A 144179-nucleotide genomic window follows, 5' to 3' on the forward strand; every position below is an offset into this window, starting at 1 on the left:
CTTCTCTTCTCACTTTGATAGGCAATAAAACCAAGGGGAGAACAAGCTATAAAGTAATGCATTTTCACAGCAACAGCTCCTAGGGGGTAGGCATTATTTCTTTTATGAATCCTTGACAGCTTCTTGCTTCCAAGTACTTAAAGGATATATATCATCAATAAAAACTGCTTTTGCAGGCCATTAACCTATCTTATTAGGGCAGCGAAAAATATCAGTTGATGATTGAATGACTACAGCTACTTTTCACATGTGTGTATGGTACCCCTCCTTCAACTAGAGATTGTAAGAGCTACTTGTGTCCCCCATTGTTCCTTATAATATATGTTTTGTGTAGAAGTTTTCAATATACTTGGTTCATAGGTTGTTTAATGAAGACTTCCCATCATTATGTTAAATGTTCCATGCTTCACCTTAAGAAAAGCTCCCCTTAATCGTGACCCATTCAACCCATTAGCCTCATATCTGCTCCCCCTCGTGGGAGTCTCCCATGCAGTCCACACAGTGTAGACAGAGGTCCCTTCTCTTCTGCGCCCCTGGAATGCCTGCATCTCTGGATACGCTGCTGCCACATTTCTGGGAAGCTCATTGGGAGCGGTTGCCAAAGGACTGTCAGTGTGTCTGGGCATCCTCCCAAATCTTCATCCCAACTGGAGAAACATTAGGCTCGTCTGGGGATGCAGTTAATACAATTGACTAGATGACATTAAGCAAACTGCTTGAGAGTTGATAACTAAACGAGACCTCAAGGTTTCAGCCCAGGCATAAAAAACGAGCATTCAGGAAGGTAACCGCCTAGACACTAACCCAATTTCTCTCGTGTGGTCTGAGCCCCATTTTCAAAAGAATCACTTAGAGAGCTTTTAAAAATACAGAATCGTAGGTCCAGCTCTAGACTTTCTGAGTCCAAATGTCTGTGTTTAAACTAAACAAAAACAACAACAATAAACAAAACCTCCCAGAAGATTTCGGTGGGGCCAATCCCATCCCTTAGAATCACGGATTGTTTTCCACTTACTCTTGGCCCGAGGTGTGAATGCATCCATGTCTATATGGTTGTTTCCGCCAGATGTTTCTGACATCCTTCATTAGATGGACAACTGGGTGCCTTGGCACATCCTTGACCCTCTTTCTAGACTACCTTTCCCCTCCCTCTGTGATGAATTCTCCAGGCTGAGTTTATCTGTCTCATTTATAAACCCTCATTGATGGCCACGTGGCTCCACTCACCTTTGATCTCCTGTGATGCTTTCCCCAGCTGCCCTGGAGAGAACAATGGTTCCCTCCACCACGCCTTCACCTGGATTTCTCTCTGTTTCTGCACTTATCAAAATGTTTAAAATTATTTGTTTGCCTGTGCCTTTCCTTACTACAGTCAACTCGTCAGAGGGAGAAATAACGTCATTTTGTTGTTGTTGTTGTTAATCCTCACCTGAGGATTCCTCCATTGATTTTTAGAGAGAGTGGAAGAGAGAGAGAAAGCCAGAGAGAAACATCTATGTGAGAGAAACACATCGACCGGTTGCCTCCTGCACGAGCCCCAACCAGGACCAGGGCCCAGGCCGGGGAGGAGTCTGCAACCGAGGTACATGCCCTTGATCAGAATCGAACCTGGGACCCTTCCGTCTGCAGGCTGACAAGAATAAAGTCATTTTTTATTCTTATGTCTCCTCTAGTGTCTAGCACAGTAGTTAGATTCATCCCAAAACTTATTATTTGGATGGATGTATTGAAGGAATGAATTCTTGGGTGAGTGTTTAATTAACTATAATAATAATTATTTTTCCCAGGAGGAAAGGGCGCCAAGAAAAGCACTGGACTATTATTCATACTGTGGCTTTCTCCCCACTGCTCCCGTCTTCACCCGCCCACACACAGGCGGCACACAACACGGAAGGCAAAGCAGAGTGGCAGGGTCAAGAGAAATGACGCCAATCCAAATTCAGAAAATCTGCCTTCTGTCCGCGAGCTCGAGCTGGTTACCTGGGGAACCAGGTTCGTCTTGGTGTCCTCTATACAGCGCATCTCAATGAGGGCACTTTTAATAACCAATTGATGTGTAATTGCCTGTACAAATGATGTGTCTCTTGTCCAGCTCCAGCTCCAGTGCGCCGAGTAAATTATGGAGAAAACCTCCTCTTAGTGTTATCTTTTGGCTGGCATGATATGATTGCAGGGCCGTCCAGCGAGTTTTAAAGGGGGCCCAATTTACTTATTTTTGGCCTTTGAGTCATTCTTTGAAGAGAAGATGAAAAGGGGGGGGGGTGGGGGGGGCGGAGGACAGTCATTGGAATCTGCATACTTACATAATAGAGAAACAGAGATAGATAATTATCAAAATTTCAGCCCTAGAAAGACCTCAGAGTCGCAGGCTTCAAATTCCTAATGGTTTAATCCAGGGGTGCTCAAACTTTTTAAACAGGGGGCCAGTTCACTGTCCCTCAGACCGTTGGAGGGCCGGACTATAGTTTAAAAAATAACTCTGAACAAATTCCTATGCACTCCGCACATATCTTAATTTTAAGTAAAAAAACAAAACGGGAACAAATACAATATTTGTATTTGCATGTGGCCCGCGGGCCGTAGTTTGAGGACCCCTGGATCACTTGCATATGACACGTGAAGCGGGTGTTGGCCTCTGCTTGAGAACTTGCGGGGTGTGAGCTGGATTGTGCTGTGGAAAAGCGAAGTCTTTGCAGTTGGACAAAACAGAGCTCAATTACTGAGTGACTTGGTCAAGAGACTTGTCTCCCTGGGCCTCAGTTTCCCTATGAAATGGGAAGGACAATGCTTATTTCACTGGCTTATGACTATGAAATGAAAAAGTATGCAATGCAAATAATATTTTAAAAATATGAAGTTTGTAGTCATTTCATCCTCTTCACCCTTCCAATCACAAGTCAGGTTCCCACAGAGTCGTTCTACCATTCAGATCCTTGAGATTGGAGAGGTGAAGTGTACCACTTGAGAACGAAGAGGAGATGTTATAGGGACAGTCACTCCAAGGAAGGGCAGACAAGGAAGCCCTTCCAGTTTCCTTATGCAAAGTCTAGGAGGAAGCCACTGCACAGGGTCATCTCATACTGACAGTGGGCATCAGCCAAGTGAAAATGGAGGTGCAGCACATGGCAACACAGAGAGGACATCACTTAGCTTTCCTGGGCCTCTGTCAGCCTCAAGCAAGGGGCCCAGGAGTCTCTGAATGGTCTTCAAGAAAAGCAGAGATGCTCGGCCAGTGTGGCTCAGTGGTTGAGCATCGACCTATGGACCTGGAGGTCACAGTTTGATTCCAGATCCGTTCACATGCCTGGTTGCAGGCTCAATCCCCAGTGTGGGGAGAGGGGAGTGCAGGAGGCAGCAGACCAGTGATTCTCTCTCATCATTGATGTTTCTTTTTTCTTTTTTAAAAATATATTTGTATTGATTTCAGAGCAGGAGAGAGAGAGAAACATCAATGATGGAAGTGTATCATTGATCAGCTGCCTCCTGCATACCCCCTACTGGGGATCAAGCCTGCAACCCCGGCATGTGCCCTTGACTGGAATCGAACCTGGGACCCTTTAGTCCACAGGTTGATGCTCTATCCACTGAGCAAAACCAGCTAGAGCTCATCATTGATGTTTCTATCTCTCTCTCCCTCTCTAAAATCAATAAAAAATATATTAATAAAAAAAGCAGAGGTGGCCAATTTTAGAGCCCTGGGGCTTTTCATAGGGATGCCACCTCTAGCTGAGAGAGATGCCACCATCCCCTCTCCACTGCAGGGTGTTTAACCTAAACCCTGGGCAAGGAGAAGCATTTGGTCAAGGCCCAAAGGCATCTTCAGTACCAGGAGGAGAGGAAGTGGGTCTGGTCAACAGGCCTGGACAAATAGGTCCTGATATAACCAAGAGGACAAACCATGAAATCACCAACCCTAACTGTTTACAGAGGAGAGTGGCTAAGGCAGTGGTTCTCAACCTTGGCTGCACATTAGAATCACCAGGGAATCTTTTTAAAATCCTGATTTTTGGGCCTCATCCTCCAGAAATTCTATTTCTTTGTTATGGGGTGGGGCCACAACATTAGTAACAAAGAAACAGAATTTCTGGAGGATGAGGCCCAGAAATCAGGATTTTAAAAAGATTCCCAGGTGATTCTAATGTGCAGCCACGGTTGAGAACCACTGGGCTAAGGCTTGGGTGGATGAGGTAATTGGCTCAGGATTACACATGTGGCAAGTGTTAAAGCCAGAACTCAGTCCTCGGCCTGAACTGCTTTGGAGCTTTGGGTAGACCAGTGGTTGGCAAACTGTGGCTCTCGAGCCACATGTGGCTCTTTGGCCCCTTGAGTGTGGCCACGAAGTTTCAATCGCACTGTACGTGTGCGCCCGCACGTGGTATTTTGTGGAAGAGCCACACTCAAGGGGCCGCAGTTTGCCAACCACTGGGTTAGACCTTCTGGGCCATGGATTTGTCCATCGCACGTCAAATGTGACTTGCTCAGAGGGACTGGCAGTGACGATGCAGGTACTCTGTGTCACTTGGAGATTGAACAGGTTCTTTATGCTTCTTCTTCCTGAGAAGTGGCATCGAGCTGCAAACAGAATGAAGGCGCATCCTTCTGACCAGAAGACTTGTGTTACTGATCACTTCGCGTGCCACATGGTGTTGAACGGTATGCAAGGCGTGTTTCTTAAACGCAGTCTGTGCTCTCCGAGAACTCAGAAAATAAACAGCCATTGCTGCAGACACTTACGGGTGAAGAGCATTCAAAGAATGAAAACAAGCCATGAATTGAATAAAATACATGCATCACGGGACGATGCATTTATCACGTACAACTATCATGTGTGACAGGGCGAGGATGAGAAGGCATCAGGCAGGCAGATGAGGAGAGACCAAATGGCAAAGAGCATGGACTTCGGAGGCAGAGTTTGAAACTATCATTGGTGGGATGACCTTGAGGAACTTGACCTTCCTAAGCCTTGGCTTCCTCGTGTATAAGTAGGAGCATTTTGAGGACCTCATAAAACTGTTTTGAAGATGAAATGAAATAGTGCGTGTGGAACACCCAGCACAAGTTCTAGCACAGTGTCATCACCCTGGACATTAACTGGGAGTAATGATGTTGTTATTACGACCATCACTATTGCTTAGCTCAGACTTGTGAGAGCCCTGGAAAGGCCATCAGCCCTTCCTGGACCCATGAGGAGTAGGAAGTTGAAAGGGAGACCTAGGTTTCTTTCACTAAGATGTTGAAGCAGCCCATAGACTTTATGCCTAGACTCAGTTCTTAGGTTTCTAGTGAGAACTACCCTTCCATTCCCAATGTCCCAGCCCACTGTGCTTGTACCTTGTGCAAGGGGTGGGGCTGTCTAGCTCTCCCAGATATGCAAATTTACCACCTTATCCACCACCACCTCCCCAGAAATGAGCACCTTTACCTGATGTCTTCCTTTGTTTGAAGAGTTTTGAAAGTTTTCTTCCTTCTAATCCTTTTAAAAAGGCTCTAAGGTAGGACTCAAAGAATTAACAACAAGGCGTAATTTATTATGTCATATTTTGATACATTAATAATTTTGTACCCAGTTCAGTTGAAAGCACACTCAAGTCAGTCTCATTTTAATTACAGCCATTCTAACTCTCGGATGTCCATGTGTTTTTTTCCTAATTATCAAGTGTTCTAATGCGAATAAACAGGTAATTCCCTGGGCTGTTCTCTCTGTCATCCTTCATGTGGAAACTGCCTTTCTTCTTGAATGGCCCTAATAAGGTGAATCACTGTCTGAGGAATTCACTTTCAGCAGTGATGTCTTTTCTAAGACCTTTTTATTTTCTCGGAAACTTGCTAAAACCTTAGCTCTTAACCACCCTGCCCTGGATACAATGAGGATCACCTGGAATTGTAAAGTGAGATGAGATATGTGTGTAAGAGGTGCCTTGGGAGAGTCCCTATAAATCTGAATTCAGACCAGAGTAGAGAGGAGGTGGTAAATCACTGAGGATGTGAGAAGAGCTGATTGGAGACTTCCGGGCCCTGTCTTTTTGAATTAATTAATTGCACTCCTTGCCATTTCCTGGCACCTGAAGTCTTTAAAGATCTAGAGTTGAAATCTAGTAATACCACAGAGGCTAGTTTGAATATTTTCTCTTTGTCCTGATACCTTCTGAATAGATCATTAGGAATACTAATCGCATCTATTAATGGAATGTCTTATTTGCAGGAATTTTTGCATATGTTAACCCTAAATCTCATTAAAAATTCTTTAAAGTAGATGTTACTAATCCAGAAAGAGAAACCAAAAAAACATAAAAATGTCTACAAATTTCCTATGATTTTACATCTGATGAGCCACAGAGTTAAAATTCAAACCTGGAAACGCTGCCTTTCTCGTCTCCACTTGGTCCACATCTCCATAAAGCAGGATCCCCAGGAGAAACAGAGTTTGTTGAACTCCAGGAGAGGTTCCCCTGACTCCCACACTGCTCTTGTGACAGCTGTGGGTGGAGCCTGGAACAGAGAGATGGGGGGTGCAAGCTATTTTCAGAAAGAGCCACAGTTTGGATGGTGATGGCTCATTTCCATACAAACCTGCCCAGACTCAGGTGGGACCTCCTCAGGCAGTTGAGCCCTGGGGGTAGCCATTCACCACAGTGGCTTCGAATGCAGAGAGATGCAACCTGCCCTTGAGAAGGGAAGGGAAGGGTAAAGCATTTCGAGCAACTTTCTATAAAAGGCCAGGTAAGAAATATTTTAGGCTTTTGGGGCCATATGGTCTCAGCTGCTCAAAACTAGCATTTTAGAGAAAGCAGACATAGACACTACTTAAGCAAATGGGAGTGTCTAGGCTACAAAAAAACTATTATAGACTTAAAGTGTGAATTTCATGTAATTTCCATGTCACAGCGTATTATTCTTTTGCTTTTATTTCCCCAAGACCAGCAGTTCTCAACCTGTGGGTCGCGACCCCTTTGGGGGTTGAAGGACCCTTTCACAGGGGTCGCCTAAGACCATCGGAAAACACATATATAATTACATATTGTTTTTGTGATTCATCACTATGTTTTAACAATGAAAATACATCCTGCATATCAGATATTTACATGACGATTCATAACAATAGCAACATTACAGTTATGAAGTAGCGAAAATAATTTTATGGTTGGGGGTCACCACAACATGAGGAACTGTATTAAAGGGTCGCGGCATTAGGAAGGTTGAGAACCACTGCCCTAAACGCTTTAAATATAAAATCCATTCTCCGTCTAGTACAGCCATGCTTAGCAAGGGGTGGGCCAGTTTTGGCCTCAGGATGAAATATGCTGACTCTGTTTTAGAGATTCATATTGTTTTAACTTGTAATTTATAATAACAGCTAATAATTTTAATGACTATTATGACTGGTATATGGTTTTAGGTTAGGATATTTTTTTAAATTATGAAATAATTTTCATATAAAAGTATGTATATACATGTATATCCCACTTTGAATAATTATAAAGGCAGTGTTTATTAAAATACACTTCATTTTCTTTTTTTTAAATACAACTTCATTTTCAAAATGTAAGAAAATCATCTATTAAAGTGTGTACACTTTTTTTGGGACACCCTGTGTCACTATGCTATAACTCATTATATTAAAATGAACAAACACTAGCTTAAAAAATATAAATTGCTGATACCTTTGAAGCCACCGGTCTTCTCCCATGCTACACCGTCTCTATCTCTTGACAATATATAAATTTTGTGTCTCTAAGTATTTTTTCTTTATTTTATAATATAACTCAAGTACAGAAAAATAAAGCATATGCATAGTTTAACATACAATTATAAAGGGAATTCCTAACTTTATTTATTGAGCAGAGAAATAAAAAGTGAACATCACTAGCATCTTTCTCATTATGCTTCTCCATGAACACAATCCCACTTCTCTATTCTCCCAGATATAGTGATAATCATTTCCTGCTACTCTTTTCAAATCTTATTCCGTCTGCCTATGCAGCCATTAAAAAAAAATCTTTTTCTCTGTCTAGACTTGCTTTTGCATGCCATATGACTGGAATCATACTACATGTATTATTTTGAATCTGGCTTCTTTCATGGGGTCGATGGTATTTAAGATGCTTAGTTTTTGACAATTTGGTGGTATCTCATTTTGGTTTTAATTTGCATTTCTTCATCATTAATGAGATTAAACATTTTTTTATATACTTATTTGTCACAGCTGAGGTTCCTGGAAGTGGCCGGGCAAAGTTCCTTCCTGCCTTCTTCCTGCCCTGACCACAGGTCTATGGCTTAAAAATCAGGGCACCAGGCTGGGGCCCAGCACCCCAGGGGCCTTTGTAAACATGGCAGGTACAGGCAGGGCAATCTTGGGGAACTGTAGGAACTGGTGGGGGCAGCCAGAGCCAGGGGAGGGCAGTGCCCACCACCACAGAGCAGGCACAGCAGCTCCGCTTGGCTGCTCTCACAGATGAAGAAGGTACCATTTGGCTTGCCGTTCAGCATTTCCTCAGCCTGCGTGCGGTTGATCTTGCCCACATACCAGGTTCCATCCTCATGGTGGGGGAGGTCATCTGCATCCTCCATCAGTGCATACTGGTCTTCAGTCTCATTTTTGATTCCCAACCACTTGTTGACTTTGTTCTGCCGGGCGCCTTTCTGGCTGAGCCATACCGGGTACTGGTCTGGGATCTTGCGCAGCTGCATGAGGTCTGGCTTCAGGCTGCTCATGCGCTGATCGATCTCCTGGTTGTCCAAGGCCTGTGTCGGTAGCTCCTGTTCCAGCTTCCTGCGGCTCTCGTGGGTCCCAGCGATGCGAGACGAACCGTTCTGAGTTCAGCGGGATCCTCTGCATCTCCTTTTCATTGCCCTCATGCCAAGCGCTCCAGGTACTCCTGGCTGCACTTCTCTTGAGCCTGGCCCTGCTCTTCAAAGATCTTGATGGTTTCATTGAAGGCTTCCATTGCGTGCACTTCATCTGCAGCTCCTGGGAGGTGCGTGTGTGCTTCTCGTGGAGCTGGTCGTACTAGCGCAGTGATGGCGAACCTTTTGAGCTCGACGTGTCAGCATTTTGAAAAACGCTAACTTAACTCTGGTGCCGTGTCACATATAGAAATTTTTTGATATTTGCAACCATAGTAAAACAAAGACATATTTTTTATATTTATTTTATATATTTAAATGCCATTTAACAAAGAAAAATCAAACAAAAAAATGAGTTTGCGTGTCACCTCTGACACGTATGTCACAGGTTCATCATCACTGTACTAGCGGCTCTTGTCCCAGCTTCAAACCAAGGTAACAAACAAAACCTTTAATTCTGATCTTCCTCCCCGCAAGGGAACAGCAAACCTCAATCGAAATAATTTCCCACCAGAAGTCACCTCCAAATACTGCGAGACTGAGGACTATAGGGCTGACTGCACATGCGCAATAACAGGCCCAGGTTCTAGCGGTCAGCACCAGGCTGCTCCACAATCCCACAATCCCACAATCCTCTGGCCGCACACTTCCGGTTCTTAGCTCCTCCTTAAGTGGTGTTTCCTTCAGTCGCTTGCAATGTCCAGGGCCTGTAGTTGGAGAGGATTTTTCTGTTTGGCGTTGATAGCTGTTCACTGTTTGGAATCTGAAGTTTCGGGAGCACAGCCGCTGCCATGAACATGTGGGTCCCAAGCGGACTCATGAGACAACCGCCCGTTCAGTCCCGGCTGGCACCGTCCTGGTTCGCAATGAGCAAGGTACTGTGCTGAGCCGTTTCCCATCGGATCTTCCTCTTCCTTCCCCAGCACACTCCACACCTATTCCGGGCAACCACCCCAACCCTGCAGACCCTTAAGACCTCCCCCCCTCCTGTTTCTTCGACTTTCCCCCGATTAAACTCGCACCCTATCGCGTTGCCTAGGGGCGCCCCTAACCGCTCCCTGGGGGACGGGGCCAGCCTGGGCCAGGGGCCTGGTGTTCTGGTCGCTGGCTTTTTATATAGATAGATTTGTGTTGAGAACTGGATATTTTAACCCTTTGCGGTGGTATTAAATTTGGACATGGGTGTCGTACTGGTTGGAATTAATTTCCATTGAAAGAGCAGAGATACATAACACAAGATTATGAAGGATAAACAAGATTTATTAATTCTTTTTTGGAACCAAGTCACTACTAGTAGAATCACTACAAACGTTATCACTTTCTACATCAGAATCAGTATTCAAGGTGCCAAAATAAAACCCTTCATCGTTACTTTCAGGTTCGCAGTACACTTCTTTCGGTAACTTTCTTTTTGCCATTTTGGAGTATTATTTTGAAATATCTTAACAAGCAAGAATGCCTAATTACAGTTAAATGTAATTTGTAAAGCTTTATTTGAAATTCTGCGAAGTATCTCCGAAGCTTGTCGATTTCTCCACTCTCAAAAGGCGACTGACTCGCCACGGTGTTTTGCATGGCGAGTGTGGAATGACCGCGTTTGTTTATATTGAGTTTCGATATCTCCGATTTGTCGGGGCAATGTTTTGGTTCGTGACAAGGTCGCTTAGACGCTTAAGAGCTTTCAGAGAAATTATGAACTGATACATGAATGAATAGAGTTAAGATTCGTACGGTTCCTTGCTGTGGTGGCTGAGAGCAGACATACGACCGGAACGGTAAGAAAACTTTGGTGGCTGAGAGTAGACAAACGACCGCAAAGGGTTAAATAATACAGTGTGCTAAATATGCATAGTTCTCCTCCCATTCATTGGTATATCATTGCTATTTTAGTTGTTTGGCCATTCTCTAATGTTCAATGACTTGGTGGTGCTATTTGCATTAATTATGTATCTGCATAGTATGCAGCCTTTACTGTCTTTAATCAGGTGTTCTCCCTTGTTTTATGTTTTCATTTACCTATAAGGGGTTGGCTGTAGTTAACTTATTGTTCAAAGGTGTGCTTAAGCTCTTTTAGATTGTTAGCCTTTTACTCCTCACTGTTGAGTGCCTGTGTGGCTTACAAACTGCTACCCCAGTTCAGGGAATTTACATTATGTTGCCACATCTTCAACCAGGAACTCATAGTTGTAGGTTTCCTCTGTAATCACTTTGAAGCGACACAACTTTCCACATTTACCCAATCTTTCAGGCGGCCAGAAATGAGTGTCATTTTGCTTTTATGCCTGGCTTTCTAGGAGTCTCTCCAGCATCCAAATGACTTATTGTTTGTCACTGTTCGGTCTGAGCTTGTGTTTAAGCTGTGTGTGCCAACGAAACATCTACTCTTGATGGGTTTCTGTGAGTCTTGGGAAATATTTAAATTTGCCCCATATCCTGCTCTGATTGTTCCTGAGTGGGTGTACCCTTCCTGAATCCGGGAGTTGACTAAGAATCAAAAATGGTTTTTTCTAGAAAGTCTCTCTCTAAGATTCTCTATATCCGCGATTTTCAACTAGTGTGCCCACAAGACTTTTTAAAACATGAAATACTTGACTATCTAGTTAGAGGCACTCACCTCTTTTTCCTTAGATTGTTAAATAAAAAAAAAAATGACAACAAGCCTACACAACAATAGCTGTCAAGTGTGAATGAATCAAAATTATACCCTTTTTTTGTTGTTGTTACAGAATTTCAGTAATTGATTTGTGTGTGCCACGAGATAAAAGAGGTTGAAAAAGTTCTGGATGCTTTGCCATTTTCCTTGTATCATAGCACTACCAGATTTCTCTTAAATGCTCTCTAGCAAGATCCCCATCGCTGTCCAATGCTGTGAGGCATCAAGTTCTCTATAGTCTCTTTCTATAGAGGGAAACTTTCAGCGAATTTCCCTCAGGCAGAACCGTAGAGTTCTTCATCTTTGTGGGTGCCTTCCCTACGGGAAGAACTCCCACAACACTGCACCAGTGGTGGGGTGTGGACTTGCTTTCCTTTTAAAATACCACTGCTAATTGACAAGGCACCTGGTCACCTAGTTAGCCTGAGGGAGATACACAATGAGATTAACATTTTCCTGCCTGCTAACACAACATCCATTCTGAAGCCCATGATCAAGGAATAACTTAAACTTTCAAGTCCTACTATTTAAGAAATGCATTTCATAAAGCTACGGTTGCCACACACAGTGAGTCCTCTGATGGACTTGAGCAAAGTAAATTTAAAGCTTTCTGTAAAGGATTCACTCTTCTAGGTGCCATTAAAAACATTTCTGAGTTCTGGGAAGAAATCAAAATATCAACATTAATAGGAGTTTAGATGAAGTTGGTTCCAACCCTCATGGATGACTTTGAGGGGATCAAGACATTAGTGGAAGAAATAACTACAGATGTGGTGGAAAAAGCAAAACAACAACAACAACAAAAAACTAGAATTAAAAGTGGAACCTGAAGATGTGACTAAATTGGTGCAATCTCATAATAAAGTTTTAGTAAATGAAGACTTGCCTCTTATGGATGAACACAGAAAGTAGTTTCTTTTGAAAAAATATCTTTTTTTTTAATTGATTTCAGAGGGGAAGGGAGGAGATAGAAACATAAATGATGAGAGCATCATTGATAGGCTGCCTCGTGCACGCCCCCTATTGGGGATCAAGCCTGCAACCTAGGCATGTGCCCTGGCCAGGAGTTGAACTATGACCTCCTGGTTCATAGGTCAACTGCTCAACCACTGAGCCATACTGGCTGGGCAAGTAAATAGTTTCTTGAGATGGAATCCACTACTGGTGAAAATGCCATGAGGACTGTTGAATGACAACAAAAGATTTAGACTATTACACGGTTTTAGTTGATAAAGCAGCAGCAGGATTTGAAAGAATTTATTCCAATTTTGACAGAAGTTCTATTGTGGGCAAAATGTTATCAAAAAAGCATCACATGCCACAGAGAAATCGTTCATGAAAAGAAGAGTCAATCAATACAGCAAACTGTTCTCTTATTTTAAGAAATTGCTGCAGTCTTCCCTCCCCTGACCTTCCGCAATCACCACCTTGATCAGTTAGCAGTCATCACCTCCAGGCCTTCCACCAGCAAAAAGATTACAACTCGCTGAGGGCTCGGATGATGGTTAGCCTTTTTCTCTTTTTGTAGCAACACAGTGTTTTTAAATTAAGATCTGCACATTTGTTAGACATTGTACTTTTTGCACACCTAATAGACTACGTAAACACAACTTTTATATGACCTGAAAAACCAAGTAAGTCTTGTGACTCACTTTTTTGCAATATTCCCTTTATTGTGGTGGTCTGGAACCAGACCCATAACATCACTGAGGAATGCCTATATTCCAAAGATGGTCCTGTAAGGATGAGATTATATGTATATTTAGAGTTGTTGACTCCAGCCGTGCCAATATTGTTAGCTTAAGGTTTCAGAATCATGGAAGAGTGTCCCCCCCAAATGGCCCTTAATTACATGAAACTTCCATCAACAGCTCCTACAATTACTAGGCAAAAAGGCAATGGTGCAATAAACTGTTGGCTAAACTTCAGGCAGCACTTAAGATGTCAACTCTGGCATTGAGTGTTGCCATAGTTACCTTGACTGCTCTAATCATCCCACATGGCAAGTGAGATTAAAATATCCAAAGAATAGAAGGATCTAGAGGGGAAATATCAGTCTTTTTTCCCCATTTCTTTTTATGAGAAATTCCCTAAAATATTTTTAAATAAAAAAACCAGGCCCATTTTTTCTTGTTATAAAAGCTGAGTGGTTATGCCATTTTATGAGTTCATAATGGGAGGACGCTAAATTGTATTTTTTTTGTGTGTTTGTGTGTGTGTGTGTGTGTGTGGGGGGGTGATAAGCTTTTGAAAAAAGTTCTAAAACCTATTATGCATATATATGCCAATGCCAGAGTAAACCCTTATTCCATAAACATGTAGGTCTATGGAAAAAATGGTTGTGATTGTTATTCACTTAAAAAAATAGGTTTGTGCTCTAGCAGGTTTGGCTCAGTGGATAGCAGGGGTGGGCAAACTTTATGACTCGAGGGCCACAATGGGTTCTTAAACTGGACCGGAGGGCCGGAACAAAAGCATGGATGGAGTGTTTGTGTGAAATAATATAAATTCAAAGTAAACATCATTACATAAAAAGGGTACGGTCTTTTTTTTTTCAATAGTTCTATTCATTTCAAACGGGCCGCCCGCGGGCCGTAGTTTGCCCACGGCTGGGATAGAGTGTTGGCCTGCGGACTAAAGGGTCCCAGGTTAGATTCCTGGACAGGGCACAAGCCTGGGTTGCAGGCTCGATCCCCAGTAGGGGGCGCACAGGAGGCAGCCGATCAATGATTCTCATCACTGATGTTTCTGTCTCTCTCTCCCTCTCCCTTCCTTGCTGAAATCAATAAAAATACATTGAAAAAAAATAGGTTTGTGAGAAAACACAATGCAATAGCAGAAAAACAAGGCAACAACCGCGGAAGCAGTGACAGAGAAGCCCCAAACTCTTAATACAGTTTTCAAGTTCTATTGATGGCCTACTCACCAAACGCATGTGTGCAAGCGTGGGTGTGCACACACACATTCGCATATGTGCACGCTCGCACGGGCACGCTTCCCTAATCTCTGATACTTTCCATCTGTCGGGGAGAAGGAACCTTTCCAATCATTTAAAAAACCATTCTGTTTGCGCAAAGCCTTGAGCTTGTACCCAGCGAAAGCTTGGCAGGAAGCATACGTTCCTTCCCCAAGTTCCTGAACACGACAGCTGTGCTGCTCTCACACGACTTGGGAAAATGTCCCCCGTCTTCACCAGCGGACCCGAGGCAGCAGAGGGGCTAAGGCAGCTCCTGTCGCAGAGCAGCCACACATGTGTCAATCTCTCTCTTCTCCTGGCTCCCTACCCCGTACCTTTTACTTTTATTTGTTAATCAGCCAGGATTTCTCCAGTCAGCGTCACTTCTGTCTGGGACTGTGCCTATTCTTACCATAGATGCATCCGTGTCTTATCTTTTTGGCTACATAGCAACTCACACTAAGTTAAGGGAAATGAGTGTCCACTTTTCCTCCCATATAATCTACATTCAAAGTAAGAGCTTAAAAAATTATTGCTTTCATTCTGGAGTGACCTCACAAATTCTGTGCAGTGTGGACACAACATGTACCCTATGACCAATAATAGAAATAATTGCAGTTGCATTTTATTTTATTTTTTAAATATATATACATATATTTTTTTATTTCAGAGAGGAAGGGAGAGGGGGAGAGAGATGGAAATATCAATGATGAGAGAGAATCACTGATCGGCTGCCTCCTGCATGCCCCACACTAGGGATCCAGCCCACAACCCAGGCATGTGCACTGACAGGGAATGGAACTGTGACCTCCTGGTTCATAAATTGACATTCAACCACTAGGCTGAAGTTGAATTTTAGCGATTGCTTACTAAATGTCAGGCACTGTATTAGTCTCTCTACATCCTCCATCTTCACAGAAATCATTGTATATATTATCTTTACCATTTAACTAAATTACTAAATTAAGTTATTAAATGGGTATTATCTTTACAGATGGGAAAACTGAGGCGTACTGAGGTGAAGTGACTAGCCGTGGTCACACATTTAATAAATGTTGGCTTTGCAATGACAGGCTATGTTCAGGTCTGACGTGAGGACTTGTATCAACTCTGTATGGAAATGATTTCCTAACCAATTAGTGCTATCCTTGGAGTTGTAGCTTGGCCGTCCAATAGAACAAGCCGATAGTGACAATATTTGATCTTCCTTCAAACTAAAAAACTTATCCGCTCTTCTCCCGTTAGCTGGAATGAGATTTGCCACCAGATGCCTGGGTTTAAAAAAATGCTGCTATTTCTGATGACTACCTCTGTATTTTTTGCAAAACATTCAATACTCCTTGAATGTTTGTTTCTTTGTATATAAAATTGTGACTAAACTATCTGACTGACAGGATCTCTCTAAAGCTTAAATGAGATAATGCTATTTTCCTTTTTAATACACACAGCACACATATACACATATATGTGTATATATATATATAGACACACACACACACACACACACATATATACATGCACACATTCAATATGCATTTGCATATTCATAAATACATAGTTGAGAAGAGGCTGACTCTACTGGAAGCTCCATATTCTTTTCACAGGTAGCAGATACAGCTGAGAGAATTTGGAAACCTCCCTGCACTTGCCAATAATTTCAACTGATGATAAGTAGTCCTGCAGGTGAGGAAACCTTGGTGGCTTGGCGAAAGTATCGTTCATTACTGTATTTCACATACATTGCGATAGTGCTCATTATCACAATCATTATCATCCTTATTCTCTTTGTCATCAAATAATTACCTGTCAGTGTCAGAAGTTTCTTGAGAGACTTCTGAATGTAAAGAAATAGAAAAGAAAGTCCTGCAAACAGCAGAGATTAATTTGGGAATATCATGTGCTCCTTTGATATTTAAGCCCTATCCCTCTATTTTTTAAAAATATATTTTATTGATTTTTTTTTTTTTTTTTTTTTTTTTACAGAGAGGAAGGGAGAGGGATAGAGAGTTAGAAACATCGATCAGCTGCCTCCTGCACACTCCCTACTGGGTTTGTGCCCGCAACCAAGGTACATGCCCTTGACTGGAATTGAACCTGGGACCCTTCAGTCCGCAGGCCGACGCTCTATCCACTGAGCCAAACCGGTTAGGGCCCTATCCCTCTACTTAAAGCACTTGGCTGTTACATGGCTTCTCAGCCCACAGAGCCTGTGTATCCCTCTATCGCTCTGACTATAAACATTTGGCTTGGGCTGTTAAGGGCCCATCGTACTTTCGTCAGGTGATGGCCTTAGATCATCATTTAGTATTATTACAGGATTCTTAATTATAAGACAGAGGTCTGGCATCAACATTGCTCTGTTTACTATTTATTTGCAAATATTATCCAAGACTCTTGTATTTCTTCTTTTTTGTTGTTGTTAATCCTCACCTGAGGAGAATATATATATAAATTCTCACCTGAGGCTATTTATTTCCCTTGGTTTTTTTTTTTTTTAAGAGAGAATAGAGGGAAGGAAGGAGAGAAAGAGAAACATCAGTGCAGGTTGCCTCCTGCATATGCCCTGACTGGGCCTGAGGATGGAACCTGCAACTCAGGTACATGCCTTTGACAGGGAATTGAACCCAAGACCCTTCAGTGCCCAGGCCAAAGCTCTAACCACAGAGCAGGGTGAGACTCTTATATTTCTTTAGCAAATAAACAAAACCAGTCCCATGATAACTTACCATTTTTGATGAGAATAATTTCCCACCCTATTCTCCTTTTTGAATATTTGTAATCTGCGTAACTTAAATAAGTGTATGATCTATGGATAATGGTCATCAAGTGGAGGGCCCACACCACACATTAATGAAATGATTTCCGGAAAGCCTTGGCTACATCAGGATCTGTGGTGTAATGTCCCAAGAGGCTAAGAGACAGCAGGCGGATGACAGATTGAGAAATCTGAGGATAAACATCTCCGAGTTAAAAAATGAAACTTCTCGTTTTTGTTGATTAGGCTCTTCTTGCATCATCATGTGACAAGGCTATTATGATATTGAAAGGAGATAAAAACTAACAGGAAATTGTGAAATATTGTAGTGGAAACAGTTGCTCTCATATTGCATGTCATGTTCAGAACACTTAGAATAGTTTTTGGAATGAAGTTGAAGAAGTCTATTGACCTAACTTCCACAATATTCAGGGAGATAATCTACTACTACCGTTACTACTACTACTACTACTACTAATCAGACTGATCTCTTTCTCATTTAAGTTAACCCAAGTCCCCTGAGAGGAAAGGGGGCTGCGGAACAGGTGAGAGCTTACACAGAGGCTTCTGCTGGTGCAGAAGGGCTGTGGTCTGCATGCTGAGGTTCGCCTTCAGCTCAGGAGCCAGACCCATCCCTTGATCCCTTGATTCGGCCCCACCGCCCGGCTTTTGTCTTGGCCAGTCCGGTCTAGTGATGTGGAGATGCTTTTCCCAGGGAGTCACGTGATGATCACAAATAGTAAAGTAAATACCTGGTAAAGGGAGCAAACTTAGCCCTCCTCCTCTTTCGAGTTTAAGCTCTTCTTCCTTGGCCTTTGACATCCACCAAATGAGATGGAGGTTGGAGCTTTTCAACATTATATATTTACTGAGGAGGGTGGGGGATGGGTGAAAAAAGGTGAAGAGGAATATGAGGTTCAAACTTCAGTTTTAAAATAAGTAAGTCATGGGGATGCAGTGTACAGGGAATATAGTCAATATATTGTAATAACTTTGTACAGTGACAGACGGTTACTAGACTTGCTGTGATGATCACATTGTAAGGTATATAAATGTAGAATCACTATATTGTACACCTGAAATTAATATAACATTGTATGTCAACTGTATTTTAATTTAAAAATTTATTGAGCATTTCTTATGGATCAGACACTCTACTAGGCAATACAGAGCACTCAGGTGATAGTGGGAGGTAATGGTCTACCATCCTACATAATAAAAGGCTAATATGCAAATTGTCCCCTCGACCAGGAGTTTGACAGGGAGTTCGACCAGGAGGCAGGGCCAGTCGGCCAACCACCCACAGCTCCTCCTCCTGGCCAGCCCAGCCGGACCCCATCTGTGCATGAATTAGTGCATCGGGCCTGTAGTATTTAATATGTACAGGTTGTTGATTTTGAGGCAAAATGATGAGGAATAAAGATAGATCTTTTCCCTCTGTGGTTAATGTAGGAAGTTGCTGTGTAAGATGGAAATGTTTGAGTATATTACACCACTAGGGAATTATTTTACTTGGAGTGTGAGATGAATTGGCATGAAGCTACATACTTTTACTTATTAGACTGTGGTTATTTATGATCAAGATAAGCTTGTGTTTTAATGAGATGAATCTTTAAAAATAATAATGCAATATAAAGTAGAGTGTTAGCTTAGCCAATTTCTTTAGAATATTTAAAATGTCACAGTTTAAAATTTCTTCAATCTGGGTTTTGTAGGAGCTAGGGTATGCCTGCATATACTCAGTCATTTTAAAGTTTTCTGTCTTATACATATGCTGTCAGTCAGCTAATCAAACTCGTGGATAAAAGAAATTCATGGGGGTGGGGGATGAGGGTGCCATTAAGTAAATGTTTATAGAGGTGTTAACTAACTATAACTTAAATCTTGAATATAATTTTAGCTCTGTAGTTTCCCTTTGCTTGGAATGTTAAAGTGACTTGGCCCCTCCTTTTCAGCAGACTGCTTTGTTAGTATGGAATCTCAGGGTATCTTCCTATTCTCATTCAATTTGGGGGAGAGGGAGAAGGGGATAAAATTTCCAACATTTTCTATAACTCAGAAGTTCATCAGTATAATTTACTAGAGACCCAGTGCACGGAATTCATGCATGGGTAGGGTCCCTTGCGGCCTCTGACCACCGGCAGGGACTTCCTTCATTCCGCACTGCCCCCTGGTGGTCAGCGCACATCATAGCGAGCGATCAAACTCCCAGTAGATCAAACTTCCGAGGGGACACTTTGCATATTAGGCTTTTATATATATAGATAACCAACATTGATTTTAACCCTTGAACATTCAGCACTCAGCCAAATGTTATTTTAATATTGCCTCTAATTTTTAAGGATTTTGTGGACATAAACTTGGTAGGGAAGCTTCATGTCTTGGATCTAATGGGAGCATAGGGTCCCTAGGTAGAAATTCTCTGGACTGAAAGACAGGTAGGAGAAACAGTGTGTCCTGAGATGTAGACTTCTTTGTGTCACATGACAACACTCTGTTGTATTTTGGAACATTATTATGGTGAATTCCATCTGCAGGGCTATGTCTCTCTCCCTGTGATTTTCATCCATTTTCCCCGTCAGTCTGCCCTTTGGATCTCAGAGACCATATCTACTCTCTCCCACTGTTGCAAATGTTTGAGACAATGTAAACCTTTTGTTTAGGACACTAACATCCACGTTATTGAGAAAAAGTATGATAAGCAACTAATTAAAAAATCTAGTGTATACGTCATTTTCAATAAATAGTAGCAATTATTAGCCCATAGGTTGCCTTTAAGATATAAGAGGGAATGATGCTCTGAAATGGAAAACGATCTCTGTTTCTATCTTTTATTTGCTGTGTTCTGAGGTTTTCACTTCTGGGGATTAGCTGTCTCCACCCAGTGTTAGCCAATTCCTAGAGATTGTAAACCACTAGCCCTGTGAGCAAGCCTTTCCGATGCAAACCAACCATTCCAGAGCTTGTGCCCATCCACCTCCTCTACTGGCTCTCACTTTCCAGGTCACTATCCACGTGCTTGAGTCACCTGGAGTCAGGTACCAGACAGCCTGTGTGCCCCAGGGCCCACTGAAATTATTCAAACTTGCCCATCCCCACTCTTCAAAGCTAATAATGCAATATAAAGTAAAAATGGCAGCTTAACAAGTTTTCTTGGAAATTACCCTGCCTTGCCTGTTCCCGGTGTGTAGAAACCACAAGAAAGACTCCTGCCAGCTGTCTCCCATCCCCCTGCCTCCTGACCGACCCCAATGCTGCTGCATGTGGCCCCCAAAGGCATGCTGGGCCCCCTTCTCTTGGGATCTGTAAGTGTAACCAACCATTTTTTCAACGGCAGCTGTCTCCTGATCTGTTGGCCTCACCATAGCTAAATATAACCGATGTTCTAACATAGGTTCCATCATCTGGGTAACTGTAGTCAGGTCTTAATTGTCTCCTAATTACAGGCACTAAGGAAAGGAGTTGTTGAGCAATCCAGTTGCAAAGGCCAAACCCGCTCAGTAGGGGTTCTCAATTGGCGTTACTGGTGTAGGATCGGCTCATCCTGAAACAGCTGGTTAGTAATTGTCTCCTCTTCCAACCGTGGGCTGCTAGCTTTCTACATTATAGTGCCCATTTCTGGAAAGGCCCAAGGCTTCACATATTTCCAAGAGAGAGTTTCTTCATGGTGCGATTGAAGGGTCACCTTTGCAACGAAGAGAATGGCCAAGATGGGTATTTCAGGAAATGTCTCCCTCGGCTCACATGGTCTTCACTGAAGTTACACCTTAGGCAAGAAGCAAATGGTCTTTATATACACCTGTCAAAAATCCTCGATGTCTGTGAGAAAGGAAGGTACCTGGCATTCAATTCAAGCACTTGTTCATTTACTAATTTATTCAATGAATATTTATTAGGCCCTTGTTGAGTAGTAGAAACCCTTACAAGGTTTAAAGATTCTAGCCATTCACATATAAAAAAGATTCCTAATCTCATAGATAATCAAGAGAAGCCAAAATAAAACCACAGTCAGCTACCATTTTACACCAACCAGACTAACAAATCTGTACACGTCTGGCAATATTAACTGTTGATGGGAATTTTCAGAGGTCCCCAGGTACCTACTAAATTAGCCACAAATTTTTTAACTGCCATCCAAAGGCCTTCATAATTATTTCAACTAAACAGTCCTCTGGTAACTTGCCAAGAGCGTATCTCTCAGTGAAGATGATAACTGCGTGTTCTTCAAGAATATCCTGCATTTCAAGGAAGTGTGCATGTTTTAATCCCATGCCAATCATAATCCAACTCACTGTTCAAAACCTAGTCATTGTCATATTGTCAATCAAGTCCTTTTCTGAGCTTCCAAACATACTATTATTAGAACTAAAATAATGATGGCAACTGACAGACTCTGAGTATTTACTAGGCAGTAGGTCCTGTCAGCTTTCTCTTAATAGTCACTAAAATACCTATGAGGTGACCCTGTTATTCCTCTTTAATGAGAAAAAATATTAAAGTATAGAAATATTTAGTAACATGGCAAAGTTTATAACCTGGCACGTGGTAGTGGCCGATTATAAACAAAGATACTCAGACTCTAAGATCTTTTTTAAAAAATATATTTTTATTGATTTCAGAGAGGAAGGGACAGGGAGAGAGAGATAGAAACATCAATGATGAGAGGGAATCATTGATCGGCTGCCTCCTGCACGCCCCACTTGGGGGATCAAGCCCAAAACACGGGCATGTGCCCTGGACTGGAATCGAACCCAGGACCCTTCAGTCTGCAGGCCAACCCTCTATACTAAGAGTACACTGAGCCAAACCAGCTAGGACTCTAAGACCTTTTTTGTTAACAGCACATTGCAGCTCCATTTTACAGATAATGAATCGGAGACTCAGAAAAGGATATTCTTATCCAAATTCTCTAATTCCAAACTTCATGCTCAGATTCTCCCTTCCTTATATATAAGGTGGGGCAAAAGTAGGCTTGCATTTGTTCACATGGAAAATAATACAATAGTTAATAAATAATAATGCAATAATGAACTCTGTGTTTTGCATTCTCACAACTGTAAACCTACTTGCCCCACTCTCTACATGTATGTTATAAGATGCTTATTTAATAGAATTATTTGCATAGTGATCATACCTTACTAGACAGTGGTAAGCTCTTGCTCTCTGGAACATATTTAACTCAAAGGCTGACCCATGCTCTTCCCCATAGTATATGCTCAATAAATATTTGACAGATAGAATGGGACAAGTTATTTACCAGTTCTGAGCCTCTATTGTCTTACCTGACAAATGAAAAAAAAAATAAAAATTGTCTTTTCTATTTCAAGAGGATATTGAAGGAAGCAGTGAAATGATGTGCACGAGCATGTTATAAATACATTGTACCTTACAAATGTAAAACACTATTGCAGAAATAACTGCAAAGCAACTTAATTGACATGCCCTTGCAAATAATCTTTGTGAAATACACCTGGCAAGATAAATTTCAAAGCTTCCAATAAGGGCTTTTACATTGCAGACTTTGTAAGCCTGGAGAAGTTGGTGGCATTAAAAATGTTGCTTGGGGGTTAAATATGAAAGTAACCCTTGAGATCTGATGATGAACTGAACTCAATTATGTGCAGCTGTGGGAAATCTGCCTCCTATGACTACATGAAATTACCCAGAAACTAATTGTGAGTACTACTTTATTTTAAATTCTTGCAAAAGAAATTCTTCTGAAGGATGAGAGGAACCTTTCTTGAGAATTGATGAGCATTGGTGGAAACAAAACAATCAGAGTAAAAAAAGAGAAACAGAAGTAAGAATACAATAAAAATGCTACTAGCTAATTTCCATGAGCATGGTTTTCTCCTGAATGGACTCTCAGGCACTTGTGGGCTGAAGGCCCATCCATCTGCTGATCTCTCATTGGTTCTTGCAAAAGTCACCTCCTCAGAGTCAAATCAATTACTCAACACTTTGGTATTGGGTAAGTCAGTGGTAGGCAAACTGCGGCTCGCGAGCCACATGTGGCTCTTTGGCCCCTTGAGTGTGGCCACGAAGTTTCAATCGCACTGTACGTGCGCGCCCACATGTGGTATTTTGTGGAAGAGCCACGCTCAAGGGGCCGCAGTTTGCCAACCACTGGGGTAGGTAATTCAGTGTTTGAAGGACATCCTAAAAGGCAAAGAGAAGGCTTCACATTTCTGCACAGCACAACAGGTAGGATAGTTGAGGCATGGCATCTGTATACATGGAAAGAGCAGCAAGTTATATAATTAAAACTTATCCATATTGGAAAAGGCCGATATGATTTACTACAATAAAAATTTAAATCTTCAGAATTGAGATAACCATCATAAACAGAAGACATGCTGAAAAAAATGTAAGTAGCACAAGTGACAGGCAAAGGAAATTTGCCAAAATTTAAAATGCTTTATCCATGAAGTTGAAAATGATGAACAAGCCAAAAGATAGACAAAGATCATAGACACAGAATTCACATGCAAATAGTAAATACGTCTATGAAAAGGGAACCACTTTTATCTAAGTATGTTCCTCTCTGGTATCCCAATGCAAATATTTTTTTTCTCTCTCTCTTGCTCTTACTCTCTTTCTCCTGTTCCAAATATATATTAATTCATCACCAATAAACACACTATCTGTATAGTCTTACCCTTCCACTTGTGCTGATCAAGGGAGTCTGAGCAATTCCTCCCCATACTTTCAATCTAAGCTCCCATCAGGGACTTCTTCCCATATAGCATACATTTTAAATCCACGAGATCATTTTCTGTCGGGGAAAATTATTTAGTTAGAAGAGATTGGACTGGTCATTTTCAAACAGGAAAAGACACTGAAAATGCTAAATGGGGATAGTTTTGAGCCAGTAATGTAAGTCACGCTGCTGTCAGGATAATTAAGCACACCGCTAAACACACATCAGGACCTTGATTTCAGCCCAGGTGTCAGTTTCAGGTGCAACGCGTCATAATCACTTGCACTGAGAATATTTTCTCAACATCATTTAACCAAAAAATTAGGTTAGGGTCAGCTCTTTGGTGGAAATAAAAAGGACCATTTATATAAACTTATTTCTATACTAATACACACACAGGAAACAGGAAGATCTTCTAATATCAGGAAGGACATCTGCAAAGCTGACAAGTCAGGACAGAGTTTTGCATTTTCATATTTTCTTCAAGTAATCTTCTTTCTTCATGCTGCGGATGCTCTGTTTCATTTTCCCAGGGCTCGCTGGAAATGGCAGCGGTTAATACTAACTAGACTCCCTTCCACAGCTGCCTCGCTCCCAGGGAAGCCAAGGAAGAATGCTGGTTCCTGCTAGACAATCGGGGGGAACGGCCACTGTGAAATTAGTGTCAGAGTGGGCCCTGGCACCTTTCACATTCAGGAACAAGGCAACCGCAGACGGTCATTTTCCCAGTCATGAGCTCTCAGTTTGAGCTGATCAGTCCCATACAGAAAAGAGAGCGTCACAGAGTTAAGCCTAAAATTCAGCTCTTAGCGCAATTTTCTTTTACTAAATTTAATAACGGGGGTATTGTGACAGAGAGCAAATTTACATTCACTTTGTCTGTTAAGTGGAAAGGTGCGGTCTCCTCCGTGGCCAAAGCAATGAACCCACAGCCCAATCAAGGGCTTTGGAGTTCCCTGCGATCCGGCCTTTTGCTGTCTTAGAGACTTGCGGATCTTTCCTCCCCTCCTTCAGTTCCAGTTTGAAGAGAAAGGGCTTTTAAAAATCACTTGAACCTTCAGATTGACTTTCTGGACATCAAAGAGTTTTAACAATTGGGATTTTTTATTATCATTAAAATTAGAAAATCCCTTTTCCTTGAAATAGCAAGGCTCATTAGGGTAGGGTAATTAACTTTAGGACGAAAATAAGTTTATTGTTTTCCTTCATTTTCAATAGGTAGAACAAAAGTATTTTAATAGAGACAGAATAAAAAATAGAGAGAAATAGCATGAAGGAATGCGCCATTTTAGCTAAGGTATAGAATAATACCAATTCTTTTGGAATCACCCTGCTTCCTCTTCCCAGCCTCTTCCCTCTCAGAGGAAAACCTAGAGGTAACCATTTTCCTGAAATTTGTACTTATTATTGATATGTTTTAAATACGTATGAATGTATTATATATACATGTATGTAAATATATAACATACATGTATAACATATTCATATTGCATATGCAGTATATGTAAATACATACATATTACGTTTGATAAGATATGTAAATGTATTCATAGAATTATATAAATAGTATTATATACTGTATATTATATATTTATATAATATACAATATATGAAATATATTGTGTGTGTGGTATGTGCTGTTAAGTCGGCTCTGACTCCTGGCTCACTATTGTGTTCTCCCTGTTGTCACCATGTGCCGGAAGTAAGACAGCTTCAATTTTGTCGGTTTTTGCCCCCAGAAATGTTACTGGCTTCATTTGCTCTAGGACTCAAAGAAAGTCTAGGCAGCCCAGGGTACCTTTGGAGCTCTTCTCCGACACCATATTTCAAATGAATCAATATTTTTCCTATCAGCCTTTTTCACTCTCCAGCATTCACACTCATGCACAGTCATTGGGCCTGTGAAGGTCTGGATGATCTTAGCCTCGGTCTCTAATGACCCACCTTTGCTCTTGGTTTTCTGTCCTAATTCTTCTGCTGCTGCCCTTGGAGTCTGAGTCTTCTTCCCTTGATTTCTTGGCTGCAGCCTCTCTTGATCACTGAACCAAAATAAGCAAAATCATTATCAATGTCATTGTTTCGGTGTCTTTGTTTAAAGTAAAGTGCATTTCTTCTGTAGTCATCAGCTATGCCTATTGACATATGTCTTTAATTAACAAAATGGAGGGAGATGTTTTATGACACCTCAGTGATTTTTTTTTTTATTCAACTTTACCTGGCTGCAATTTATCTGTGGATTCACAGAACTACAGTTCATTCACTTTCCTTACTCTGTAATATTTCATTGGATACATATCCACCGCTTATTATATATTCTCTTGTTGATGAACATCTGGGTTGTTCACAGAGGCTTGCTACTTCAATGATAGCCATCTCCTTTGCATGGTATATAGGGCCTCTCACCAGCCACCCCTCATTTGCCCCTTCAGGGATATTTCCCTAGGCTTCCCAACCCCTTTGGCTTCCCTGTGCCAAAGGCTGTTTCACTGCCTTGTTTCTGAACACGCAATTCCCTTTGCCCCAAGAAACCCCTGTGCAGCGGGCCTGCCTGAGGATTCCTGAGTAGTCAGATCAAAGGTTATTGAATGGGATCATCCTGTCCAGGTTACCTCTTTTGGGTCCTGAGCTGAGCATTGTTAGAGCATTCATCACAACAATGATGGCCATACATAGGAGGTAAGCTTCTTAAAGATAGAAACTCTTAGTATGTAGTTTATCTCTGCATTACTAGAGTCAATGCTTAACAAGAAGAAGCTGAATATCCAACATTTCTGACTCTAGTTCCATCACACTGCTTAACTTCATGTTTATAAGAAATATGTTAATAGCATACCCCATCATTGACACGCAGCGCACATATCTCATTATGCCCTTTACCTGGTGCTTTCCAATTTGTAGTCCACGGAACACTTACTCCACTCCCTTGTTACTTCAAAAAAATGTTTCCAGAATTAATGGGGATTATAGCACTCCTTTCAATAACACATTAATTCCCACAATCAGTGCAGACATGGATAAATACACCCCCTAGATGATATTCAAAGCCTGTCAGGAACATCCAAGTCATACTTCAAAAAATCTTATTTTCAATGGACTGGAAATTTAACACAGTGCTCTATAGAAATCTCTCACATTGCAGTGGCTTTTGTTAACTGACACATTATTAACAGGAAATGTTGGTAATTTCTCTTTGTTGGAAGTTCAGATTTTATAAACTCAATATTCAGTGTAAAATAGCAATGACCTATTTTTACAATGCCTATTAATAATCTGGTTAGTTTCCAGGTTGACATGTTATGCCTAATACAACTCTTGAACATTTTTTTCCTGAAAAAAAAAAAAACTCATGGAAATTGACAAAATTATCCTTAACAATAACAAAATTGTAAACAAATTTAAGAACAGATTGTCAGTGCTGAGATACTTCTTTTATTAGCTGCCTTATTGATGAGAATTGCCCTAAGCATGTGCCTTTGCACTACAAGCATTTTGAAACATTCTGGTCTAGCACAGCTCAAATAATACAGAGGAGATGGAGGAATAAGTCAACTTATCCATCTTTATGCTCCTAAGTCCAGGAGGCAGGAATTGCACCACTGAGCAAACAAGTGGCCGAATGCCATAGACACAAGCTATGAGCAGGACAGGCAAACAGCAGTGTCTATGTTCTCATCAGTGTATCACTTTCTGCATATTTTCAGAGGTCAGAACTCCTCTCCATGTACAACATACCGAAGAATGGGGCTATGAGTAAGGGTAGGAAGTATTATTTGCATAGTGCATCTAAGTCAAGTGTGAAAAGCAAGGGCAGAGAGAGAAATCACCCTAAAGCAGTGCTATTTCTGGAGAGAGTGTCTTATATCTTGCTTGACACAGAGAGCACAATAAGCATCTGATTCTCTTACTTAGAAGACGTGGTCACAGTAACAGAAACAGTGGTAGACACAGCAGATAAAGTGTGCTAAGGAGCATAATTTATGGAGGACGTGTACATGTCTTTCTCATCTACATCTGGTAGTAGTTTGACACTAGCATCTATTCTAAGAGGTCGTAGAAAGGTGCTAAGAACACTAACTGACCCTCCCCCGCAATATTCGGAAAAACTCAAGCCTGGATAGCTTCCTCACCTAGCTAGAATGAACAAATAAAACAAAAGCAGGCTGGGACTTTGGAAAACATACGACAGCATAAAGGGATTGGATACCTGGTATGGAAAACCCAAAAGAAAAACGTGTCTCATAAAAGTTGTTTCTAAACAGACTAATGTCAATGAAACAAATGTAAGATCCCTACCTGAAGTCTGAAGAAGATCAGAATTTGACCTTCATGGAACGTGAACAAGAAGTATAGTAAGAGGATATGTTAAGATGAAATCAGAGATTTAAATTAGCTGTCTGAGGAAAGAAAAGACAGCAAAGGAAATAAAAAACACACATAGGAAGTCAGATCAAATATGCAAAAGAAAAACTGGTGATTCCCTACTAAAATGCAGAGTGAAAGGACCAAGAGAGGAAGACAATAGCAGGAGATTACACTATAGTGACAAGAGAGAGGAGATGCAATTTAGAGATATGATAATGATGGGGGGGTGGGGAGGGCAACAGAAAAATTGGAAGAGAGGCAATAATCAAAGAAGAGAGAGAAAGGATTCCCAAACCGAACAAAAGGGCCCAAGCTACAACTAGAAAGGATTGCTCTCTCACCTAGATTTTCCCTAGCTTTTAAAAAAAATCTTAATAATGAAACATTTGGAAGTTTACATGGACTATCATTAACAACACCAAAAACAATAAAACAAGCTAACATCAGACACCTCTTAATACTGAGATACTAGAAGAGGCACATCAGTCTCTAAAGATTTTTAAGATTAAGTGGTTGTTATCAAGGGAATTGTATACCCAGCCAAACTCTCTTCTGCATGCAAAGGCAATAGGCCAATATGTCCACATTTTCTAAGGACATTTCTTAAATATTTATTCCCTCTGCGTGAGAACAATTTATTTAATATAAAACTCTAAGTATGAATACTGAATCTATTACAAGATTGAATATAAATTTAAGGTCTATTCGTGAATACAAATTACATAGTAAAGTGTGTTAAATTTAGTCAATAACTCAGAATTTAATTTACAGGCCATGTAAATTTGAATGAGCAAAAAGCAGGGATGGACTGTCACAAGATATAATATCATTCATTTATTTGTCATAAATGTGGGAAAAGCTATTATTTAAGGAGTTTTATTTCTGATCATTGAGAAATGTCATTAAGTGTTATTTCGTAAGTTTTAATATATCCCAGAAGTCATGAAGGAAATAAACAATAAAATTGATTTTTGTAATGTTTAAACCAGTACCCAAAGGTCTTATGTTTAGGAAAAAAAATAATCAAAACGTAAATGAGAGATGAACAGCAATGAGGCAAAAACCTATACCATCTATGAAAGACAAGAGCTAATTTCTTTAATGTGTAAAAAACTTATATATTCCAGAATAAAACTATTAACCAACAGGATGGAAAAATGAGAAAATTCTATAGACAGGAGTTTTTTAAGGAAAGGAAAAAATGTTGAGAGAATCTATAAATTTTGAGGCAATTTTGTAAGACAAAGAATATTTACTATGTATTAATTAGAACTGTGTTGTTGATGCAGGGATGAACAAATAGAGTTGTCACAGTAGAGAGAGCCTAAATATGCTTATTTATGCAAGAAAATCTGATAAGTGAAGAGGTAACATTATTAATCAGTGGGGAGAGAGCATGTAAGTAATGCTGAGCCAATTATTTATCTGAAAAAACAACGAACAATTAAATCCCTACTTCAGATCTACAAAAATAAATTAATTAACTAATTAATTTCAGGTAGTTTAAGACCATATAGATCAGACGGAAACCTTAAAACATTTAGAAGAAAAGTTACCATAACAACTTTCAGCCTTTGAAGTAGTGGAAGATTTCTTAAACAATATGCAAAGAGAACACATCTTGCCTAGCTGGTTTGTCTCAGTGGATAGGGGTCAGCCTGCAGACTGAAGGGTCCCAAGTTCGATTCTGGTCAGGGGCACGTACCTTGGTTGTGGGCACATCCCCAGTGGGAGGTGTGCAGGAGGCAGCTGATCGGTGTTTCTAACTCTCTATTCCTCTCTCTTCCTCTCTGTAAAAAATCAATAAAATATACTTAAAAAAGAACACATCTTAATATAACATACTGCATGATGTATATAGAGAGAGAATGTTAAAACTTTTGTATAGAACATGCCATAAGCAACAACAAATAAAGCCACTGACTAGAACACATTTGAAATGTATATAACCAATGAAGTATTCAGAGTAAGAATACATAATATATAAATCACATAAAAATTACAAGCAAGTCACAAAAAAGGAATCTCAATCACCAATGAAAATTTATAAAACTAGTTGAAAATTATGAAACTATCTTATAATATGTTAAAATATAAAATATTTAGAAATACCAATGACATTTTTTACAGAACTGGAAAAAATCCAAAATTTATATGGAACCATAAAAGACCCCAAATAACAATAGCAATATTAAGAAAGTAGAACAAAGTTGGAGGTATTATGCTACCTGATGTCAAACTATACTACAAGGCTATAGTAATCAAAATAGCATGGTACTGGCATTAACACGGACACATAAATCAAAAGAACAGAGCAGAGAGCCCAGAATTAAACCCACACCTGTATGGCCAATTAATCTATGACAATGGAGGCAAGCAAATACAGTGGGGGTAAAGACAGTCTATTCAGTAAATAGTGTTGGGAAAATTGTACAGATTCATGCATAAAATGAAACTAGACCACTTTCTTACACCATATACAATAATAAACTCAAAATAGATTAAAATCTTAAGTGTAAGACCCTAAACCATAAAACTTCTAGAAGAAAACATAAGAAGTAAAATCTCTGACATCCCTTAGCAATATTTTTTCTTATAAAACACCCCAGGCAAGGGAAAAAAAAAATAAGCAAATGGGACTAAATCAAACTAAACATTTTTGCACAGCAAAGGTAACCATCAACAAAACCAAAAGATAACAGAAAGGAAGAAGATATTTGCTAATGATACATCTGATAAAGGGTTAATATACAAGATGTAGAAAGAATTTTTATAACTCAACACCCAAAACAAAACAGTCCAATTAAAAAATTGGCAGAGGACCCGAATAGGCATTTCTCCACGGAGGACATACAGAGGGTCAACAGACATATGAAAAGATGCTCAATGTCACTCACTAATCATCAGAGAAATGCAAATTAAAACCATAATCAGATATCACCTCACACCTGTCGGAATGGCTATCATAAATAAATCAGCAAATAACAAGTGCTGGTGAGGATGTGGAGAAAAGGGAACCCTAGTGCACTGCTGGTGGGAATGCAGATTGGTGCAAACACTACGGAAAACAGTATGGAGCTTCCTGATAAAATTAAAAATAAAACTGCTTTTGACCCAGCAAATTCACTTCTGGGTATGTATCTCAAGAAACCCAAATCATGAATTTGAAAGAACATATGCACCCTTAGTTTATTACAGTGTTATTTATAATAGCCAAGATATGAAAGCAACTCAAGTGCCCCTCAGTAGACTAGTGGATAAGAAAGCTGTGGAACACATATTCAAGAAGTATTACTTTGCCACAAAAAAGACTGAAATCTTACCATTTGCAACAGCATGAATGGACCTAGAGACTATTATGCTGAGTGAAATGTCAGATAGTGAAAGCCAAATACCATATGACTTGACTTATATGTGGACTCTAAAGAGCAAAATCATCAAACAAAACAGAAATAGATTAATCGATACAGAAGACAGACTGATGGTTGCCAGAGGGTTGTGGGTTTGGGGAGCTGGGTGAAAAAGGTGAAGGGATTAAGAAGTACAAATTGATAGTTAAAAAATAGTTTCAGAGATGTAAAGTACAGCATAGGGAATATAGTCAATAATATTGTAATAATTATGTAGGGTGCCAAGTGGGTATTTGAAATATGGGGGAGGGTCACTTTGTAAAGTATATGATAGTCTAACCACTATGCAATACATCTGAAACTAATATAAAATAATAGTAAATATAAACTATAATTGAAAAATAAAATCTAAAAAAGAAAGGAAAATGGATTGTTTCTTTAAGGAAACAGTCAAATAAGTAGGACATTTATTTTTTTTAACAAATTCTAGCATTAAATAGAATGTGAAATATTTCTATTTTTAAAATGTTGCTCTATGTGAAATCTAAAGGGATTGACATGGGGAGAAAATGATTGACATTCTGGTTACTAAGGTAACTAAAGTAAAATTCTCTCTGATTAGGAAAGAGAGTCATGAGCAATATTTTATTTATTCATGTTTTTAAAGTTATAAGCAGAAATCCATGTTATATGCTAATATCTCTAAAGCCTGAACATTCATAAATAGAATTGGTCATCTTATCAGGCAAACATAAAACTCAGGATTATGCTTTACGGGAGGTACAAAAATAAAGAAATTGGGAATTAGGAAATGGATGAATTTGAGAGAGGGTTGAATGCCATGTCAACAAATTAGGGGCGGACGGTGGTGCAGGATAAAAGCAAATATGACAATGATAATTTTTAACAAAAGAAAATTCATAGTTCAATTTCCACATGGATTAGAAGCCTAGTTAACCAACAACTATAGTCTTTGAGCTTCTAAAAGATACCAAAGAAGCAGTTGGGACACCTGATTACTAGATCTTGCATTCTGGGATGGATCAGGATATGTTTAAGGCTTTTTATGTTTGTTTTTCCATGTTTGTGTGTGTGTGTGTGTGTGTGTGTGTGTGTGTGTGTGTGTGCTGTTCTCCTTTTTTTCTTCATTTTCATCTCTAACTATTTTTCTTCTTCTAATATTTGATACTTAGAGTAGATAAAGGCCAGTTCTAGAAGGAGGGAACACAGCTTTGAAGGTGTATCCAGCATGGGTCTTGAAGTGGATCAACTAGCATAAGCAGTGCTTGAGTGCACACTTGTGGTCTGAATAGAGAAGCAAGCACACTATGGTGTCTTGCACTCCTGTCTGAGGAGGGGCCAGACCACTGTGTGTGATGCAACCCATACAGCTGCAGTCACGCAAAACCATGGTTTGGACTCGGGGAATTGTATGTTTGACAACTGTTACATGTATTGCAGAATATTTTCTGTCAATTACTAGTACGATGTAATACAATTTATTCTTTCCTTCTTCCCCATGTCCTTCCATTCTCGTCCTTTCTGTGCTCCTTCTCTCTCTCCTTGTCTATCTCCTCTTCATGGTAGGTGTGTGGGAAAGGCTTCATCCCCCAATTCTGAAAGTTTCAGGATTAGTAGGAAAGGTCTGTGTGTGTGTGATGTGGAGGGATCCAATGATTTACTGCGGCCATTTGCATAAATATGCATAGACACAAATGTAACAAGAGTGAAACATAAACATTAATTCATTAAGTGTTTTACTGAAAATGTACATTCTGTAAGCTGTTGTCATAGTAGGCTGTAGGGTACAGAAATGTGGAACATATTTATCCTTGCCCTAAAAAATTGTAAACACTAATGAAAATGAAGATAATACATAATTATAACATGCATAGTAAATATCATTTTACATAGTGATTAGGCAAAATATTGTAAATAGTAGATATCACAGTAATTAGCATTGCTTTTAAACAAATATATGTTTTACTAGAGGCCCAGTGCAGGAAATTTGTGCACTCGGGTGTGGGGGTGTCCCCCAGCCTGGCCTGTGCCTTCTCACAGTGCAGGAGCCCCATGATTGATCACCCTACAGAGGTAGGCCCCGCCCACCCATCTGGGGCTCCTCAATGGATTGCCCCAAAGAGGTAGGCCAGAGCCAGGGGTCCCGCCTCCATGCTGTGCAGGGTCGTGGGACCCCCAGACCTGGCTGCGTGGAGTGGCCACCGGGCCCTGCCTCCTCCGTGTACGCAGCATCAAGTCTCTGCCCACCTGTGCGCGCCCACTGCGCTCGAGACCTCCTGGTGATGGATTGTGGGATTGTGATGGCGTGAGGGCATCACAGCGTGAGGGCATGACGACCACCTAGGCTGTTATTAGTATAGATAGCTTTAAAAAACTTTCTTAATATAAATCAACATCAGTATTCACTAATCTTTCAGATGCTATCCACATATGGAATAATTCTCTCATTATATTCGTGTGCATGTACATAGATTCCTCATTCATATAAAATGAAAGCCTTGGCGCTGAGACCACCACAAATCTTTTGTGTCTACCTCCCTGACAGCCATGGGCTATAGGAAGGAACTCATGGGTGGGTTTTTGTGTGTGTGCGTGCACTTCTGTGTGACTTGGATGACCTTGAAGAACACAGTCAGCCACCTCTCTTTATCATGCCTAGAATGTCTTAGGTTCTGTGGCACTGAGATTCCAACGCTGACTCCATTTGTGCTGTAAGTGCTCTCCATCAACAGATAGGTCAGAAGAAGGAATAGGATAAGGGGCAGACAATATTAGGGCTTTGCATTAACTAATATTTGTGAATTTTTTGGTAGAGTAAGGGGAAGAAGAGGTTACAGTCAGTTGAAGAGTAGAAAGAAAAAGAAAAGAAATATGAGAGAAATTTAGTAAAGGGTTAAAGTAATGTTCTCAAAATTTACTGTACATAATAATCATCTAAGCATCTTATTAAAATACAGATTCCAGGGCTCCATGGAGGGGATATGCCTCTTGAAAGTGGCCCTGGTCATTCCAGAGCAGGCAGTCATGTATTTAAGGTATATTTGGCTGAACTGGTGGCCAGGAGGCTCAGCATTTAGGTCCCCAAGAGGAAGCAGCTATTAATTCAACTCACATTATCCTGTCCTGAATAACTCCCAAGAACATTTAGTCCATACGTGGTCACAGGCAGTTCAGCTTGGTTGGTTTTCTGCAGAAAGACCTAGGACAGGTGGAGAGGAGTGAGCATGCGCCATGTTTTCTTTTCCCACTTATTCTCACCCACTTGTGCAAAAAGATTTTTGGAAAGTTATCCCTAGACTTCCTTTGCATATGCAAAATATTGACTTGTGAGTTTAAGGTTACAATTAATTTCCTCCAGGTCTTCATGGCCTGCGGATACATAGAGTTCCATTAAGAAGAAAATTGTTTTTAAATGCTATTTCCTATTTCCACAATTAAGGCTAAGAAGCTAAAAAGCAAGCACCGCCTGGCCAGTGTTGCTCAGGGGTTCAGTGTTGACCTCTGAACACAGAGACAGCGGATCAATGATTCTCTCTTATCATTGATGTTTCTTTCTCTCCCTCCCTCTTCCTTCCTCTCTCTGAAAATGAATAAATTTTTAAAAATCAAATGCCTGAGAAAGGGATTAATACTCCCAAGTTATTCAATGTTCATGTGATACAAAATAGAGTCGACCCTGTTCACCGGAGTTTAGACTAAGGAGGGAGGCTCCATCTTGGAATGAAGGGTCAATTCAGTCCAAGGAAGCGAGAGAGAAGCAAGAGGCTAGGGCAGACTGAGGGCAGAAATGCTTCACCAATTTTCCTGAAGGCAGCACAGGGGACAGGTACTGCAGAGGCAGCAGGAGGCAGGGCTCTGCTTGAGGCTCCAGAGGACCAGGACACAGCGGTGTTTTTCTCCTGGGAGCCCAGAGGGAAGCTAGCATGGCTCTGAGTCACACATGCTCGAGATGCTGGAGCAGATAGGATCCTTTTAAGATAAAGTAAACAAGTTAATGAAAGACTTCAAGCTTGAAATGCAAGAAGGAGCCAGAAATAAACTTCCCCAGCAATATGTGTTCTGGAAATGAGAGGAGCACCAGGCTGGTGGGACCCTTTGAAGCTGTGGGAGAGCCAGGGAGCAGGTGAACCCTAAGGGATTGGAGGGGAACTTCAAAACTTCAGTGACGATGAATTTTCATATTTAAGCTTAGTAACTTAGAGATTTTTAAAAATACAGTGTTCTTCATACTGTATTTATTTTGTTATGTGTGCTCATTATAATTTTGATTTGTAAATGAAGGGTAAAACTCTATTTCTCTGATTCCGAGATACAGTTGATTTTGAAATGCACCACCAATTTCATCACAGATTTTGGGGGGGTGGGGAGCAGAAAGACCTGCTCAATTAAATGTACACATAGATGCATGCATGTGTCAGAAATGTGAAATGTGTCTGAGAGAAGCTATTCATTGCTCCAGATCAGCCTGGGTTGTGCAAACCCCTCTCTGTCATCTGTGCACAGTTACACAGGCTCAGAGGTCACGCGGTGGCACCTGCCGGCAGATAGGCGAGGAGGACTCCGGTAGGCACTTCTGGGTCGGCCTTGCCATTTCAAACATGCTCAACAGTGACAGGCATTCCTGCTGCCTAGGCAGAGTCCATTATGCAAACCCCACACACAGGAGAAATAGCCCTGCAGATTCTGGAAGGAGAAACAAAGGGTTTTCAAAATAAGCTCATTAGGACGTATGGTTTTCCTCCACTCACGGTCCCTGCTAGCAACCCAGGTGACTTAAGAACATTTTCTATTTCTTGTACCTGGAAGAACATTCTGTAGTTGTCTTGCAAGGCCTGCTTCTGTCAACACACAAAGATCTGCCCACGTGTAGATGACATGCAGCTCAGCCAGAAAGTGTCTGGGTTTGCCATGTGGGAAAGCACATCTATGTTTTAAGATTAATTTAGAATCTGCAACACTTTGTTAAAGCCTTACCATTAATCCCTAAGAAATGAAGGGATTTTGCTGTCGGTAGTCAGACTGTGTTTTTCCCCCCTGATTCTAAAGGTTGTGATGATCCAAGTGTGAAGGTCCTTGGGGATGGGACAGGGGGACCCCCTTTATCTAACACTGGGTGGCCCAGCCCAGCCCTGAGTTTACTATTTCAGGGACAAGAATTTCCGGAGGGACTGGTTAGTTGATTTTGCTGTTAAGCGTCATTTCATATTTTTTTTAAATTGGTGCCTCATTTTCAGTTCAGAGTTTTCACCATTAATTTCTAAGTAAAAATAATAGCTTAATGGCTTCCCTTTATCACCTGTTTGCAAAGAATCATGCATAGCAGTGGCAATAAAGACTGAAACATTATGGTCACACAAAGTGTGTGAGGAAATGCTGAAAGTAGCCGAGCAAATGCTCCACCCATGCTCTAGATTCCCGCATTGTATTACTGGGTGTACACATTCGAAATTAAATATCTAACATCTCTAGCTGTGATGGCTAGTAACATCCAAAATGTCTCCCATCCAGAAAGCTATCCTGAATATACAAAGCAAACCCGTAAGGTAGCCTGATAAGTGTAATTTGCAACACTTTTGTTTGTGCCTGTTTCCACGATGGTCATTCTCCCTTCAGTGTTTCTGAAGGCTGGGGAGTAGACCTGACACCTGACAACATCTTTGCTCCTTTAAGATCGATCACCCTGTGACCCTTGTTGGGATTTTATATACTTGGATGGCATTGCCAGAGCAATGCTGCCCTGATAGCAGCAATGGATAGTGGAAATCTCTGTGGGCAGCGGGGAAAACTAATCCAGAGACCCCAGAGATCCTCTCCTACCTGGATGGGCAGGGCGGAGGACAATGTGACCAGCATGGAGCAACCACAGCATCAAGGGCAGACCCAGATCGATGGTGACATCGGCCAGCCCTCCACTAATAGATGCTTTCTCATGCAGAGGGGGAGCACCCTCATCAGTGTGTCAGGGAGCAGAGTTTTTATGAGGAAACCAGATATAGAATTAGTTCCTTGGACCAAGAATGAGGAGGAATATTTATTCGATGGAGAATGTTTTTGCTTTTGTCATCACTACTCTCTCTCTCTCTCTCTCTCACACACACACACACACACACACACACACACACACACTCCTGAGAATGACGTTTCATAGTGAGGTACTTGGCTCTTGTTAGTATCACTTCTATGAGCTTCTGGGGGCCAAATGCTAACCCACTTCTTTGTTCCTTAACCCTAGCTCTTCCTTGCAGACCATAACCCTGTTTTATTTTATTCAGTATTTCTTCATCTATTTGTTGATTCACTTACTCATTCGATAATGACTCATCGACCATCTGTAATTGGCTACACAGACCACTAGCTGCTAGTTATACAACTATATAGTCCCTGATTTTAAAAATACATCATCTTGCATGGAAAATACAATAGTCCTAGATGCTAATATTTTCTCTAAGACTGTCAAGAAGTACAATGAAGCTGCTATGGAAGCTCTGAAAATGAAAGAGAGGAAGATATTAGAACAGAGGATGAGAAGGAGAAATGTTGCCAGGTTCTTTTTTAAAAAATGTATATTTTTATTGATTTCCGAGAGGGAGAGAGAGAAATATCAATGATGAAAGAGAATCATCGATTGGCTGCCTCCTGCATGCCCCACACTGGGGATCGAGCCCGCAACCCAGGCATGTGTCCTGACCGGGAATCGAACCGTGATCTCCTGGTTCATAGGTTGACACTCAACCACTGAGCCACACTGGCCAGGCATGTTACCAGGTTCTTAAGAGGTAGAAGGATATACCGTACTTTAGGGCATAGAACCAGCGAACATGTACTCATATAACAGGTGGGTCATTTTAAATGTGATCAATGAGAGAAGGAAATAATTATAGGTGAAAAAAAAAGTTATGTTTGTTTGGTAGTAGTCTTGGTTTGTCAGGCTGAAAAATGTGGACTGCATGCTACGGAAGCAAATACAGATAGTATCAAGTATATTGCTATTTTTTAAAACTAACACAGGGTAATGCGCAGAGAAGCTGTTTATTATTATTATTTTTTTAAATCACCTACTTCTCTGGCTCATTTAGGAGGAGAACGTGGAGTGGGCATGTTCTATAGCAGTGGTTCTCAACCATCCTAATGCCGCGGCCCTTTAATACAGTTCCTCATGTTGTGGTGACCCCCAATTTCATTGTTACAAATTGAACATAATTAAAGCATAGTGATTAATCACAAAACAATATGTAATTATATATGTGTTTTCTGATGTTCTTAGGCGACCCCTGTGACAGGGTCGTTCGACCCCCCAAAAGGGGTCGCGACTCACAGGTTGAGAACCGCTGTTCTGTGGGTTAGCACAACAGTCATTCTTTTATCGTTAAATAATCACATAGCTCATAGGATGTTTACATTCACGTACTTACTCATTTTTCCCAACAATCTCTTATTGAGCAGTTACTGTGTGTTAAGTACCATTTTGGGCTCTGGGGCTTCAGTGCTAAAAAAGAGAGAAAATAATGTCTTCCTTTTTAAAATTAAAAATTGAGAAAATGCATTATAATTTCATTCAGCGAGTGTTGTAAAGAAAACTTTCGTAGGATAAAGGTATCTCTAGGACCCGTTTAAATGGGGAGACTATGAATGTACTCTGAATAAACAAAATCTGAGGGGGGCTCCCAATGAAGCGAGGGGGGAGCCATGTGAAGATTTAGGGGAAGGAGTGGAGATTTCATGCACAGAAACCAGCAAATGCAAAGAAGATCAGACAGGGTCTTGTAGGGCATGATTGCAGGAGTTCGGATTATGGTCTGAGCATGCAGGAAAGCTATTGGAGAATTTGTTCCTCAAGGCCATGCTAGTTGCCATGGGGAGAATAAGTTGCAGCAAGACAAAGGTAGAATCTGTGGAAAACCCTCATAGTGATCCAGGTGAGAGAAGATGCTGGCGCACAATAGGGGAAGGTGGTGAAGGATGAAAAAAATCTCTCCAGCTATATTCAGAAAATTTCTTGAACTTTGAAGTATGGGATTTGCTCAGGGCTTAGGGCATGAGGCATGATAAAATTCCACCTGGCTTGAGAATGGTTGAATTATTTACCAAAATAGAGAAAGCTAGAGGTGGAATCAATAAAAGGGTAGTTAAGAAGTTTGTTTTTGAAAATCAAGTTTTAGGTAAGGAGGTAAAGATACACCTGGGGTTCTAGGGATAAGTGGAGATAAAAACACATATTTGGTCCTGGCTGGCATTGCTCAGTGGTTGAGTATTGACCTATGAACCAGAAGGTCATGGTTCCATTTTCAGTCAGGGCACATGCCTGGTTTGCAGGCTCGATCCCCAGTGGGAGTCATGCAGAAGGCAGACAATCAATGATTCTTTCTCATCATTGATGTTTCTATCTCTCCTTCCCTCTCCCTTCCTCTGAAATAAAATACACACACACACACACACACACACACACACACACACACACACTAGAGGCCTGGCTCACAAAAATGTGTGCACTCAGAGGCGGGGTCCCTCAGCCCGGCCTGTTCCCTCTCGCAGTCTGGGACCCCTCAGGGGATGTCCACCTGCTGGCTTAGGCCCGCTCCCCGGGGGATCAGGCCTAAGCTGGCAGTCAGACATCCCTCTGGCAGCCTGGGAGCCCTCGGGGGATGTCCACTTGCTGGCGGGAAGCAGGCCTAAGCTGCAGTCTGATATCCTTAGCGCTGCTGAGGCGGGAGAGGCTCCCGCCACCACCACTGTGCTGGCAGCTGTCAGCCTGGTTTTTGGGTGAGCAGAGCTCCTCCTGTGGGAGTGCACTGACTACCAGGGGGCATCTCCTGCACTGAGCATCTGCCCCCTGGTGGTCAGTGTGTGTCATAGTGACCAGTCATTCCCAGTCATTCTGCTGTTAGGGTCAATTTGCATATTACCCTTTTATAATATAGGAGATATATATATATATATATATATATATATATATATATATATATATATATTTAAAGAAACACATATTTGGGACTGAATAAGATTACTCAGGGAGAGAGTTTAGGAGAAAATTTGTCAAGGAAGAAACCTGAGAAATGCCAACACCTTTAAGGTTGGTAAGAGAGGGAAGGACCAGGAAAGAGCACAGAGAAAGTGACCAGTGATGTAAGACAGAAACCTGGGCTAGAGATGCCCAGTAGCCACATGAAGCACATGTTAAGAATGAAGTTCTGATATGGTCAGTGATGCTGAGAGGCCAAGGAAGCTGAATTCTGGCCATTGACCATTAGGTTTTATAATGCAGATGGAGCCCGTGGCCTTGACGAGAGTTAGAGTAGCACTGACAAAGTGGCAGGGAACCAAGTAGAGCAGGTCTCCAAAGGTATTTGGGAAGAAGAAGTGAACATAGTGAGTATGAACCATTCTTTTGAGAGTTGTGCTATCAGGGAAGTAAAATTATTAAGTGGTACTGTTAAGCCCAGATTTCAGGATCCCCAATAGACCACCAGGGAGCCAGCCGAGTCCGATGCAAAAGCAGATAGAGTCTTTATTCGAGCTAGCTTGGCTCCCCGACCAAACTTGCCAACGCAGCGGCAGGGGGCAAAGAGAGAGCTAGCTCTGTGGGAGGAGGGGTTTTATAGGGGGGTTGGAGTAAGGGGAGGAGAGAGGACTGTGGGCCCTGCCGATTGGCCAGGTGCAAATCAGGGTCTTGTTCACAGGATGTGGTTGTGTCTATGGCGCGCACTTCCCTTGATTGTCATTGGTTAGTTTAAAGAGCAGAGGCTTGGGCTTCCGGGAAGAAGCTCCTTGCTGAGCACATGGCTAATGGCTGCTGCCTAAATATGAAGGATCCGGGGTAAGATGGAGGGCATAGCCCTCGCCCTCTCAGTACCTGGAGAGGTGGGTGTGATCCTTCAGGCAGACTCTATCAGTGAATAAAATAGTGGGCACCATGCTATCGGGAATGACCACTAGCCCACTAACGAGTGCGTAAATTTTGTCCCCCCCACATCCCCCGTGGTTCAGGGTTCAGGATCTGGAAGAGGAGCCGCATACAAATGAAAGAGACAAGACAAGAAATAATAATTTGGAAATATTGGGGGACCAGGCGGGCAAGTCCAACTCAAGAGGAAGGACTTCCCCTGGTGCTTAGGCCTCGCCAACCTTTTATTGGTTTGGGATACACCCATAGCCCTTGGGCAGGCAATTTCCAGTAACAGGCAGACTAGCCCATCAGCAAGGATTTACATAATAAGAAATGGGGAAGTTGCTTCAGCTGCCATTGTCTGGACTAACAGTGGGTGCACAGCTCTGATCTTTGCCAGGGCTTCAATGGTCACCAGCCTTCCGGGTTCCTTGTCCACACCTCTCTGCTAGTGAAGACAATAGGCAGCTTCCCACTGAAGAGGGTAACATTGATGAAGGTACAGAGGGGCTAACTACAGGGTCTCAAGGAGAGGGGATGCAGTGTTCAAGTTGACCTGTTTTGTTTTTTTCTAGAGCCCATATTGTAATAGTACAGAATGCAAAGTTGGGTACAGATTGAAGGTGGGTGGTGGCCTGGGTAATGGTAAAATGGATCCCTTCCCTTCTTATTGTATGTTTAAACGAGGGAGATACTGCAACATTTGTTCTAGAGAGAGCCAGGGAAGGAAATGAGCATAAGCAATGTCTTCGGGGGGGAAAATGCTCCCAGGCACCTGGCAGCCCTATGGGAAGCCCAGATACGGGTTCTTGGAAAACAATGGAGCAGATGGAACCTGGGGAGCTCTTCCTAAGTAAAGGCTGTCCTGGAACCTGAGGCTCCTCTGCCATCTGCCTACAGGCTCTGTGGTGACACACCACAAAGCCATCTTTCCAAATCGGTGGCATGCTGTCCCCAGAAAGTGTGCATATCACACTCAGATCAGCCACACAAACCCACGTGCCTTGGAGGGTTTGTGGGAAAGGCAGAGGCGGTGTGTTGTCATGGAAAATGATCTGCTCAGAAATTCAAGTTCTAGTGCCCTCTCTCTTCCAAGCTTATTGTGATTTTTTGGACCAAAAGAATATACAAAAACATAAAAGTTCTCTGAACTTTGTATTGGTCAGCCCTTAAAAAAATACAAAGAAAGTAGATATTATGTTAATATGTTACGTGTTCTTAACATAAACACAGACACACACACAATAAAAGAGTGGAAGGAAACTTAGGGAGATGAGAGATGATGGATTAATTTACAGCCTTCATGATGGTGATGGTTTCATGGGTACACACCTCAGCGTCATTGAATTGTTTACATTAAATATGTACAGCTGTTTAAATATCAAGTTTATCTTATTAGTGTGTTGTTGTTTTTTATGGGTGGACATGGACATTGCAGCCATCTCCTCCATGACATCTGCAAACCAGGCCTTCCCTCTCGTCCAGCGAATCCCTGCACCTCAGCCAGTAGCCCAAGCTCCTGCCTCTCTCCCCACCAATCCCTGGGGCAGGACATTTTTGGAAATAGGGTTGCTGAGCTTTTAGAGATCAACCAAATCAATGCACAGGGAGCAGCGCTGAAAGGAACCGCCATTGTTATGAGGGTCAAGTAGTAGAAACTTCAGATTCATTGAAAGTAAGTCAACAGCGTGCATACACCCAAAACAGAGTCCAACAGGGGGCTGGCTCCTCACCACAGGGGCCTGAGAGCTGGGTCCAGTGCTCCAAAGAAGATGGCTGACATTAGCTTCCACCCATTCCTTGGTGATGGTGTCCAGGCAGAATGGTAGGAAATATGTGAACCATGTGTGCCAGGAAAGAAAGTTTGCTTCCATTCCTTTCAGAACCACCAGCAAGTTGTTACTCTTTTTTTAAAAAAATATTTATTGGTTTTTTTTGTTTTTTTTTTCAGTGGTCACAATTATTAATACTAGAAAAGAGTAAGTTCAAAATAAAAAGCATTGCATGGCACCAAAATAAATAGTCTATATTAGTATGCTGCAGTGGGAATAACATTTATTAATCTTTTTTTTATTTTATTTTATTTATTTTTTTAATTAAATCTTTATTGTTCAGATTATTACATTTGTTCCTTTTTTTTTTCCCCCCATAACTCCCCTCCTCCCAGTTCCCGGCCCACCCTCCGCCCTCACTCCCCACCCACTGTCCTCATCCATAGGTGCACGATTTTTGTCCAGTCTCTTCCCACATCTCCCACACCCCTTTCCCCCCCAAGAATAGTCAGTCCATTCCCTTTCTATGTCCCTGATTCTATTACAATCAACAGTTCATTCTGTTCATCAGATTATTTATTCACTTGATTCTTAGATTCACTTGTTGATAGATGCATATTTGTTGTTCATAATTTGTATCTTTACCTTTTTCTTCCTCTTCCTCTTCTTAAAGGATACCTTTCAGCATTTCATATAATCCTGGTTTGGTGGTGATGAACTCCTTTAGCTTTTCCTTATCTGTGAAGCTCTTTATCTGACCTTCAATTCTGAATGATAGCTTTGCTGGATAAAGTAATCTTGGTTGTAGGTTCTTGGTATTCATCACTTTGAATATTTCTTGCCACTCCCTTCTGGCCTGCAAAGTTTCTGTTGAGAAATCAGCTGACAGTCGTATGGGTATTCCCTTGTAGGTAACTGAGTTTCTTTCTCTTGCTGTTTTTAAGATTCTCTCTTTATCTTTTGCTCTTGGCATTTTAATGATGATGTGTCTTGGTGTGGTCCTCTTTGGATTCCTTTTGTTTGGGGTTCTCCGAGCTTCTTGGACCTGTAAGTCCATTTCTTTCACCAGGTGGGGGAAGTTTTCTGTCATTATTTCTTCAAATAGGTTTTCAATATCTTGCTCTCTCTCATCTTCTGGCACCCCTATAATTCTGATGTTGGTACGCTTGAAGCTGTCCCAGAGGCTCCTTACACTATCCTCGCATTTTTGGATTCTTTTCTCATTTTGCTTTTCCGGTTGGATGTTTTTTGCTTCCTCGCATTTCAAATCATTGACTTGATTCTTGCGCTCCTCTGGTCTGCTGTCGGGCGTCTGTATAATATTCGTTATTTCAGTCTGTGTGTGCTTAATTTCTAGTTGGTTCCCCAATATAAGATCGAGGGTCTTATTAGTTTTCGTGTAGAGCTCATTAAGTTTATCGGCAGCTTCTAAACAGTTCTTGAGAGACCTTAAAAGTGTGGTTCTGAACTCTATTTCTTCCATTGACAATTTTGTCCTGTTTCTTTGTCTCCGCATTTTGTTATGCTTCCTTGGTGCACCCCCTAGTGGTCTTTGTTCGCAGTCTTATAGATAAATCTTGATTGTTGTAGCTAATTCCAGGGAGGGTTTGACCTCCAGGCCAAGTGGCTATGAGAATCAGCTGTGTCAGCAGTGAGAGAACTTCTGTCCTCTAGGGAGGTGCTAATCTAGCCTTTGCCTGAGGCTATCCGGCAAATGCCTCTGTGCAGGGCTTGGGCGGGGCGGGTCGCACAGGATCAACAGGGTGGGCCGGAGAGAGCAGTTATGGCGGCTCTCAGTCCTGTCCCAAGGAGCTCTGCCTCTCTGAGTCCCAGCACCCGCTGCAAAGTTCGGAGAGAAAGCTGCACTCGCTCTGACCGAAGCCAGACAGTCCCGCTTCTCCCGTTTGAGTCTGGGTCCCTAAAGACTCGCCCGGATCTGGTGCTCAGAGTCTGCGACTCCCTCCCGATTGAAAACAACAACCACGCCCTCCGCCGCCAGCCCGCTCCGCGCACTCCGCACCTCAGAATTTGACTTCAGCACTGCGCCTCCTCTGAGTGTCCGTATGCGTTTCTCTTTCCTCCTAGTTGTAGGACTTCCACTCAGCCAGCGTTCCTGTGGTTCTGGGTGATGTCCCTTCCGTTTTTTGGTTTCACTTTTGAAGTAGTTGTTCAAAGCAGCAAACTCCAGCGTTAACCTATGCCGCCATCTTGGTTCTCCAACATTTATTTCAAAAAAATATTTATTGTTGAAAGTATTTCCCTCTCCCCCCCCCATTGACCTCTTCTATCCATCCCCAACTCCAACCCCCACCCCCACCCCTGTCCCCAGGCCTTCACTGCCCTATAGTCCTGTCCAGGGGTTGTGGTTGTGCATATATGCATATAAGTTCTTTGGTTGCTCAGTTCCCACCATGCACCCTTTCCCAAAGTTGTGACTCTTGAATGGACTTTTCTTATGCTGGCATCATATTCTTTTTCTCTTGTAAATTGTCTTAGTTATCTAAGAGAGAGAAAAAAAGGCAAATATGCAGAAAATTGGTCTTTGAGGCATGGATACTTAGAAAAGACTAACAGAGATCAGAAGAGAGGGGATAGGGGCACTGGACAAAAGAAGTTGAAGAAATTAGCCCAAGAACAGCCCAGGGACACAGACAACAGTGTGGTCATGGGGGGTGGGGGGCGGGGTGGGAGTGGCAGGGACTGGGTGGAGGTGGATAAAGGGGGGGGAAGGGGATATCTTAATAGTCTCAACAATAAATATAAAAAAGAAAAGGAAAACTGGCCCTTGAAATCAGAAAATAATTTAGCTTAAGACATGACTGTTTGTTTTGTGTTGAGCCAGAGCTAATCCTTTTAATTACAATAAAAGAAGTGCAATCCCATGGGGTCCAAAGAACTTCCAGGTGTTTCTAGGCACTTAAAAGCTAAAAGGGAGTAAGGCCAGATAAGACAAAAAGCATGTAGTTTCAAGTTTCTCCAGCTGGAATCCTGGGTTTTCTCTGTAGGAAAACAGAGAACTTAATTTTCCTCGTATTAAGGAATTTTCCCTCTTGTGTTATTTTCTTTGCGTTTTTTTACCCTTTGTCATAAATTTCTTTTGATGCTAAATGAAGTGTTGGAGAAGGATCAATAGTTTGGAGCTTATAGTATTGTATTGATCTCCTTTTCTTTTTTTTTACTTTTTAATTGTCCAAAGGAACACACACACACACACACACACACACACACACACACAACATAGGAAGTAGGTTAAAAGGAGGAAGTCGTGATTTTTCTTTACTGGTCTTTCTTTCTTTCTAAAGTGTAATTCAAACAAGAACTTCCTGCCAAAGCAGTTAGTGATGAAGCAAATCAAAGTGTCACCATGCCTTGCTTGTGAAGCAGGCACCCGACAGCTGGGTCCAAAAACAGGCTTTCATTACAGGGGAGACAGTGCTGTGAGCTTCAGAACCTGCCCAGACTGCAGGGGGCCTCAGCCCGGGCTCCGTCCTGTTTTCTGGGCTATTGAACGCTCAAACATACACAGAATTGAAGAAGTTAGGATGAAATTAATGCCCTGTTAGGGAGGGTGATCTCCTTTGGAGATATTTAATAGTAGAATGAAAGAATTTTGGTGTAAGACTTTCAGGTACAAAAAAGGACCAAGAATATTTCCCCTTTTTGAATGATAATGTAACTGGAAAATCAATGGGTCTGGGTTGCCTGTCGCTACTTGCACTAATTAAGCAGGAACAGGGTTGAATCATGTATGAGTGTTTATTCCAATAATGCCAGCAGTATGGGAGAGCAGTAGCTTATCCACAAAAATCTGCTCTGCAGCCCCCATAAGCCAGCTGCTTATTTTGGGGAGAAGGACTAAGATTACATGGGGAAGCAGGAAAAAGGGATAAGAATGGGCATGCAAAATGGGCAGTTTACAGGTAATGTGGGCTGGAGGTGTGCAAAGGCCTGTGGTTATGCAAGGGGCTGATGCCTCTGGTTTCAGCTACAAGGTTGTTAATCTTTCCATGATAATAGGCAGCTCTCAGATGGAGAGGATGGGCCACATTTCCAGGTGAGCTCCCAGGTCCCACGTGCAACTCCCAGCCAGGTTGGAATGTGCTTTCTTTAATCAGAACAAAACAATCACGGTTAAAAGAGCATGAGTAATATTTCTAACTAGAGGCCCAGTGCACAAAATTCGTGCACAGGTAGGGTCCCTAGCAGCTGCCAGCTGCAGGCTGGGGCCTCCCTTCCCCCCGTCAGTAGGAAGGGGCCACAGTTGGTTGGTCAGCTGGCCCTGCCCCCTGGTCAGACTCCCAGTCAAACTCTTGGTCTAGGGGACAATTTGCATATTAGGCTTTTATTATATAGGATAATTATAGCTGGTCCCCAATATTCTAATTCTTCCCCTAATAGTAACACAATCCTTGCGAGGTAGAGAACATCGTGCCCATGTTACCACTGATGTAACAGAAGCTCACCGGTTAAGAAAACCTAGGTTTGTATACCCTTGCATTCCTTTTCCCACTTCTACCTACTCTACTTCTGCTTTCACTTCTGAGATGCCCTGGGGGTTGCTTCAGGACTGGGCAGGTTGGAACTAAAGGCTGGAGCTCCTGGTGCCATGATTTTGGTGGAGGTACTGGGAGGCAGGCATGCCCAGTGGGTGGGCAGCCCCCATCTGATCTCTGATTCTGTCCACCTCTCTGTGCTGGCTGCCTGGACCAGCTATGGATGCTTATCAATCACCACAGCTCCAGTCTCCCAAACTGCAAATCCTCAGTGGTTCTCTCCCTCCTCTGAAAAGAGATACAGTGGGGCCTTGACTTATGAGTTTAATTCGTTCCGTGACAGAGCTCGTAACTCAAATTACTCGTATGTCAAATCAACAGTGAACGAGTGAGACACGTGATGCTGGGCTGATGTTGTGGCGTTCACTGTGACGTTCGCTGCGCCAACTAGCGGTGGGGTATCTGAAGCTGGCTCGTAACCCGAATTTTAGCTCGCAACTCAAAGCAAAAAATCGGCCGAGAGACGGCTCATATCTCGAAAAACTCGCTAGTCGGGACACTCCTAAGTCAAGGCCCCACTGTACTTTTTTCTTTTGTTTCCTAAATCCACTATTTCTTGAAGAATTGGAATAGCCCCTTGAACAAGAGCTAAGACACAAAACATATTTACACACGAAGGAGAGAGGTACAGAGGAGGCCCAGGGCCCTGGATGTTGGTCTAAAAGCCAAACACAGATATTCTATGGCTGCCGGAGGGTGGCATTCATTGGCCCAGTTCCGAGGGCTGCTGAGAGACTCAGCATGAGGCTTTCTTCAGGCAGCCTCATCTGATCATCTTCACTCTTGTTCGAACCTTCGCCTCCTGGAGGGAAAAGGGGATTGCCCTCTGGGTCCCTGAGGCTTGGTGAAACCCTGTACATAGGCTGTTGCCCACATTTCCTCTTTCTGTCCCTGCTTAGCAGAGCCCTATGGGAGTCCTGCCTAGACTCCACTCCCGCCGCTCTGTCTGTCAACGTTTCTCCAGGGCCTATTTGTGGATTTTCATCATCGCTGGTTGTTCCCCGGGGCAAAGCTCAGCTTCTTCACCTACAGTCCTAAGTCAGTATCTGGACCTAAAGTGTGCAGTGATTACGAGTATTTTGATGGTGCGCGTGATTTTTAATTGGGCTTTTCCCTCTTAGCCGTCATCAAAGATAAATGTTCTTCATTTCTCGGGTGCAGAGCAGTAGCATAATTAAGAGCACGCATTCTAGAAGGAAACTGCTTGATTTAGAATCCTTGTCCTATTATTTGGAAACAACAACAACAAAAGAATTGACTGCCTCGATTTTCTCCTCTGAGAAAGGCATGAAAACAGCACAAGACCTGGGTGGTGCGCTCAGTGGGTAGAGCATGGGGCCCACGCACGGAAGGGTCATGGGTTTGATTCCTGGTCAAGGGCACATGCCTGGGTTGCGGTTTGCTCCCTGCCCCCAGTCAGGATACATGCAGGAGGCAACCGGTAGACATGTCTTTCTCTCTCTCCCTTCCTCCCTATCTCCCTTCCAGTTTCTCTGAAAAGTAATGGGGGGGGGGGGGGAAGCACACATAACACAGTGGTTGGCAAACTTTTCCTTAAAGGATCAGTTAATACACATTTTAGGCTTTTCAGGCCGAAAGGTAAACGGAGGACATCATGTAGGCACTTAGATAACCATTCAAAATATAACCATTTTAAAATGTAAACACTATCCTTTGCTCACAGGCCATAGTAAAATAGGCAGCTGTCTAGATTCAAGGGCTGTAGTTAACTGGCCTCTTTTTATTAGATTGTTGTGGAAATTAAATGTGTTTGTATATACAAAGTTATGAGGTAATTTCAAACATGTTAAGCATTCAGCACGTTTTTACCCTTTCTTCTCTAGTGGAAAAAAAGATGATTTACAAAGGAAGGGAAATATATAGTTCTCTCTAGCCCAGCATCTGAGCTTCTCTTCTTGTCTTCGTGCACCATGTGTTGTGCCCAATTTCAATAGCTTTGCCATAGATTCCCGGTAATTCCATCTCTCTTCTTTTTTTTTTTTTTTTTTTTTAAGGAGCAATAAATTGCTCCCTCTCCACTGTGAAAAACATCTTAACCATCTTTATTAGACTGCTTCAGATTCACTCTTTATGATAGGCTGTGGTCATCCAGAATACCAATGCTACTCCTTAAACCTATCCCTCTGCCATAAACAATCTTAACTCAAATTATTCTAAATGCCTGGGATGGTACATACACCCTGACTGACCTTTGCCATTGTGAGTTGGTCATTAGATCAGGAAAATGACACTGGTTTCCTGATTAGGGAGATGCCACATAAGTAGAAATCATATATTAACAAGAGATGGAAGTGCATTCATTCCTTAAATCTTATTTGCCCTGTCACCTTCACTATCCAGTTTCCACACCGCTCTGTGATGATGAGAGTCAAAATGCCAGTGACCAACCCCATGTTTTACTTACAACCACTCTCTTCATCAGATATTTCTGGGTAGAAAAATTTAAATCACATTATTGGACTCACCAATGAGTCATTGGCAAAGGGCTATTTTGAGTTATAGATATGGACCTCCCCCAGGAAATGAATGGGTGTCACTAGGAATAGTACCCCACAACCACCTCCTTTTAGAGCCCCAGACTCTCAGTTCCCTTTGTTGGCTGCACAGATGCCAGGGGGAGCTCTGAGCCTTCGGCAATGTCTCAGTGTGGTTTCAACACACAAAGACAGTGTATGTTCGAGCGGAGATATAATGTCACATACAGCGAAATTAGGCTCAAAGATGCAAAGTCACTTAACTAACGATGCGGTGAAGTAACAGTGTTAAGCTTTCAATGCAGTTCTGTTTGGTTAGGAAGCCTAAATCCCAACCATTTTCCATTATACTCTCCAGTCTCCCTCTGAAAAAACACCCACTAGGGACAAGTACTAAGTGACAGCTAATCTTTCCCATCAGTCATTCTCCCAGTAGTGGTTAGGAGGAGAAGGATGAGATCAGTGGAATTTAAGCAATCTGAAGCTAAATGGGCAGCGGCTGATACTGGCCAAAGTCAAGAGTAGTATGAAAGTGAGTGCTAGTTCCCAGATGACTAGAGGTCTGGCTGGATGCCAGGGAGGGGGGGGGGGCGAGGGAGGGCGAGGGGGGTCAGCTTCTGGAGTTATGAGAGGTTGGGGAGTGTGGTGGGCAAAGCTTGAGATTTGGTTTCATATCCAAACAGACTTGACTTTAAATCTAAACTTGGTCACCTCAAAGCTCCATTGGCTAAGGCACTTCATATCTCTGATTGTTCATACCGCTGCAGTTTCCCCACCTCTAAAAAAGTGACACTAATATCTAACTAATGATTTTATCATACAGGCTGGTAATAACGTTTTCCACAATAAGTGGAACCCAGTGAGTTTCTAAAAATGGTATTAATATTGTCATGCCATCAACTGCCTATCTTTAATTGATGTCCTCATTAATTGATGCTATATCCTCTCTGCTGGAGCTTGGAGGAGGAACGAGGTCTTTCATGTTTTGGGTAAAGTTTGTTCAATGGGCTTATCCCATGGACCACCCAATCACAGGGTCTGACCACTGAAACATTAGATTCAGCACGGTGCTCTTCTAGCCAAGACGTTATCTTCTAGGCCAGTGGTTCTCAACCTTCTGGCCCTTTAAATACAGTTCCTCATGTTGTGGCCCAACCATAAAATTATTTTCGTTGCTACTTCATAACTGTAATGTTGCTACTGTTATGAATCGTCATGTAAATATCTGATATGCAGGATGGTCTTAGGCAATCCCTGTGAAAGGGTCATTCGACCGCTAAAGGGGTCGCGACCCACAGGTTGAGAACCGCTGTTAAGCTAAAGGGCAGCTTGATATGAAAAGAAGTCAGTTGAAAGAGAAAAGAAACTGTCCCCATAGCCTGAGGAAAAGTTTTCAGGACAGCCCATCAGTTTGAATCTTTTCAAAGAGGTAACTGTTTCTAAAGAGATAACAGCCTAATAACATCATATTAGAAACTTAGATGGTATATAATTATAAAGTAACTAGAGGCCCGGTGCACAAAAATTTGTGCACTCAGTGGGGGGGAGGAGGGGTCCCTCAGCCTAGCCTATGCCCTCTTACAGTCTGGGACCCCTCAGAGGATGTCCACCTGCTGGCTTAGGCCCGATCCTTGGGATCGGGCCCAAGCTGGCAGTCAGACATCCCTCTGGCAGCCCGGGAGCCCTCGGGGGATGTCCACTTGCCAGCTGGGAGCAGGCCTAAGCTGCAGTCGGACATCCTTAGTGCTGCTGAGGAGGTGGGAGAGGCTCTACCACCACTGCTGTACTGGCAGCCATCAGCCTGGCTTGTGGCTGAGCAGAGCTCCCCCTGTGGGAGTGCACTGACCACCAGGGGGCAGCTCCTGCATTGAGCGTCTGCCCCCTGGTGGTCAGTGTGTGTCATAGTAACCAGTCATTCCCAGTCATTCTGCTGTTAGGGTCAGTTTGCATATTACCCTTTTATTATATAGGATAGAGGCTTGGTGCACTGGTGGGGGCCGGCTGGTTTGCCCTGAAGGGTGTCCTGGATCAGGGTGTGGGTCCCGCTGGGGTCCCTGGCCAGCTTGAGTGAGGGGCTGATGGCTGTTTGCAGGCTGGTCACATCCCCTTCAAGGTGGGGGTCCCAACTGGGGTGCCTGGCCAGCCTGGGTGAGGGGCTGATGGCTGTTTGCAGGCTGGCCAAGCCACCCCCAGTGGTGACCCTCACCCCATGGAGGTTTGGCCAGCCTGGGTGAGGGGCTGATGGCTGTTTTCAGCCTGGCCACACCTCCTTTAGAGTGGGGGGTCCCCAGTGGGGTGCCTGGACAGTCTGGGTGAGGGGCTGAGGGCTGTTTTCAGGCTGGCCAAGCCCCCCAATGACAGAAGCTCCCAGCCTCTCCTTTTTTTCTTTTTTATTCTGGGATTTATTTACCTTCTATAATTGAAACTTTGTTGCTTTGAGAGGAGCTCAGAGCTGGCCAGGGTGGGTGGGAGGAAAGCCTCCTGCTTGCTCCAGCTTCTTGTCCATGGCCGGCTGAAAGCAGGTATCTTGGACTTATTTATTTTCTATAATTGAAACTTTGTTGCTTTGAGTGGAGCTCAGAGCCCGCCATGGCAAGCGGGAAGCTTTGCTTCCTCCATCATTGGGGCAACCAAGCCTCCTGCTCGCTCTAGCTCCGTGGCTGACGGCTGCCATCTTGGTTGAGTTAATTTGCATACAGTCACTCTGATTGGCGGGTGGGTGTGGCTTAAGGCATAGCGAAGGTATGGTCAATTTGCATGTTTGTCTTTTATTAGTGTAGATTATTTCCACCTACATATTTTGTTCCAGTTTTTGAAATCTCCATCTTACAGAGACCTTTCCAATTTTTTAAAAATATTTTTAAAGGAGCTTTGGTATTAATCTTCTTTTGATTTTACATTTTATTTTTATTGTTAAGACTAAGTAGAGAAGCTTATTTTCATTCTAACTCTGTTTGCATTTCCATCAGATATAATCAGGACCAGAGGAGTCTATCCCCTTAGCAGTTATTTAATAAGCACTTATATCTGCCAGGTACTGTTCCCAGGGCTGTGACTACCAGCAGAGGTGAACAAGCAAAGCACAGATCCTTCCCTCTGAAAGCTGTGTTACAGTGCCATCCACTTAGGAGAATCTAGGCCAGGGGTGGGCAAACTTTTTGACTCGAAGGACACAATGGGTTCTTAAACTGGACCGGAGGGCCGGAACAAAAGCATGGATGGAGTGTTTGTGTGAACTAATATAAATTCAAAGTAAGCATCATTACATAAAAGGGTACGGTCTTTTTTTTTACAATAGTTTTATTCATTTCAAATGGGCTGGATCTGGCCCGCGGGCCGTAGTTTGCCCACGGGTGATCTAGGCTCAGCTTATATTAATGTTTCTAAATATCTAAATGGGGAGACATATGAACATCTCTTTGCCATTCAAAGTTGTTATTTTAAAAATATATTTTATTGATTTCAGAGAAGAAGGGAGAGGGAGAAAGAGATAGAAACATCAATGATGAGAGAGAATCATTGATCGGCTGCCTCCTGCACCCCTCCCCCCTCCACTGTGGAACAAGCCCACAACCCAGGCAAGTGCCCCAATCGGGAATCTAACCTTGACCTTGACCTCCTGGTTTATAGGTCGATGTTCAACCACTGAGGCATGCCAGTCGGGCCAAAGTTATTATTCTTTCCATATTAAAAATTACAATGGCCCTGACCTGTTTGGTTCAGTGGATAGAGCATCAGCCTGTGGACTGAAAGGTCCTGGGTTAGGTTCTGGTCAGGGGCAGTTGCCTGAGTTGTGGGTTTGATCCCCAGTGGGGCACATGCAAGAGGCAGCCAATCATTGATTCTCTCTCATCATTGATGTTTCTCTCTCTCTCTCCTCTCTCCCTTCCTCTCTGAAATCAATAAAACTATATTTTAAAAAATTACAATGGATTAAGATACACTAAACATTAATATTTATCAAGCTTTTGAGTGTTTATGCACAAGGCACTTGGGTAACAATTATAAAATGTAGCCCTTAACTACACAATATGAATTCTAGCTGGGCAGAAAACCATAAACACAAAGGTTAAAAAAATCACATTCAAGTAAAAATTAAACAATGCTAAGAAAAGCTGCCATGATGCCTGGTGATTTTTGGAAGCTCATTACTATCTGAGTTTTTGTGAATTTATAGACTGAATAAGAAACAGACAAGCCAATTGTTGTTTCTGCTCTTTTTTCTTCCATTGTAAGAGAAGAAAATCTTAGGAAATAAAGCCATCTTTTCTCTTTTCTTTGTGAAAACCTGTAGTGACCTGTCTTCCAATCAAGATAGAGTTTCCCTTAGCAACCATATCACACATCCTCCTTCCTGAAAATGCTCTGTAAATAAAAATTAGTTTAGGGGCCAACTAAAGATGATTCTTTAACAAATATCTGTTTTGTCTCATTAGAAATTGGATGTTGATAGGGACTCTAGTTTAAAGGAAATGCATTTCTTGTCCCTTCTGAACATTTTGTGAAGTAGTTTGAATAATTTAAAAACCTATTTACATAAGAATTACTGATGCCCTTTAGTATGGTAACTTAAAGCCCTTAAAGACTTCCACCTTTTCCTTTTAATCTTGCCTATTTAGATTCATCAAATATAACCTCGGTCTGGCTTTAGATCAGTGGTTCTCAACCTTCTGGCCCTTTAAATACAGTTCCTTATGTTGTGACCCAACCATAAAATTATTTTCGTTGCTACTTCATAACTGTAATGTTGCTACTGTTAGGAATCATAATGTAAATATCTGCTATGCAGGATGGTCTTAGGCGACCCCTGTGAAAGGGTCGTTCAACCGCCAAAGGGGTCGCTACCCACAGGTTGAGAACCGCTGCTTTAGATGTAATTAAGGACCAAGGATTGAACCAAGTTGAATATCATGGCCTCATAAGTTAGAATTAAGTACAAATGATGAAAATGTGTCTAAACTGTATACACACCAGTTTGAAAATCCAGAAACAAAATATTTCCTTGAAATCTGAGTACAGAAACCTGGTTAGCTTGACATTATCCTAGGGGTGTTCTTGAATCAGGTCTAATTTATTTTAAAAAATATGTTACTTGCAGCACAGTGTTTTACTTGTAACCTTATAGGCCACTTATTTACGTCAATGGGCTGCAGAATTCTATTTAATAACTTTGGATTGTTTAGTAGAGCTTGTAAATGAAAGAACAACAACAACAACAAAAACCACTGCTGAGTTAGCAAGCTTTTTAATATTTTCTCAGGCAAAACCTGACTCGATGAGGTCATTCTGCTGCGATCTGAAATGCCGGGTTTGCCGTCCTCCTGCTCATTCAGGGAAGGAGTGGTCTGAGTATTTTAAGAACATGTGAACCGTCTCTTTTATTTCTGCAGTCCTTTTACTTTCCATGACAAATATGTGCCTTACTTGTTGAAAAGCTGAATATGCTATAGTAATCATATGCAATTAAACTATGAAAAATTACTAGACTAAAATTCCCGTTCAACACAAAAGTGTTTGAGGAGTTGCAAAATGAGTGGGATTTTTATGCATCTAATGAAATGACTTTCCTTGTAATTAAAGTTCTGACATCGTGTCGTCCTGTGGTCAGGGCCTCCATTCTTTTCAAAGGGGCTAATTATGGGTACAAAAAAAAAAAAAAAGCCCAAGTTTCCCCAAATGTCAGCATTTCCTTATTAATCCATGTCAAGGCACTAACCAATACACAATCTTAATCACTTCAAATAGTAACTCTTTTCCCAGTTACAATGTCATTCTTCAATCTGTACTTCCACCACTGATTACAATGTCAGATTGCCTTTATCAGACTGGTTCAATTTATTTAGTACAATAGCAATGAACAATTTCAAAATAAATGTAAGAAAAATAATTCACTTACCGTAACATCAAAATCATAAAATATTTAGTAATAAATATAATAAAAGTAGTACAAAACATATACACTCTGGCAACCATAAAACTGTTGAAATAAATTTAAATGAATGAAAGAACAGGTAATAAGTGGAAGCCATCCTAAAATCATGAGTTAGATGACTTAATATTGTTATAATGACAATGTTTCTTAAATTGATTTACTGATTCAACACAATCCCTGCATTTTTGCAGAAGGTGACAAGCTGGTCCTAAACTTCATGTGAAAATGCAATGACCCAGAAAAGCCAAAACCATCTTAAAAAGAGCAAATATTTTTATATCACACTTCCTGATATAAAAAGTTACTATAAAGCTAGAGTAATTAAAAACACTGTGGAACTGGCATAACGATAGACATACAAATTAATGAAATATAATTGAGGGCCCAAAAATAGACCCTTACATTATGGTCAACCTATTTTTGACAAGGTTGTCAAGACTACTCAGTGGAGAAGGGTCTTTTCAATAAATGATGCTAGGACAATTAGATATCACATGCAAAAGAATGATCTTGAACCCTTGTCATACCAAGGACAAAAACCAACTCAGAATGTATCATAGAGCTTAAATATAAGAGCTAAAGGTATGAAATTGTTGGAATAGACTATAACATAAATCTTTGTAACTAATAGTTCAGGCATTTTTAAATATTATACCAAAATTACCAGTAACCAAAGAAAAAATAAATTAGATTTCATTAAAATTAAAAATTATGTGCTTCAAAGGACACTATTAAGAAAGCGAAGAGACAACAAAGAGAATTGGAGAAAATATTTCCAAATTATATGTCTGATAAAGAATTGTATCCAGAATATATATAAACTTTAGAGCTTAACAATAAATAAATGACTCAATTTAAAAATGGGCAAATAACTTAGACATTTTTCAAAAATCTATATCTGTAAAAGCCTAAGCGACCATTAGGACTGAATGACCGGAATGACCGGAATGACTGGAATGACCAGTTGCTATGATGCTCCCTGACCACCAGGGGGCAGACGCTCAATGCAGGAGCTGCCCCTGGTGGTCAGTGTGCTCCCACAGGGGGAGCACTGCTCAGCCAGAAGCCGGGCTCACGGCTGGCTAGCGCAGCAGCGGGAGCCTCTCCTGATTCTGCGGCAGCGCTACCGAGTGGCGGCAGCAGGTGCAGCAGGCCAGATGAGCACGGCACCCAGCCCTGGCTTGCGCTCCTCCTGGCCTCCTGCCGCTTGGTGTACTGCTACATCCCTCTGGCCAGCCTGCGGGGATCGGGCCTAAACTGGCAGTCGAACATCCCCCAAGGGGTCCCAAATTGCGAGAGGGCACAGACCAGGCTGAGGGACCCCCATGACCCCGTGCACGAATCCGTGCACTGGGCCTCTAGTATATATATAAAATGTTCACTAAACAAATCAAAAAGATACTCAACATCAACAGTCATTAGGGAAGTGTAACTCAAAACCACAATGAAAAGGCTCTTGATACCTACTAGAGTTGCTAACGATAAAATGAAACAAAATAAAGAACAAAAAAATTGGTGTTAGAGACGATGTAGAAAAATTAGAACCCTCATACATTGCTCAAAGAATTGTCAAATAAACAGCCACTTTGGAAAACATTTTGGTAGTTTCTATAAAGATTAAAAGTAGATTTAATCTACTTTAATTATCATAAGGCACAGAAATTCCCCTCCTACATATATTCCCAAGAGAAATGAGAACATATGCCCACAAGGACTTACACATTAATCTTCATACCAGCATTAGTCATGGCATCCAAAAAGTGAAAGCACCTCAACATTTATGGATGGATATTCACAGTCTTATGAGTGGATAAGCAAAATGTGGGCTTATCCATACAATGGAATATTATTTGGCCATAAGAAGGAATGAAGTACATACTATAATATGGATAAAGGTTGAAAACATTATGTTAAGTGGAAAAAGCCAGTCACAAAAAGCCATGTGTTGCATGATTCCATTTACTGGAAATGTTTAGAGTAGTCAAATCCATGGAGACAAACAGTAGATTAGTGGTTGCAAAGGCTGACGGGAGGAGGCAATGGGGAGTGACTGCTAATGAGTATGGTGTTTTTGGGGAGTTTGATGAAAATGTTGTAAAATGAGATAGTGGTGATGGTTGGACAATGCTGTGTATTTACTAAATTCTAAATTGCACATTTTAAACGAATGAATTTTATGGTCCATGAGTTATATCCCAATAAAGCTGTCATTTTAAAGAATGTTTATCATCAAGAGATTTGACTGAAATGAGCAACCATCCTGATTTGCATGGAATTTAGGTATTCCCAGGACTCGGGACTCCCAGAGCTAAAAACAGAGACCATCCAGGCAAGCCGGGATGTGTCTGTCACTCTGACTCATGGGAGTCATGCTTTAATTAAGATTTGATAGATAGGAAGGAAATTAGTAGATGAAGTGGGAAGAGAATTGCACGTACTGACACCTATGGTAAGAGGCAGAGAGAGCTTAAGGGAATAGAACAGTGATGCGGCCGGTGAGCTTGGAGTGAGCTGAGCTGGAGGGGAGGCAGGGGTCAGGCTTCCACCCACGTGACAGGGGATGGAAAAGCCTCTTGGTCAATGGTTCTCAACCTTGGCTGCACATTGGAATCACCTGGGAATCTTTTTAAAATCCTGATTTCTGGGCCTCATTCCAGAGGTGTTCATATGCCTGGCTCCCCCAAAATGGCTCAGTCTTTATTGGAACTTTGGTGGGGTCTTGTTGCTCTGATATTTGCCAATGTTGGGGACAGTGCCTGGCACTTAGGAGACACACAGTAGATGCCCGGGGACAGGGCAGTAAGGCCAGTCTTTTGGTTTCTGGCTTCTGGATCAGTGATGTGCACATGGATGCTCTGCTGGTCCCAGCTCCCAGGCTGCTCTTTTGTTTGTCCTCTTTTGCCTGTTGCCTGCCAGCTGGAGAGACTAGACTACACGCCCCAGAGCTGACAGGAGCCCCAGACAAGTGCATCTCAAAAGCGAGTACACCAAAGGGATGCCTGTGCTCTCCGAGGAGGAGAGTGACAACGGGAGCTAAGAGTTTTTGGCTCTTCATTAAGTAACTTAGGCCCCAAACTGGCAACAGCTTATCTGTGTCCCACACCCCCCTCAGGTTAACAGACGCCTGCCTCTGGCCTGCCTTTCGCTGCCTGTCATGATGGCAGCGCCTCATGCTGTCAGGAGGCCAAGGCAGCTCCGGGGTAGCAGGTTGAGCAGATCCATATGGCAGCAGAACCACAAGAGAGCCAGGCAGGAAACACATAGAAAGACAGAGGGGAGCACAGGTATGAAAAGGGGCTGAGACTGGGGAAGGAGGGAGAGAGTGAAAGAAAGGCAAGGAAGCGCACAGCACAGGGAGAAGGAAGCCAGTGGGAATCAGGCAGGAGGAGGAGAAAAAGCTAACAGGTGCCCAGGCCTGATGAGATGCACAGAAGAGAAAAATGCTATCTTTTTAGCCGGGGTGAGTGCCTCAAATCTTTGCCCCTGCTGAGACACAAATGCGGGCAGCCCAGTCACGAAAATGTTTTTCCAGAATTCCCCAGGCCCTCTTGGAAATTGCTGATGAGCCCTCCGTCAGAGCAACGGAACCAGAGTCATACACTCCCCCCTGCAAACACTGCACTCAACGCAGCTCTCTCCTCCTCTGCACAATTATCCATCCTATTTGCCCTCAAAAGGAGAGTTGTACTTGAAGGCATATTCGAAAATATTTATTTAGAGTGCTATTTGCCACACTGTGCTGAGGTGACAAGGCTAGGTAATAAGTAGGGGACACTTTCTTTAGAGAAAGAAAAGAAGAAAATTTAAACGGTAGCATCAAAGGCAGCATTTCTATTTCAAAACACAAGAAAATAACCTTATAATGAGGAGTCATGGAGAGAACTCAGGCTGCTGCTGTTGCTACATATCCATTTTCAAAACCCCATTGTTCCAGTTGAAAGGGAGACACCAGAGGTGGGAAGAGTCAGTAAATTAGAAGAAAGGAGAGAGTATGAATAAGTGATGCTTCCTTAAAGGCACAGAGGCGAGATGAAATCCATATTTTAAAAAGGCATCTCTCTGCTGTTATTAAAACTTAAAGAACTTTGCAAAGCAGCTAAATTTCTTTATCCCCCTTCATTCTGGGAGCTTGCTTTCTCCATTTCAATTTGTAGCCGGGACCAGACAGAGGAAAGAAGGGTCCGTTTTCCTTCCATTTTTCTTACTTCACTTCCCAAGTTTTCTTCTGTTTGTTTTCTCTCCCTGTGCAGTTGCGTCCACACCCACACATTTTCTTCAGGGAAGAAGGTTTCTTAATTTACTGTTTATTGCCAAATCTAAACAAAAGGTACACTAATTCTTTTAGGAAGAATCAACAAGTATCAACCTTCTGGTCATTTCTTCATGTCCCCTCCCTCCTTATTGAGAGTTTGCTGACTACTAGCCACTACCTGGGCGTTTCTGTACCACCCCATGTAAAGGGGTTCCCCACCTGTGGCCAGGTGCAGGGCCCTTTGTCATTCAGGCTTATTCCCCCTTCATGGACTTTTATTGAAGAAAATGAATCACCTCCTAGCCCCTTGCACCCCGTGCTGCCATCTCTTTACCTATGTTCTGGAAGGACTTACCCATTCTGGAAGGATCTTAGATAGACTCTTTCTTCTTGGCGCAGTGTTTCTCACCTTGGTCATCAGAGTAAGGACCATTGGTAATTACTCGAAGCTTATGAGAAATACAGCATTTGCAGGCCCCATTTTAAACTGGATCAAAACTCTGGGGACGGGGCCTGACCACCTGGGGTCCTGCTGCCTGTGCATTGGAAACAATTGCTCTACCTGCTGAATGGTGAGCCTCCAAACCAAGCTTTAGTCCTGTTTCCTTCTTAATTGAGAATTGGAAATAACCAGGCTTCAGTAAGTCCAGAAAGTGGTTGCAAAGGGAAACATAGAAGGTGGAATGAGGTGGCTTATTTAGATGGACTCACTTTTAGAAAATGCAATCAAGGATCCATTAGGAAACCCAGAGAAACCAACCCATTGAATATATTTCTTTTGTGTGTGTGTGTGAAATGGCTTGTATTCTTTTAGAATTGTGACCCTCACCGGCATGGTGGGCTAGAAGCAGATGTATTAACCTCGTGATTAGTTAAATTCCATGATTCTCATTGGCTGCATATGAATTGGTTCCACCCTCTCCTTTCCAAAGGCTTTTGAAGGTTTATAATCTTCCCTTTCCTCGGCTAAGTCACAGGGTCTCTGCCCTCAGAGCCGCTTTTATAGGATGCTAACTCCAGGCCAGCTAGAATGCTGGAATTCACATCGCTTACCATGACTAGATTACATAATGTTGTCGGTCATTGAAAATAAATGTATCGTACGAGCCATTCCTTGGGATTTAACTGATCTTACCATTTTGGGAAAACACTGTTGCATTTGTAAGAAGTAACTTGAGATGGTTTTCCAAATCAGCAATGACAGCAGGTACTCTGTTTTCTCACAACTGGAATGAGAAAAACGGAGCTATGGAAAGGAAAGTAATGAATCTTATTCAGCAATACAGATGCTACCTACACAGATGCTGTTAACTCTGGCTTTTTATATGCCCACTATTTCATGCACTGTTATTCCTACTTCTCAGACCTTTGCTCAAGGAAGAATCCAGTTCATACAAAGAGTAAGAAGAGGCTGGAGTGCTTGGCAAGGTCCATTCACACTCTCAAGCTGCCCAGCCCGTCCTCTGCTAGCTGACTATCTTTGGAGACTGAGAACTGGAATCCAACTCAGAGAATGGGGCCGTGGGGGAAGGGCAACTGCCTTCTAGACTCCAATTGCTTTGCTTCAAAGTCCTGCCTCAGGCAGAGTGCTGACAGGTTTACCCTCTCTCTTCCCACAAGCAATGACTCGCCCTTACAGAATTTCCTCACAGGTGAGAGATGGCATGAATGGTTTAGCTGTAAATGAAAATCCCAGGTATACCTGAAGCATCAAATGATTTGAATGGCAGTGCCTTTGAGTAACCCAAGAAGGTGAAAGTTGTTCTGTGCTAATTGATGGGCCATTGGCCTTTCTGTTTCCCTGTGGCTTTATTTCTGTTCTCCTTTCCCACAGGTTCCCACACTCTGTTAATGTGTGAGAATCCTGGAGAGAACAGATTGCTAAAAAATTATGTTTGGCAGGTGTAACTGGTTGTGTTTTCTGTGAACAGAGTGGAAGGCAGAGATTATTAGCACGCAGAACTTTAATTAGGGAATTCTCTTGAGATCAACACCTTTGGCAGGTAGGCAAGGATGAAGGGTTGGGTAGAGAGGATAGTTGAGCTGCGATGCAGTCTCAATGACTTTCTCTACTCACCCCATCAGTACTCTTGGATCTTGACTGCTTAGTTGGGACAAGTCTTGGGATGACTGGGAAGAGGTGTGACTTTGGACAAACTGAGGCCATCACAAAGAGGGCTGATAGCTGAAGGCCCCTTCTGGACACATTCTTAGCAGGTAGGGATGTATTATTTCTGATGGGGGATCTGGGTGGCTCATCATAGCATCTGCAAGGACAGGTGAGTGAGCAGGCCCTCTCAGAAGAGCACCTGATGTATAGCCAACATTTTCAAGTCTGTAAGATCTTGGAAGAGGTTCCTATAGGAATGCCACATTGATATTGGCTCACCTGCAGCCTAAGACTTGTAGGCACTCCCCAAAAAGAAAATGGCCAAAAGGCTATCAAGCTTATCATACATGGCAACTATGACACTTGGTTTGTTTGTTTGTTTTTAAGTACAGTTTAAATTGGTGGCCAAGATACCAAAATCTAAAATGTCTGAAAAATATTGGGCTTGTGAAATTATGTAAATTATCTTCCCATAATTCTTCCCTTACTAGTGATCTTCCCTATTAGGAAACATAGCCATCTCTGGTGTGGCTTATTGGTGTTCAGTGAGGTTTTGGATAATCATTACAGTTCTGTAGACAGCTTGGAAACTTACACTTTTCACATACTCTAAAACAGTAGTTCTCAACCTTCCTAATGCCGCGACCCTTTAATACAGTTCCTCATGTTGTGGTGACCCCCAACCATAAAATTATTTTTGTTGCTACTTCATAACTAATTTTGCTACTGTTATGAATCATAATGTAAATATCTGATATGCAGGATGTATTTTCATTGTTACAAATTGAACATAATTAAAGCATAGTGACTAATCACAAAAACAATATGTAATTATATATGTGTTTTCCGATGGTCTTAGGCGACCCCTGTGAAAGGGTCGTTCGACCCCCAAAGGGGTCGCGACCCACAGGTTGAGAACCACTGCTCTAAGACAACCAACTGGCATTAGGAAGGGTGAAGAAATGTAGTTTTCATACCAACAAGGAATATGGTAAAATTGTTTGGGTAAAAGACAAGTATGAATTTCCCAAGTGGATAGTCTTCATACATATGGTGACTCTATGGGGGTTTATAGGGGCAGAAAATGAAGGTGTTACCTCATTTACCAAGCTATTATCTGTTACATCACAGTAGCATGAAAGAAAATAATGTAATTCTTTATAGGCTTTCCTACTCCAACATCTGGAAGGCCATTGATTCCACCAAATAAGAGGCATATGACTTGCCACACCCACAGGTGAAGAGCATTGCTTTGTCAGCAGGAGGATCTGGATTTGAAGTCTTTGCTCTATTTCTCATTATAATGGTTTTGGATGATTACTCTGCTGAGCTTCGGTTTCCTCCCCAGTAAACAGACCGAAAATTCACAACCTCAAAGAATTGTTTTGAGAATTAAATATAATAATGCATCTAGGTTTTAGCATAGTACGCCACCGTAATTCAATACATATGAGCTATCATTATTATTACTCAAGCACTTTGAATTTCTGTAAACAACTAAATCCTGCAGACCAACAGGCCTGACTGAAGAACTAAGAGAGATGGACTTGGGGTTTCTCTTGCATCCTGGGCCTCTGGGCCTTTCCTGTGTTCCCAAGAAGGTCTACACTTCAGTTATTTGGGGATTTGAACCATTATCCTGATTAGGACGAATTACCATCAACTAGAGTTGGAAGCCTGGAGTTGTTTCCTTTGGGAAGATCACCCACTTACACCTATCTCAATCCTCTCATTTTTTGAAAATCACATCACTGAAACAGAACCCATGAGATAAATGGTCTTAGGCTTCATTGCCAATGAAATTACGTTAATGAAAACTATCTGGAATGGTTATACCCATTGACATTTTTAGTCATGCATCTATTCTTGCTTCTCTTGCCCCCCAAAGCAATACTAAAATTTCACACCTGGATTCTATTTAAATGCCTGTGGTTGATTAAATGGACAGTGATCTTGTATCTTGGTCATTTGCAAGAGATGGTACGCCAGGACAAACTGCATAAAGATTAGCTCTTTTGGCCTAACTAAACAATGCCTTCATTCAGGCGAGGAGAAATCCCCAAGCATCCAATTTAGCATTAGATTGCTTGAAAAGGCAGTCAGTAGAGACTTGATAACTAATTTGGGTGAGTAGATGAAGCTGAATAAGACACATTACTGAAACTTCCTTCAAATTTCTTGAATCATAATATTTTATATATTTATGAAACACATGTAAGTCAGCAGAATCTTTCCATTTTCAAGATTCCAGTTCATAGATTATGGATGAATGTATTGTTACAGAATTCCACTTATACCCTCATTAGATTTCTAGCTAAGTAATTGTACAATTCATACTACATTGTGCCTTATAAAATGTCACTATATATAAGTAAATGAACCCCTTCCCATATGTCTGCTTAAGGCAGATCAGGTTTGGAAGAAGTGCCTCTCACCATACTGGGTTGAAGGCAGTGAAGACAATTAGGAACAGGAAGTAGTTAGAATTATTTTTTCCCTAGGAAGTCATACATGACAAAAATAAAACAATTCCTGGGGGAAATAAAATCCAATAATTATGAACTACATGCTTATGATGGCTAAGACTTTGTTAGGTGCAGCAGAGAGAAAGACAAACACCCCAGACATAGTACCAGCCTCCATGGTACCAGATGCACCTGTGCCCAAGGCTTGGTCATTGCCATACTATTCCAGAAGATTTCATTGATAGCATGTGGTTTTTCTAGAGACATATGGTCTATATTTACATTTGGGTGAAGTATGCAGGAGACTGTTACCTGCTTCACTTAGCATCAAATTTCTGTCCTAGAGAGTGAAACTAGAATGTAGATTCCTATGAGATGAAACTAACCTAACAATAACAAGGCTGATATTTTTTTCACATGTCCCTTGTCTTGTTTTCAAGGTAGAGTCAAGGATTGCTTGAGAGAGGTCAAAGCATTTGAGTAAGCATATAACTTCAAAACTTGATAGCCTTGGAGGTTAACACCCACCTCAGTGTGTAAGTTCAAAATAATTTGTCCAAAGCATGTTCTAAGATGTATTAGAGATCTGTTTACCCAGGAAATTGTGTCTACTTTCCAGGAAAGTTGCACTTCTGTTCAGTGAGGCAACCAGCAGAATAGGACTGCTGATACCACTGTATATGTGCCCATATCTGTACACTTTATGTTTAGTATGCTTATATTTCATATAGGTATATCCCAATCACCAGAAGTCTATGTTTGTCTGTCATTGGCTGTTAAGAAAGATTAATTACATTGCATTTTCATAAGAGTAACACTGTTTACATGTCCCTCAAGCAGACTCAGAGGCACAAGGTGTCCAATTTGGGATGTTGTCTCCCTTAGGACAGACTGCACACAATCTTATTTCAATTTTGAGACTACAGTTTTTATTGAATTCCCAGCGAGGCCTCACTCATTCCTGCCTAATGATGGTGATGGGAAGTGACCCAATTCTGAAGCTCTGAACATTATTCCTTTGAGAATACATTCTCTAATCTAGGGTCCAGATGGGGAAAACGGTAACAATATGGAGAGTTGACTTATAGTTAGCTATCCCGTATCTTTGTCTATTATAAAAGAGAATTCTTACCAGAAAAAATTCAAAGTATTTATTTTTGAGTTCATAATTGATTCTAGTCTTTATTCCTAAGACATATTAGAGCACATACCTCTTTCACTGACAGGCTTATCAATGGTCTCTGACTGACATCAAACCATAGTACAGTGGCCAAATCAAAAATGGACTAATGTACAACGCAGTGCCATCTGGTAGATTTCAACATATAATATGTTGAGTTTCAACTATTTTCCACCGATTATTTTAAGCCTTTTGGCAACAGAATGATAAACGAGGTTAATCATTATCTTCAAGAACCCTACAGTTTCAAGAAAGATTAGATAATATGCATTCAAATAATCATAATGGCAGGTCAAACATGATAAACGCCAGACCCTGATAGCAGGTAAACACATTTCTAGAATCAATTTTCTCTCTCTTTTTTATATTGTTTTATTGATTTCAGAGAGGAAGGAAGAGGGAGAGAGATGAAAACACCAATGATGAGAGAGAATCATCTATCAGCTGTCTCCTATACACCCCACACTGAGGATCAAGCCCACAATCCAGGAATCAAACCTTGACCTCTCGGTTCATAGGTCGATGCTCAACCACTGAGTCATGCCAGTCGGGCAGTTTTCTTTTTTCTATTGTTATCATCAAAAGTATTGATATGCTTTTCCTGTCTTATCTGAATTACCTCCAAACTCATCTGCTTTCTTCCTGTCTGACTCTACACCATCTTCCACATAGACAGCAGAATATTTGCCCTTATAAGATATCCAAATATAACTCTGTTGTCTCCATGCTTAACCTCTTCAATGGTTCTTCATTGCCTATGGGTTAAAATCTGAACTGAATCACTTATGCCTTCTCACCTCAGACCTTTAGACAAGTTATTTCCTTGGCCTAGATTGTCTTACTTTTCCTCAGTACCCTGTGTTGGAAATGCTGGTTTGTGAGTGGAATAATAAATAGGCAATGGCACCCATACTTGGGAAGGGCAGCCTGTCTTACTTATTTTTGTGCGCCTAAGGTTTAACCTAGTGCTACGCGTATAGTAGGTTCTCAAATTGGTTTGTTGAACAGATGAGTGACACAAAGTGCATTGGAAAGAATGGTTACCATTGAATGGGATCATCAGGGAGAGCTTTAGAGAACATGTGCTAGGGATGGTCTCGGAGAAGAAAGGATTCAGCAAGCAGAGGTGAGAGAAGTTATTTATGGAAAGGAATACACTGTAAAGAAGGGCCCTAGCTTACATAATGCACAATCTTTGAATGAGGTTTTGAAGTCTGATGTTAGGTTGATTCATTAAGGGTTTCTCTTGGCTCCAAATGAATCCCGATTCTTCAAGTAACTCTCACCCAGAAAACCTCAATTGTTACTTAGGAAAGCTTGGTGAAGGGCTGATAGTTTGGGGTATTTCAAATGTTGTTATTAAAGCAGCATGCTTTGCCCTGCTTTCTTGGCAAAACACCATTCCTCAGATGATGCCATGGTCCTGTTCTAGCTTCTGTTTCCCTTCATCATGACTCTTAGACTTTTCTATCTAATAAAGTTCTCCTCCTCATTGTTTTTTTAAATAGTTGGATCTAAAGTATTATTAGATAGGTGACAATAGCTGACTATTATCTACAGAGTTAGTGTTGATCCTGGAGATAGAGAAAGCTCATTGTTACAGCAGGGTTGTTGACTTCGTTCTCATACATTAGGGATTTGGCTGTTTTTAAATATGGGATTTCAAGCCTCATTTTGAAACATTTGCTTATAAGTGTGAGCCTTGATAGGCTGTGCTGAGATAATTCCAAGTAATGACTTGAGCACTGTTTATGCAGATAAACTAATGCAGGAGGCTAAACTATTGCCAAAATAACTCAACACCTGTAGATAATCCATTGGATGTTCTGTTTTCAGTCAATTTGCATTTTTATTTCCTGAGTGGTCTGGAAAATTGCTTCTATTCTGAAATTCACAACAACCAATATTATAGAAATGTAATTTTACTAACAATTTAATTTGAGACTAACTACAGATTTAGATGATAGCTGTGGACATTTAACTTTTCTTCCTTTAAAACAGTATGTCACCCGTACAACAAAACATTTTGGATACTATCGACTTTGGCTCTGAGAAATCGCATGGCTAATGCAAACAGAGAATAAAGATATTCAAATGCAGGAAAATCAACAGTTTTCTTGTTTATCTTCTGTGGATGCCTCTTCTTTTTTCTTCAGATGATTTTCAGTGCCTTAGAATGCGTTTTTACTGATTTATATTCATTTTTGCCTTTAAGATCTGGCGTATTCATGCATTCACAAAAATATGTTAAAGGCCTATATTGGGCACAGAGGACACAGAGATTCATTCATTCAACAGTTTTATTGTTTACCTGACATGCACAAAGTATGCTCCTGATAATAAGGAAATTATAGCATATAAAGAAGAGAAAAGGGAAAGCCAGTAATACCAATTGGGAGATTCAAATACTTTGCTAGGAATATTTTTTTATGGTGACTCTTAAGAGAGGCTGTGCTTCCTACACTTGTATGTCTCTTTTCTTCACCAGGTTCAAAAAATCTCCTGTCATTTTTTTTTTCCACATAGGTTTTTAATTCCTTGCTTGCTCTTTTCTATTTCTGATACCCCCATGATGTGAATGTTGGTACACTTGAAGATTTCCCAGAAACTCCTTATACTATTCTCATTATGGGGGATCCCCCCCATTTCCTGTTCTGATTGGGTGTTTTCTGCTTCCAAATCATTGATTTGATCCTCTGCTTCATCTATTCTACTGTTGATTCCTTGTAATGTATTCTTCATTTATGACTGATTATTTTTTATGTTTTCTATCTCCATTTTTATGTTTCATATCTCTTTGTTAAAGTATGAGCTACAAAGTGATCTGCAGAGGCTGCTACTTGTGCTGGACCAGCAGCTGTTAGTGCTGGGCCTGGGGTCAATTAGCGTAACCAATGCCAGGTGCTGCTTGTTTGAGAGATTTTAGGAAAGTCTGAAGCATGAGCCAAGAGAGACCATTTGTATTGAAAAGCCACTGGACATGGCTCAGGTGGGCTCACAAGTTGGATGGGGTCTCAGGGGATCATCAGGGAAAGGTAAATAGTGTTAGCCAGGTTGATAGAGACTCAGATATGGTGACCACCTATAGGCTCTATGAGAAGAGGGCTCACAAATGAGCAATGGTCTCTGCCAACACTTCTCCCTCCATCCCTGGTTCTGAAGCCAGCCAACATCCCTGGTGCCTTTAGAGCTGCTACCCCAGTGCTGGAGCTCAGAGCAAGTGAGTTCAAGTACATGAGTGTGCAGACCTTTTAAGAAGCACTCCTGAGCCCTTCTGGTATGGCTCAGTGGTTGACCATCAACCTATAAACCAGAAGGTCATGTTCCTTTCCCCATCAGGTCACATGCTCAGGCTTAGGACTCGATCCCTAGTAGGGAGTGTGGTGGAGGCAGCCAACCAATGATTCTCTCTCATCATTGATGTTTCTCTCTCTCTCTCCCTTCCTCTCTGAAATCAATAAAAACATATTAAAAATAATAACAAAATGCAAGAGGCACTCCTGGGACTCCAGTAGCCTCTGACTCACTCAGCCACCGACCTCACTAGTTTTTACAGCCAGAAGGTATGGGGACTTCTTTTCCTGGCACTGGACCCCTGGTCTGCAGAGCTGGCGTGGAGCTGGGACCCCTCGCTTTCAGGGGGAACCTCTGTTTCCAAGATACTCAGCTCAATTTTTATCCTTAACACATGGATGTGGGTCCAGCCTGGTCTAAGTCCCTGCCTCTCTTATCAGTCTCAACGTAGCTTCTTCCTTATATTCTTAATTATAACACTTCTTTGTGTTCAGCTAGATTTCAAGCAGTTCCGGCTGATGATTGCTCTATAGTTTAGTTGTAATTTTGATGTGGTTGTGGGAGGATTCAAGTACTGCTTTTATCAACATGACCATCTCGACTGGAACCCTCTTTAATTTTTTTCTAATTTATTTGTTACGTGGTATATGATTTAGATTGAAAATGCCTCCAGAATAGGGTCTATTTTTTTGAGGTCCCATAGGGCCACTAAGTTTGGAGGCTTAAAGCAATTGCTCCAAAATATTTATTAAGTAAACATTTGCACATATACACTTCCCTAGCTTTGATCTCAGTTTCTGAAAAAATTGTCTCCATGTGTCTTCATGTGTAAAAATGGTTGCAGGTGAACTGCATAAGGACTGACAGCTACTTTCTGGTAACCGGACTTCCTGCCTCTAGGAATACATTTTCCCCTGAAGCTTGGGAGAAGAATAGCAACATTGTCTAGTTAATTGGTGCTTGTCATCTCTCCCCATAGGGAAAATGAAATACATTATGCATATACACAAAATTGTGCATGCACTTTTATGGTGTTGAGATAGCCCCTCTCCTTTTTGTCATTATCCCAGTATTTTATGGACCCTCCTGCTATAATGAAAAAAAAATTATTTGGAATCAAGAAATAAGAATTCAAGTCTCATTTTGCTATTAACTGGTTGTTATGAGGTGTCATGTAAGAATAGCTTTGTTTTTAGTGTCCTTTCTCTGGAAATTGAGTAATAATATATTGTCCATCTCCTCCGGTGGTTAATGATTAAACTGAGATAAGTATGAGAGGGTATATTGAGGAATAAAAAGTACTAAATGTGTATATTATCAGTGATCCCAATAATAATAATAAAATTAGAAATGATTTATAATGTTGCTACAAAGTAGTTTGTTTAAAAAGAGGGCAGTCCAGTTGGAAATTTTCCCAGAAGAGCCACAGAAAATATGTTAGAGTAATGTAATGAGACTGACCCTAATTTCAATTAATGAGACCAGTAAGCTTTTAAGAAATCTGAAATGGGATCTGATTGACTTATTTTAACCATCACTGAATTATAAAAAAATGTATGTACTTTGTGGTGTTTCTAAAGGCACATTCATCAGAGTTCCAAGAAGACAAATTCTGAGCATATTTTAAGAAGTAATATCGGTCTTTTCAAGATTTAACATGTCTGTTCAGAAAAATTCTAGCAGAGAATGCCAAAGCAGAGATTCACCATATTGCTTTGCAGTTTTGTTTTTCTCCCCGTTCTTAGCATTGAATTGTTGCTGGAGAGTGAGAGGTATGGGAACTTAGTGAATATCTCTGATCCCCTGAGATGGCTTGACAATCACCCTAAGACAGCCGTGGGCAAACTAAGGCCTGTGGGCCGTATCTGGCCAGTTTGAAATGAATAAAACTAAAAAAAAAAAAAAAAAAAAAGGCCGTACCCTTTTATGTAATGATGTTTACTTTGAATTTATATTAGTTCACACAAACACTCCATCCATGCTTTTGTTCCAGCCCTCCGGTCCAGTTTGAGAACCCATTGTGGCCCTCCGGTCAAAAAGTTTGCCCACCCCTGCCCTAAGAGGCACTTCCTCCCAGAGAGATTGGTAAGCCATTGGTTTTTAGTACCCAGCAGCCTACAGAACTAGAGAATTCAAAAATTTTAAAACAAAGGTGATCTGCATATTTGACCTTAAAATTTTCTCTAATCAGTAATATGTTATCTGCAAAATCTCCAAACCAGAAACAGTGGACATACGTATTTCATTCGGTTCTTTAACTCCTGCTTATCTTCTCCTTACCCTCCTCCGGTGTAAACTGAGCTTTGATCTATGACCGATGATAAACCTCCTTGAGCACTTGGTCATATACCTGGCCTGGAGGGAAAGAGAATAACTTAAATTGAAGGAGAACCCAAGACACCCAGGAATTCTTCTGGGCAAGAGAAATCTAATTGTATGTCATTTCGAAATTCTGACTCATTGCACTAGCCGGAGAACAACAGCAGCAACAAAAATCAATAAGCAGATACAGCGCATTGAAAGATAAATAGCGCAAATAAGGAGCCAGACCTGCAATAAATAAGTCCATTGATGTGAAATCTTTCTACATAAACAGCTACTTAAAATTGGTTGGACATGAAGACCTAGCTGTTAGCTAGACAGTAGGTAGAAAAGAGGTAATTGGATACAGTAGGTAAAAGGATTGACTTGGTCATTTATACAAACGTCTATTCCCCATTGGCATTTCAGAGAATAAATGCCCAGAGACCCAACTCCTGTCTGGATGCACCATCCATCTACCTGTAATGAGGTCTATGAATCAAGTTACTTCTGAAGGACAGCCTGATCTGTCACTCTATTTGACAGCTGTCAATCACAGCAGCCACAGGAGCCCATGTTTGGCATTCTTCTTCTGATATTTATCAAATCCAATTCAACAACGCCCCGTGAAAGTACAGATGCAGATTGCAACCACTCAGTCGTATTTAGAGTGCCGCACACTTTGTTTTCCATTATTGCTCTGGTGGAACTTTCCATGAAAAGACATCAGAGTGGACTATTTTTAACCCTGGGAATGGATACTGCATACTGAGGGGTAATGAACTTGGCTCAACCTGCAGTCTTTCTCCATGCAGCTGATGGTCTACCCAGCAGGCAGAGCCCCACTGCTTCCCCTCATGTGTGAGCTAACCCGTCTACCTTAGAGAATAATGGTGAAACTGGAAACCCTGCGGGTGTTGAGGTTGCCAAGAAATTGAAAATGGATCAAATAACATTACCTTGTCAAGAAGATTTTTTAAAACTTATGTGGAGTAATAATATCTTTTTTTCGTGCCTTTCCCCTAGCAGAATCCCAAAGTATTTTGTGAGCTATGTACAGCATGTGGGGAAATCACTTTGCCTGGCCAGGACATGCGGCCATGTCTAGAAAGGTATATGGAAGGAGACAGGTAGATCCCAGAGGAGGCAATGCAATATCTCCAAGGTGGCATGTCATGGGAGGAAGTTCCAGGGATGGCTGTTGACCCAAGACTTGCTTTCATTTCCCATATGCTAGTGGTGCCTCTAAACAATTTATTCTGATGCCCATGGCGAATTCTGCTTTCTTTTCTGCTTGGGACTGTAGGCTGCCCCCCAATTTTTATGCACCTCTTCAAAATCCCCCCTTTTTTTGTAGCACTACATGACAGACACAAGGTCAAGGCAAACTGAAGATGTGGCCATTTTTGTGAGAAAAGGCTATTTTTGTTGTTTCTTGGGAAGGCACAACAGTCCTAGGAGGTAGTAAGAGCAGGTGTATTATTATCTTTACCTTACAGCCCTGGAAACTCGAGGACAGAGAGGTTCATCTGTCTTTTTCAGGGGACGAATGGCAGAGCCAGACTTAACCTCAGGTTGCCTGACTTTGAATCCTCCTTCTGATTTATAGAATTGCTTTATAGAATGTGCCAATTTTGTTATTCCTCAATATTTCTCTGGAATGGCAGAAATCTAGTCCTTTCCGGAACCCCAGCCATTCTAACTCTACTCAGTGTGGAGGCTGAGCCACTGATCTAGAGCAGCTGATTGCTGCTCAATATTCTCTGCCCTGTGCAGCTTGCCCCACCCTCTGGGTTCTATTGTTCAACATCTCTAGCTATTTCTTTATTATTTTTTAAAAAAATTTTGTAAAGAAAACTTTTTTATTTTTATTGATTTCAGAGAGGAAAAGAGAGGGGGAGAGAGATAGAAACATCAGTGATGAGAGAGAATCATCACTTGGCTGCCTCCTGCACACCCCCCACTGGGGACAGAGCCCACAATCCTGGCATGTGCCCTTGACCGAAATCGAACCTGGGACCCTTCAGTCCACAGGCCATTGCTCTATCCACTGAGCAAAACCAGCATGGGCTCTTTCTTTTTAAAAATAAAAAATACAATTTTTATTGATTTTAGAGAGGAAGGGAGAGGGAGAGAGAGATACAAACATCAATGATGAGACAGAATCATCTATCAGCTGCCTCCTACACTGCCCTCACCAGGGGCTCAAACCCACAAGCTGGGCATGTGCTCTGACCGGGAATCAAATCATGACCTTCTGGTTCATAGGCCAACGCTCAACCATTGAGACACACCAGCTGGGCTAGCTATTTCTTTCTTTTGCCCATTTCAGGTTAGCATCACACACCAAAATAGCTGTTTTCCCAGAGTGGACAGAATGTGACCTTCTGTTACAGCCAAGCACCTGCGGTCAAGAATCTACATGAAGAAGACAGATCACACAGAGCATCCTTCTCCTCTCTGTAAACCTTCTGCTACAGGTAAGAATAGCAGCAGTAGCGCTTAATTCCTCAACCCAGGACAAGAAGTAGGAATCAAACTTTTTTTTCCCAAAAATGTGGAGAAGTTATAGTCTGCCATTTGAGAGCTTATTTCTAAGGAGGGATCTGGCAGCCACGAATACGCTGGTAGCTCCAAAGTTGCCCTCTGTTCCTAAGCAATGCTGCTTCTCCTAATTTAAATGGAAGTTTAAATGGGAACTGCCATAACCACTGGCCGCTGGCTGGCTCAGGGATCCTTCTAGATTTATGTACTTGGTTTGATATCTGATACACACTTGACCAGTTACAGCCATTCTCTAAGATTTTGAACATATGGCCACAAACCTGTGTATCTGGGCCATGAGTGGTGTGTGTGTGTGTGTGTGTGTGTGTGTGTGTGTGTGTGTGTGTGTTGATTCTGAGAGGATAGACCTGGCAGCTATTGACCCCTAGAATAAAAGCTCCACAGAGCACAGCTTTGTTTTATTTACTAATGTATTCCCAGTCCCTGACACAGTACAATGCCTGACATACTATTGAAAGGATAAATAAGAGACTGACTGTTTCCTCTCATATGGGAAAAAGAAAACAGCCATCAAAGGAGGCGTTTGATATGTAGGGAGAAGAATGGAGACAGAGAACATCCCTTCAATGTTGGAGTCCCTATGCCCAGTTTCTCTAGATTCCTATCTCTGATGCTGACTTCTCGGGGTCAAGAGAGCCAATAATATCTTTTTTCCATCTGAGTTGCTTTGAATTTGTTTCTATCACTTGCAAACCCAAAGTGTGCTGGATCACATGCCAATATACTCCTACATGCAACTTACTATAACTGCAAGCATGCTCGGTCTGTCAACTACCTACCTGCCCATCCACTCACTTACTGTGGAAGAAGGTAAGTGTGCTCTCTCATGGGGATTGGCGTGATGGCATTGGAGTGAATGTCAGCACGACCTTGAAGAAAGGTTTATGAGTAACTGAAGGAAAGGGTTTCAAAAATTCATAAGGCCCTAACCGGTTTGGCGCAGTGGATAGAGCATCGGTCTGTGGACTAAAGGGTCCCAGGTTCGATTCCAGTCAAGGGCATGTACCTTGGTTACAGGCACAACCCCAGCGGGGGGTATGCAGGAGGCAGCTGGTCGATGTTTCTCTCTCATTGATGTTTCTAACTCTCGATCCCTCTCCCTTCCTCTCTGTAAAAAAATCAATAAAATATATTTAAAAAATATACATAAGGAATCCATTCCAGCTGGAAGGACAGCCTGTAGGAGGAAGCTCTCTGTGAAGCAAAAGATAACTCTCTTGGCCAAAGCTGAGAGGAAAGAGAGCGGTGCGGTAGGAGAGAAGGCCTGAATGGTGGGATACAGCCAGGGGCTCTGAACAAAGCTCCATCGAGAAGCAAGCTTTCATGCTGCTGGGTTTGCTTCTCTCACTTCACCTCCTGTCTCTGTTTCTGCTTCTCTCAATGGTACAACGAGTCTCTTGGTGTGGCCAGATGTCTTTAAGAAAATGTTTGACATAAGGAATCAAACGCATGTTCCAAACTACTCCCTGGGGCCCGCCTGGCAGGTTTACGTCGTAGTCCAGCTGTTAGAGCTTTCCACTCTCCTAATGAGAGATTAAATCCAGGGAGTGGTTTCTGGGTCAAATGATCTGTCCTAATTGCTCTGTCTCTGATGTGGAAGAAGAAACCGCATTTAAGAGATTGGATCTGAACTGGACTGGACTGTGACCCATAGAGGCTCTCCATAGCTGTGAACCCTGCTGCCTCTACCCGACTAATAGCACTGCAAGCTCCCCTCATTAATATTCCAGAAGTGTGATGGGAGGCTGCAATACCACAAAGCTTCCCTTGGAATGTGCAGACCTTAAAACCTTAGTGCAGTGGTGAGGTGTGTGTACGTGTGTGCATCTGTGTGTTTTACCCAGTTCTAAAGACACTACCCACATGTCAGAGTCCTTACCAATGAACTCAAAATGTCAAACAATTTAAATCTCCATTATATGAAACATATGATGGAAACAGAAAATGAAAAATTAAGCGAGGGAGGGAGGGAGGGAAGGAGGGAAGAAGGAAGGAAGGAAGGAAGGAAGGAAGGAAGGAAGGAAGGAAGGAAGGAAGGAAGGAAGGAAATGAAAAAGAAAGGAAGAAAGAGAGGAAGGGAGGGAGAAAGGAAGAAAAACCTATAACAGCCAAGTGTAACTTGTGATCACTTTAGCTTAATTGCTGCCATACTATACATTGCAATTATTCAGCCTAGAAAAACTCCCCAAATCCATCACCTCTTAGGTAATTACTGTTTCATTAGATTCAATTTATAGCCATCTATTTACAATCATGAATGAATCAGTTCCCAGCACATAGCTCCAGCAGGGGCAGACTCTCCCGGCACCTCTGCCTGTCCCTGGGCCTTCCTGCCTGACAGAGTTCTCCCAGCGGCCTGCAGAGGAGACAGCAAGTGCTGCCTGGGAAAGGGAGCAGAGGGGAGGGGTTTACACGGAGAAGGTGTTATCACCAAGTACATCAGATGGACAATTTTCAATTCTTTAAATAATGGTTGATGAAATCATTTACACTTTTCTCCCTGGGTCTTGAAGACTGTGTCTGATTTCTGGGAAAGCCAGAAACCTCTGTCCCTATCCTAGACATATGGTCAAAGCAGTGGTAACATTCAGGCCTCGTGCAGTTCTGGACCAGAGCCCAGCCTGTAGGTAGAAGGTGGTAAAGGTGTGAAACTCTGACAATGGGATGATTATCCATCCCCTGAATCAAGGTGGACTCATCAGGGAGAAAGAGCGAGGGAAATGTAAGGGTGGGGTTTGATAAAATGGAGAGTAGGAAGCAAATAATGGAAACGGGGGGCAGTTCACTTTCTCAATCAGGAGTAGCAACCTCAGCATGAGGCATGTGAACCCCTAAAACTCCTGACCTCCAGGTTAGCTGCCTTTGCAAAGAACCGTCACTCTTTCACGCTGTCTTGTATGATTTAGTGTTACTGCTGGTATTACTAATATAGCCAAGTTCTGAGCATTTTCTTTGCATTGAGCATTGTATACTTTCTGTATATAACACCGGGTAATCTTTATAGTAACTTGGTGAGATAAATATAATCCATTTTACAGGTGGAAAAACTCAGGTTTAGGGATGTACATAACATGTCACAAATTATTATGATGGAAAGCTAGAGATTAAACCTAGGTCTTGTGTGATAGCCTAGGATGTGCTCTTAATCATGCTCACAAATTATTAAAATGAAGTATATAATGTGACAAGAATCCTCCATAATGAATAAACTTTTTCCTTTCTCCTTTGCCTTTTTTTCAGATAGAGGTGTGGATTTGTCAGTGTTCTCCAGCGAAATATATATCTATCTATATATCTATATCTATATCTATATCTATCTCTATATCTCTCTATCTCTATCTCTATCTCTATCTCTATATCTATATCTATATCTATATCATCTATATCTATATCTATATCTATATCTATATATCTATATCTATATCTATATAGATAGATAAATAGATATAGATATAGATGATACACACACACACACACACACAGTAATTATGGAGACTAGGGTCCATGATCTTCTGTTAAGAAGCTGACGACCTAGGAAAGCTAGTGGTGTAATTTAACCGGAGCCAAAATTCCTGAGAACAAGAGAAGCTGAAGGTGTAAATCTCAGTCTGAGGGCAGGCGAAGATGAGATGAGCTGTCACAGCTCAATACTGAGACAGAAAAAAAGGAGGCACATTTCTTCTTCCTCTGCCTTTTGTTCTATTCAGGCCCCCAACAGATTGGATGATGTCTATCCAACTTGGGGTGGGCTATCTGCTCCGCTGATTCAAATGCCGATCTTATCTGGAAACACCCTCGCAGACACACCCAGAAGTAATGTTTAACCTGGGCAGCCTGGGACCCAGTCAAGTTGACACATAAAATTAATCCATCACAAGTTGGTTTCTTTTCCTGAGTGGGTGCAGGACTAGAAGCAAGGTTAGGAAGCTCGCAGAAAACCACCCTTAAAGACTTGAGAATTCTCTGCTTCTCAGAGGAGCTCCTCTTAAAGCGGTCCTGACCCCTGATTGGAGATACTCATGTGTAGGCAGCCATTTAATTATTTGTGTGAGGATCTTGTGGAAGGCACTTGGTCATTGGATGGGGACTTTTAACAGTAGTCCTTCAGGTTCTTTCTAGCTTTGACATTCTATGAGCCTTTGGCAATACTTAACCCATAGCAGCAGGTATGTTTCTGGATTGCAGGTGAAAACCGATGAGCCAAGCCGCTCTCCTTGCTCAGCAAAACTGTAAGCATTCTTTAATAAGGCAAGGGAGAGTGGGTATTGATTATTAAATACACTTGCATGTTTAAGACAAATAAATGATTCAGCATATCCAGAGTAGTGCAGCAATGTCTAGCCGGAGAATGACTGTGTTTTTAATAACCAGTTGCTGTTTATTTGACACATGGCTGTCTGGGCAAGTTTAAATGATGTGTATATAGAAACCCTGACATAACCCACTACCTTAAAAACATAGTCATTTGTCAGGGACTAAGTTGTTGTTAATAACCTCCCCTGGGGGAATTGCAGGCAAATGGTTATGTATTTGATGATATTGGGTCTTCAGTCAGACACGCTGGGAAACTTAATCTTCCATTTCAGTAGAATAATAAGATGTTATGGGGTAGAACAGTGACAGGGCCTGCAAAATGGGCTGCATCATTCTTTGAAAGTATTAGGACATAGGTTGGGGCTGAGGTGCACATGAATTTTTATTCAAAGTGGTCCGTTTTGCATTAAAAAGAGCCTTATCAAGCCTAGGGGAGAGCTCTCTCAAGGAAAGAGCCATCTCTAGTTTCAGGGGCAGGCAAACTTGCAAATTATCTATTCTAACCTCATAGCCGAACACCTTTATTTTACTGAGAGGAAACAGGGGCATAGAGCGCTGAAGTGGGGTGGGTTGGGGGTGTCCTGATCAAGGTCTCAGCGTAAGAGATGGACGAATTCAGGAGGGAGCAACACCAAGACTCTATCCCTGTGGAGTTTTTTTCCGGCCAGCCCCAGCAATGCCCAGTAAAGAGGCAGTGCCATGCATAGGATTGACTTGCTGGTTGAGACCATCAAGAACTGCAGAGAACCCTGGGGGCTGGGACAAGCATGGGATGCCTTGAAAAGGATGTAAGGACTTGAGGCGACTTGGCATGAGAATAATATGTACATCGTCAGTGATACAAATTCCACGTGTTGTAGACACAGGAAGCATTCGCCCAAGTTTGGAATCAGGGCCAAGTACAGCATAGTTGCGGAGTAGTGAGCACTGTCCCAGGCAACAGTGGAGAGAAGGAAAGAAGAGATGGTTGGGAGGGGCTTTCATGCTTGAGCAGGACCTTGGGAGATCAGTAGGAACATGGAATGCTAGAAAGAGAAGATTCTCCCAATTGTATGGAATGATTTTACTCTAAAGGCAAGAGGATGTGAATATGTAAAAACATCTGTGGATGTGGCAAGGGTCAGGGGTTTGACATGGCAGGTGGATGGTGAATAACAAAAGAGGTGCCAGAAAGGTAGGGGGCTCACGGAGCTGCATACATGCCATGGAGCGTGGATGTGACACTAAGCAAGAGAGCTGTGCGGGGCTTAATGATGGAGATTGATTGGGCCAGACGTACATTTCAGAAAGACTGTTCTACTGACTTGGAAGAGAGAGGACAAGCCCAGACACAGATAAATCTTGGAGAGGTTATTGCAATAGTTGACATCAGTGCTCCTCGATTTAAAAAAAAAAAATCTTTATTGATCTCAGAGAGAAAGGGAGAGGGAAAGAGGTAGAAACATCAATGATGAGAGAAAATTATTGATTGGCTGCCTCCTGCACCTCCCCCAATGGGGATCGAAACTACAGCCCAGGCATGTGCCCTTGATTAGAATCGAACCTGGAATCCCTCAGTCCACAGGCTGACACTCTTATCCACTGAGCCAAACCAACTAGGGCAGTGGTTGGCAAACTGCGGCTTGGCAAACTGCGGCTCTTTGGCCCCTTGAGTGTGGCTCTTCCACAAAATACTGACTTCTGCGCATGGGCCACGAAGTTTCAATCACACTGTATGGTGCGTGCCCGCACATGGTATTTTGTGGAAGAGCCACACTCAAGGGGCCAAAGAGCCGCATGTGGCTTGCGAGCCGCAGTTTGCCAACCACGGAGCTAGGGAAATGTGCTCCTCAAATTTTACCGTACATCTAATTACCTGGGGACATTGGTGAAATGCAGATTTTGATTTTGGATGTCTAGATGGGGCCCAATATTTTGCGTTCCTAACAGCCTTCAAGTTTTAAATAACAAGGGGCTAGAGGACAGATGAGAAGAGTCCATATGAGAGCCATGGTAGTAAGAATGGAGAAGAGAGGGTGCCTCTGAGACACTTCTGAGGTCCAAGAAAAATCACACTCTACCTCTCTCTTATTTCTAGCCAAGTTCTGTCAATTGTCCCCTGCTATGTCTTATCCAGAGGTCTCCATGTGTCCTTTCGAAGAGCTGGCCATGCCATGCACACTTTGAGCATTCAATAATATTTTTAAAAATAGAAATGTATCATATGCATGTGTATTTTCTGGCTCCCCTATGAAATTAAAATTCCCCAAAGGTCACAGATTATAGCACAATCTTTCTGCCGCACTCCAGTGAGCTCACCATACTTGATACTAACAAACATTTATTCAATTTAGTGTGTTTCTGAAAACATCAGAATATTGTCTTTTTTTTTTTTTTGTTAAAGGTAAGTCATATTTTTGAATGGCTGGGGAAGGAAATATGAAGCTCACAAGTTAAAGTTTACCTCTAGACAAATTCTCTGCTCAAGAATCTTTTTGAGGGAGAACCAAGATGGCGGCATAGGTTAACGCCGGAGTTTGCTGCTTTGAACAACTACTTCAAAAGTGAAACTAAAACACGGAACGGACATCACCCAGAACCACAGGAACGCTGGCTGAGTGGAAGTCCTACAACTAGGAGGAAAGAGAAACGCACACGGACACTCAGAGGAGGCGCAGTGGTGAAGTCAAATTCTGAGGTGCGGAGTGCGCGGAGCGGGCTGGCGGCGGAGGGCGCGGTTGTTGTTTTCAATCGGGAGGGAGTCCCAGACTCTGAGCACCAGATCCGGGCGAGTCTTTAGGGACCCAGACTCAAACGGGAGAAGCGGGACTGTCTGGCTTCGGTCAGAGCGAGTGCAGCTTTCTCTCCCAGCTTTGCAGCGGGTGCTGGGACTCAGAGAGGCAGAGCCCCTGGGGACAGGACTGAGAGCCGCCATAACTGCTCTCTCCGGCCCACCCTGTTGATCCTGTGCGACCCGCCCCGCCCAAGCCCTGCACAGAGGCATTTGCCGGATAGCCTCAGGCAAAGGCTAGATTAGCACCTCCCTAAAGGACAGAAGTTCTCTCTCTGCTGACACAGCTGATTCTCATAGCCACTTGGCCTGGAGGTCAAACCCTCCCTGGAATTAGCTACAACAATCAAGATTTAACTATAAGACTTCGAACAAAGACCACTAGGGGGTACACCAACGAAGCATAACAAAATGCGGAGACAAAGAAACAGGACAAAATTGTCAATGGAAGAAATAGAGTTCAGAACCACACTTTTAAGGTCTCTCAAGAACTGTTTAGAAGCTGTCGATAAACTTAATGAGATCTACACGAAAACTAATAAGACCCTCGATCTTATATTGGGGAACCAACGAGAAATTAAGCATACACGGACTGAAATAACGAATATTATACAGACGCCCGACAGCAGACCAGAGGAGCGCAAGAATCAAGTCAATGATTTGAAATGCGAGGAAGCAAAAAACATCCAACCGGAAAAGCAAAATAAAAAAAGAATCCAAAAATGCGAGGATAGTGTAAGGAGCCTCTGGGACAGCTTCAAGCGTACCAACATCAGAATTATAGGGGTGCCAGAAGATGAGAGAGAGCAAGATATTGAAAACCTATTTGAAGAAATAATGACAGAAAACTTCCCCCACCTGGTGAAAGAAATGGACTTACAGGTCCAAGAAGCGCGGAGAACCCCAAACAAAAGGAATCCAAAGAGGACCACACCAAGACACATCATAATTAAAATGCCAAGAGCAAAAGATAAAGAGAGAATCTTAAAAACAGCAAGAGAAAGAAACCCAGTTACCTACAAGGGAATACCCATACGACTGTCAGCTGATTTCTCAACAGAAACTTTGCAGGCCAGAAGGGAGTGGCAAGAAATATTCAAAGTGATGAATACCAAGAACCTACAACCAAGATTACTTTATCCAGCAAAGCTATCATTCAGAATTGAAGGTCAGATAAAGAGCTTCACAGATAAGGAAAAGCTAAAGGAGTTCATCACCACCAAACCAGGATTATATGAAATGCTGAAAGGTATCCTTTAAGAAGAGGAAGAGGAAGAAAAAGGTAAAGATACACATTATGAACAACAAATATGCATCTATCAACAAGTGAATCTAAGAATCAAGTGAATTAATAATCTGATGAACAGAATGAACTGTTGATTATAATAGAATCAGGGACATAGAAAGGGAATGGACTGACTATTCTTGGGGGGGAAAGGGGTGTGGGAGATGTGGGAAGAGACTGGACAAAAATCGTGCACCTATGGATGAGGACAGTGGGTGGGGAGTGAGGGCGGAGGGTGGGGCGGGAACTGGGAGGAGGGGAGTTATGGGGGGGAAAAAAAAGAGGAACAAATGTAATAATCTGAACAATAAAGATTTAATTAAAAAAAAAAAAAGAACCAGAAAAAAAAAAAAAAAGAATCTTTTTGAAGTATGAATAATTATTAAACTATCCCGGCCGGTGTTGCTCAGTGGTTGAGCGTCTACCCATGAATCAGGAGATTGAGGTCCCGGTTTGATTCCTGGTCACGGCCTATGCCTGGGTTGTGGGCTCCATCCCCAATAAGGGGTGTGCAGTAGGCAGCCAATCAATGATTCTCTCTCGTCATTGATATTCCTATCTCTTTCCTTTCCCTTCCTCTCTAAAATAAATAAAGAATATTTTAAAAAATAATTATTAAATATATTTAATAGAGTGAGATATTCATGAATAAATAAACGTCCTCCTTCCATAATCCCCCTTTAGAAATGTAAACCTAACTTAACTGTTTTTATGTAAAGAGAATATTCCTACCAGTGTGCTTTCACAACCAAACCTTGAGCCCCCATTTGGGACTTAGAATGAAAATCTGAGGAATCAAGAATTCAGTGAGGACAAAGTAAGTGTGGTTTTTTAAAAGGGATGAAAGTCAGAAGATAGGAATGGCAACAGCTAACACCTTTCCTCCAAAAGAGAACAGAACAAAAAAGTTATAAATTTAAGCGAGTTAACTCTGATCCCTTCACACTGCTTTAGACCTCAGAGCTGGTAGCACTTGAGCATGAACTTGGCTTACATCCTAGCAATAAAATGTCCTTTTAGTTCCAGAAGTCTGGAAACCAAAAGGCCACATGGTCTCAGGAAAAGGTCATGGCGTTTAGAAGGAGATAGAGCCAGGTTAAAACCCTCCTGGCCGGAACTATTAAGTAATTGTGGGCAAGTCATGTAACTATGTTGGGCTTCGGAATACTCATCCATAAAAATGATGAGAACCATCCTGGTGGGACTGAAATTGTCACCTAAAGTTGTCACTGCTCGGGTGTTCTTCTTTTTTTAGTCCATTCAGGTTACGACTTCCTTTGAGACGAAGCACTAGGGTACGGGACAACCAAAATCTCTGGGTGATAATAATGATAAAAAAAAAATAGATTCTTAACTTGTCATAGGCTAAATCATAGCTTTAGTTTTAAGTTTTCTTCAGAATATGGGAAATGGCTAAGGTTGTCAAAGAAAATGTGAACAATATAAAGTCAGTGCTGCATTATTCTCTATGTGAGGGCAGATGGAATGTTGTACTGTGTCGCCTGCGACCTTTTGCTTGGCCAGATGAAAGGAAAAGAATATTCTCCTACATGATGGGGCTCAGGAGACAGTCCAGAGATGCCAATCACTCCAGTGAGATCAGCTGCCATGTGAATTTTCTTAAAGCAAATCTGTCTCTCATTTCAACCTTTCACAGTTTTATTCTGTGGAAGATGGTCTTTTTTTCTTTATATTTTAATATGACATTCATCATTAGTTTGGTGTGTGAGTCACTTAACCTCTTTGGACTTGAATTAACCAAACACAAAACCCAGTATTCTCAACATGACTTAAGAATATTTGAATGAATGAAGTGCTTATTTACCCAGCAAGAGAATACCTCATCAGAAACATTAGTATATTTAAGAAAAGTAAGGACAAAAAAATAATGATTTTTACCAAAGATACATATAAATGAAAGAAACTTAAGATATAATTCAGTCTATACACTCACTGTGTCCTGAAGATAGCTACAAGAACAATACTAATAAACTTTCCTGTTTTGCATTGTGTGTTACAATCTATACTACACATATTCTTCAGTCTTTTAGCTTGTTGGATGATATCTAAATCATCTTGTCATCCACAGATTGAAGTTCAACTCTATCATCTATACCTATAATCTTTATTTCTTCTTTATTTGTCCAAGGAATATTTAGTGAGCATATAATATATGCCAGAAACCCTACTAAACTCTAGGGATATAGTGATGGCCAAAACAGAAAAATCTGTTTTCTGGGCCCTTATTTGTTAGTGGAGTAAGACAATCTATATTATAAAAAGCCAGTGGCCGTAACGCCAGAATGACCAAATGACCAGTCACCAGGAGGTGCATTAATGGGTCCCGTGGTGACAGCAGGACTCTGGGTCCCGCGGTGGTGGCGGGACTCTGGGTCTCGCATGATTTTGCGTGCTGGGCCTCTAGTAAACAAATAAATATACAGATGTGGGAAGTGTCAAAAAAATAAAGCAAGATAAAGAGTTTGACTCTAGAAGGGATACAGTTAGGACTGCTTGTTAAGGAGACGTTCATTGGGAGGGGATTTCTCCCCCCGTTAAAGCTATAAAGGCATGAGAGAGCAAATTAGAAGGACATCTCGGAGAAGTGCTTTCTCAATGGTGAGACTAGCAAGGGCACAGTGCCAGGTGGGAACGGTTGCTTCCTGGAGGAGAATAAGGAGGCTGGTGTGGCTGGGGCCGAGGAGCAAGAGGAGAGGGGAAGGAGATGAGAGCAGGGAGATGGATGGAGTGAGAGGCAGAGCGCTGGAGCCTTACAGGAGGGGGTGAGGGTTTTTCATACTTTTGTGAATAATGTGGGAAGCTTTGACAGAGTGTTCAGCATATGATTTACATAATCCTCAATTGTCAAGAGTCACTCTAACAGCTATTGGAGAAGACTTGATGGGGTGAAGAGCGAAGCAAGGTAAGATGACCATGTAATTTATTATCTAATGTAGAGCACTTTGAGCCCGGCTGGTGTGGCTCAGTGGTTGATTATCCACCCAGGAACCAAGAGGGCCTTACTTCAGTTCCCAGTCAGGCCATATGCTGGGATCACAAGCTCGATCCCCAGTAGAGGGTATGCAGGAGGCAACCAGTCAATGATGGCCCTCTCTCATCGATGTTTCTGTCTCTCTAATCCTTCTCCCTTCCCCTCTCTCTCTAAAAATCAATGGAAACATATTTAAAAAATATAAAAATATATTTAAAAAATAAAGTAGGGCACTTTGAAAATCAAAATCGACACTCTTCATAAATATGCAAGACAGACATAACGGAGATCGTCCTGGGCAAACTGAGATCTGTTTACCCTAAAGCAGGGAGACCAGTGGAGGCTCCTGGGGAGATGATGGTAAAATGGCTTGTTTCCTGCTTGTGCCAGATTTTTCCAGTTGCCCCTCTGGGTCCATGCTCCTCCTGTCTCCATCCCACTCTCTGCCCCAGGAACCTGACCTATCAAGAAATCTTTGATGGACTCTTCGCCAGCTGGAGAGGAAGGGAGGGAGCACTGTTTCTCTGCCCCTTCCCTAAAGGCTGTGTCCCTTCTGAAGGTCACTGCACCCTTCAAGGCAGCGGGCTTACACTGACTTTTTCTCCTTCCAGGTTTGGGTAACCTTTTCCTCCCGGAACCCTTCAGGGCTGGGGCTAGCCCAGGTTCCAGTATCATCCCTTGTGGCTCCGTAGCACCCAGTCTACCCCTTTCAGGTTTTGTAAATGCCCTCTCCTCGTGTCATCCTAATTTGACTGTGCCATTTATTCCTGGGGGAGGTGCCAGGTGCACCATCCATCCCGGAAGGGAGTTCTGGGAGTACATCGCTGCAAAATGTGCCTCAACAGTGGCACCTCAGATACATCGTGCATGGGAATCACCGCTATAAACCATAGCCTGCATTGATTTCTTCAAGCACAACAAAAAGGCAAGGAGAAGGCTTTTCTTCTCTGACGCCCTCGAAACTCAGGAATTCATTAGGCAGCCTTTGAAAGGAAACATTCAAGACAACTCTCAGAATACGACATTTTTCAACTCCAGCCTGAAAGGCCTGTTTCCTATTTTATCTGGTGCCTTTGTACTGAGGAGAGTCCCCCAGCAAAGGCAGCTCCAGATTATGCCTCTGCCCTTCAGGGAGGTTTCCTTTTTGCAGCCACTGAACGGGGTTCACCTTCAGGAGGCGGCAAGGAGGGGGCGCGGCTGGCTGACTCGGAAGTGTAGCTGTGTTGTTAAAAAAGGGGATCAGAGTAAGAACAATTTAAATAAAAAGTAGTTACAGAAAGTCAGGGTCAAGGAAAAGTTGACATGCAGATGTTGTTTGCAAATGCTGGGTAACAGGGATGCTGTGCATTTGTTCCAATGACCTTGAAGACATGAGAAATCCAGAAAGTTCAATGCCCTTCATAATGTCCTAGGCCAGTGATGGCGAACCTTTTGAGCTCGGCGTGTCAGCATTTTGAAAAACCCTAACTTAACTCTGGTGCCGTGTCACATATAGAAATTTTTTGATATTTGCAACCATAGTAAAACAAAGACTTATGTTTTTGATATTTATTTTATATATTTAAATGCCATTTAACAAAGAAAAATCAACCAAAAAAATGAGTTCACGTGTCACCTCTGACACGCGTGTCATAGGTTCGCCATCACTGGCCTAGGAAGAGATGAACGAGGGAGGAGGAGGGGGGGATGACAGTCTCCAGAAGCCCACCACTAGCAGAAGGCATGATCAGGGAGCCCCCCTTTTCATCTTTACAGCCCCAGCACCTCGCACAGTGCTTAACAGTACATTAGGAATTCATAATGTTTATCAAGTGAATACAGTGAATGGAAAACAAACAAACAAAAACAAAACAGCACCAGATAAATGTCAGGATACAGCAAGCTATCATACCATCCATGAGATTTACTACTTTCAAATGGGAGGAAAGTGGTGAAAAGAATGAGTCAGAAGAATAGATGGCCTGCCATTGTGTAACCTAAAAAATGGTTGCCCGTCCAAGATTTTTCATTTTCAACCTGTTGCTTTGAATTAGCGTTTCAAGTAATGAGTCACAATGTAATGATATTCTCATAGTGACAGTATCATTTGTTTCCAACTGAAAAATACTGAATGACATGCTGTTTCATTAATAAGGATAACAATGATTTTATTATCAGGTTTTGGCAGAGAATTTAACAACATTGTAAAAGACAAATGGTTATAACTGAAGTATGGAGAGACTAAAATTATTAATGGAAAACCCAAGAAAAGATGTCTAATGTTGTCTCAGGTTAAGCATTGGCCAGCCTTGGTAAAGGCAGAAAAGGATTGTGGGTGGAGAGATGGCAGGGTTTCCCAAAAGAGGAACTGCTGTTATTTATTTTTTAATGTATTGATTTTGAGAGAGAGAGAGAGAGAGAGAGAGAGAGAGAGAGAGAGAGAGATCAACCTATTGTTCCACTACTTTATGCATTCATTGGTTGCTTCTTGTATGTACCCTGACTGGGGCTTGAACCCAAAGCTTGGCATATCAGGACGACGCTCTAACCAACTGAGTTACCGGGCCAGGGGCAGGTGGAATTGCTTTTAATATGTAGTCTCCCTTTGGATTCAATCATTGCCTCTAAACCTGGGTAAACAGAGTGGCCCAATTTTACATATAGTCTTCACGTGCTTCTTTATTGGGGAAGGAAAGTAGAATGGTAATTAGAGTTTTTGATCAGTTGGGTACCATGGGGTTTGATTCTTTTTCATTTTCTCATTTGACACTGTCCCAGCAACTGAGGCATTTAACTGTCCAAAAGTAACCAGTTCTTCACACTATAGCTACTTAAAATCGAAGCAAGGGATCCAAATATCAAATGGATCCTTTACACTTTTTGACAATAAAAATAAGATAAGCTCTTTTGATTCTTCTACTAGTCATCAGGGCTGGTCGAAATTCCAACTCAGAGGAACATTTTCCTCTCTACCTATCAAGGCATTTGGTACATGCCATTTTCTTTTCTCCTGTATGACACTTAGGATACTGCCTCCTACCCTTGCTCTCTCCTTTTCGTTATTCTTCAGGATAGACATTGATATCATTCATTTATCCCTTAGAATGAATGTACATTACTGGGTTACCTCTCTCAGAGGCATTTGCATTAAAGCCTTTATCGTTATCCTCAATAAATAAATTTCAAGTCTCAGAAAAGAGAGTTATAGTGATGACTCAAGTGCTATATATTGCCTTTATTCCTTAAGTCATAACCTACTGAGTCTATTTTTTTCCGTAAGTCATAACCTACAGAATCGATTTTAATAGAAGACAATGCCTAGAACATCCTCATTGCCCTTTCTCTATGGAGTAAGAGAAAACACTGTCTCTTTCATCATTCTTTCTATATACATTGGATTAAATATTTTAGCTTGGATTGATCTTGGCTTTTAACATAAAAACATACCATTTAAGAACAGGGAAAATTACATAGAGCACCCTTCCCCCCCCCCACAAATAAGATTTTAATTTCCCCAAATCACTAACTTAGAATGTAGAAGACTCACAAGTAAAACATAAGGCTTTCAAAGTATCCCATCCTTTTCCCAAATCCCACCCTGGCACACTTGGTCTCTTTTGCCCCTCCCCCTCAAGTTTTACCATCACTGCTTTCTTTGTATTGAGCTACATATTAACATATGTATGGGTATGTTAACATATGCAAAACATCTAAATAGTTAGGACCCCAAATATATTTTATTAGCTACATTAGGTTATTTCAGGTGAAAGAGTTTCTTTGTTCCAATTATCAGAATAATTTAAGTGCAGGACATGGAATCTATCTGAGTTTATACCCAGTGCTAATGCTCAAACCATTTTCTTCCTCCTTCCTCGAGTGATAAAAATTTTAAAAGAACAGGAAAAGCATTAAATGAATATACTTTTGCGGTCGTTTGAAGGTCTGTAATGAGAACAGGAAATACATAATTGAACACAGAGTAGTACAAGGTAAGTCAGCAGTTAATAAATTGAAACACACGTCGTGCAATGTAATAAACTGGAACGCTTTCGTACGGGGTCAGGCGTGTTGCTTTGTAGCTGGCCTGTAATTCGCCTTCCCTGGGACGGAACCATCCCCTGATTCTGCATGCTCATTGATCTACAGTCCTTTAATGAGGAAAAGGGTGAGCAACAGGTGATCTGAGGAAATGGGCTCCAGCATCTACAGGGCTAGAGATCAAATGGAGTTTGAGCATGCAGAATTAAGCTGCTTTTTTCTTGAGTTGATTATCAGACTGAGATCAATTTTCACCATGACATCTTACAGATACCTTCATGTTGCCCTTTGAATATTATTTCCTATAGATAGAAACAGTAACATCACCCAGGAAATTTCCTTGCATCACTTAGTGAAGGGTAGACTGGGGTTCTTGTTCGATCTCTACCACAACTCATTACATGGAGAAAAAAAACAAAAAACAAAAAACAACACACCCACCTTTAATTGAAGGGCCTCAATTCAAAATAATCCCTCCAAATCCTCTTTCACTCCCCACCCATCATATTTCTGGGGGAGGGGGGGGGTGCTTAAAGCATGAATGGGCTGAGGCAAGGGATGTTACCTTGGAACGTTTGAAAACAAAATCAAACCAAATCTCAGAAATTATAATGTAGCTGACCTATGGGTGTGAAAAAGTGTGGCAGGTGTCTAAAAACAAGCAAATTCTAATTAGCTGTGTTATTCTTTCTGGTGGTGTTTGAGGGACTTGGTTCCCAGCTGGGCTGGAACTCGGACTGTCAGGGAGACCTCAGAATGTTTTATAACATGACGAAGCTTTGGATCCTGTCTTTGAGGAAGACCCTCATAAGCAGAGTTCTGCATTCTGGGTGTGCATGGGGCACCTGTCAGGAGCCTAGCAGTGATGCTGTTATGGGAGCCCGTTAAATTCTCGCAGTAAAGTCGCCTCTGGTGTCTTAATTCATGGCACACCTTTTCATGCCGGCAAATCTCCTGAAGGAGGATAACTCGGAATGGCTTTGAAGGTTTGCACTCACTCTAAATTGAATTGAATTATTCAACGGATTTCCTTGGAGCACCTACTATGCATTCAGTCTGTATTAAGCATTGTGGGGCCTTGAAATGGAAACCCCAGACAATGGGTCATGTGATAGGGCAAAAATAAGGGGATAGTGCAGATAAAAGGAACAGGACTGTGAGCCACAGGATGGAAAAACAGGCTATTGAGGACAAAGAGAACCTGGTTTTTAAGATCCAACTTAATGATGAATTAAGATGCCACTGATTTTCCTAATTACATTAACATACCCAGAAAGTTGGAGACGGATATCAAGAAGACACTTTGGGCATTATTAGTTACATTTGGAAAATCAATCCCCCACCCCAACCTGTTGTTCAAAGTGAAAAACAAAATGATGTATTGATAATTGTGAACTTACATATAAATTGGTTACTTCTTACTGATGTGAAACATCTACCTTATTTAAAAGCAGCAGATTAGAAATTTGGTGTTCAGTAGCAACAAATTCGAAGACTTCCAGAATGTTGTATTGCTGTTACAGCAAATATTCTTTCACAAGAAACCAGTGCTGAGTGCTCAGCAATCATTATCTTCATTAAAGGCCTTTTACCCTTTGGAGATACTACCCATGTCAGCTTGACCTCACAGAGTAACCTTTCAGAGACTGCAGTTAAGACAAAGGAAGGAAACAAGACAAAAATACAGAAGCTGAACTAAGAACCAAAGCCACTTGACTCAATCAATTTCATTAAATTTACTCTTAGTAAAGCCAGGATTGAGGTTTAAATCCAACTCCAATTACTCAGCTTTACCTGTCTTTATAGATTCTATAGACCATCGTTCTTCCAACAAACCTGGCTATTCATCTTTTAGTGGGTATAGTCAGAGAGCAAAGGAACCCCTCCCCCCGACACACAAGTACCATGCCCTGTGCATGTCATACTGGGGCGGGAGTCAGGATCATCTCTTTCAGGAGTAATGACAATTGTGGTTATTTCTGAACGCATGTCTCCATAATTGTGGCTACCCCGGTATGCCAGTAATTCTATTGTTGTTTAATCACGCAGCTATTTATTCCTTCATTTCCTTTCTTTTCACCCTCAATAGGTTCTCCCGTGATAAGGTACCTGAAGCTGAAATCAGGCTACACATACATGATTCCACTCCAACCCACAGAATCAAAAAAGCGGGGTTGTGTTGATCAGATGGGCCCATTTAATTCTCATATTTAATACGAGATTCTGTATTTCAAATGGAAAGCCATGTTTTACTTTCTTTCTTCTATCCTCTCTAATGTTTGGTTCTTCTCATTAGTCCATTCATTCAACCATTCGATTAATACTTATTGAGTGCCAGACACTGTGCTAGACATGAGATACAACAGCGAGCCAAAGAGCAAATAAAATCCCTGTTTTAATGGAAGTTTCAGGCTAGTGAGGGAGGCAGAGTTAATTAAGTGATCACACACAATTAAATCTAAACTCTCAACTGTGAGAAGTGCATCCAAGAAGTATGCAGTGTTCTAATCTGGGTAAGAGTGATTTCTCCTTAGCCACGTTTGAGGTCTCTTCATTTCTAAAAATCAGTCTTGTAACTCTCCTTCCTATTCAAAACAAATTGGTTCTTAGGTCGTTGGGAGTTTTCACAATAGCTACATATTTGCTCATTATTTTTCCAGTGATTGCAGGGGACCAGCGAGACTCTGAGGCACCTGGAAAGATGTGGGAGAAGGAACAGAGCAGAGCATCCCTTGGGAAGACGTATGATCTAGCAGCTCGCTCAGTTCAATTATTTACACACCTTGTAAGTTTTGTGCGATTCTTTTATTTCCTATCCATAATTTCATTACCTGTGAAATGGGGATAATAATTATCATCCTCCTATTAGATATGCCGCGCTAATAAATTGTGAACTGGTAGAATATAAAATTAAAGTAGCATTATTATAATCATTTTTGTTCTAGTTATTATGGTGACAACAAGAAGAGCCAGAGTGAATACACATAAAAATCAACACGGTCTTTTCCCTTGATTCCTTGTTTCTTACCAGAAAGCAGAAAAGCCGTAGGTAGGAGCTCTTCATTTTCACCCTGGCAGACCTGTCACAGAGGAAACTTTCTAGCTTATGATGCCCATAAATTTCCTACACCCCAAATTGGGACACGTGACCTGACAAAGGCTTTCCCACCCGCTGATGTATGACTTTACTTTTATGAAAATCTATAATAATTACAATGCTTTAAGATAGACTCATAATGTTTCAATGCCATATGAAGGAATATAATAAAATAAAATGGTGTGGCTCTCAAAAATCGGAGGCATAGTGTGACTCTATCCTTGGCCCACCTTCATGAAAAATGGTTTCAGATTAGAATTTCTCCTGGTGCTGGTGGCTCCCGATGCAGAGTGAATAAATCTGTCCCCCCGGCCGCCTTCCGAAAGGATGATCATCCAGATTCTGACGCTATTTATTTACCTCTGCCACGATGTAGAGACAAACTCTGCCCCTCAGTTTCCCCCTGTCCTTTGCTGCTGATAAGATGCCCCCGTGGATTTATGTTGCGACCCAATAGCGGGATTTGTGAGTTGGGATCATGTTGCTGACGCTCCACTGGATAAGACTCATTCATCACAGCCATGCGTGGTCTAATTTGCATTACATCATGTGCTGCCTCTCTGGTTAAAACCTACGGTGGGCTGGTGGGAAGAGTGTCTCCCGGTTCTATCAGCAACACACAATTCCGCCCTGAAATCAGGAGAGTGGGACTGAATGCAGCCCAGCTACTGAAAGGATCTTCACTTCCAGCCTAAACTTGCTGCCATGTCATTATCACCAGTAGAAGAAAGGCAGAATTGTGGTCATTTTTTTTTTTTAATCTTTGTTGTTGAGAGTATTACAAATATCCTCCTATATTCCCCCATTGCTTCCCTCTACCTGGTTCCTGCCCCACCCCTGGCCTTCACCACCCTACTGTCTGTGTCCATAGGTAATGCCTATCTATAATAATGAAAGTGTAATATGCTAATTAGACCAGTTGTCCTTCCGGGTGACCTTCTGGACAAAGCTGGGGTGGGGTGCAAGGGAAACCCAGGTCCCGGGTGCCAGAGGGAAGCCAGTGCCGGCAGCCAGGGGAAGGAAGGCCTACTCTTGTACGAATTTCATGCACCGGGCCTCTAGTATACATATAAGATCTTTGGTTACTCTCTTCCCACTGCCTCCCTTCCCTCTGAGATTTGTCAGTCTGTTTCATGTTTCCATACCTCTGATTCTATTTTATTCATCAGTTTATTTTGTCCATTAGATTTCTTGTTTGTTTATTTTGATTTTTAGATTCAATTGTTGATAGATATGAATTTATTGCCATTTTATCATTCATTTTTTTCTTCTTCTTCTTCTTAACAAGGCCTCGTCAAAGGAGCCAGGAGGTGATGGGTCTCAGAGTACCAGGGGCCAAGGACCTTCTAGGCAGTGCTTCTTCAAACTCATATGAGGTAAGTGGCTCTTGGAAATCTTAACATCGGAATCTTTATGACCTATAAATGATCAAATGACTTGAGCTAATAATGAGTCAGAAAGGGTCAAAGGCAGTCAGTAAGATGAGGGCTGTGGGCTGTGGAAAAAACTAAACGTCAATCTGGCTTCAGTCAGGTGGTGCCGGAGCCAAGTGTCCATGTTTCCAGGGATGACACTTTGCTGCTGTTCGTCTGTGATTTAGTCAAACCAAACCAAACATTAAGCCATTCCAAAGGCCATATGCGAAACAAATGATTTCTATGCCCCCATTACAACAGCTTAAAATGACATGCAAGTTCCTGGGGTCATAAATAATTTCTGGGTTTTATTTGCTTTTTTTTTTTAAAAAAGATATGTTTTTCTATTTTGAGCCCACAAACAGGGCATATACCCTGATCTATGAACTCATGGCGCATGGGTCAGTGATCAACCACTGTGCCACACTGGCTGGACTAATGGAAGTAGCAAAGACAGAAGTCAATTTAACTTCATTATTAAACACTTTAAATTTCCACTACGGCACTGGGACCTAGCATGAACCTCCCTGGACGTCAGCGGAACCATCCCCCTGTGTCAGGGTTTTTGCTCTCTTCATGATGCGTTCATGATAGATTACCACCCTGGAGTCCTGGCGCTGTTCTGCTGGGAAGGCTGCTTCCCACCACCGCCCTCTTCTAAACTCAGCCTCCACTGAGCCTCTCATGCAGCAATTAATCACGCCCAGCCCCGTGGCATCTCCTAGCTTGTGGTCTTTGCTGTTGGACAGTATTGAATTGTTTAGCTTTTTTCATGCCCTCTCTCAAAATCTAGATGATAAATTGAGGAAAGGGATCCTATGCGATATGTATTAGAAAGGCACAATGTAATGGAAAAAGTTTTGGAGATGACATCTACTTGCAAGATAGATTTGGGCAACTCTTTTAAAATGCCCATGATCTACTTTTATGGCTTTCAGTCATCCCCTGCTTGCTGAGAGAGAACTTTGGATGTGATTCATACATGACCACTGTGCTACTTGATGACCAACTTTGTCCAGATCCCTTGTCACCTAATCCAGTCCAATGAAATGAGGTTGGGGTGAGTCTGAGTGTAATCCAGGAGGGCTACATCTGGGTATGGACATCTGGAGAGCAAGGCCAAACAGGACAGGAAAGGCTATTTCTAAAAGATGATCAACAGCCATCCAGGTCCAAGGAGAGCAAGTGAAGGAATAGGTGGAAGGACCAGGAATGACATCCTGAAGTCTGAGCAGCATGGAAAGTAAACCTTAGATAGACAGGAAGGTTGGCAGCCAAGAGATCCAGGAAGAATAGAGTGAAAGTGACAGCGGAGAGTAGAGCAGGTGCAGCAAACTGCTCAGAATTCAATTCATGAACTCTGGGCTTGTGGTAGACGTGTCTTTTACCTCGCTTGCAACAGCAGCCAGAACAATGGCTGGGTGATATATATTGCCTTCAAAAAATTCTACTGACCAATGCAGTGGTTTCTTTCAATCCCTTGCTAATTTGCACAGCCCTGATTAAGCTATAACTGGGAGCTGCTTAGAGAAGAATGCTGAGGAGGAGAGAGGGGGAGAATATTGTGCTTACACCTGGCCCTAGTCTGCAATAAACCCTGTCAGCTGGTTGTCCTATAGACTAGTACGCAGAACTCCGTGGGAGCCCTGGGCCAGGGGTTTGAGTGCGTTGATGCCATTCCATTCTCTCACCGTCAAACACAACATGGTGATCACAGTGAAGCTGGGTTTATGGAATCACAGCAAGACTACTTTGGGGAATACCTGCAATAGAAGGGTGTTGCATGCATTAGCATTTTGCTCAATGATTATCAAAGGAAGGAAGAGGGGGGAATAGTCAATATTATGCATATCCTTTGCAGGACAATGAATCTCTGCACTTTCTCTTCCAGAAGACTAATTGCGATTTTCTTCTTACTTTCTACCATTGAAATTTGAGACTGAAATCTCAACTGCTCACCTTGCTCCGCTGGCTGAATAGTCTAGTGCAGAGTGTGCTAAGGAAGTCTGTCTTGGCCCTTCAGCATGTACTAGGGTTTATGTATTTAGATTCTCTCTCTCTCTCTCTCCCTCTCTCTGTCTCTCTCTCTCTCTCTCTCTCCCCCCCCCCACTCCCCCCATGGTTTAAGCTGGATGTGGTAGAGCTGTCACTGACCTGCCATCCGCCTTTTAGCAAAACTTTGCAAGAATTGTGTTTGTAGAAATTCCAGGAAATCTCCTGTTTCTCCATCCACGGGAGTAAAGATGGTGTGGTACAGCTTGTGCCCTAGCCAGTTTTGCTCAGTGGATAGAGCATCCACCCGTGGACAGAAGGGTCCCGTGTTCAATTCTAGTCAAGGGCACGTACCTCTTTGCAGGCTCCTCGCGGGCCCCGGGTCCTCCCTGGTCAGGGCACATGCAGGAGGCAACCAATTGATGTGTTTCTCTCGCATTGATGTTTCTCTCTGTCTTCCACTCACTCTAAAAAAAAATCAATGGAAAAATATCCTTGGGTGAGGATAAAAAATTTTTAAAAAGCTGACACAGCTTGTGCTTTTACAGGTACTCTGAGCACAGATTTGTTTTCATCTAACTTTTGGGCAAAGTCCAGTAGTAGCCAACGCCTCTCTAACAGTTTCTCCAGTGGGCTCAGTAGAGCTACAAACTGAGCTGAGACATATAAATGGCCCCCGAAGTGTGGCCGGAAATGGCAGCTGCCTCGGTCACTCTACCTGACTGGTGCTCAGAGCAAAGTTGCTAATGGAGACAGTTTCACGGCTGCGCTTTCCCTTCCCCGGCAGAGACGGATGCCGCTGTGCCACTTGAGAGCTCATCCTTCTTCAGGGATGTGAGGTCGGTTGCTTTCAAGATAAAAGGTGCTTCTAGTTACAATTCACTTTCACATCCATCGTACAAGGAGCCATTGTATCCTTACCACGAGTCAGAGGAAAGCAGTTATTCCAAATCCCATGGTGTAGATAGGTAAACTGAGGCCACCCGACGGCGCTCTACCCAAGAAACAAGCAGGGATCTGGGTGTCCAGATGAGAGCTTCGGAGCTGGGCCACCCATGGGGTCTGATGCTTTTATGTCAACACCTATGTGCTGTCCCTAATATACATATTCGATTTTATAAGGCTAGACTCTGAAAGCAAGAGAAAAACAGTCGGCTGGTGTATGCCATCTTCCATTCTCTCTAAGAACCCCCTCGGCTGGCTTTTAGGATAGCACAAAGAAAGAATGGGCCCAATAATCACTGTTATTTATTTCTCAAACCTCCCTGAAATAAACAACAAAACACACAAACAAATAATAACTTTCTGTCTCTATATGGCAGGAAGTCTCTATGTATAAAAAAAATCTATTCCCCAAAGACAACTAGCATATTGTATTTCCTAACAGAAGACTGTGATTGGGGGGGGGGGGGGGGGGAGGGGAAACAGAACTGCATCCAATGTCGCATAAGATACAGGCTTTTAAAAAGATGAATGCATCGAAAAGCAAATGTATCGGCACTATCCATAACCCTGACATTTTGACAAATACCTCAGTGTCTGCCCGTGGGATCAAATTGATGATCTCTGTGAGTTTCCTTCAAAGCCAGTCACCTCTGTGGCACCTTCCACTTGCTTCTGTAAAACCCTAGGGCGTGATGCCAGCATGCGGTTTGTATCCCTGAATGCTTTGCCACGTTGCTCCATTATTCGCATCTCCCTGACAAGAGCAGTTCAAGGAATGCAGTGGGAGCTGTCCTGAGGGTGAGGTAAATACGGTTAATTGCCCCGTTTTTGGGGGGAATGAAGCCTTGTTAGAGGGAACTCAAGACAATCCATTTCCTTCTTGCTCAGAATTTCCACTGAGAGTCTGCAGGTAAGTTGCCCTGTTTGGCTGGGTTTACCTCTGCCCTGTGAGAGGCAGCTGCAGACAGAGAAAACAGTTCATTGGGATCAACACGGCTGCTCATTGTACGAACTTGAGCATGGAAAATGCCTAGCCAATGTCAGTGGTGGTGTTCTGAGGAGAAGAATGGGGGGGGGGGGACAGGAAATACTTCAATTCTGGTAGAACCCTTTAAAGATAGAGCCACTGGAATTAATCCACCTAAATTTGAACAAAGATATATAAAGACATGTCTTCATTCACTCACTCATTCATGAAATCCTTATTGAAATCATTTATTTATTTCTTTTTGATCCTCAGCCGAGGATGTTTTTCCATTGATTTTTAGAAAGAGTGGAAGGGAGGGGGAGAGAAGAGAGAGAAACATCAATGTCAGAGAGATTCATGGATTGGTTGCTTCCCACAGGAGCCCCGACCAGGGCCAGAGATCAAGCCTGCAACTGCGGTACACGCCCTTGATTGGAATCAAACCCAGGGCCCTTCTGTCTGCAGGCTGACTCTCTATCCATTGAGCCAAACTGATGAGGATGCTTGTTGAAATCTTACCGGGTCTCGTCCCATGTGCTAAGCACTGAGGATGCTAAGGATGGTTACTCAGATTAAGAGAAGTTGGCCTAAGGCCTGTTCTAAAGGATCTTCCTTTGTCTTTCTAGCCCTTGGCAGGGAGAACAGGAGTTGAGACTGGAAGCTTGCTCTCAATATTTTTTCTCAGAAAACAATCAATTGAAAGGTGGGAGACATTTCAGGGAGGAGATGAGGAAAATGGGTTGATGCAGAGACCTGGAGAAAGGTGCCTGATCCATGCCACAAACCCAAGGTGTTATCATTTCCTGCGTCACTACAGTTACTTCTAAAGTGATCTCTATTCCAGGCTCATCTCAGAATGCCTTCAATTCAGCTACACCTTCAGCAGGAGTATCATGGGATCTGATAACTTCTCCACTGATGGCCCTGCCTTCCAATTCCCCCTGTATGAACCCATTGTCTGCACGACCAACAGAGTAACCATACCATTGCACAACTGTCTTTGTGATACTCCACACGGAGGTCTTTAACCAAAGGAACATGATCAACCCCTCTGTCTACTCTCACAGGCTCTCCACAGAGCTTTGCACCTGGTTGTCCCATATCCCCTAAGAGTAACTGGACTCCTGACAGGTCCCTAAGTCCCTCTGGCTTTCCTGTCTCTCAGGCTTGCTTGCATTGTTTCCTTCCTATGGAATAGTCCTTGAAATGTCCTTGCTTTCTTTCCTCTAACCGTTCAGGCATATCTCAGGACCTCCTCTTTGGGGCCTTTTGGTACCTAATCCATGAATTGGGATATCCCCTTCACTGCCAGGCCTCGCCGCTTAAGCCATTCGGAAGGCACCTGGCGCATTTTCCCTGGAAGTTCCCCAGCCTCTTGTTCATCCTGACGCTCAGTGAGACCTCAGGGGGTGGTGATGGCGTCTTCTCTTCTCTGCCAAACTCAGCACAGTGCCCGGCGCATTATCATATTGTTTTTGAAGAAGTAAAAAAGTTAGTTGATGATACAAAGAAATGAGTAAAATGGGTTTTAAAGTAAATGCAGTTGTCAAAACTTGCCGTACATGAACACTTCCTGGAAATGACAATTTTGAAACAGAGTGAGGCTGGTATATCAGGGCTCCTTCCTATCTATCTATCATCCATCTATCTATCTATCTATCTACACACACACACACACACACACACACACACACACACACACACACACACACACATATATAATAGTTTATTGATTTTGAGAGCAAGAGAAAGGGAGATAGAGAAACGATGTGAGAGCACAACATCTATTAGCTGCCTCTTGCATACCCCCTACCAGAGATCGAGGCTGCAACCCAGGCATGTGCCACACCTGGGCATACGCCCTGATCAGGAATCAAACTGGCAACTCTCTGGACCTGGGACAACACGCATTCAGCTGAACCACACCAGCCAGGGCCAGGGCTCCTTTCTCCCGGTGCACCCTTATTGTCAAGTATGTTGGCCTCCTCCTCGTTGGGCCGGCTTCAGCAATCTCTCTCTAGAACTTTGAAATTGCTTACCACCATTTCTACAGCTTTCGCTCTCAATAGTCTCATGTGCTCTTGCTGTTTGTGTGTTTGTTTTCAAACAGCTTAAATAAATATATGACAGGCAAAAGGCTGCTTCCTTACAGTGTAACCCAATATACCTATCGATTGGACTATTACATTCCTATTTAAATATTCCTCAGATCCAGCTGTCCAGATTTTGCATCAACAAGGAGTCACTGATCTAATCACCTAGGGCCTGGCCAGCTGCGGCTGGCCCAGCATTCTCAGGACGTGCTTTGCTGAACACAGTCCTTGACAGCGAGGTGGGGAAGGGCCTCTCACCAAAATGAGTACACAGCACCCCTGGCAATGATAACATGGATTCAGAGTCCCTGGGAAAAATAGAAATGATGTGCCAGCCCAAAGGTAAACCAAGGTAAAGCTCCCATGCACCTGGAGAGATTGCCTCTCTCTGTTATTTATTTTTTCCTTTTGCAAGAGATGCGAGTATTTTACGCTTCCACCTGCTGCAGAGACAACCTCCCCTTCCCGTTCAAAATTGAGGAAGTGCCCTGTCAGGGGCTGAGACCTTATCTGGAATCTTCCTTTCTGCATTTACTGACATTTAGGAGCCAAAACCCATTACCTTAAAATTGGCCAAATAAGGTCTCTCCAGTTAATTTTGCCCGTAAAACAATTTTCCTATTCAAGCACACTGCACTCCATCTCTCATAACAGAGAGGCCATTAATTCTCTGCTACTGCTCGTCATTCTTATTAACTATTTGCAGGCTTTTTGCTGGAGGCAAAATGTATCTATTAGAGCCAGCAAATAAGGATTGCTAACACGCTGAGGCCAGCACCCTCACTCAGGTACTCAGCTCAGCAAAGCCAGCGACACTGGACTCGGCTAGCAGGGCCCTGTGCTGAGCCTCTGTGCTGTCCGGAGCCTGAGAGGGAAGGTGGGGGGCAGGCTGTTCATGCAGCAGAGTCCTTATTCAGATTTGCTCACTCAAAGCCCTCTGTCTTGAATGTGTAGTGAAAACAGAAGTTTTCCAATAGTAAAAACTGATCGCTTAGATTTGTCTTTATTATTATTATTTTTTATATATTTTATTGATTTTTTACAGAGAGGAAGGGAAAGGGATAGAGAGTTAGAAACATCGATGAGAGAGAAACATCGATCAGCTGCTTCCTGCACACCCCAAACTGGGCATGTGCCCGCAACCAAGGTACATGCCCTTGACCGGAATTGAACCTGGGGCCTTTCAGTCCACAGGCTGACGCTCTATCCACTGAGCCAAACCGGTTAGGGCTTGTCTTTATTATTTTAATTTTTAAATTGATTTTAGAGAGAAAGGGAGAGGGAGAGAGATAGAAACATCAATGATGAGAGAGAATCATTGCTTGGCTGCCTCCCACATGCCCAACACTGGGGATCAAGCCCACAGCCCGGGCATGTGCCGTGACCAGGAATCGAACTGTGACCTCCTGGTTCATAGGTCGACTCTCAACCACTGAGCCATGCCAGTTGGGCTGTCTTTATTTGTTGTTGTTGTTTTTTTAAAAAAATTAAAAAAACAAGAAAAGAATTCTCTAAGGGGAGGGTGAGAAAAGGGAGGGGGCATGGTGATTTCACTCTAGGATCCCTGTGAAATGTGGTGAGGTGGAAGAGAAAGTAATGAACATTTCCTGAACAATTAGCTTACCTCTCACAATTGGCTTTCCAAAAGCAACTTTATTGAAGGATATTTTACATGTCATAAAATCTACCCATTTCCTATGTAAAATGCAATAATTTTTACTAACTTTACCAAGTGGTTCAATTATCTCAATAAATTAGTTTTAGAACACTTTCCATTTCCCCCAATAAGATACCCCAACTCATTTACGGCTAATTATAATCTCACTTCCCCTAGCCCCTGAGAACCACTAATTTATGTTCTATATCTTTAAATTTGCTCTTGGTGGCATTTCATATAAAAAACCCATACACTGTGTGGTGTCCTGTGTCGGCCTTCTTTCATTTAGCATCATGTTTGAGGGTCATTCATGGGACAGCTTGTCAGTAGTTCCTTTCCTTTTGTTGCTGAGTAGTATTCTGTGTCGAATACACCACATTTCGTCTATCCATTCACTAGTTGATGAACGTTTAGTTATTTCCAGTTTGCGATTATTATAAATAATGCTATTGTGAATATGCAAGAGCAGGTCTATTTGTGGACATATGTTTCCAATTTTTTTTTTAAATTTATCTTTATTTTTGAAAGTATTACAATGTCCCTTTTCCCCCCAGTTCTTTGAACATATACCTCGAAGTGGAATGGCTGGATCATATGGTATTTTTGTTTAACTTTTTGAGACACTCCCAAACTGTTTCTTCCAAAGTGGCTGAAACATGTTACATGTTACATGCTACATGCTACATGTTACACCAACAAGGTATGAGGGTTCCCATTGCTCCGTATCCTCACCAGCATTTCTTATTGTGTTTTTATTTATTTTAGCCACCGTAGTGGGTGAAATATGGTATTTTGTTGTGGCTTTACTTTGCCTTTTCCTAACAAGTAATGTGTTGAGCATCTTTTCTATGTATTTGTTGGCCCTTCACATCCTCTTTGGAACAATATCTTCATATTCTTTACCCATTTTCTGATTGGGTTGTTTGTCTTTCACTAATTGATTGGAAGTAGTCTCTGTAAATTCTGGATGCTAGTACTTTATCAGATTTGTGCTTTGCAAATGTTTCTCCCAATCTGTTGCTTGTATTTTTTAAAAAATGTATTTTGAAGTCCAAAAGTTTTGAATTTTGATGAGGCCTAATTTATCATTTTTGTGTGTGTCCTACCTAGAAAATCTTTGTCTAACATGAGAGCTCAAAGATTTTCTGTATGTTTGCGTACAAAAATTGTTTTAGTCTTTACAGTTAAGTCCATGATGATGCTGAGTTAATTTTTGTGTAAGGTGAGAGGAGAAAGTCTAAATTCATCTTTTTGCCTATGGAAAAGCAACTTTCCCAGCACCTTTGGATGAAAAGGCTGTATTTTCACCTATGAATTAATTGCCTTAGCACACCTGTAAAACAATCGATTAACTATCAATGTAAGGGTTTATTTATGTAGTCTCCTTCCTATTTATAATTAGCTTGGGATTGAAGTAATACTATTCATTTTCCAGATGATGAAACTGAGGCTGGTTAGTGGTAGAACAGGCTCCAGAATTAGGTCTTTCTCTAATTTCATGCTCTTTTTAAAAAATAACTCCACAATATAGAAAAATATTATTTTAAAATTTCATAAAATTGATAAAGGGATCAGGAATCTAGTGCTCTTTCTTTTTTTTTTCATTTTTAAATATAGTTGACAGATGTCTCCTTTTTTCTCCCTTTTTGCCACCCTCCACCCTACTCCTGCCCCATCCCAGGCCTTCTCATGCTACTGCCTGTGTTCATAGGTTATGCATATATGCATATATGTTCTTTGGTTAATCTCTTCCCCATGGTCCCCCACTAAGGTCTGTTATTCTGTTCCATGCATCCATACCTCTGGACCTATTTTGTTTGTCAGTTTATCTTGTTTTTTAGATTCCACTTATAAGTGAGATCATGGGATATTTGTCTTTCTCTAAAAGGCGCTTAGCATAATAGAACCCAGGTTCTTTCGTTATTAATGGCTTTATTTTTTAAAGCATGTCCATTATCATTCATTATTAGGAAAGATAATTTATTTGCACAAACCTCCTCTCTTTTATTTTAGCCATTGGTAATTTAATGTAAGAAATAGATGCTTCATTTGTTCATTTATTCATGTAACAAATCTTTATTGAGTTTCTGCATTGTAGGGGGCCCACTGTTCTATTAACAACAGGTATTTATAATAAACCTTTCATGTTCTTCTCAGGACAAACCCCCTATCAACTGCTACTCCCCATAGCCTGACGGCTGACATTTCAATCACATGTTCCCAACTACTTCCTCCCATCCCTCTACCCAAGCAGGGCAAGACCGAGAAGTCACAAAGCCTCTGGTCTGAAGCTAAAGAACTGTAAGAAAGCTCCGGGCCTGAGGCAAAAACCTGTCTCAAATAGCATACTCTGTCTCGACCTGTTATTTCACATCTGTTCCCTTGTGTCGTGGCTCCTTTCTTTTAGTCCTGAGAATTCCTCGTTCCTGAATATTTCCTTTATCATTCGATGACCTGCTCCACTCCACTTTCTGTTTTTGAATTTTTGATGTTTACATGGCCTGTGTCTGCCCTTGTCTAATGATCTATGTGCTGTCCTCTCCTTGTGACCTGCATCCCTATCTCAACCGCTGTAGTATGGGTGCATTTCCACGAAGAATGAGTTACCTGATTCTAGATGGTCAGTTCGGCCTTGGCCATCTGAAACTTGGCTCTCACCTGGAACTGGCTTGTCTTTGAGTCTGTAGGATCTGTCTTCTGTTTTCATTGATATGACCCTGTTCCAAATGTTACAGAGCAGGGATTCTTAAGGGGTTGGGTTCTGGGCTGAGACTGTCTGGGTTAAAACTTTGGATAAATCCAGGCTAGATCCCCAGGGTGGAGCATGCAGGAGGCAGCCAATGGATGATGTTCCTTTCTCATTGATGTTTCTTTCTCTCTATTCCCCTCCCTTCTCTCTCTAAAAATCAATAAAAATCATTTTAAAATTATATTTTTTGTCAGATCTGCAAAAAATATATTTTTTTGGTATGCTGCAGAAGTTTAGTAAGTAGTTTATATGTGCCATGGGATGAAAAGGGTTGAAAATGCTGACGTAGGTCATTGTAAACACCCAGAAACTCTCATCAGGCTCCTGAACAGCTGACAATTGTCAGCCTTTTGCTAGGTATTTACAAGTAGGGAAAGGCCAAACTCTGAGAATATTTATTTCCAGATATAGAGACAGTATTCCATGCATCCTATGAAGCAGCCGTAGTTTAAGAAAAGGTAGGACTAAAATAGATGAATGCTAAAACAAGACAAATGGAAGAAGAGCATAGAGCTCTTTTGGTCTTCTAGTTGTCTTCATAGAGCAAGTCATAGATCTTTAGGTTAAAAAAATCAAGCACATGGCAAAGACGAAGAAAAAACACCATGTTGGCACCGGCACATGTGAAGATTGGCTTCCTCTCCTTTTGGATACCCAGATGGTGGCACGTGAAATTGTCACCTAGTATGGAGTCCATAGATGGACTTCATGGGAGTGTCTCCATGCATTTAATATATCTGTCACCTTTGTTTATTGCGATTTATACACTTAACTAATTTGACCTGACATAATCAGGACATAGCCAAGAGAAACAAGATGACATCTGTTAAATATTTCATTTAATAAGAAAGTACTGGATGCAATCGCTGGTTCCTTTTTATTAGGGAAGGAGACATGGACTAACCACCATTAGTCACAGACTTAGCATGAATTTATAATAAAATTCTCCAAGACGTGCAATATCTACACTTGAACTAATGGGAATTGATTTAGAATCGTATTCATTTTTAACGAGTTGTAATAAACTTTCTTTTTTTCATTGCTTCTAGTCATACATTAGCCCTTTCAATGGCATGCAACCTCGGAGAAACACACACGTTATAACGATGATGGTGTGCATTCAGCCAAATGCGTTTGGCCTTTCCCACAGCCTCCTGAATGTGATATGGTCCACTTCAACATGGGGGATTTCTCAGTAGCTTGGCCCATTCCCTATGAAAAATAAACCCAAAGGTTTGGAAGTCAACTGATTTCAAGTGCACTTGTTTGCTGAAAAAATTAAGGATTTTTAAAAATGAAGAGACCTATCTTGTCCTTATAATGCTGTGGTTTCAATGAGCTTAAAATGCAATTCTCTTAATGGCTTTTCTATATTCAGTTTAATTCCCAGAGACCCAAAGGAGGTTTGCAAGAAAAACCAAAGAAAATTCGCTCACTTCTCACTTTGAATTGCTTTAAAGGGTCTGCCTGAAAGTATAGCGTGAGCTCCTTCCTTATTGAGATTGTCTGTGGCATTATTCAGCCTCATTTACATTAGATCATTTGTTCCTAATCAATAAAATATGATCTACCACCAGAGGATAAAAAGGCTGAGATGCCTAGAAGCTTAAATGGCTTTTTTTTTCCATTTAGGCATGACTTACTTGCATCTTGCCTCATAGAAGTAGTCCATATTGTACTAATCAAATATATATGGCCTAGAAGATGGTTATTAAACGTAAATTATTTGGAGGGACTCCTCTTAAACACTCTGAAATGGATTCTGAAACAGAATCATCCTTAAATGGAAAAATCCTTTAAGAATAACATGACATTTTGTGCAGAATCTTTATGAGACTAGTATGACCTACCAGTCTACACATATCTCAGAAGAATTCTGTGCGTTCAGTAGGTGGTGATTTCCTCCATTATTAATGTTCATGCCTCACCAACACCCGCTGATGGACACAATCCCACAGATATTGCTAAACCACATCAGCGAACCAAGGATTAAATACTGCTCACTTCACCTCTTGAGAAAATGAGCTCACCTGGTCCTCAAGGTCAACTGCCACTGACCTGAGTCCTTCTTCAAGGTCTTATCTGTAAGCGAGCAAAGACATTTTCCATCCGTGTAGGAGCTGCTTACAAGGATTTTCCCCCTATAATTCTAGTCGACAAATATAGACCTCAGCCATCTGTTGACTCCTTTACTCATTTACATGTGGCATAAGGAGAAGTGAGACTAACTAGGGATTGAAGTCCCACAGAGCTCCACAACTTTAATCTTCCTCATCCCTGGAGCCAACGAATATGGCTTCAACGCTTGGCGAGACCAGAAGCTGTGCTTTCTCCCCAACAGTCTCTCCCCCTGCCAATTGCTGCCTTGCTGCCGTGGTCTTAGATTTTAGTACCTCCACTGATTCTAATTTAGAATGCTCATCAGTCCCTCCAGGGGCTCCGGAGGGATACAAGGAGGTGAGGCACAAAGAAAACCAGAATATGTCCTGAGTTCCAGAAGACCCAAAGGATGACTTATTCTCTCCTTCCGTGCAGTTTGTTGAGCATGTGTACACTATCACTTCTGTGAGCTTGAGGAAACCAAAGTTTTTAAGTGACATAATTTTCTTCTAAGGAGCTTATCATTGAGGAAGGGATATAGATACCAGAAAGAAAATAAGTCTGCCTCTGTCTTGAGGTGTGGATGAATTTATGGTGGAAGCACAGGCAGAGAAATACCAACATTTCTTTGGGGGGTGGGGCAGCAGGGAAGACTTCATAAAGGAAAGAGGGTTTGGGCTGGGACCTGAGGGATGGATGTGTTCAGGTGCACAGGCTGAGGGGGCGCAGTAGGCAGGGGGACAGCAGGATCAAAGACACAGGGCACGGTGTGGAAGGGAAATGAGAAGATACACTAGGGCAGCGGTTCTCAACCTTCCTAATGCAGCGACCCTTTAATACAGTTCCTCATGTTGTGGTGACCCCCAATTTCATTGTTACAAATTGAACATAATGAAAGCATAGTGATTAATCACAAAAACAATATGTAATTATATATGTGTTTTCCGATGGTCTTAGGTGACCCCTGTGAAAGGGTCATTCGACCACCAAAGGGGTCGCGACCCACAGGTTGAGAACCGCTGCACTAGGGTATCCACATAGGTCATATCGCCCTTTTGGTGACCTGGTGGACATGTCACTAGTACCCTCCCTAAAGAGAAGGGGACAGGAAGTGCCAGGGCTGCTCCTTGATCTCGCTGAGCAGCTGTAGAATGGGCTGTGAGGTCACCAGCAATGAAGCAGGATCCCAGATAGAACCCAGCCTCCTTTCTACCTTCTCTTACTGCACCTGATTTCAGTCGCAAACAAGGCATCAGCCCCTGGCCTAGGCCATTCTGTCAGGCAGGAGAGATCTGTGGGTGTGATTCTGGAGAAGGCCTCAGACACCCGCCACGGTCGGGTCGGTGGGTCCTAGTTTGAATGTTGTGCACTCCAAACCAACTTTGAATGTTCCTTCACCAAACCAACTGTGCTCAGAAGCGTCTGCTCCATCCCTGGCTTGTGTCCAGGCACTTCTGTGAGCCTTGGAGCTGAAATGCTTTGCAAACCTTGTGAAGTTTATAAAGAGACAAGTCAGAATGGTGATTGAGGCGTTCTTATTCAATCAATGGACTGATCATTGATTATAAAACAAACTTGGCTTTTGTTGAATGAAGGGAGTGATCCAGCAGGTGACACCCTGGCTGCTGCCATGGAGGCAGAAGAAGTAATAAAATAGGTTACAATAGCATTGCCTCCCAGGAAGCAGGAAGGCATCAGTAGTACACGAATATCTCATTTCTTATCAGGCATTGCCTTGGGAGACATTGGCACAGATTAAGTATCATTTACTGGGCACTAAATCCTCTTTGTTGGGTGAGCCATTAACTAGTAGATGTGTGACTCTGGAATGCCTGGGAAATTATTTCAGAAATTTCCTTCTGAAGGGGACTTACTCCTCTAGGAGTACTGAATACTTCTTGTCATCCTTGGTAGGGTCTTCGCCCCACCAGCTAAAACAACAACATCATGGCGTAGAAGGAGAGGATGCTGCTTACTCAACTAGGATTCCGTGTTTTTATTTTCTCTATTGTAACCTGCCTATGGTTCACAGAGGTACCTGTTTTCTCAAGCTATAAAACTAAGGAATACGTATGACATAGAGGACATGGTGTCAGTACGTGGGAGAAGCCACTGTGGTTGTTTCAGTTTTATGAGGACTTGTGAGGCCAGTGCACGGCATCTCTGAGTCACTTCCCGAGACAAGGAGCAGTGCGTGAGTTTCGGGGAGAGCTGTGGATGCAATTCCTCAGCCCTTAGCAAGATGCTTCAAGTCCAGGAAGGCTTGGTTAGACTATACATTTGCCATTAATTGCCCTATTTCTAGTCCTACATTAGCCCTTTCAGTGCCATGCAACCTCAGAGAAACACATACATTATAACGATGATGGTGTTCATTCAGCCAAATGTGACTGAATGAACAATTTTGCATAAAGTAGTTGGAATTTGGGGATTTGGGGGATGTAATATGCAAATATATGCAAACTGAAAACGATGTTTATAAAACATACTATGAAATGTTGCCTGCATTTCAGAGGAAAGTAAGTTATTTAGCCTAATCTCAGACAGGTTGGAGAGGCTGTGCTCCAGAGGTAACTATGGTTTCTAAAGTGGAACGTGATGGGTTCCAGGGCACACTTGGTTTTATGGTTACACCGTTGTTCCCCCATTAAGAATTCTTTGTTCTTGCCGGCTGGCTTGGCTCAGTGGTTGAGCGTCGATCTGTGAACCAGGAGATCGTGGGTTTGATTCCCAGTCAGGGCACATTCCTGGGTTGTGGGCTCCATCCCCAGTGTGGGGGTGTGCAGGAGGCAGCCAGTTAATGATCTTCTCTCTTCATTGCTGTTTCCATCTCTCTCTCTCACTCCCTTCCTCTCTGAAATCAATAAAAATATATCTTTTTAAAAAGAATCCCCTGGTTTTTTTTCCACACAAGTGGTGGGAACCTTGGAGGACAGTGTGGTTTTATACTGGTATAGTAAGCAAAATGCATGTTTATGTGGGAGCATTACTTTATTCATTTATCTAATCCAATAGCAAATGGTTAGAAGGAGCTTGCTATGTGGTAGGTACTGTTCTCATGCATTGGAAATACAGCAGTGAATTCTGAATATAAAATAACAAGTCAAATATATAAGACAAAATGTAAGTTCTAGGTAGAGAATAGAGCAAGGAAAGGGGTGTTGGGATGACTATTTTTTTTAATATATTAGGTTTTGATGATATAAAACAACACAAATATTACATGATGTGTCATCCTTATGTGTGTATCACAATGCTTCGTTGTGAAAAACGTATAGTATGCCTCATATAAATTCATATCCTTGAACAAAAGCGATAGGCAGACATCAGGGTTTCACAGCATATGAATGTGAGCACAAGGAGGAAGGAGCATTTTTAAAAATCACTTTCTCTTAGGTAAGGAAGAGAGGCAGCATCCATCTCATCATTTCAAGCCGCGGAGTCATTTGCCACTTGAATTGAGGGCTGTTAAAGGTTTTATAGAATTCATTAAATATGTATCGAGCCAGCTTAAGATGGAAACGGTTACAAAAACTGGCAACCGTTCAAACAGCAAAAGGCTTCTGTTTGTTATGGAGCTATTCCTTCACTGGGTCCTCCAGTAGCCCATTCCCACTGGCCAATCTGGAGGCATCTACGCAGGGCGAGGTAATTGCTGCAACTGCTCAGGTGGCTGTTCTGAGAACCAAGAAAAACCCACTGTGATTGCAGCCAGGTTTCTCCCCTCCCAGAAGGCATGGTGTTCAGTGGGTCTCTGCATTCACCGAAGTGCCAACACCCTCCGATTGCCTGGAGGTGGGGTTTGGGACCATTGAAACATAATGAGCATACATGTGCACACTCAATCACACACATAGACGCACGTGCCCACGAACACACATACAGGACATGCATGTTCTTTCCTGTGCACTATTACTGGCTTTGGAAGTCCGGAGGTGATGGAAAGGAGAAGGGAGAGTTGGGAAGCAGATGATGGGATGGAAAAAACAAGGAGCTTACACGGAAACAGAACTGAATGTATGTTCCACGGGTGCTGCTCTTTTTAAAATATATATATATATTTTTTATTGATTTTTTACAGAAAGGCAGGGAGAGGGAGAGTTAGAAACATCGATCAGCTGCCTCCTGCACACCTCCTACTGGGAATGTGCCCGCAACCAAGGTACATGCCCTTGACTGGAATCGAACCTGGGACCCTTCAGTCTTCAGGCCGACGCTTTATCCACTGAGCCAAACCGGTTAGGGCAGGTGCTACTCTTTAGTCCTGTGACCAGAGCCATCACCTAATCTTAGCCTCGTGACCCTATTGAGTCACACAGTTTTTAAAATAATACCTATATTTGTGCCTGGACTTAGTGTGTACACTTAGTGGTGTTTCTGCTTTACTGTTTATATGTTTGTCTGATATTCGGAAACACCATGATTGAAAAGCCCTGTGCCTTGGGTCACTGCCCAACCACTCTAAAGAGAGTGAGTCTGATTTCCATTCTCTGCTGTCACATAACACTAGGTGTTGTCATGTACTTGATTATCACTTAAATTTAGCCTTGATTTCTAGATTTCAATTTGTGACATGTTATGAAGGTAAATATGTTGTCAGTTGTATAAAAATCTATAGTTTATAGATCATAGGAAATTGGGATTATTATGAAATCCCAATTGTCTATGAGAGTTGGCTAAAGAACATAATGGGAACATTTCTTCATCCGCTGACTCACTGTGGCCAACATAAACACAAGCACTTTGAGATAAATTTCATACCATCACGTCTCTTGACCCAGTTATTCCTACAAGGTTATTACATGGAAAAAAAAAAAAACTCAGCAAGCATGCCAACCCCTCCCCACAGGCTTCCCAGGATAACGGATGCGTGTTTAAGAGATGAGAAGATGCAGGCCTTGCCTGTGAGGAGCTGGTGGACCGGTATGCTGTGTGTTCAAAGAGGAGGATGTTTAGAAAGTGTAGGGAGGCAGCTCAACCTGGAGATTAAGGGAAAGGTTCCAGAGAGAAATCCCTCTGCAGAATCTGAGAGTATCTAAGAGTTAACCTGGCAAAGAAAGATGGAGGTATAATGAGATCAAGGGAGTGGGATGAACAGAGGCAATGAGACCTGAAACAGCATGGTATGGAGGAGGTATGCAACTCTTCAATAACTCTTGGAGATCAAGTACAAGGCATGGAATGTCAGAAGATGATCAGAAAGGCCCCATTATAGGGCTTGGTTTGCTATGCAAGGGTTTTAATTTGATCTTGTCATTAGGATACAACTACAGAGTATTAATTTGAGGAGGGGGCGGAATGGGCCAATTTGTGATTTAAGAGAACTAAGTGGAAGATGGAAGAAACATATGAAGACGAATAGGCCTGAATAAGGGAGACAAACCAAAATGAAGCTACATTTATTTTTGTAAGCTCCTTCCCTGTCCTAATTTATTTTTTTCTTGTGTCATTTTCCTCAGCTATCTCACCTCCATCATTTAAAATGAGGGCCTACTTAAATTCAATGTAACCATAGATGGTGAGGAGTCTAGAGTCAGGACATGCCCTGAGCTATTCTGAAATGGGGGTGCGGGGGGGAGAATATACTTAACTTGAGCAATCATTGCAGGCTTTATGGAAGAGTCAGCTGTTGAAGAAGTTATGCAATCCAAACAGATGGAAAGAGCAACAAGAAAGAACGCACAGATCTAGGACTCAGAATGACAATCCAGGCTGTCCTGTAAGTACATATGATTGTAAGTCAGGATACTGCACCTCTGAGAATCTGTTGCGATGTTGTTCTAGTGGAGAGTTAGGTTAGATAACTGATAAAATGGCTCCCAACTCTGACTGGCCAATGTGGTTCTCTAAGGTGAAAGGAGTGCGGGAAGGGTGGTACCTGCTGGGTGGAGAAGGAACTATGTCATACACTAGTGGTGTGTAGACCAGGGCAATAGAGCTGGATCTAAGAGAAAGTCATTCTGTGTATTTCACCCGTCATCCTATGTATCACACCACTCTAAACCAGCTCTCTCTAAGCAAGGAGCCTAGTCACTTCCATTTGGTAAAAGCCTTTTCCTGAATCTGATCCCTGAAAATAAGCTTCTGAAGTGAATGATGTCAGCTCAACTCTCTAGATGCAAATGACACTCCTGCTGGTCACGTGGCTGCTATTTTTAGCCCTTACAGTATGGGATTTCTCTCAAGGATAACAGGACTATTCATAAACTATGCATAGGTCATGATGGTGCTTAATGGCGGAATAACCATTTGTTAACAGAGCATTAAATGTTTAATAGGTCATTAGCATAAAACCTTTGTTAAAAATTTGGGAATATTTTCCAATGTGCCTCATTCCACTAAACAGATGTTTCGGTATTGAAATTTACCAAGGTGCCTTGTCTTTGACCCTACCAAAGCCTAGGAGGTTTTTCACCTAATTCTTTGGAAATGTCAACCTTAATCACCTTATCAGGGGCAATTGAACAATGAGGTGTATCTCCTCGGAGTCCTTTGCATAAACATTTGGAGCAATTAGAGGCTGAATCGCTTTGTGACTGGAGGTGGAAGGGAGTGTTACTCCTTGTTCAAGAGGGGCCTCCGATTATCCTGAAGACTGCACTGGCCGGAGGAAGCCAGCACCCAGTCTTCTGTTTGCATCTGTGTTCAGAATTGCTGGCCAGGAAGGTTTACTTCTCCGTATCTCAGCAGAGGAAACTGAAGGAGGGTGGATAGGACCAGGAGGCAAAATGAGAAACTAGTGGGTGGTGTTGCTGCCCAGAGCTGTGCAATCCAGCTGAGAGGAGCTGTCAAGGGTAGAAAGAGCCAAACACTCCCCAAGCCAGATCCTCCCTGTTCCCGGGGCCAGTTCCAGCGGGACCCACTCCCGTGCCAGGGAAAACAGAAACGGAGCTGTTCCGCAGACCAGAAGAGGAGGTCAGATCAGTACAGGGCACATTTGGGACCAGTTCCAAACTGCAACATTTCCTCTTCCCGGGCCATTCCTTAATAGATCAGAGCTTTCTCCCTGTCTGCGGAAAAGCAACTCAAAGTTTGGGGCGCTGGAGGGTGAAGATGAACTCCTGACTCTTGTAAGCACGCCAAGTCTGTGGGTAAGACCCCAGCCTCAAACTCTTCTGAGACCCAGGGAAATTCATTGCAATGCTTTTACCGGAGAATGGGATGAAATATTTATTATTACCGAAACTTCCATTTTGTTTGCACACAGAACTTGTGTCTCCGTTTTACAATTACTCCCAGAGGCTTTGGACAGAGAGTATTTCTGAAAGATCAATAATAATTACCACAGTAGAGAAGAAAACAGATAAGAAATTGGCATTGCCTTTTAAATTAGATTAACTAGTGAGAGTCATAGATCATAGATATTAGGAATATTCAGTCTGGCAAGGACCTTAGGGGTTGGCTAAACTGACTCCTTTGTTTTTCAAATGAAGAAATTTACCGAGGTTAAATTACTTCCCCAAGGTAATAACTCTAGCTGGTGCCAAAGCGGCTCCTAGAAACCAAGTCTCCTCACCCAGGGGAGAAGTTTCATGATTAGTCTTATTTGTTATCAATAACAATCAGAATAATAGCAATTACATTTCCTCATCCAAACAGCTTGAGGTAATTCTGTATTTGGAATGGAAAATGATTTATACAAACCTAAGTAAACAGAGGGTGATCATAGATTTTAAAGATATATTTTTATACTAAAAACGGTAAACTTTGAAGCTTTGGGGCTCACATTAACATTTTCTTAGGCTAACCAGAGATATGCTTTAATTAACGTCTTTGATATAATTATATACACACACATATTTACCAAACCTCAGCTGCTTGCATTCATCATATTGAAAAAGTCAGGCATATGCTATTGTATGGAGGCCTTTGGAAATTACATTATTCATATTCCTGCTACCTTGTAATATTTTGTATCGGTTTGCATTTCTCTTTCTACTTCTCAAATGCAAAACAACCTCCTTTATGGTTATGATGAGTTACAAATCACAATATATTTATGTCAAAACGTGCAAAATTTAAGATGCAAAACCCTGTGAGTTAATAAACTTATTTATAACCCCAAAGATTGTAAAGACCTTTTCACATTTACTAAACTCTGTGTGTTTTAATTTGCCCATGTAGATCTGTTTCACAATACATTTCCAGGGTTTAATATTCATTAAAAAAAGTAAAGTGATTTCAACTACTTAATCACATTCTCGTTTAGATGACCTCTGTAGGTGTGGAGTTAATACCTTACTGAGATGAGTGGGTGAAGGAAGGGACAGTTCACATTATTGATGTTCGCTGCAGAATTTCATTAAGGAATGATTTTTTTTCTCTTGCTTTTTCTTTTCTACATCTTTTTCACATTCTCCCTCGGGAGAAAGTCGTGCAAGATCCAATTGAACCTGGTACTTGACTACTTTTGTACCTTAGTAATGTGAACAAAATGGAAATGATTGGAAAGAAGTTATCTTTTACCTTTCCCTGCAAGCCATTAATCTGTAAAGGGCTGCTATTAATATCAAGAATAATAAGAATTGAAGTGAAACTAAGATCGATTGTATCTATTCTTATTTGCCATTCCTCCTAATCCATGTAATGTTATCCTATTCATGTGTCGCATGACGTTTTGGTCAAAGAAAGACCATCTATAATAAAAGCGTAATATGCTAATTAGACGGCCATCATTCCGGACGACCTTCTGGATGAAGCCAGGACTACAAGGGAAGCCCAGGCCCTGGGTGCCAGAGGGAAGCTGGAGCCAGCATGTGGGGGAAGGAAGGCCTACTCTTGCACGAATTTTGTGCATCAGGCTTCTGGTCTGATTATAATGCAGTTGAGAATTTCCTATTACTTCCTTTTAAAATATTTTTATTGGTTTTAGAGAGGAAGGGAAAGATAGAAACATCAATGATGAGAGAAAATCATTGATCGACTGCCTCCTACATGCCCCCACACTGGAGACTGAGCCCACAACCCAGGCGTATGCCCTTACTGGAATTGAACTGTGACCATGGTTCATAAGTCAATGCTCAACCCCTGAGCCATGTCAGCTGGGCTCCTGCTGCCTCTTGATGTCATAGCTGTCATAATGTCATAGCACAACATATCCCCTCACTTGTTTGGGTGATGCTGGGGCAAAGAAACCTTCTGTGCTGCCAATCATGTAAAAGTATAGTCCATACAAATATGTCCAGTACATTTATTTACACATACACACCTATAATACTTGATAATGATGATAAACAGATGTCGCTGGTTTATGTATTTACTATACAATACTCTAAATCTTTATTTCTATTTATAAAAAATAGTTTGCTGTGAAAGTTTCCATGTGACACTTGCAGCAGCTTTATACATCTCGTGTTTACACATCTTGTGATGCAATCTCTTGATTGCATTATTTTTCTTGTGCGTGATTTAATTTTGTGGTGTCCAGCCCATGCCCCAAAGTGAGGCAATTCAGTTCCTCCCCATATATCCCTGGTGCTTTTGGAGCTGCTGCCCCAGCACTGGAGCTCAGAGCGCCAGTGAGTCTGAGTAAGTCCATGCTTGGTCCTTTAAGAGTAACTGCCTGGGACTCCAGCAGCCCTTTGTCTTACTCAGTCCCAATCCCTGCTGTTTCTCACAGCCAGAAGTTATGAAGACCTCTCTTCCTGACATTGGAACCCTGGTCTGGGGGGCCTGGTGTGGGGCTGGGAAGCCTGGCTCCTCAGGGGGCACCGTTGCAGCTGAGATAGCCCTGATTTTTAACCGGCTCTCCTGGGTGTGGGATTGTGTCTCCATCCATGTCCATGCTGCCAGTCTCCGCGTGGCTTCTGCTGTAGACCCTCGGTTACAGGACTTCTGTTTGGCTAGACCTTAGGTGGCTCTCAGTGATGGTCGTTCTGAAGTTCAGTTGTAATTTGGATGTGGCCGTGAGAGGATGGTCCTACTGCATTGATCTACGCCACCGCCTTGACTGGAAGCCGCCTAGGTATATGACTTTGTGTTCAGAGCTAAGTATCGTTACATGTATAATTTTAAAACTTTACATTTTTAAAGTAAAAAAAAAAAAGCTACAATAAACTAAGGTTAATTTATTAATGAAGAAAGAATTTTTAAAATAAATTTAGTGTGGCCCAAAGGTAAACATAGTCTATAGTAGTGTGCAGTAATGTCCTAGGCCTTCACATTCACTCACTACCTACTCACTCACCTACAGAAACTTCTAGTTCTGCAAAATCTATTCTTCGTAAGTGCCCTGTGCAAGTGTAGCTTTTTTAAAATCTTTTTAAATCCTATTTTTGTTGTGTCTTTTCTATGTTTAGAGATGTTTTGATATACAAACACTTATCATTTGGGTTTCAATTGCCTGCACCAGTGGTCGGCAAACCTCAGCTCGCGAGCCACATGTGGGTCTTTGGCCCCTTGAGTGTGGCTCTTCCACAAAATACCACAAGTGGGCGTGCACATACAGTGCAATTGAAACTTCGTGGCCCATTCGTAGAAGTTGGTTTTCGGCCTGGGTGAGTCTATTTTGAATAAGTGGCATGAGAAGAAGTGGGGGGTGGACATATAGAGAGGGTGAACGAAAGGAGATAGACGAAACAAGTATACAAGATGAGTATGGATGGGAGAGTTGGAATTGGTTGACCTCAGCGAACGTACCTCAATCAGATTGAGGACATTTTTAGCAAAGGCCAGCTTAGCAGTACCCTAATTAAGTTAATAACAATGTACCTACCTATATAGTTTAAGTTTAAAAAATTTGGCTCTCAAAAGAAATTTCAATCGTTGTACTGTTGATACTTGGCTCTGTTGACTAATGAGTTTGCCGACCACTGGCCTACACTATTCGGTACAGTAGCATGCTGCAGAAGCTTGTAGCCCAGAAACAATAGGCTGTATTACATAGCCCAGGTGTGTAGTAGGCTATACCACCTGGGTTTGTGTAAGTGAATTCTATGATGGTCACACAACAACAAAATCGTCAAAAGATGCATTTCTCAGAACTTATTCCCGTGGTTAAGTGACATATGACTGTATAGTGATCGTATGTTGAAACAAAATTGCCTTAAATAGGATACTACTCCCAAGTCTTTATTCATCTTAGTACCCATTCTTGTAATACAGCCTTTATTTTTACACTGTGTCCTAATATCTTCGGGTAAAGAGAGGTCTCAAAGAAGCTCTGCATTTCCAGATGCTTAGAAACAAGTCTCCCTTGGATCCCTCACCTTGTCATCTGTAATCTGACAAAGTGAGAGTCCTTCGTGGGAAGGAGAGGTGGCAGGTGCTGTCTGCTGGGAACAGATCAATAGGCATGTCTGGATTTGTGTACTAAACTTGCCTTCACAGTGGCCCTGCAAGCAAGAATTATTCAGGTCTGCAGTTACTGGTGTAGTTTCTGAACTGTTTGTGCCTGTGTGTGTGTGTGTGTGTGTGTGTGTGTGTGTGTTTGAATATAAATATTTACTGGTTGATTTACATGGATGCACTCTAAAGGCTTGAAAATCATTAGTCTTCTCTTAAAAGAAAACAGAGGTGCCAGATAAAGCATATGAATAAAATACATGATTAAGAGCATTCATCCTATTGAGTTTTAAGCTTTTCACTACAATCTTGTTACGAGGCAGGTAGTTCTAGGAACAGAAGAATAAATAAATAGATGATAGATGATAGATAGGTAGGTAGATAGATAGATAAATTTAAACTAGTTGGAAAAACTGATTTTAAAAATACAAGTGTGACAAATGATTGCACAAATAAAGTATAAGCCATGTCTTCTTACTCATTTATTTGCTCATTTATGCAATACATGTTTCTGGTGGTTTGTTTCAGGCCCTGTTCTAAGCATCACAGATAGATTAGTGAACAAAACAAGCAAAAGTAAATAGCTCTCATGGAGCTTGTATTCTGTGTAAAAGAAAAATCAGCATTAGTCAAGGGTTGTTAACAGTTCCTTAGCCATGTTTAGAATAATAACTAGTAATAGTCTAGTAAACACTCACTAATTCCTGGATTGCATAGTTTTCCAGCAACATACATACACTTTTTTATTTTTTATGTTGAAATTGTCATACATTTATTTCTAAGAGTTATATTTTAAATGGAAAGTTGCACCCGAAGTAACAAGATCTAGAAAGCCTATTAACTCAGTGTTATTTCTTTAGTTTTTTTCTCATTTTTCTTTTAAGTGTCAACTTTATTTTTTAATTTTAATTGCAGTTTACAATTGATGTTATTTTGCATTAGTTTCAGTTTTACAGCATAGTGATTACACACATATACTTTACAAAATATCCTCCCAAATATTTCTAGTAGTACCCACCAGACACTGTACACAGTTATTATAATACAAGGGGCCCAGTGCACGAATTCGTGCACCTTGAAAGGAACTGTGGGCCACAAGGCTGTGGTGGGCACAGGGGCGAGTCTTGGCTCATCCTCTGTGCCTCCATCTGGCATCTCCCACCATGGCCCCCAGTCCTCTGTCTGCCGGAAGCCCTGCTCCCACCACCGCTCCCACGCGCTGACAGTGCTGCCCCTGACAGCGCAGAGAGATTGGAGCCATGCCAGCAGCAGGTGTGAGTGGGGCCAGCGCCGTCAGAGGGTGCGAGTGGTGGCTGCTTCCCCAGTTGCCCCTCAGGAGCCAAGGGAGGTGGAGAAGCCCTCATAGCTGAGCTGTTGGCACCAGCATCGGGCTCTGGTAGCGGGTGCAAGGGACAGCTCTGGCACCGGCAGCAGGTGCAAGCAGGGCTGTCACCGGCAGTGGGTGCAAGAGGCAGCTTCCAGCCCCCGTTGCCTCTCAGGAGCATGGGGAGGTGGAGAAGCCCTGAGTGGCTATTTGGGCCAGCAGTGGGTGCAAGTGAGGCCAGTGTTGGCAGCAGGTGCGAGCACCGGGCTGGACCGCAGTGTGAGGGAGCAAAGAATTTTCAGTAACCACCAGAGGCTTGCCCTGATTACAGTGACCAGTGCCTTGCCTTTGTCTGGCATCCCTGCTCACCTGCTCCACCATCCCATCATGGCCTATGCCTGCCATGTTTACGCACACCTCCTGGTGGCCAGTGCACATTATAGCGACCGGTTGTTGGTTGTTCGGTTGTTTAGTTGTTCCACCACTCAGTCTATTTGCATATTAGGTTTATATAGGTTACTGACTATATCCCTTATGCTGTAATTTACATCCCCATAACTATTTTGTAACTACCAATCTGGACTTCCCAATCACTTCACATTTTTCATCTAAATCCCACCCCACTTTTCCTTTGGCCACCATTAGAGTCTGTTCTCTGTATCTGGAGAGTTGCCTGAGTCTGTTTCTATTCTGTTTATTCATTTATTTTGCTCTTTAGATCCCACATATAAGCAAAATCACATGTTATCTGTCTCTCTATTTGACTTATTTTACTTAGCATAAAACTTTCTAGGTCTATCCATGCTGTTGCAAACGGTAAGATTTCATTCTTTTTTAATATCTGAGTAACATTCTATTGTATATGTGTACCACAGCTTTTTTTTATCCACTTGTCTGTTGATGGGCACTTGGCTTGCTCCCATATGGGCACTTGGCTATTGTAAATGATGCTGCAATCAACATAGGGGTGCATACATCCTTTCAAATTAGTATTTTGGGATATACACTCAGAAATGGAATTGCTGGGTCATAGGGCAGTTCCATTATTTTATTTGTTGAGGAACCTCCATACTGTTTCCCAATCTGCATTCCCACCAACAGTGCACGAGAGTTCCTTTTCTTCACATCCTCATCAATACTTGTTTGTTGATTTATTGATGGTAGCTGTTCTGACCTTTGTAAGGTAATATCTCGTTGTGGTGTTAATTTGCATCTCTTTGATGATTAGTGACATGGAGCATCTTTTCATATGTCTATTGACCATCTGTATGTCCTCTTTGTCCAAAGAAGACACTTCTCCAAAGTCCTCTTGTTTTTCTATGTGTGGTTTTTTTTAGAGTTGAGTTTTGTGAGTTCTGTATAAATTTTGGATACTAACCCTTATTGGATGTATCATTGGTGAATATCTTCTCCCATCCAGTAGGGATACATCCATTTTATATTCAGATTCTATAAGTTGTTTTGTTTGTTACTGGCTGAATCCCACCCCTCTATCCATTACATTTGATCTTGTTATGCTCAGTTAGGGACTCTCCATTTTCAGTTTTATGTTCCCAGTGTCCACAGAGGTTGAACTGAGCAAAGAGTGCTGTATTGTTGCCTTCTGTTTGGCTTATTATCACCATGACCTCTAGATCTCTCTCAGTATCAGCTTTAAATACATTTAAAACTCAAATCATTGGCTGCCAGGCATTGAAAAAGAATATGGAATCTGCACTTGACCTCATATATTTTCATTCCAAGTTTATACTCAATACATCATAAGAGACAAAACAAATCTCAGTAGATTCATATTTCATTTTATAGAGTTGAGGAGGGATGATCTATGTAAATTAAGATGAACCGCTGCCTTTATTGTAGGAGAAAGCTTGGCTCGCTCTGAGGAGTCCTGGGAGTTTGAGCTGTTAGCCATTTTAAGTTCATATTCCTGAACAAAGAGGCTTGGGATAGTATTCAGACCCTGGATCCTTATTCTTGCAGAGGATAGTTATTCCCATGTCTTTAACCAAATCATGGTTCCACATGGAGAAAAGTGATTGGCTCAATGCCAAATGCTGCTAATGGTATTAACTCCACAGTCCTAGTCCCAGATGCCCTGCCATGTTTTACCAACAGATGAGGTTTTCTTGCAAAAGAGGAGGTCCTTCTGGAGTCCTTGCTCAAAGCATCAACATTTGTTGACATTCCTTCAAGTAAAAAAGGAAAAAAAAAATTATTCCCACAAAATACATTCTTCTCCTGGGCTTACAGTCATTCATAGCCTGAAAGGCAAATGGGGAAGGTAGAGGTGGGTTTTATCTTATTGAGGTTGTTGATTCATCTCTACCCTTGACTGGAACAGTAAATGTGTCAACTCGTGTCCTTGAAGTCCACTTAATATAGCACAACATGAGGACCTGTAACTACATGACTACAATTCCCTGCTGTGGTCTTTTCACAAAACAAGATTATGCCTGTGGTGCCCGTACACAAGCAGTAGTCACAGTGCTAATGACAGGTATATACAGGTGTGTGTGTGTGTGTGTGTGTGTGTGTGTGTGTGTGTGTTTAATTTATCTGTATTCCAGATGCATTGAAGGAAGAAGGTTGGGTCTCCAGACTTTAAAGCCTGAGTGTCTTTTTGGAAAATGGTGGAGTCAAATTTCAGTTCCCGTGATACAAAGAATACAGTGGGGCCTTGACTTAGGAGTTTAATTCGTTCTGAGACCGAGCTCGTTAAGGAGCTCGTTAAGGAGCTCGTTAAGGAGCTCATTAACTCAAATTACTCTATCAACTCAATGCAAAAAATCGGCCGAGAGACAGCTGGTATCTCAAAAAACTCGTTAGTCGGGACACTCGTAAGTCAAGGCCCCGCTGTACAACTGAATGTGGTATTAACAACAAGGGACTCATGGGACCCCTTTGAATGTGTGATGATTATTTCTCCTTTCTTGAGTGTAAACTAAGGCTAGTCTAATTCGTGTTGAAGCGATTTTTCTGCATTTTATCCTGCTGCATTCATTAGGCAAGGCCTGTTTCCTAAGTGTGTGCAAATGGGCTATGTGCTGGGACTGTCGTAGGGTGTGAGGCTGAGCAGACCCTGGCCTCACAGAGCTTCTATACCTGCAGAGCACACAGGTATTACATAGACTTGCACAAACCAGACTTAATTTCAGTTGTGTGGCGCACCTGGGAGTCCAGGCTGCTGTGATTGTATTTAATAGAAGGATCTACTGGTGTCTGATAAAGAAGGCTCCCCTGGGGAGCGATGTTTGCAGTGCCACTTAGAGAGTTGCCGGGAGTTGCTTTGTTGATCAAAGTAAAGATATTCTATGAGTCCGAACTATTTTCTTTTTCCTTCCCTCAAAATAAATATTTTCAATTGTGAAGCTGGCTGCTCTCTGATTTCAGTTATAAATGGTAATAATTGTTAGAATCGAAATAAGCATCCCAACCTATATATATAAAAGGCTAAGTGACCATCTGACCAGCCGACCAGCCAGTACATATGATGCACACTGACCACCAGCGGGCAGACACTCAGTGCAGGAGCTGCCGAGCTGTGGTGACTTGGCAGCGGCGGTTCTCAGGTGACACACTCCAGAACCAGAGAGGAGGGAGCCCAAGTCCTCACGGGGTCACGCGACTCCACCTTTGGCTGTGGGTTATGTTATTAAAATATTTCTTCTAATTCATTTTCTTTCAATGCGCACGAATCCGTGCACTGGGCCACTAGTATATTATAATGGAAGGCATACTTAGATGTTTTCCCCATCTCTGGCTCTGTCCACTCCCATCTGAGGAGCACATATGAATGTTACCCATCTCCCCTTTGAAGCAGACTATGTAGTTTTCAGTTAATGTCATTTTGGGAGCACTGGGTTTAGAAAGATGATGACAGATTATTAGTGTTTCTGTAACCACCGAGTCTACCACTACCCTCATTCAGGCCTCTAATGCCTCCCTCTAGGATGGTTCACTACCCTCCAATTAGTGTCCCTGACTCTAATCTCTTTCCTGTTAAATCTATTCTCTGTACTACCTGGCTGAGCTTTCTAACAAGCAAACCTGATGGTGACACCTCTGAGGATGACTTGTTGCTTAACCATAATGCAAGACTCTTCATGATCAGCCTCCTTCCCTTGCCGCAGCCTTGCAGTAAATTCAGAAAAATGCTGGGCTGCAGCTGCTGTGAACGATTAGCATTTGCTGGAGCATGTCATGCTCTCCCTCACACCAGTGCCTTTACATGCACGGTTTCATCCACCTGAAGTGCCTTTCTCACCCTTCGATCTCTATCTTGTTCATTCTTACGTACTCTTAAATACTTAGGTCTAGCTTGAGTTTCCTCAGGAAACCATCTCTTATTGTCCCAGTCCCAGTGAGAGGTCTGTCCTCTGCATTCTCATAATGCCTGGCTCATTGACCTCTCATAGACTTAGCACACACCATCAATTTGATAGCCACTAACTGCGTGTAAATATTTGAATTTGCAACATAATCTAGTACAGGCATTATGAAAAACAACATGGAGGTTCCTCAAGAAATTAAAAATAGATCATGTGATCCAGCAATCCTACTTTTGAGTATATACCCAAGAGAAATGAAATCATTTTCTCTAAGAGATATCTGTATTCCCGTGTTCATGACAGCATTATCACAATAGCCAAAGTTTGGAAACAACCTAAGTACCAGTTAATCAATGAATGGATAAAGAAAATGTTATGTTATATACTAGAGCCGCCGTGGGCAAACTACGGCCCGTGGGCCGGATCCGGCCCGTTCGGCTGTTCTATCCGGCCCGCGGAGCCAAAAGAGTGGAGGGTTCTCTTGCTCCCCCCTCCGCTCCTTCACCAGCAGCGGTGTTAACATGGCAACGTCGGGAAACACGGCTGCAGCTCCTTCTTCTGAGTCCAGTTTCAGAACCCATTGTGGCCCTCGAGTCAAAAAGTTTGCCCACCCCTGTACTAGAGGCTCAGTGCATGAATTTGTACACAGGTAGGGTCCCTCAGCCTGGCTGGCGATCAAGGCCTACTGGGGGGCCTGCCAGCTGAGGGGAGGGGCTGTGGGAGGTTGGCTGTGAGAGCACACGGACCACCAGGGGGCAGCTCTTGTGTTGAGCATCTGCCCCCTGGTGGTCATTGCCCATCATAGCTACTGGCTGACCGGTTATTCCTGTTGTTCTGGCCGTTCAGTTGTAATGGTTGCTTAGGCTTTTATATATAGATAGACAATGGAATATATTTCAGCCTTATAAAAGAAGGAAATTTTGTCGTTTTTATCATTTGGGTCAACCTGAAGGATATCATTAGTGAAATAAGCCAAACAGAGAGAGGCAAATACCACATGATATCAGTTTTATGTAGAAACTTTTTAAAAAATCAAATTAAGAAAAACAGGGTAGAAAAGTGATTGCTAGGAGCTGGAGGAGTTGTGGTGGAGGAAATAGGTAGAGGTTAGTAAAGGGTATGGACTTTTAGTTATACGATGAATTATGTCTGAGTATCCAATGGAAAACATTGTGACTATAGTTGGTAACATGGTATTGTATAATTGAAATTTGCTAAGAGAATAGAACTTAAAAAAGAAAAGATAAATATAGGAAGTGATGGCTATATTAATTAACTTGATGGGGTAATCCTTTCATGACATATACATATATCAAATTATCTCATTGTATTTTAATATCTCACAGCTTTGTCAATTACAGCTCAATAAAGCTGGAAAAATTCCAATAATTAAAGTTAAATAAAATTTCAGTTTGTTGCCGAAACTGGTTTGGCTCAGTGGATAGAGCGTCGGCCTGCGGAGTGGGGGGTCCCGGGTTCGATTCCGGTCGGGCGCATGTGCCTGGGTTGCGGGCATATCCCCAGTGGGAGATGTGCAGGAGGCAGCTGATCGATGTTTCTCTCTCATCGATGTTTCTAGCTCTCTATCTCCCTTCCTCTCTGTAAAAAATCAATAAAATATATTAAAAAAAAATTTCAGTTTGTTAGCTACACTAGCCACATTTTAAATGTTACATAGCATGTGTGACTAGAGGTTAGCACCCTAGATAGCACAGTGCAAAACCTTTTCACCACTGCAGAAGGTTCTATTGGACAATGCTGGTTAGAAGGCTTGAAATGTTTATGTTTCTTCCTGTTTGGTTTTGAACTTCTTTAGGTCACATATGTTCCCCCAGTGTTAGCAATGCTCAATAGATGTTTGCTGCAAAAAAATGAGTACATCATTAAGAATTGAGTTTCATATCTGTTTTTTATTGCATGTATGAAATTGAAGTATTTTTTTTTAATCCAACAAAGCAAATTTTGGGTGGGAAGGCAGAATGAAAAGGCCTTGTTCCTGGAATACCTCATGCCTCAAGCTCCCCAAAGCATCATGACTCCAACCTGGAGCGTCATGACGAAGAACAAAGGCTGCAGAAGTTGAGAGTTTCATTCTGAAAAACTATCCATTTGACTGGTGGTTGAATTGAGTATGAGAAGTGGTAGCAGGTGCAAACATTGCTCACAGTAACAGGCTATGTTATTGCTGCTACAAATGAAGTCCACTAGACCTTGCCACTCTGATTGGAAGGCAATATTGATGGTGGCTAAACGTTCAGTTTCTATAGCGGAGGGGGTAAATATAGTGTAAAGTGGTAAGGGGGGGCAGGATTTGGGGGATAGCACAGCTTTAAATTACTCACCGGCCATCTACCATCCCATCAGCCAGGTTAAAGATGTTGTTTTAAGCATGGATTGTTCTCTAGGGTTGCAGAATGGCCAGGAGCAATGACCAGATCAATGAGGATCAGGTGTCATGAGCAAGGCAAATCTGCTTTCCTTCAGCAAAACAAACAGGCCTCTGCGCCCTCAAACCTGTTAATAAAAAACAAAAACAAAAACAAAAACACAGTCCAGCCTGTGTGGTTCAATGGTTAAGTATCGACTTATGAACCAGGCAGTCAAGTTTTGATTCCTGGTCAGGGCACATGCCTGGGTTGTGGGCTCAATCTCCAGTAGGGGGCGTACAGGAGGCAGCGAACAATGATTCTCATAATTGATATTTCTTTCACTCTCCCCCTCTTCCTTCCTCTCTGAAATCAATAAAAAATATTAAAACAACAACAAAAACTGAGTCTGGAAAGAAGGGAACATAGAAGAATAAAAATTAGTGTTTTACGTTGTTGCTTTTGTTTTATTTCTGAATGCAGTTGCACTATATGGCCTAATTCTGTACTGAGTTTGCGGCAAATATCCAATGATCCCCTTTCCACCCTTTTCAAAGTTGGGGATGTTTGTAAGTTGTCTTGGCTGTTTCAAGCCTCCATTCCCAGGTAGACAGTGGTAATTAGTGTGGCTTCCAAAATTTGAATTAAGCCCTAGAATTTTGAATGACTCATTATTACTGGCAAATATAGCTGGATTTATATAATTTAATAGTTAGTTCCGTCTTTCTTTGTTCTTCTTCCCCCATTGACTTTAGAAATTTAATTAATTAGGAAAAAACATATCACATAATGTTTATAATTCTAGATATTGTATAGCTTTTTGGCAAAAAACCCCAAGCTACTATCCATACTATTAGCTGAGTTAACCTAGGTACAGCTAGACCTAGGTGATGTTTTGGAATTTTTTTTAAGTGAGACTATGGCCCTCGCTGGTTTGGTCCAGTGGATAGAGCATCAGCCTACGGACTGAAGGGTCCCAGGTTCAATTCCTGTCAAGGACACATGCCTGGGTTGCAGGCTTGATCCCCAGTGGGGGCAACCAGGAGGCAGCCAATCAATGATTCTCTCTCATCATTGATGTTTCTATCTCTCTCTCCCTCTCTCTTCCTCTCTGAAATCAATAAAAATATATTTAAAAAAATAAAGTGAAGATATTAATAATAACACAGGAAAAAACACACAACCTTAATCCCACCACCCCAAAACAACTTTTCTTGTTCGTGCCTATAATTTTCCCATATCTGCCTACACACGTACACATTTTACCAACTGCACTGTTATATACGTTGTATTCTGCTTTTCCCCTCAATATTATGTTTCAAAGATTTTTATAAACTCAAGTTTTGGAGACCGATGATTCTGGTATCATCTTCTGGAGTCTGAAGAGGCATTTACTGCCTAAGGAAACTCAACTCTTTTTTTCAGGCTTCTGTCAGTCTCCACTGACAGCGTTTAGGAAGAAGTGAGGGTAAGAAATAAAAAGTAACCCTGTAGGGAAGAAGACCAGAGCTGCCAGGGCCTGCTGTATGACAAGCCATCTCCGGAGAGGCCAGGACGGAAACCACACAAGTTACTTACTGAGAGCAATTAAAGAAACTGGAGAGCTTTAGAGTGTGAGAAAGAAAGATGTTAAGGAAAGTGTGGTCTGGAAGAATCTGTTCATTTCTTAAGAAAATATGGGAAGGGTGGTTAGCTAAGTGGGTGTGTATTTTTCCGAAAGGATACCATCTTGGCCAGGGCAAGAGGAGACCACCAATCACACTGCACTGGAGGGAAACATGCGAATTTTGTTCTCCTAAGCCAGTGATGGCGAACCTATGACACGCGTGTCAGAGGTGACACGCAAACTCATTTTTTTGGTTGATTTTCCTTTGTTAAATGGCATTTAAATATATACAATAAATATCAAAAATATAAATCTTTACTTGGTTGCGAATATCAAAACATTTCTATATGTGACACGGCTCCAGAGTTAAGTTAGGGTTTTTCAAAATGCTGACACGCGGAGCTCAAAAGGTTCACCATCACTGCCCTAAGCTAAAGGCTTTGGTGGACACGCCCTCCTAATCTTGGCTTTGATCACTGTCCTTGCCTTGACCCTGGAAAAGGGGTCTTTACATATCTTCAGGTGTCTGAGCCATGCAGCTCCTGAAATATGCTCTTATGAAAGGGGCAGAGCAAACTCACCTGTATTCCACATGTGGATTTTTGCAGTCTCCTCACCAGTTCAAGGGGTGCAAACAAGACAAACTGTCTACTTTTTTTCCCTCCTCGTCTGCCATACTGGAAGGTTCTCTTGGGATGTGACTCTCAGGAGGAGAGAGGTCTAGGTAAATCACAGAGCTGACGATTCACCAGAATTTAACCCAGTTTTTGGCTTTGGTAACTTAGGCCTCAGTCAGCTTAAAATCAAATGTTTTCTTAATTGGTGGGTAGAGTAATGAAAAGAGTGAGACCCCTGCTTTTTTGATTTTGACTTTTATTTATTAATTTAAGAGAGAGGGGAAGAGAGAAACATTAATTTGTTTTTCCATTTACATATGCATTCATTGATTGATTTTCTTATATGTGCCCTGACCAGAGCTAGAACCCCCAACCTTGGCGTATGGGGAAAACACTCTGACCAACTGAACTACCCAGCAGGGCCAGACCTGCCCTTTTCTTGGTGCCTCCGCAAGCACATCTGACTTAGTCACAAAGGGTGTTGTCATCCTGGTAAGATTATCGCTCTCCTGAATTCTCAGAAAGAGCCCGAAGGGGATTTTCTCCTAATCCCAGGCTCCTGGGCTATGCCAGATCCTCTTTGCCTGCCCTTGACATTTCAGATTCTCTGGTTCTTTTCTTATAAGACTGGACTCTGTGGGTGGCATCTGAGATTCCTTTAGTTCTAACGTTTTACAGTTCTGTGATTGGGTGTGGTTGGCCTCCACAGTGAGGAGGATGATTTAGACAGACGCTAATGCGAGGAGTGGGGAAGGAGCTAAAATTCATCAAGGGCTTTCCATGTACCAAGCACCGTGTTGAGCAATGCACCCGTGTGCTATGCTTTAATCCCTAGCTATGGGGTTATAAAGTCCTACTCCAGCCAGGCCAGCATGGCTCAGTGGTTGAGCTTCAATCTATGAACCAGGAGGTCACGCTTCAATTCCCAATCCGGGCACATGCCCAGGTTGTGAGCTTGATCCCCAGTGTGGGGCGTGCAGGAGGCAGCCAGTCAATGATTGTTTCATCATTGATGTTTCTCTCTCTCGCTCTCCCTCTCCCTTCCTTTCTGAAAACAATAAAAATATTTTTAAAAATCCTACTCCCAATATGAGATGAAGAAAGTGATCAATAACTGTCCAAGTCTTACAACCAGGATGCCACAGAATCAGAGAGAGAGCACAACTTCCTTTGACTCCCACTCTAATTCTTCTTCCTTGGTACCATGCTGCCCACACCCAACCAACAGCATGGCCTGGGCCATCTGCTCATGCAAAACCTCCAGTCTGAGGCAGGAGAGTGGACAGCAGCAGAATAGGGGTGATGGGAACAGGTTTTTCAATCCTATATAATAAAAGGCTAATGTGCAAATTGACAGAATGGCAGAACGACCGGTCGCTATGATGCACACTGACCACCAGGGAGCAGATGCTCAATGCAGGAGCTGCCCCCTGGTGGTCAGTGCATTCCCATAGGGGGAGCACTGCTCAGCCAGAAGCCAGGCTGATGGCTGGCAAGGCAGCGGTGGTGGCGGTAGCCTCTCCTGCCTCTGCAGCAGAGCTAAGGATGTCCATCTGATGGCTTAGGCTTGCTCCCTGGGCCTAAGCCATCAGTCAGACATCCCCCAAGGGTTCCTGGACTGGGAGAGGGTGTATGAATTTTCATGCACTGGGCCTCTAGTTACTATATAATTTAGAGAGCAGAGGAATGGCTGTGAGAGATTTTTGTGCTTTAACTTTTATTCAATGAAAATTATAAAGACATAATTAAAGCTACTATTAATAGAACCTCATAGTCTCATCATATCATCTGAAAGTAATCTTAATCATTACATGTTTTACTCACACATAACTATTTCACTATATTTATAATTACAGTCTTTTGTTCAGCTATTTTTATTTTTATTTTTTATTTTTCAACTACAGTGTCCTTTCAATATTATTTTGTATTGGTTCCAGGTGTACAGCATAGTGGTTAGACAATCATATACTTTACAAAGTGTTCCCCCCGATATTTCCAGTACCCACCTGGAACCATATATAGTTATCACAATATTATTGGCTACATTAACAGCAATATTATTTCATAACCATTTTGAGAGGCACTTTAGCTGTCCCACTGTGTCATGTTATACCTCTCATTCCCTCTGTCTAACACATGCAGAACATACGTCCAAGAATAAAGCTACTTGAAACTAAATGACTATTTTTTTTCCTAGTGAATTTCTTATTGGAATTGGTTAAAAACTGAACATATTGATTCGATAGAAATGAAAGCATATTAATGCTATAGAAGTTAAGATGATGAGAGTTTCAGTTCTCTCTCTATGTAAATATATCCTTTCTTTTTCTTTTCAAACAAGGCATTTGTGGCTGATTCACTTTGCAAATAAGTGTACCTTTGAGTCATTGATCATATATATTGGCATAATGTCACATCTAAATTTCATTAGTTTGATAAGAAGCCTATACATTTTTAGCTCTGTTTGCCGTATACAAAAGTACATTATATCCATAGACATTTGGAAAACAAAGGCTTCAGTTAAAGTCTAACTCTAATTAGGAGAGATTAATGGCTCGGTGTGTGGGAGGGAAAGCCAGGAACCATCATTCACTGTCAAAGGTTTGCCTTACTAACTTGATGGCATTTTTTTGTGTAGGATGAGAGGAATATACATGGGTCGCACACCATTTTCATGTGTATCATTGCCCTGACCAACCTAGACCTGCAAGGTAATCAGTTCCAAAAAGCCTATCATCTGTGGACTCTTTGATTTATCCCCAGAGAATTAGCCGTATAAAGTTGTCTAGATGGTAGCAAGGTTCTCCCCACAGCCATGTGGTACCCTGTATAGGTTGACCGCCAAGATAAGCTATCCCAAATACCAAGAGAACTCAGGCGCTCAGAGTTTGGCCCTTGCTCTTGGTGACCAAGGTCACTTGTGTTATCACTGCTGCTTATTGCAAATCGCATCTGCCTGGTGTCCTGTATGTTCTGCCAGGCCCTTCCTCACGGTGGGTGTTCCTCTTTCACTGGCTGCCTGGTGATCACAGATGGCCTCAGGATGTGGACAGTCCCTGGGGAACTGAAACAGGTAGAGAGCTGAAAGCCTGCGTCTGCCAAGAAGCTCCCTCACTTCATCCCCAGGTGCTTCCATCAGAACCTGTGCCCTTTGTGGGTGTAAAAGCGGCGTTTCCTGGCAGGCCCGAAATGGTCTCTGTTGTGCATGTGACCTAGGCAGAGCCCTGCCAGCTGTCAGGGACACAGCTGGCCCCCCGTAGGGCACCAATCAGCCTCCACAGGCCCTGATGAAGGTGTGCCCTTGACTCCACAGCTGCGCAATTCCCGGGCACTGCCCAGTGCTTGACTCTGAAGTGCTGAGCTGTGTAAGAAACCTCTCCTTCCAGGAGCCTCAGGCCCTCCAAGCTGTGGCTGCATTGGTGACAGTTGTGTGGATGAGCCCAGAGGGCTTATCCTGTGTTTCCAGTGCAGGAATGCTTTCCCCTGAGCTTTTTTTCCTCTTTAAATATATTTTTACTAAGTTCAGAGAGGAAGGGAGAGGGAGAGAGAGATAGAAACATCAATGATGAGAGAGAATCATCAATCAGCTGCCTCCTACATACCCCCTATTGGGGATGGAGCCCACAACCTGGCATGTGCCCTGACCAGGAATGGAACCCTGACCTCCTGGTTCCTAGGTCAATTGCTCAACCACTGAGCCCCACTGGCCGGGCTCCCCTAAGCTTCTAAATGTCTTCTCTCCACCCCCAGCAGAAGATGGTGAGCAGTCTGCCCATTTCCATTTCTTATTCCTTTGACCACACCCGACAGAGTAGAGGCCTCTCAGAGGTAATTGCAAGTGTGAGGGTGACCAGCCCAGCCAGTGTATGGAGGGTGCCTGATTCAGTGTCTCATCAAACCCACAGAGCATTTCCCTAAGGCATTGTGGTGCCAGACAAAAGGGTTGGGTTTGGGAATTTGTCGGGGGTTCAAATTCCAGCTTTTTCATGTAGTATTTTGTGATATTGCACAAGTCACACCACTGTACTGTGTTTCAAATTTTCCATCTATCAAAGGGTGATAATAATGCCTAATGTGCAAAGTGTTTGTTAATAATAAATGAAACAAGATCGATTATAGTAACTGATATGTAGTTAGCTCCCAATGAATATCAGCTAATGTAATCATGTATAAAACCCAGCCTGATGGAGTATGCTTCATCCATGCTAATTATAGTTTCTGATAATAATATTACCATGCACCTGTGTGATGTTACCCTTATAAGAAATGATAATCAGGCCTCAGGGAGCAAGCAGTTGACGAGGTGGCCAGCTAAGAGAAAGCAGAGATACTTGGAGAAAAAAGTGTGAATGGACACAAGTGAGGATCAGGAGGGGGCAGAAAAACCATTGTCCACTGAGCCAGACCTACAAAGGCTCAGGAATACACACGCTGAGCAGAGTGCATGCCCAAGGCTGGCATGTGGGGGAAGGAAGGACCAAGGGTACACTGCTAAACTGGCAAGGAACTGCCTATAGTTAGAGCAGTTTCAGCCGAAAGCCAGAAGAGATGTTTTCTGATTCCCATATAAAAATACAATGTTATTTTCAGATTCTAAAATGAACTCTCAAGATGTGGGTTTATCCCAGGACAGAAAGAAATGGATATATGGTAGCCCAGACAGCAGGAATAGTTGAAGGAGCTTTCATATATGTAATGCAGTATATGACATACATAGAGTCTTCATGCTGTACATTCCACCCCCAGGGCCTTTTTATCTTATAATTAGAAGTTGTACCTTTGATCACTTTCACCCCATTCCTCCATCCCCCGCCCCCAGCCTCTCTTTCTATAAGTTTGGTTTCTTTAGATTCTATGTGTGAGATAATATGATGTTTGTCTTTCTTTGCCTGAGCTATTTCACTTAGTATAATGCCCTCATGGCTCATCGATGGTGTTGCAAATGGCAGGATTTCCTTATTTTTTATGGCTAATAATTTTTATTGTATATGTGTGTGTGCATATATATATATGACATTTTCTTTATGCATTTATTTGTTGATAGACATTTAAATTGTTTCTATGTCCTGCCTATTGTAGATAATGAACATGGGGTGCAGATAACTCTTCTGGACAGCGATTTCATTTGCTTCAGATATATATCCAGAAGTGGAATTGCTGGGTCATATTTGCTAAGAGAGTAGATCTGCAAAGTTTTCATCACAAGAAAAATAATGCAGTATGTGGAGTGATGGATGTTAACTAAACTTATTGTAGTAATAGTTATATATATATATATATATATATGTATATATATAATCGTTAAACTGATATAATGTACACATTAAACTGATATAATGCTATACGTCCATTATATTGCAATAAAATTGAGAAAATGAGATAATTGAATGGAAGTAGAAACAGAGTGTGTGGGAAGGTTTGGCATCTTGCCACTTTTGATCTCTTCCATAATTCTAATGCCTTGCTGATTATGAAACACTTTTACCACACCACATTTAAGGCTATTAATGGCTTGATAGATGGATGGATTCCTGCAGAGGAGGAGGTCCAGAATGACTATCTGATTTGCTGAAAATCTGACAGAAGGTAAATAAAGAGTAAGATCAGGGCTGAAACCCAAGCCTATTATAAGTGCAACATTCAGCCTTCTATTAAATTATGAAGATCTGATGGTTAAACTGTATTTTTAACTTATTTTCATTTTGGAATTGTATCCTTTGGCATCCCTGAAATTCTCTACTTTAGTAGACGTCACTACTGAGCTTGAGTAGACAGGATGATGCACATTTCTATACTTGGCTACACACAGTAGGCAAGACAGTAATAGAAAATAAACTGTATGGCAATTTTTAAAAAAATATATTTTATTGATTTTTTACAGAGAGGAAGGGAGAGGGATAGGGAGTTAGAAACATCGATGAGAGAGAAACATTGATCAGCTGCCTCCTGCACACCCCCTACTGGGGATGTGCCTGCAACCAAGGTACATGCCCTTGACTGGAATCGAACCCAGGACCCTTGAGTCCGCAGGCCAACACTCTATCCACTGAGCCAAACCGGTCAGGACTGTATGGCAATATTTTATAAATATTAGCTTTCTCTGTAATCAGTACTCAATTTTAACATACCATACTATAGTTTGAATCACAACTCACTTGACAATTAGGCTAAAAGCATAATTTGAGCCAAAAAGAAGGGGTGGGGAAGAGAAAAATGAGGAGGAGTATTGTTACCTATTTTTTGACCAGTTATCGTTGGGATTAAAATAGAAAGAATTTGAAAGACCATATGGTTAGCAGATGCTACTCTGTATGTAAAGGGTGCTTAGGATTTCCAGGTGGGTGAGGCACAGGCGTCCATGGAATCAATATCACCTTTGCGGAAGCGGCCCTTGCAGCAGGCGCTCGGGCCCTGATGTGATCTACAGAGGGAATCATTGTAGGGGAATAGGCCCCTGATCTCTCTTTTGATGGGTCCTTAGACATTTAAGGCCTTCCAGTGACAATGAGGTCATCCGGAAGCACAGAGATTGTTGTGCATAAATGAACTTGTGATTCCATGGAAATAAGTACTGACCTCATAAACCATCCAGTATAAGCATAGGAAGGGAGGTTTGTTCCACTTCCTTATTTCATATATTAGTCCATTGGAAGGTCAAGAGGTTACTTCACTTACCAAAGGTCACGCGGTTAGATGATGGCACATCTGTGACCTCAGTCCAGCACTCCGCCCACCATTCTACACTCTCTTCCTTGCTCACAGTTGCACATTGGATACACATTGTGCATCAGCCATTGCTTTCTCTGAGTTGGTAGTTAAATTCAACACAACACTCATTTATGGAGCCTCTACTCTTGTTCAAGCACTGTGTGAGCAAGGCCCGGGACATGAGACACAGTAGCCACACTCAAAGAGTATGCAGTCCAAGGAAGAGATGGATCAGAATCTACTTGATGCTGATTGTCTCTAGACTGTTGTAATTTCTCCTGCAGTGGTTTAAGTTCTTAGCTACACTCCATTACTTGATAGTCATACTACTCATTGGTCTCTCACAAACTAACATTTTATTTTATCTTTTCAGTTTCCTCTTCACATCCTCTTCCCCTTTGTACCACCACAACATTGCTTATGTTGTATTTTTTTATTTATTTATCACAGATGCCTCTCTCTCTCTCTCCTTCCCTCTTTCTCTCCCTCATTTTATGGCAAGTATGTTCTATCATAAATATTTCCATGCTTCTCCCCTACCCATATATTTTTCCTTCTACTGAATTCAAATACCCCATGCACACGATGTTTATGCCATCTGTAACTGTTCATTTTATATTATACTAGTACTTATGAATGATGTATAGATCGTCTCCTTTACTAAGCCTTAAATCCTTGGAACAAAAATGTAAGTCTGGTTTATTTCCATATCTCTATCATGCCTAGAAGTCTCATCACATGGCTGTAGTGTTAACTGAGTCTAGAGCTGGTGTAATATATTTAATTCAGTTCAACACTCACGGATTGAATATTTACCATAAGCCTGCTGTGGTGAGGGAATATTAGTTTTTTATTAATCATTAAAGACTCAACCCTGAGAATATGGATGAGATTGCTCCTTTTGACATTATCCATGGGCTGAATCTTCAGGAAGCTGAGAAAACTCTTAGGAATGATGGCAGCAGTGATAAGTCCATCCAGCAGATCGAGGATTGTTTGTTTGTTTGTTTGTTTGTTTGTTTGTTGATTGCACCTTAGAGAGCATTCTGTACACGGGATGACACTTCTTTCTTTCTCAAGCTACATCTGCAGGGAAATGTAAATGAACTTTGGTTTTTCTTGATTCTCCAAACTCATTAACTCCAGTTCAAGTGTTTGGGTAATTGTTCTGAGTGAGAAACGGTATTTTGGTGTGTATACTTGTGTACCTAGCTAATGCTGAGTTCACAGACTTGAAGGGGAAGCCACTTTGCCAACTCCCTTCTTTCTTCATAAGGTTCTATTTTCTCAAGGCGAGGTTTGTGTGTTTACAATCTCTTATTTTTTTTTACTACTATTTAAGTCACTTTCTATAGAGTTCCCATTCATTGCTTTATTGACTCTTCTATACTAATTGCCTTTACACTTAACCTTGTTCATTAATACCCATCCTGCTTGATATGACAACATTGATTCCCAGTGGCAGGGAACAAAAATGGGAAACACGGTTCAGTAGATTGCTTAGGACTCGGCTTTTACTTTCTTTTTACACCATTCTTTATCTACATTTCTATGAGCGTAAAACCAGTCAGGTCCAGTAGGCCTGCATAATGAAGTCAGAGTCCAGGATCTATCGATACCAATTGCAGAAATTAACATTGGCAATGCCTTTTACATTTTACAGTGTTCTTGCACAGGGATTACCTCACTAGCTTTACACACAACAACAACAACACATTATTATCAAGACACTATTGATGAGAAAGCTGAGGTTCAGAAATGGTGAATGGTCTTCTCAGGTTTATATAGTCAGTAGGTTGTAGAGTCAGGATATGAGTCTAGATATTTTACATCGCAAAAGCCACTTTCAAAATGTCTATATGACTCTGAATTCTTCTGAAAGTAGAGTATATGTAGCAATTCTGTAATACCAGTAAGTATCCAACAAGTTCTACAGTCTACCAATAAACAGAGCCCTCATCAGACCTTGGAATGCATGTGCTTAGCTAATATGGGGCGAGTAAGCATCACAGATCAGCAATGGAGGGGCCAATTATGCAATAAATGGTACTGGGAAAATAAGCTAGGTTTCTGAGAAAAAGATATCAATTTAGAACTTCCTATAAAACTAAACATCAACATAAAATCTAGATGAATTAAAGACTTTCATTAGGAATAAAATAAATTGGAAAACATATAAATGAATAATTGCCCAATCCTTGATAAGGCAACATTTCCATGCTTAAAATTAATGAGAGATGTCTCAAAGGGAGCAATCGATATACTTGCCTGGATATAATTTTAAACTTATTCATGTCAAAGACATAAAGAACAAATAATAGAGAAAACATTTTGAACATGTATGGGATAAAAGCCTTAAAACCCTTAATATATGAAAAGCTCATATCAACTAATGAGAAAGTCATTAAAACAGATAAGAAAAAATAAAGGCAGAATATAAATATCTGAAAATGTGTTAAACTATTAATCAAAAATATGAAATCACAGCAAGAAGTTACTTTTCAAATTTAGGTATAAAAAGTTGTAAAGTTCAGTGAGATAAACACTCATCCCTATACATATACACAAATTGATAGAGCCCTTTAAGAATACAATTAAGCAGTATGTATAAAGAATAGCAATAATATGTATGTTCTTTTGCCTAGTAATGCTGCTTTGGGGAATTTATCCCAGAATAAATTAGAGATGTGAACAAAGATGTATACATAAAGTATCGATCACAACCTAATTTAAGGTTAGAACAGAAAGCCTGACTGTCATAGTCATTATTTTATTCTCATTGCTAAGAATAGGGCCTTGCTAAAGGTAGAATATTTTTTAAAAACTATATTTTTATTTGATTTCAGAGAGGAAGGGGGAGGGATAGAGAGAGATAGAAACATCAATGATGATAGAGAATCATTAATAGGCTGCCTCCTGCAAGCCCCACACTGGGGATGTGGCCTGCAACCCAGGCATGTGCCCTGACCGGGAATTAAACTGTGACCTCCTGGTTCATAAGTCAACACTCAACCACTGAGCCATGCCAGCCAGGCTAGGTGGAATCTTCAAACAATTTGCTGAATCCTGCAACTAATGATGGGCTACATTCTAACAGAGTAGTTGAGAAATAGTTAAATCCATGAGAGTATATCCAAATAATTAAACATAACCTTTAAAATCAACAACTTGAAGAATTTTAAAATGGAAAATACTTATTGATGTAGCATTTTAAAGAAAATAGGATACAAATTACACATGCACCATGATAATATATGCAAATATATACACAGACATATTTAAAAAGCCAAATACCAGACAGAAATGTGATAAGATGCTAACACTGGTTATTTGCTGCAGTTAGAATTATGAATAATTGTCGTTTATTTGATGGTACAGTTCTGTATTTTTCAGTTTCCACATAAAGCATGTATCATATTTAATTAAAATATACACGCAAAAAATAATCTGCACAGATTCATGTGAGAAGTTGTCATGATCACTAGGTGGTGATACGTTTTTAATTTTTGTAAATTTTCCACAATAAGTCTGAATTATCTTTGATCAGAAAAAAAATTATATTAAAGAGAAATAGAAATCATCAGTCAATTGCATGAAAAAAGGCAGTAAAACTTAAAAGACTGAACATCACAGAATCAAGATTAGTGATAAGCATGCAGCAGTGAGACCCTGATCACAGCGCTGGATGGATTGCTTTATTGTCTGAATTTTTTGCCTTAGCCAGTTTGGCTCAGTGGATAGAGAATTGGCTTACGGACCTAAGGCTCCTGAGTTTGATTCCAGTCAAGGGCACGTACCTCAGTTGCAGGCTCCTTCCTGGCCCAGGCCTGGTCAAGGCTTGTGCGGGGTGATGTGAGATGTTTTTCTCTCTTCAACTCTCTCTCAAAAAATCAATGGAAAAAATATCCTCACTGAGGATTTTAAAAAAAAGTCTGAGTTTTTCACATTCCTTCTATCCACTGCCCTTGCTCAGTAACTTTGAGTTGGCCCTCCCCCACTTCCTCTGCACTTAGCCAGATGATTGGCTTTGCAGATACCAAGCAGACATTGAAATGGGTAAGGACCGGGGGCCAGTTTCCCCCTGTGATCCCACTATGAGAACTGTCCTGCTGGAGATGACAGACTTGTGGCTCAGTCACCTTTGTCCCCTCAGCTCACCAGCAGTTGACTTCCAGACATAAGGGCTAAGGTTAGAACTGCGCAGCTAGTTCAGGCTAAATTGCTGAGCCACCCAAGTGTGAGCTATATAAACACTTATTGTTGTAATCCACGGAGTGGTGGGATAGCCTGCTATGCAGCATTATTGTGACAACACACTTGATTCCAAAGGGTGTAATGACTGTTGGTTACAAAGGTCACAACAGCACCTCTGTGGGGCGTGGCTACAGTGTTTTGGCCAGGCTCAAGCCTCGGACTAATGAAAGGACCGGGACCTCTCATTGCCACGTACAAGTCCCAGCTGGAGGGCAGGGCCCTCCCAGCACAATTATAGCCAATGGCTGTGGTTGTAAGCTTGGACCTATGGTCCGAACACGTGGCCCCACATGCCTGTGTGCTAGAGTTCAGGTGCATGTAATTGAGTGAGGTTGGAACTCAGGAGAATGCTGTAAACAACGTGATCACGCCCCTACTCTGCCTCGTGGCATCTGCTATAAAATAAAGACACGGCTTGTGGGCGCCGGCGCTGTCTCCTCATCAGGGAGCAGCGTCCCACCGAGACCCAGCTTTCATTCTCTTGTCTGTCTTTTCTCAATCCTTTCACCCCCCCCCCCGCCCCCACTCAGGATCACCTTTGGCCGTAACACACCTCTTTTTCTGGTGCCTGGATATCTATCTCCTTAGAGGACAATATGAAACATTTCTCTTGACCATCAGCTTCCCATTGCTCAAAGCCATTCTCTCCAGCCAACACATAGCCCACAATGTACACAGACGTCGTGGGGAAAATGCTTTTAATAAAACACATTAACATTCCAGTTCCCGGGAAGGTTTTCATACCCATCTCTCAGAGCTACAAGTACACAAGCATTCGGATTAATTTATAAATCTCTTCTCAGTTTAGTTAGCATTACAATGTCTCTGTGATTCCAATCAAATTGGGGCGATGGTAGGCTGCACTTTCCTCGAGGAGGAAGCTGAGAATAGAGCCTGAAGTCTGGGCAGTGTACCAGGGTGCTGGCATTGTTTGGGGCCCCCTCGCAAAGCAAAACCTAATTTTTCTCTGGCCCTAACTATACATGTGAGGCAATTCTTTAAACTTCAACACCAAACATTAAACCAAGTGCATCAATCAGAAGAGTGCCAACATGCAAAGGCAGAAACTCACTGCTTATGAACTTATTAAACACCATTAAGTTTCTATCCAGATGCTGTTTCGGGGAGAAAGGACCCCCTCAGGCTGATGGGCACTATGGCTGTCAGAAACTGATGTCATCATCTGTGTGAATTACAAAAGCTGCGATAAACACTGCCATGCAGTGAGTTTCTGAATGTGTCAATATTGTGCTATCCTCTTTACACAGTGGAATCGGGTTTGCAAAACAAATGCACTAACTGAGGCTTAGAGAGGCAAGGAAAGGTGCCAGGCACAGGCTGGACCACAGAGTCGGGAGTCAGGGCCACCCCCATGCATGGGGACTCTAACGCCCGTCCTTCCATTCCCAGATCATTCTGCTTCCCACTGCTAACTTGCAGCGAGCAGACACGTTGCTTTCCACTTGCCTTCGAAGTCACACTTACCCATCATAAATCAACAGATTGGCATTCTGCTGTTGAAATAAAAGTTAGTTTCTCATTAGCCCAGTCCTCTCCTCGAAAGTCTCTTCCATTTCACACAAAATAAGGGCTTTGATACTGGCCTTTCATCCATAACAAATAATCCTTTAAACACTCCAAAAAAAAATTGGAAATTTTCACCTAGCGATTTGTAGTCATGTTAGCACTTAAAGGGCAATGGGTTTTCTTCGTTTGCTGCTTAACATATGGTACCTCCTGATTCTGTTAGTAATATACGATAATTACCAAAGCACACAATTTAATTATGTTTGCCATGCTGTTTGTGGGCTCAGGATTGTAAAAACCAAGAAATAAAATCCCCACATAGCCAATAAGCCTTATTTGGCATCAGAGCAAACCCCAGTGTCCCCTCACCCCATCCCCTCCTCTCTTCCTCTGTCCCTTCCACTCCCCTTCCCTGCTCAGCCTCCTGGTCAAATGGATCTCATGCAGAGTGGTGCCAGCTTCTCCATCAAGCCCTGTGCCCAGTGAGCTGTCTCTTGGAAATATTTCAATAAGCCCGTCACATTATTAAGACATTATTTTACAACTCCTTAAAATCTTACCCTCTCTGGACTACATATGTTTAAATAGGGGCTGTGATTAACTTAAAAATGAAACTCGGGCAGAAGAAATCTTAGCACCAAGTCAAAGCTTAGGAGGAGAAATACTTTGGGGAGTGAATCTTTCCCAGTGCCCTGGGGCTCACATTGTGTGGGTCCTGTTTCTTTCAGTGGCAGAGCATTTTCTTATACCAACAGACACAGCTCTATGTTATCTTTTAGACACTCACTTTATGTATAAAAACTTAACTAGGTTAAAAGTGAAAAGATAGAGAAATATACTAGTAAACCATGTTAACACTAATCAAAATAAAGCTGGGGTATATCTATTAATTTCAGAAAATTCAAACTTCAGAACAAAAAAGATCACCAGGGAGAAATAGGGAAATTACATAATGGTAAAGAGGTAAGTTTTCAAAAAAGATACGATAATCCTACATGTGTATATACCTAATAACAGACATCAAAATATACAAGGTAAAATCTGACAGAAATGAAAGAAAAAAAATAGACCCACTATTGTAGTTAGAGACTTTAATATCCCATTGTCAGGGATTGACTGATTAAACAGACAGAATGTCAGAAAGGGTATAAATGATCTGAACAGCACTATCAATCAACTTGACCTAATTGATATGCATAGCATATTCCATCTAACAGCAGAATTATCATTCTTCTTAAGTTCACATGGACCATTCACCAAAATGGAGCATACTATGGGCCATAACCCACACCTTAAAAATGTTAAACTATTGGAAAATGGAACAGAAAAATAAACATTTAGAAAATAAATAAATAAAAATGACACAAAGTATGTTCTCAGACCACAAATGAATTAAATCAGAATATAAAAAAGGAGGACAAAAAGAGTGAAGCCTTTGTAGGCAATGAAAGTTAAGTTGCTATCAGCTTAAAATGGACTGTTTTAACTTATTTTGGCAATCACTTCTCTCTCTATATATAAAACAAATGATTTTGTACACCTAAAATGAATATAATGTTGATGTAAATTTTATTTCAATTAAAAAATAAAATCTGAAGTCAATGCAAAACAATATGTTCAGAATACTCAAGATATTGTAAAGTAAAAGAATTGTATGTGCAAATGCATAGAAGGAAATGTACATAAAGTAAATGATTATTATTATCTTTGCATGGTAGGGAAATGGTTGCCTTTTACTATGCTACTTTTCTTTTCCCTAAACTTTCTTTTGTTAAGGTTTCACATTCATTGTTCAAAAAAAGTTTCAGATTCCTGTTTTTACTTTTTAAAAGACATGTTTTTGTTGATTTCACAGAGGAAGGGAGAGGGAGAAAGAGATAGAAACATCAATGATGAGAGAGAATCATTGATTGGCTGCCTCCTGCACATCCTCTAAGAGGGTTGGAGCCTGTAACCCGGGCATGTGCCTGAACCTGGCTCATGGATCCATGCTCTATCACTGAGCCACGCTGACTGGGCTTGTTTTTACTTATGATTAGGAATGTCTCCATTTCTAATCAAAAGTAAAATATACAGAAAAGTAGAAGGAAATGCACAGAAAAGTAGAAAGAAAAATCCAAAAACACCTATATGCTCACTCCCAAATTTAAACATTTTGCCATGTTTTCTTCATCCATTTTCAAGCTTCAACCATCATAATATTTTACCTTTATTAATTCAATTTTCTATATCTAAGATAATTACTTTTTATATAACTACAATATCTGGATCATTCTGATAAATATAATAATAGTTTCTTAATATAATTTTCTACCTATTTCATACTCAGAGTTTCCTAATTTAACCCTAAATATTTTTTAGAGTTGGTTTGTTCAAAGCAGAATTAGTCAGGAGCCAGTCATTGCATTTAATGCTATGTGGGGTTCCTTTTAAAAAACTTGACAAATTGGAACTTCATGAGCAATCATAACATTTCATAAAAAAAGTAGCATTGAAATCTGGATCCTTAAAGTATGTCAGAATTGATATGAGTAAAGAAGTGAGGAAGTCTTTTCAGGAACAAAGATCAAAATAAGTAAATGTAAGAGAGACAGAAAGGTAACAGGTGTGTTTGGGAAGTGGCAATGAGCCCAGTTCCTTTGATTCAAAAGAAAGAGGAATAATGGGGGGGTAAATAAAAAAAAATTGGATTCAGATCATGGACAGCCTTGAAGTCATTTCCAGTTCACTTGGTAGACAGTTTGAGAATTCCAGTGAGCCCCAGGTGTGAATAATCCACCAGTCCATGATGCCTGTAGGATTGCTGTTTTGCTTTATTCATCAGTGTATCCCTGGCACCTAGCCAAGTACATCTTGTCCGATGTTCACAATGCATTCATTGTTGAGAACATGGTGTTATTGAAGAAATTTTGGTTCAAGACTAAGGTGTTAAATTCTCCTTTGGGAAGATTTAGAAAATTTGTTCATAATGATGATGAGTAGAATAAGAATTTAGAGAAGAGAGCTAGCTGAATGGGCTGGAGCAATGAGAAAGGCTTCATAGAGAAGGTGAGGCTTGGCTAAAAAATAAATGTTTCCTCTATGAGCTGTCTTAGGTAAGCCTCATCATAACCAAAGAGCAAAATATAAAGAAAAGGAGAACAGAACTCACCACCACAGAAAATCACCAGTTTACAAAGGTGGGCAAAACAGAGAGAAAAGAAAAATATAAAACAACTAGAAAGAAATTAATAAGATAGCATGAGTAAGTTTCTAAATATCAATACTAACTCTAAATATAAATGGATTGAATTCCCAAACAAAAGGCACACAGAGGCTAGATTAATTAAA

At 41.8% G+C, this 144179-nt stretch overlaps 1 pseudogene; it reads right to left on the bottom strand.

The window, feature by feature from the left end:
- Nucleotides 1-8267: 8267 nt before the first annotated feature.
- On the bottom strand, nucleotides 8268-119848 carry LOC132222210 (phosphatidylinositol 3-kinase regulatory subunit beta-like; annotated as a pseudogene).
- Between the last annotated feature and the right edge of the window lie 24331 nt (nucleotides 119849-144179).

The sequence above is a fragment of the Myotis daubentonii genome, chromosome 19 (assembly GCF_963259705.1).
Source record: "Myotis daubentonii chromosome 19, mMyoDau2.1, whole genome shotgun sequence".
In the NCBI taxonomy this organism is placed as follows: Eukaryota; Metazoa; Chordata; class Mammalia; order Chiroptera; family Vespertilionidae; genus Myotis; species Myotis daubentonii.